Source organism: Homo sapiens, chromosome 5 (genome assembly GCF_000001405.40).
Source record: "Homo sapiens chromosome 5, GRCh38.p14 Primary Assembly".
Taxonomy (NCBI): domain Eukaryota; kingdom Metazoa; phylum Chordata; class Mammalia; order Primates; family Hominidae; genus Homo; species Homo sapiens.
Genome location: NC_000005.10, coordinates 93096713 through 93240891, shown reverse-complemented (window position 1 = coordinate 93240891; position 144179 = coordinate 93096713). Strand labels below are relative to the sequence as shown.

Genomic DNA, 144179 nt, shown 5'->3' with positions numbered 1-144179 from the left:
TTTTTTTAGCTAGGAACTGTGTAGGTAACTATACCCTTCTTTCAAAAGCATGAAAGTAGATTGGGATCCTTGGAACCAGACTGTGAGATGGGAAGTTGCATGCACAAGCTGAAGTTTTATTGGAGAGTGGTTTTGGAAGATAACTTAAAAAGAAGTAATCAGTGAAGTACTGGATAGAGTGAGAAGCTGAAGTGTGGCTGCAAGTGAGGTCTCCATAGATCTTAGCAGGAGCTCTGAGGTTAAATGGGCCTTCAGAGTTGACTCAAATTGAAACAAAGGCGCCTGGGCCTCTATTTCCCTGAATAAACTAATCATTGCCTGTGGGTTTCCCCTTGGGAGGGGCTGTAATCCTGTGCAGCTGCAGGCAATCACCCATGAGGGGTATAGAAGTTGATATTGATAGTCCCAGCAGCTTGAAATGGGTGCATTAGTCCCGAAGAGGCTGGGTGGGTCACTGTAGGAACCACTACAACAACGTAAAACACTTAGAGCCGCATCACTTTCATCATGCTCTCTCTCAGTGCTTGTGCCTGCATCTGAGGCCTTCTAACATTATAGTACACACCATTCATTTGGCAATTTTTTCCCCACCTAAACTGTGGTTACAGGGTCCGATCTTACATCTTTGAGTTTTCAGGGTCAAGGAGAGTACTGACTATAGGTAGAAGCAGTTCAGTTGATGTTTGTTATTGGTGGTGTTAATGGTGATGATAATATGCCAACTACACTGCTGAGTACTGAGGGATCTGGAAAAGAAGATTAAGGCATGATCCGTTTTATTTGACAAATATATTAATCATAGATCAAAACTAAGTGATATGAAAGAAGTACTACAATAAACAAAGTAACTGACACTCAAATAAGACCTCAAGATATTTGCGTAGAGCAGATGAATGAATGAATTGGATAAGAGGACAATCAGGAACAACAATGACTGCAGGCTGGGAAGTGAAGGATTGTTGAAGATGGTAGTCTTGAGCTTGGCCTTGAAGTATGGGTGGCATGGAAATTAGAGGAAGGTTGAAAGAGAATGCAGTGGGGTTGATAGGGGAATATTTTCAGGCAGGAAAATCTCAGACATGAGAGCAGATTTGGGTAATCACAGGGGCATGTGAGGACACTTACTTGCTTGGGGTGAAGTGTATGGGGGTGTGAACTGCAGGAAGCAAGACTCAATAGGGAGATTGGAATAGATTGGGAAGGGCTAGAGGAGTTGACGACACTGAATCATGATGGAGCCCTGAGTTGGGGAGTGAAAATAGAAAAATGTATTTTAAGAAGTGCAGTGCTCAGAAAGGAGTGGAGGAAAAATCAATTAGAGGCAGAGAGACCAGAAAGGAGGTTGCAGCAGCATTTAAATATAAGTGATGAAAGCCAGAACAAGGGTGGTTGAAGTTGAAATGAAGAATAAAGGTAGAGTTTATCTCCAGGAAGGAAAGATAGGACTTAATAACACACTGATGTTTATCACTTCTTTATTCCTCAAATCCAAGGATGTTGCTAAAGATCAGTCAAAAAGAAACTTTGAGTTTCTGAAGTATTTATTATCTTAAAAAATACCATTATCCACAATGTCTATGATCCTAAAAACATTAAGACGTACCTATATAACACAATCTGAATGACTACTTTGACTGGACTGACCAGGTTAGTTAACTCCTAACCCAATCACTTCACTCAAACAATGAGCCAATTAGTATCTGCCGTCTGTATAACATTTCTCAGCGTAATTTAAAATGTGAACACACTTGGCAAAGTGGTCAGTTAATAATGACTCAATTTCACAGAAACATTTAAGCCGATTGTTTAGCATTTGTATATATGTAAATGTTACACACACACACACACACACACACACACACACGACCAAAGTTAGGTCACTAATTTCCTGATTTAATTTTGCAGTGACTTCCTGGTACCATATGACCTGGGTTAAAAGAGCATATTCTTTGTAAATGCAGAAACGGATATATGATGTATATATACATCATGGCATGTATCATGAGTATGAAAATTTTGGCACTATTTTAGACGTCCAAAGTATATTAGACTAAATTCATTTTTGCCTTGTCTTTCATTTTTCCTGGATATGGTTTGGATCTGTGTCCCTGCTCAAATCTCATGTTTAATTGTATTCTTCAGTGTTGGAGGTGGGGCCGTGTGAGAGGTGATTGGCTCATGGAGTTGGTTTCTAATGGTTTAACACCATCCCACTGGGTGCTGTTCTCATGATATTGAGTGAGTGCTCATGAGATCTGGTTGTTTATAAGTGTATGGCACCTTCCTCCATTCTCCCTTCTGCTCCAGCCACATAAGACGTGCCTGCTTCTCCTTCACCTACCACCATAATTGAAAGTTTCCTGAGGCCTGCCCAGAAGTCATCATGCTTCCTGTACAGCTTGTGGAACTGCAAGCCAATTAAACCTCTGTTCTTTACAAATTACCCAGTTTAAGATATTTCTTTATAACAGTGCGAGAACAGACCAATACATTCCTATTTTAAATTGCTGCATAATTTAATGGAAACAAAGCATATGAGTCTACTTAAACAGTGACTATTCTGAATGAACCCTTAATTTGGAGCAATGTAAAATTCAAAATCCATTCTTTTTATATTTTTACACATTTTAAATGTAAATGTCTGCACACATTAATTTATTCTTTACTTTTTATATTACTGATTTATTACATCACTATGTATATAAAAATAACATATTTAAAATTTATTATATGTGTGGAAAAATACAACCTTTGAGATTAGTTTTTGCTCATGTATATTGCTTCTTTTAATGCTTTCAATTCACTTCCCATTTTATACTGTTAGGCAGACATTTTGGAAACAAGATGCCTAGTTTTCATTCTTTACGATTTTTGATGTCTCTGTGTTTTATTTTTTGTAAAAGATACCAGCCATTATGTTGGGCTACATATTAAAGTTAAGTTTTTGTTGGGCATGGTGGCTCACATCTATAATCCTAGCACTTTGGGAGGTCGAGGTGGGCAGATTGCTTGAGCCCAGGAGTTTGAGACCAGCCTGGGAAACATGGTGAGACCCCATCTCTACAAAAAATACAAAAATTATCTGGGCACAGTTGCATATGCCTGTGGTCTCAGCTACTCAGGAGGCTGAGGCAAGAGGATGGCTTGAGCCCAGGAGTTCGAGGCTACAGTGAGCCGTGATGGTGTTACTGCACTGTAGCCTGGGTGACAGAGTGAGACCCTGTCTCCACTAAAATAAAAATAAAATAAAATAAAATAAAATAAAATAAAATAAAATAAAATAAAGCTTTTTATTTTGAGATAACTGTAAGATTCACATGCAACTGTGAGAAATAATATAGAGAGTTCTTGCCTACTTTTTACCCATTTCTCTCAATAATATCTTGCAAAGCTATAACATATAATATCACAACCAGGGCATTGACATTGATATACAATAGTCCTTCCTTTATCCTTGGCTTTGCTTTCCACAGTTTCAGTTACCTGTGGCTAACCATGGTCTGAAAATATTAAATGGAAAATTTCAGAAATAAACAATTTATAAGTTTTAAATTTTGCACCGTTTTGAGTAGCGTGATGAAATCTCTTGCTATTCCATTCCAACCTGCCCAGGACATGAATCATCCCTTTGTATATGCTATCTACCTTAGTCACTTAGTAGCTATCTTGGTCATCACATCAACTGTAGTGGTATCACAGTGCTCGCATTCAAATAACCCTTATTTTACTTACTAATGGCCCCAAGGCACAAGAGTAGTGAGGCTGGCATATTGTAATTGTTCTATTTTATTATGTTATTGTTAACTTCTTACTGTGTCTAATTTAGAAATTAAACTTTACCCTAGCTGTGTATGTTTTGAACTATCCATGGTGTCAGACATCCACTAGGTGTCTTGGAATGCATTCCCCGAGCACAAGAAGGGACTACTGTAGTCAAGGTATAGAACATTTTCATGACCACAAGGATCCCTCATTTGGCTCTTTTGTAGCCACACTAACTTCTCTTCTGCTTCCTCCCCTCTTCTCTTTTCCCCCAAAATGGCTAGTGATGTTGAACATTTTCTCATGTGCTTATCTGCCATCTGTATATTATCTTTGGTGAAAGCGCTCTTCATGTCTTTCACCCCTTTTTGAATTAGATTGCTTGGATTTTTACTATTGAGTTTTAAGGGCTTTTAAAATATATTCTGAACATGATTTGTTTGTTGGATATGTAGTTTTTAAATATTTTCTCCCATTCTGTAACTTGTATCTTAATAGAATCTCTTGCACAGTAAAACTTTTTAATTTTCATAGTATCCAGTTTACCAATTTTTCCTTTTATGGATCATATTTTTAGTGTCAAGTCTGAGAACTCCTTAGTGAATCCTAGATCCCAAAGATTTCCTTCTGTATTTTTCTAAAAGTTTTATAGCTAAGAATTTTGCATATAAGTCTATAATACAGGTCAGATTAGTTTTTCTGTAAGATGTGAAGTTTATGTCACAGTTTTTTTGCCTCTGGTGGTCCAACTGCTCTACCACCTATTGAAAAGTCTGGCTTTTCTACACTGAATATCTTTTGGCTTTTTATCAAAAATCAGTTGAGCATTTATATGTGGGCTATTTCTGAGTTCTCCATTCTGTTGCATTGATCTCTGTGTTTATCTCTTTAGCAATACCACACCATAGCTGTGTGGTAAAACTTAGTATTCAGCAGAATCATGTCTCCCACTTTATTATTCTTTGTCAAGATTGTCTTAGCAATTCCAGTTTCTATTTTTCCCATAAACATTTTAGAATTATCAGTGTATACATCTATAAAACATTCTTGCTGAGATATTAGTAGGAACCAATTTGGGGAGAACTGATACATTTACTATTTGGTCTTCTAATCCGTGAACATGGAATGTCTCTCCATTTATTTAGACATTGTTTGATTAGTGTTGTGTCATTTTGAGTATACAAGTCCTGTAAATATTTTGTAGATTTATATCTATTTCATTTTTGAGCAATTGCAAATAGTATCATATTTCTAACTGCAGTGGTCACACATTGATTTCTGGCATATAGAAATACAATTTATTTTTCTGTATTTATTTTGTGTCCCATGACCTTGATGAACTCATTTATTACTTTTAGGAGTTTCTTTCTTTCCTCCTCCTCCTCCTCCTCCTCCTCCTCTTCTTCCTTCTCCTCCTTCTCTTTCTTCTTCTTCTCCTTCTCCTTCTCCTCCTCCTCCTCCTCCTCCCCCTTCTTCTTCTTCTTCTTCTTCTAAGATTCTTTGGTATTGTTTATGTAGACAAGCATGTCATCTGCAAATAAAGGCATTTTAATTTCCTTCTTTAGACTCTATAAGTATTCTATTTCCTTTTCTACCTTAATGCATTGGTTAGAATCTCCAGCATTATGTTGAATAACAGCGGTAAAAAGAGCCATGCTTGGCTTGTTCCCAATATTAAGGAACATTAGTCAGTCTTTTACCATTAAGTATGTTCTTGTAGGTGTCTTATAGGTGCTTTTTATCAAGTTCAGAAATTTCCCTGTGATCCCTATTTTTCTGTCAGTTCTTATTGTGAATTGGTGTTAAATTTTGTCAAATTCTTTTTGTGCATTGATTGATATGATCATATGAATTTTTCTTTAGCTTGTTAATGTAATGGATTACATTGGATTTTTTTCAAATTTTGGACTTTGCATCTTCAGCATAAACCCCACTTGGTCATGCTGTGTAATTTGTTTCATATATTGCTAAACTCTATTTGCTAATATTTGGTGAAGGATTTAATATGTATAGTCATGAAGCATATTGGTCCATCATTTTCTTTGTTTAGTACCTCTTTGGTTTTGGTATTAGGGTATTCTAGCTTAATATAAAGAATCAAGAAATGTTTAATCTTCTTTTGTTTTCTAGAATAGATTGTGTAGATTGTAGTTAATTCTTTTTTCCCCTAGTCATTTAAAAAATGTCTTATTAAAAAATTCATTGCAGTAAGAACACTTAACATGGAATCAACCTTATAACAAATTTTAAATATATAATACAGTATTGTTTACTATAGATACAGCAGATCTCTAGAACTTATTCATCTTTCTTAACTGAAACTTTATGCCTGTTGATTGGTAACTCCCCTTTTATTCCTCCCCCATCCCTTGGCAACCACCATGTTACCCTTTAATTCTATGAATTTCACTTTTTAGATTTCAGATGACTATTCTCATATAACTAGGATTCCAGTTATATACTTCCAATGCAATATTTGTCCTTCTGTGACTGTCTTATTTTATTTATCGTTGTGTTCCCCTGGTTCATCCATGTTGCTGAAATTGACAGAATTTCCTTCTTTTTAAAGGCTGAATAATATCCATTGCATGTATGTATCTCATTTTCTTTATCCAATAATCTGTTCATAATCATCTTGGCTTTTGTAAATAGTGCTGCAGTAAACATGGAACTGCTGATATCTCTTTAATGACAAGATTTCAATTCTTTTTGATAAATATTTGACAGTGGGATTTTGGGATCATATGGTAGTTCTGTTTTTAAGTTTTCTAGGAACTTTGATACTGTTTTCCACAGTGGCTGCATTATTTTGGATTCCCACAAGCCAAATACAAGGATTCTAATTTCCCTACCTCCTCACCAACACTTTCTCTCTCTTTTTTTTTTTATAGTAACCATCTTGACAGGTATGAGGTGATATCTCATTTGTAGTTTTGTGCATTTTGCTGATGATTGGTGATGTTGAATACCTTTTCATATGTCTGTTGGCCATTGGTATGCCTTCCTTGGAGAAATGTGTATATGCCTATTCAAATCCTTTACCTAGTTTTTAGGACTTTGTTTTTGTTTGTTTGTTTTTTGTTATTGGGTTGTAGGAGTATTCCTTATATATTTTAGAAATTAACCCCTTATCTGATATATGGCTTGCAAATATTTTCTCCCATTCTGTAGGTTGCCTGTTTATTCTGTTGATTGTTTCCATTTCCGCACAGAGCTTTTTAGTGTGATGTAATTCCACTTGTCTACTTTTAGTGTTCTAACCATAAATTCATTGCCAAGAACAATGTTATGAAGATTTCCCCTGTTTTCTTCTAGGAGTTTTATATTTTCTGGGATTACATTTAAGTCTTTAATCCATTTAAGTTGATTTTTATATATGGTATAAGATAAGGGTCCAGTTTCGTTCTTTGTATGTGGATATCCAGTTTTCCCAATACCATTTATTGAAGAGGCTATCTGTTCCCTATCGTGTATTCTTGGCACCTTTTCAAAGATCAGTTGACCACATCTGTGTGGATTTATTTCTCAGCTCTATCCTGTTCTATTGGAGTATATGTTGTTCTTTATGCTAGTACTATACTGTTTTAATTACTATCACTTTGTAATACATTTTGAAATCAGGAAATGTGATTTTCCAGCTTTGTTTTTCTTAAGATTTGTTGGGCTATTTGGGGTCTTATGTGGCTCCATATCAACTTTAGATTATTTTTCCATTTCTGTAAAAAGTGCCATTGGGATTCTGACAGAGTTTGTATTGAATTTGTAGATTTCTTTGGGTAGTGTAGAAATTTTAACAGTATTACATCTTCCAATTTATGAAGTGGGTATGTATTTCCATTTGCTTGTGTCTGTTTAATTTCTTTCATCAGTATTTTGTGTTTTCAGTGTACAAATCTTTCATCTCCTTGATTAAATTTATTACTAAGTATTTTTTTTTGGTACTATTGAAAGTGAGATTGTTTTCCTAATTTTCTTTTCAGATAGTTCATTGTTATTGCATAAAAATGTAACTGATTTTTGTATGTTGATTTTGTATTCTGCAATTTTACTAAATTTATTAGTTCTAACAGTTTCTTAATTGAGTCTTTATGATATTCTCTATATAAAATCATAGCATTGGCAAACAAGGACAATTTTACTTCTTCCTTTCTGATTTGGATACCTTTTATTTCTTTTTCTTGCCTAATTACTCTGCTAGGACTTCCAGTGCCTGTTAACTAGAAGTGGTGAGAATGGGCATCTTTGCCTTGTTCCTGATCTGAGAGGAAAACTTGTCAGGTTTTCTACTTTGAGTATAATATTAGCTGTGGTACTTATTATGTTGAGATACTTTCCTTCTGTTTCTAGTTTGTCCCATTTCCTTCTGTGGATTTGGGAAGTATTCATCCATTATTTTTTTGAATAAGCTTTTTGATACTTTCTCATTTCCTTCATTTCCTTCTATAAGGTGTGTATTGGTCCACTTGATGGTCTCCATAAGCCCCTTAAGCTTTCTTTACTTTTTCCTTCTCTGATTGAAGAATTTCCAATGACTTGCCTTTGAGTTCACCAATCCTTTCTTCTGCTTTATCTAGTATGTTGTGGAACTCCTGTAGTGAATTTTTCAGTCCAGTTATTGTATTCCTCAGTTCTATGATTTGTTTGACACTTTTTAATGTTTACTATGGCTTTGTTGAAATTCTCACTTTGTTCATGCATGACCTCGTTTTCCCAACCTTGGTGAGCATCTTTACGATGGTTAGTTTGAAATATTTGTCAGGAATTTGGAACATATTTGCCTATTTCTTCATTTTCTTTGACTCTCTATGCTAGCGTTTATGCATTAGACAAAGTGATCTCTTCTCTCAGATTTCATGAATTGGCCTTGTGCAGGAAAAGACCCTCACCAATCAGCCTGGTCAGGGACTCTGTGGGCCCCCAAGCCTTCATTTTGGTCCAACTTGCTTTCTATGTTCTTTTCAGTACCAGGGTGTCTAGGGTATGCCTTGTCCTGTCAGTCACTGGAACAGGTAAGATAGAGGCCAGTTCTTTTGGCAGCCCTTGAAAAAGTTGAGGCATTAGATACACAGACCAATTATTTCCCTTTCCAGGGAGGATGTTAGTGGCTGTTTTTTGCTTTTTGTTTTGTTTTGTTTTTTGTCTGTTTGCTCTGTGCTGAGCTGGGGAAGGCTATGGTTACTACTAGCCCAAGTTGCAGTCTCTGTTCTCCCCCATTGTAGCTAGCTTATGCTGGACCTGTGAGTGATCTGAGACAGGCAAGACAGAATCCAGTTCCTTGTATAGCTTCTGCAGAAATTAGGATATTGAACATGCAGACCAACTCTTTCCTTCCCTTCAGAGAAGCTGGAAACTTGTGCATCACTTATGAATTTAAGGTGCTCTGCCAGGGATAGGAATTCTGGTGACAGGGTACCCAAATATCTGTACTAGCTTTGATAAGTCTAGTTTCATGTTCATCTGGGGTGCAGGAGCCTTACAATTAGTCTCTGGATTTCTCACAATATGAATTTGTCCAGAAATGGTTGCTGAATTGGTATATTCATTAGGTGAAGGAGGATTCAGGGCTTCCTGTTCTACCATCTTACTGACATCAGCTCTCTATTAATTCTTCTTTAGAAGTTTGGTAGGATTCTCCAGTGAAACCATATGAACTGCAAGAACTGGTGGTAGGGGACAGTCTTTAGATTACAGATTAATAGTTATAGGACTATTCAAATGGTCTGTTTCATATTGGATAAGCTGTAGTAGTTTGTGGTTTTTAAGAAATTGAATTATTTTATCTAAGTTGTCAAATTTATGTGTGTAGAGTTGTTCATAGTATTTCCTTAACCTTTTGATGTTTCCAGAGTTTTTAGTGATATCCTTTGCTTAATTTCTGATACTGGTAATTTTTCTCTTTTTCTTTTTCTCTCTTTATTAGAGGCTAGTCAGTTTTATTAAAGTTTTATAAGAAATAGCTCTTTGTTTCATTGGTTGTCTCTATTTTTTTTCTGCTTTTCATTTTCATTCATCTGCTCTTATTTTGAAGATGTACTTCCTTCTGCCTGATTTGTTTATTTTGCACTTCTTTCTCTAGGTTCCTGAGGTAGTAGTTTAGATTGTTTGAGACTTACTCTTTTCTAATATAACAATTTCGTGCTATAACATTTTCTTTTAGCCTTGCTTTAGCTGTACTCACAAATTTTGATATGTGTATTTTCATTGTCATTCAGGTCAGTGTATTTTTTGACTTCCCCGAGAATTCCTCTTTGACCCATGGGTTATTAGAAATTATGTTGTTTAGTTTCAAAGTGTTTGAAGATTTTCCTGTCTTCTTTCTGTTATTTATATCTACTTTGAGTCCATTATGGTGGGAAAATACACTCTATTTTTTCGATTTGTTGAAGTCTGTTTTACAGTCCAGAGTATGGTCTATCCTGGTATATAATCCACAGTCACTTGAAAAGAATGAGTGTTCAGCTGTTATTGGACGAAGTGTCCAGAAAATGTGAATTAGATCCTTTTGACTGATGATGTTGTTCAGTCTTTCTATATCCTTGTTGATGTTCTGTCTACTTCTGTCAGTCATTCTACAGGGACGTTGAGGTATCCAGCCTTATTTGGATTTGTCTATTACTCTTTTCAGTTTTACCAGTTTTTGCTCCACATATTTTGTAGCTCTGTTATTTGGTACATACACATTTAGGATTGCTATATATTTTATGTGGATTTACCTTTTTTATCATTAGATAATATTCCTCATAGTCTCTGGTCATTTTCTTTGCTCTGAAGTTGACTTTGTCTGATATTAAGTAGCTACTCCTGCTTTCCTTTGGTTAATGTTGGCATATCTATCTTTTTTGATCTTTTACTTTTAACTTACTTGTATCATTATATTTACAGTGAGTTGCTTTTAGACAACATATAGTTTGCTTATGTTTTTCAATCAACTCTTCCAATCTCTGTCTTTTCACAGGTATATTTAGAAAATTTATACTTAATGTAATTATTGATATATTTGGGCTTAAGTCTGCTATTTTAGTTTTTGTTTTGTTTGGTCTCTCAGGTTTCATTTTACTTTTTTCTTTTTCTTGTTGTCCTGTGGATTACTTGAGTGTTTTTTATAATTCCATTTTGATTTATCTGTAGTGTTTTTGAATGTATAAATTTTTTTAATGATTGCTTTTGTTATTATATTATATGCACATAATTTATTATAGTCTATTAGTTTCACAATTTTACCAGTTAAATGAAGTATAGAAATCTCATCTTTCTTTAAATCCCTTCCTCCTCCTTTTATTATATAATTGTCTTAAGTATTTCTTCTATATACATTTAGAACCGCATCAGAAAGTGTTATAATTTTTGCTTCAACTGTCAACCATAATTTAGAAAAAGCAACAGATGATGCATATTTTTTTCTTCTTTAGATTTCATACTTGTTTCTCCTTCCACCATAGACTACTCTTTATTTAAGTTACTATTCTAAATTTCTTTTCAAGATCTGTAAGCCTTACTGCTTTCCCTTGCTACAAGCCACTACTTATCAGATGAACTTATTTCAAAGCAAGTTATATCAAAACTCTACTCCATTTGCTTCTGGAAGAAAACGAAATTTAATTATCATATTTCATACATACGTAATAGAGATAATAAAATCATGAAATGTAAAAAGAAGATGTAAAAATGAACATTCACAATAAATTCAAAGAGGTTTAAGACACACATTTGATGTGTACACTGATCTACAGTGAGATCTTGAAATTGTCACGTAATATCAGTATTGCAAAATAAATGAAGACAGTGTTTTCATCTTACACTAATTTTTAACAAAAGATAGGCCCAAATAAAAGCCAACTGAACCTATGCCAGTCCCCAGGCATGTGTACAAGGAATTGCACTGCATGAAAAAACAAAACCACAGTAAATAACATGGTTGAAACATACAGATGCTTCAGATGAGTGCGGTTTTTATTTTGAATAAAAAGCTAATGATACTTTCATTAATATGACTTCACACCTCATATTTTTGCCAAATCTACATTCTCCAAATATGATTTTTGTTATGATTTTTAATTTTTAATTATTTCTTATTTTACTGCCTATTTTGCTGTGAACCTCAATACAAATTATAAATCTTATTGTTTTAAAGCACTCTAGTTTTATACAATAAAGGCAAGTTTTAAAAATTGGCTTAGACTTTGTATCCTCAAAGTTGTGTGGGATAATAATCATTTGATTGTAGAGTTTGATTAGAGAACCTCTGGGAGTTGTTCCTTCCTTTCTGGCCTTTGATGTGGTAGACTTTGTCTCTTTGGAAGCACTTTTTACATTACATCTTAATTTATTGACATGCCTCTTTCTCTCATGAGAATGCAAGCTTCTGGAAGGTAGGGATTAAACTTAAATGCTTGTTAGCTGAAATAATTTATTCCTAGAAGGGATGATTTTTTATTGCAAAGTTCATAACTTTTTTATAAATATTATAAACAACTTTTTAAATAGATGACCAATGTTTTTATAAATTAATATGGTAATTTCAGAGAAAATGAATCTGTTGTAGCTAGTGGCAGAAATATTACTGTATTATAATTTATAAAGTAGAAATGAAATATAATATTTATCTATTTAGTAACTGGTGTGTATTTGACATCTTCTTCAGGTCCTGAAGTTTACTGGTCTCTGTGGGAATGGGAAGATAGTATAAAGGCTAATTCTTTCCTCTAAGGAGTCCCTACTCTAGTTAGGAAGATAAGAACAATATATAAAACAATTTGACTAAATCTAAGCTTGTATAAAATGTGGGCCTAAAACAAGGTGGTACAGAATATATACATGAGAGTTTCAAAGTTGGCATAGATCACACAGGGCTGGAGCATCAGGGATTTTCTGCAACAGGTGAAACTTGAGTAGGGTCCTGAACTATGGGGTATGGTTTGAGTAGATGAAGGGAAAGCACCACTGGTTTTGGTAGAATGAGAAATTTCTGGAAGAAGGAGATTTTAAATAGGAAATACATTTTTAAATTACAGAGCGGAAAGACAAGGTCTAAAGAACCAATAAATCTTGAGATTTGTGCTTCTTCTCTGTCATGTGGTGAAGACAAACAAGATGTCTCAGAGGAATGATGGGTGACATAAATAATGAAAGAGATATCTTAGGCAGTGAGTGGTCTGGATAATGGCTGTCCCAGCCTGATGAGCCATCTTCCGAAATCTCAGTAGTTAGTAGAAACTCAATGACTGAAGACTAAAGCTTGTAAATATGATAGGATATCCAGGGGCTTCTGGGAGAAAGGAAGATCAGTAGGTGGAGCCTTAGGCCTGGGTTCCTAATTAGGCCAAGGTGCCCAACTAGACATAAGGGCGGTGGCCCAAACCTTTAACCACTGAACTCATTAAGAAAAAAACTGGCCTGGCGTGGTGGTTCATTCCTGTAATACCAGCACTTTGGGAGGCTGAGGTGGGTGGATCACCTGAGGTCAGAAGTTCAAGACCAGCCTGGCCAACATGGTGAAACCCTGTCTCTACTAAAATTACAAAAATTAGCTGGATGTGATGGTGCACACCTGTAATATCCCAGCTACTCAGGAGCCTGAGTCAGTAGAATCACTTGAACCCAGGAGGCGAAGGTTATAGTGAGCTGAGATCATGCTATTGCACTCCAGCCTGGATGACAGAGTGAGACTCTGTCTCAAAAACAAAAAAAACAAAGAAACAAAAAAACAAACAAACAAAAAAAACGGAAAAACAACTTTGGGTTAAAGATTTATTTTTTTTTCTCAACCATTGCTGAATACATGGACCCTGGCATAGGCAAATATCTCTAAATTGGAAAGATTATACCCTTATGTAAGTTTAATATGTAGAGATTTAATTACATAAGTCATATACTTTTGGTATTTTTTTGAATATATGATTTATACAATGTTGGCTCAGAAAATTAGCATATATATATATATGAAAGTTAAAAATTTGTATCAACATAAATTGTATACAAAATATACATCTTATATACACTGGTAGTGCTGTCACTCTTTCAAACACATTTAAAGGGGGAAATCCATTTCTACATTGTAGGCTCAGAAATAAGTTAAAAAAAATACCCATAGAACACAATTCTTTAGGTTTCCCTGGAAAATGTTCTCTCCGCTCCATATGTGCCTTGAGTTTATAATTAAAGTCATGCCTGGACCAAGTCATCAGAATTTTAAAGGTTATATACATGGGATGTCAAAACAGCCATTTAAAACACATTGGTAGAGTGAAGGATTGGCCGAGATGATTTCAAGTTTCTACCACGATCAACATTAACTAATTCTGTGAATGAGAAGCATTTTGTCTACTGTAAGTGCTTTGGTTTACACTCTGCTAAATGATCAGGTTTACTGGCTTTCTTGACTGGGTAACCAGATTCTCTGAGGATGCAGACACAACCTCATGTGAAGCAGCAACCTTCTATAATCACAAGTTCTGGTAATTGTGGTAGCAGAGTAACAAGAGAGGCAGCTGTCCCACTGCCATTTGTCTGTTCAACACATGTTTGCATAAAACATTATAAAATACTTTACACTTGGAACTTGTTTTGTCTGTAACTTTTTGAAAACAAGAGAACTTTTATCACCAAGTTTACAATGGTCTTGAATTTTATGGCTTCTTCGATTTGTATCCAAATTTATGTCAGCTGGATTTCACTTTGGTCCTGCTGGCAACACATGACTTTCTGGTTCTGAGACAGAGTAATGAGAAGGTGCATAGTCATCAAATTGCTAAACCACACATTTTAGGGAGCTAAGTGTAAACAAATCAAAATCATATGAACTAAATTTACTGAAAAATACATGTAAATTTAAAAATTAATGGAAAAAAATCAATGCCAAAATGACCAGTGTCTTTTCCCAAAACCAGAAACACTTAAAACATTATTTACTGAACTTAAAACTGTAGCTGGGCTTGTTATTTCCTATTTGAATGAAAAGAAGGTCAAGATGGCAAAGCACTGGACAGAAAAGTATTCTAATTAACAAAGAAAAAACTATTTTAGACGACCTGTACATTTCTTATTATGAAAGCCATCTGTATTACCTAAAGATGTAGAATTTTGCACCTGGAATCAGATGATGTAGTCTCCAGGCTGGAAAGGCCTTGAAAATTGTTCAGTCATGGCACCATATCCTGGGCTTGAATCCCTGCCATGTGACTGGTGGCTTGTGCTTGGACCATCTCTGTGGCAAACAAAGCTCTATTTCTTCAGGCAGCCCATTACACATTTAATGGACTATTAGAAAGAAACCAGTCTCTCTGAAGCTTCCACCAATTGGTGTTTAGCCCTCAAGACTATACAAAACTGGTTTAATTCATTTTTTTTCTTAGAACAGTTTGTTTTAGTTATTTTTGTTTTGCAAGAGCAGAAACTCACAAATGTTACCTTAAGAAAAAGAGTGTTTATTATTAGGATCCACATGGAATGGAATCAAAAGAGAGAGGTTAGCAGGAACACAGCCAGCTTCCTAGGACCTCATTCTGTCTCTCCCCTTTTCCGGGCTCTCTCTTTCTCCCTTGTTCTTGTCCCTCACTCCTTCTGAGCACCTTGGCTGCCTTCTGAAGTTTGCTCTGTTTTCTTTTCTCTGCTCCAGAATGTTCTCTGCTTATAAAGAGTTTTGCTCCCTCATCATTTTAGTGTACATGTGGCCTCTGTTTGCTGTGGGCTAATTCTTATCTGTTGGCTTCTCTTTAGTGTTTGCCTCAATTACTAACTGGTTTAGTCTTTCTGTGTTTTCTAAACCAAATTCCCTTTTAGTGAGAGTCAGGTCCAGTTGACCCCTTTTTTTTTTTCTCCCCGAGACGGAGTTTCATTCTTGTTGCCCAGGCTGGAGTGCAATGGCACGATCTCGGCTCACTGCAAGCTCCACCTCCTGGGTTCACGCCATTCTCCTGCCTCAGCCTCCTGAGTAGCTGGGACTATAGGCGCCCACCACCACACCTGGCTAATTTTTTGCATTTTTTTTTTTTTAGTAGAGACAGGGTTTCACCGTGTTAGTCAGGATGGTCTTGATCTCCTGACCTCGTGATCCGCCGGCCTCAGCCTCCCAAAGTGCTGGGATTACAGGCGTGAGCCACCGTGCCAGGCTTTTTTTTTTTTTTTTTTTTTTTTTGTATTTTTAGTTGAGATGGGGTTTCATCCTGTTGGTTGGGCTGGTCTTGAACTCCTGACCTCAGGCACTCCATCCACCTGGGCCTCCCAAAGTGCTGGGATTACAGCCGTGAGCCACCATGCCCGGCCTAGCTGACCTTTTTACTCCAGATGCTGGCATAGGTGCTGGCTTACTCACTGCCTGTCAACTACTGGTTTAGCCACGTGCAACTGGAGTGCTGCTGAGTTATACAGGCTGTGTAAAGCATAGCGGTTGCATGGGTCTCTAGGGGGCAGGACTGTGGTAGAGGCACTATCTCTTCCAAGTGGAGAGGGTGGGTGGGCAGTAGGTGATACTCCAGTATATGTCTTCTAATTATTTGAAGTGTGTACTTTTATATCTTCTAACCCTTTTATTCTCCAGGTTAAATATTCCCTAGTTTTTCAATTGCTGCTCTTTGGACATGGTTTTGAGTGTCTTCACCACTTCATCTCTCTTCTGTACATAAGTGATGGCTGGAAGTTCAAAAATTGTTCCAAATTAATGCAACCAGTGACCTTTAGGATCGGAATATCATCTACTATGTTTAATATTTTGCTTCAACTATGCTGCCCAAGATTCAATTGGCTTTTTCTTATAGTCACCTCATCTTGTTGACTCATAGAACTTGTTGTTGACTAAAACCTTAAAGTCCTTTCTGTACATGCTTCTAAGAAAGCCTTTCTCCCATTTTATGTACTGTTGGCTCTTTGTACCAAGGTTCAAGACCCTTCATTTACATTGCTTGAATTTAATTTTTGTTAAAAAGAAAAATTTAATTTTTGTAGATAAACAAAACATGCTCCCCGCCCTTTAGGAACTTACCTTCTTCACTGATCATGTTTGTCATATAAAGGTCTTTAATAAATATTTCTTTAATAACTAAATGTGGAAAACTCATTTTGTTAGGGTTTTCCTTTGCAACCACCTATCAAATCTTTTCAGATTTATCTTTAATCTATTATCCAACATTTTTTACTCTCAAATTCGTATAGTAGTCATTTGATCACTTGCCCTTAGATCCAGTTTTTTTTCTCTTTTGCTCTACTCTGTTTTGTAGCATAGAGGATTTATCCCTGATAACTATGTTTTCCAGGTTCCACTGCTAATTGGCTTCTAGCTAGGTTCAGATAACAGTGGTACCTAAGGGGGATTGGAAGTCAAGAGAATGGGAGAAACCAGGATGTTTCTCCCCATCTTTCTTGATTTGATCATCAGTCTCCAAGGCAGTGTCTGCTGCCTTTGTAGGACAGCATCTCAGTCCATGCTGTCAACAACTCCTTGGCTCTTGGTCTCAGTAATACCACCTCCTGTCTTTGCTATTTTAGTCCTAGAGGTAGTGGTAGCTTTCTGAGTCTGGCTAATTCTCTGGGTTGCCTCAAAGTCACCTGTTGGGCCTTTAAGTTTTTCTTATCCCTTTGTAAATGGCTCCCATATTGAATTTCCTTGGGTGAATTACCTGAAGGGAACACCATTTTCCTAACTGGACCATAACATTGGAGGCTGTTAATCATAACTCTATATATTCTCTCCTTCTCATTTATAAATAACAAAAAGAAGATTTATTGAAAAGATACCCCATTAGCAGGTCACTCAGAGCAGTATAATGGAGCAGTGATTAACAGCATGAGCTCTGGAGCCAGATTTTCCTGTCTTCAAATCCTAGATCCATCACTTACTAGATGTATCACCTTGAGCAATGTGTTTATGTGTTTATACTCTTTTATCTTAGTTTTCCCTTTGTAAGTTCAGAACACTAAAAGTGTACTGTAGAGAATTGTGAGACTTATGGGAAATACTTTCTGTATTTGAAATATTTTGCATCAGATGAGTTTTGGAATTTGGAACTTTTTGGATTTTAGAAAGGCAATATGGCACAAGTACCTCATATTTACCATAAAAATTACCATATATTATATACAATTAATTTATATTTATGTAATATACCATACCTTATGTAATACCCCAATGGAATCTAGGGCACCAATCAGTAACCAAACATTAATACTTTCTACAGCTAAACATCAGAACAGATTTTGCATCCAAATGAGTTTGGCCAAGTTTTGCTGCCAACCAAGTTACAAAAATAATTGGTTTCAAAGGTTTTTGGATTTTAGAATTACCAGTAAGGGACTATGGGCCTGTACTGCAAAACATTTAGAAGAATGTCTGCCTCATAGGAAGCACTGGATAACTGTTACTGAAAACTTCTTCCAGTTTGGCACTGATTCATTACCTTCTATCCTACTTGATTAAAAAGTCCATTCCAGAGGAAGGGTCCCAGGCCTTTCCCAGATTAAATAGCTCCAAAATCATGGTATAAACCAACCTCCAATTTTTAAAGTTCAGAAATGCCAAATGTCTTTTGCACTAATTATTTTGACTCAATAAGAAATACCAATAAACATGGGAATTTCACAAGTCATCCACTGAGTAGGTAGAAATCTTGTTCTATTTTGTCAGGAAAAAATGTCTAATATGATGAAGGCTGAGAACTTATCACATGTAAGAACCAAAAAATTAGGAAAATATTGGTGTGAATTTTCATTTTATCCTGGGTTTGACTCACTCAATGACAATGACTTATTCCCCAGAAAATCTGAAATCTTCTTCAGGCTGGCTGACTTCTCAGCCAAACCAATCAGTCTGAAGTAGCAATCTTAAAGATCAGCAATTCTGTGAGTTTCCTCATCTTTGAAAGATTCAGTAGGTTACATTTGTCTTAGAAATTTAAGTTCTAGGATAAAAACAGAATTGATATTTTTGTTATCAAACTTTAAGATAATTTTTTTTAAAAAAACCTCTAAAAGATAGTGTAAGAAAAATCCTTCATATATTTAAAAATTGAGACTGTATCTGCCCCTGTTAAAGTTACATAAGTTAGTACATCATGAAATTCCTTAATTCCTTTCCAACCTTTCCTTGCTTGGACCATCGCTTTTCTTGCTGACTAATTTTATTAAAGGTTTTGGAAGAGCTGACAGCACTTACTTAAAAATTTCACCACTTAAGTATTATAACAGCAAAATTAAAATTCTTTGAATGAAAGCCCTATTTTGTTCTCTGCAAATTTTTCTGTCATTATTTTCCATGGCTCTGTAGAAATATTTCTTTTGGTGCTATTCATGGAGACCTGTTCTCTGTCTTTTCTGACACTGGTAATTATTCCAGAAGGTACCAGTACCTCCCAAGTGAGCCATTTAACTCACCAGGAAACTCCATAGACTGAAGCCAAGCTTGCTAAGAGCTCAGGGCTCTTGGTCTTTTTTTTTTTCTTAAATATTTTATTTTATATTTTGAGACAGGGTCTCTCTCTGTCACCCAGGCTGGAGTGCAGTGGTGCAATTTTGGCTCACTGCAACCTCCGCCTCCTGGTTCAAGCGATTTTCCTGCCTCAGCTTCCCTAGTAGCTGGAATTATAGCCATGCGCCACCATGCCCAGCTAATTTTTGTATTTTTAGTAGAGATGGGGTTTCCCCATGTTGGCTTGGCTGGTCTCGAACTCCTGGCCTCGTGATCCGCCTGCCTCGGCCTCCCAAAGTGATGGGATTACAGGTGTGAGCCACTGCACCTGGCCACAGGGCCTTTGGTTCTGCTCTCCCGCAACAATCAAGCGCTCCAGTGGCAGAGAAGCCACAGTTAGGAGCACGAAAAACCAAGTTGTCAGAAGCAGACTTGGATCTTCTTCCTCCTGAACAGTAAGCACACAGGGGCCGGTCTCCTCCAACCGCAACAAAAACCGTTCCTCTGTTTCTTGTTACCTTACACAAATTCAGAGTGGGGGCTTTCAGCAAAGGGCCTTACCCTCCTCTCCACCACCTGTGCCATCCTCTTGTGGCCACTATCAATGGCTCTTTGGGCAGTTTCCTTTTCTACCACCTCTGTCGAGCTTAAATCTGAGGTTGACTGTCTGCTTTATATCAGAGCCTGACCCAAAACTTGGGAAAATTCTTGTTTTTTTGTTTTTTTAAAAAATTTCTGTTGCTAAAATGCCTTCAGGTGTTGGATCATCATTCCCAGGCTTCTGGCCTCTTAGGTATTTATTTAATTATTTATTCAATACAATGTTTCTTTTTCACTATCTGGTGTGTTGTGTGTGTCTCTTTATATTATGTATTATATTATATGTCTATGTATATTAATCTGTTTTGGTCAGCTCAGGCTGCCATAACAAAATGCCATAGACTAGGTGGCTTAAACAACAGACTTTATTTTCTCATAGTTCGCAAGCTTCAAGTCCACGATCAAGATGCCAGCAAGGTTGAGTTCTGGTGAAAGCTCTCTTCCTGGCCTGTTCCTGGCTGCCATCTCACTGTGTGCTCACGTGGCCTGGCCTCTTCTTTGTGTGCATTCTTTTGAGAAGAGAGAAAGTGAGCTCAAGCTCTCTAGTGTCTCTTCTTATAAAGGAACTAATCCCATGATGTCACACTCATGACCCCATCCAAACCTAATTACCTCCCAAAGCCCATGTTCAAATAACATCACATTGGGGGTTAAAGCTTTAACATATGAGTTTTTGGGGGTAACACAAGCATTCAGTCCATATGTGTGTGTGTGTGTGTGTGTGTGTGTGTGTGTGGCATATACATATATATGTCTCTGTGTCCGAGAGTGTGTATGATTAAATGCCGCCAAGCCTGTGATATTCCATCTAAATTGAGGGCAAAGCTATCAATATTTGTGACAAGATGGTAATCATTTTGTCCTTTAAAAAATTCTGGTAGAAATTAAATATGTTTTAAGAAAGTATCAATCTCTTCCTAAGTAAACAGAAAAAGTTCAAATACAAATTTAAAACCATTAGAGGAAAGGCAATATATAATAATAATGAAGCCAGAGGTAAACACAGAAACTCAGAAGTACCAAATATTACTTTGAACCAGTTTCTGTTTCCAATAGTTCCCATAGGAAATGCCCTAATGAGACAATACATATGTGAAACAGTTTTGTAAAGGCACAGTTTTTAAAATACATTTGTGTTATTTGCATTGCTGACTTCTGCTATTTTGTTGCTACATATCTTGGCCCAGATTCTCATCCCTCAGGGCCAGGAGACCAGATTAACAACAGTCTCCAGAGAAAAGACCTCCGGGTATTCTGCCTGTGTGGAGGGGTGGGGGTGGGGAGCGGGGAGGAGGTTCCCTCCAATTCCCAGAGCCCATGGACAGGAAATCTGATCACAGGCCACTTGGTCACTCTAATCACTCTTTCTGTGGTCTGAGAGAGAGGCAACTAGCAGAAGAGGGCTTGGGAGAAGAGGAGAGGAGGAGAGGAGAGCCTGCAACAAAGGTGTAAGCCAACCAAACATCCTCAGCCTTTTCAGTTATCTATTATTAAAAAGTGAACAGAAACTTACAGGTTGAGGGATGTTTATTCTCTCATTGAATTTCATTTGGTTTTACCTGATGCCTGACAACCTTTCTGTATTGTCATATATATTTATATAACACTGTAATTAAGAGTATAGGGTTGTGGAGCTAGCAGACCTGGATTGAGTCTTGACTCTGCCCCTTACTAGCTGTGTGACTTTGGGCACATTGTTAAACCTACCTCTCTGTGCTTCAGTTTCCTCATCTAAAAAAATAGTGATAATATTATTACCCATCTCATAAAATTATTATGAGGATTAAATAAACTGATATGTATATAAAGTTCATGGAAGAGTGTCTAGCATGCAGTGCCATATATGTATGTTAAATAAAAAACACTATTATCGTCACGCTAATCAAATTAAAGAGAAATTCTTCTTTTCTTTGCCCACAAAATCCAAAATCATATTCTAATGAGATAATGTTTTTCTTTTTTTCTTTTTTTTATTATACTTTAAGTTTTAGGGTACATGTGCACATTGTGCAGGTTAGTTACATATGTATACATGTGCCATGCTGGTGCGCTGCACCCACTATCTCGTCATCTAGCATTAGGTATATCTCCCAATGCTATTCCTCCCCCATCCCCCCACCCCACAACAGTCCCCAGAGTGTGATATTCCCCTTCCTGTGTCCATGTGATCTCACTGTTCAATTCCCACCTATGAGTGAGAATATGTGGTGTTTGGTTTTTTGTTCTTGCCATAGTTTACTGAGAATGATGATTTCCAATTTCATCCATGTCCCTACAAAGGACATGAACTCATCATTTTTTATGGCTGCATAGTATTCCATGGTGTATATGTGCCACATTTTTCTTAATCCAGTCTATCACTGATGGACATTTGGGTTGGTTCCAAGTCTTTGCTATTGTGAATAATGCTGCAATAAACATACGTGTGCATGTGTCTTTATAGCAGCATGATTCATAGTCCTTTGGGTATATACCCAGTAATGGGATGGCTGGGTCAAATGGCATTTCCAGTTCTAGATCACTGAGGAATCGCCACACTGACTTCCACAATGGTTGAACTAGTTTACAGTCCCACCAACAGTGTAAAAGTGTTCCTACTTCCCCACATCCTCTCCAGCACCTGTTGTTTCCTGACTTTTTAATGATAGCCATTCTAACGGGTGTGAGATGGTATCTCATTGTGGTTTTGATTTGCATTTCTCTGATGGCCAGTGATGATGAGCATTTTTTCATGTGTTTTTTGGCTGCATAAATGTCTTCTTTTGAGAAGTGTCTGTTCATGTCCTTTGCCCACTTTTTGATGGGGTTGTTTGTTTTTTTCTTGTAAATTAGTTTGAGTTCATTGTAGATTCTGGATATTAGCCCTTTGTCAGATGAGTAGGTTGCGAAAATTTTCTCCCATTTTGTAGGTTGCCTGTTCACTCTGATGGTAGTTTCTTTTGCTGTGCAGAAGCTCTTTAGTTTAATTAGATCCCATTTGTCAATTTTGTCTTTTGTTGCCATTGCTTTTGGTGTTTTAGACATGAAGTCCTTGCCCATGCCTATGTCCTGAATGGTAATGCCTAGGTTTTCTTCTAGGGTTTTTATGGTTTGAGGTCTAACGTTTAAGTCTTTAATCCATCTTGAATTGATTTTTGTATAAGGTGTAAGGAAGGGATCCAGTTTCAGCTTTCTACATATGGCTAGCCAGTTTTCCCAGCACCATTTATTAAATAGGGAATCCTTTCCCCATTGCTTGTTTTTCTCAGGTTTGTCAAAGATCAGATAGTTGTAGATATGCGGCGTTATTTCTGAGGGCTCTGTTCTGTTCCATTGGTCTATATCTCTGTTTTGGTAACAGTACCATGCTGTTTTGGTTACTGTAGCCTTGCAGTATAGTTTGAAGTGAGGTAGTGTGATGCCTCCAGCTTTGTTCTTTTGGCTTAGGATTGACTTGGCGATGCGGGCTCTTTTTTGGTTCCATATGAACTTTAAAGTAGTTTTTTCCAATTCTGTGAAGAAAGTCATTGGTAGCTTGATGGGGATGGCATTGAATCTGTAAATTACCTTGGGCAGTATGGCCATTTTCACGATATTGATTCTTCCTACCCATGAGCATGGAATGTTCTTCCATTTGTTTGTATCCTCTTTTATTTCCTTGAGCAGTGGTTTGTAGTTCTCCTTGAAGAGGTCCTTCACATCCCTTGTAAATTGGATTCCTAGGTATTTTATTCTCTTTGAAGCAATTGTGAATGGGAGTTCACTCATGATTTGGCTCTCTGTTTGTCTGTTGGTGGTGTATAAGAATGCTTGTGATTTTTGTACATTGATTTTGTATCCTGAGACTTTGCTGAAGTTGCTTATCAGCTTAAGGAGATTGTGGGCTGAGACAATGGGGTTTTCTAGATATACAATCATGTCATCTGCAAACAGGGACAATTTGACTTCCTCTTTTCCTAATTGAATACCCTTTATTTCCTTCTCCTGCCTAATTGCCCTGGCCAGAACTTCCAACACTATGTTGAATAGGAGTGGTGAGAGAGGGCATCCCTGTCTTGTGCCCGTTTTCAAAGGGAATGCTTCCAGTTTTTTCTCATTCAGTATGATATTGGCTGTGGATTTGTCATAGATAGCTCTTATTATTTTGAAATACGTCCCATCAATACCTAATTTATTGAGAGTTTTTAGCATGAAGGGTTGTTGAATTTTGTCAAAGGCTTTTTCTGCATCTATTGAGATAATCATGTGGTTTTTGTCTTTGGCTCTGTTTATATGCTGGATTACATGTATTGATTTGCGTATATTGAACCAGCCTTGCATCCCAGGGATGAAGCCCACTTGATCATGGTGGATAAACTTTTTGATGTGCTGCTGGATTCGGTTTGCCAGTATTTTATTGAGGATTTTTGCATCAATGTTCATCAAGGATATTGGTCTAAAATTCTCTTTTTTTGTTGTGTCTCTGCCTGGCTTTGGTATCAGAATGATGCTGGCCTCATAAAATGAGTTAGGGAGGATTCCCTCTTTTTCTAGTGATTGGAATAGTTTCAGAAGGAATGGTACCAGTTCCTCCTTGTACCTCTGGTAGAATTCGGCTGTGAATCCATCTGGTCCTGGACTCTTTTTGGTTGGTAAGCTATTGATTATTGCCACAATTTCAGCTCCTGTTATTGGTCTATTCAGAGATTCAACTTTTTCCTAGTTTAGTCTTGGGAGAGTGTATGTGTCCAGGAATTTATCCATTTCTTCTAGATTTTCTAGTTTATTTGCGTAGAGGTGTTTGTAGTATTCTCTGATGGTAGTTTGTATTTCTGTGGGATCGGTGGTGACATCCCCTTTATCATTTTTTATTGCGTCTATTTGATTCATCTCTCTTTTTTTCTTTATTAGTCTTGCTAGCGGTCTATCAATTTTGTTGATCCTTTCAAAAAACCAGCTCCTGGATTCATGAATTTTTTGAAGGGTTTTTTGTGTCTCTATTTCCTTCAGTTCTGCTCTGATTTTAGTTATTTCTTGCCTTCTGCTAGCTTTTGAATGTGTTTGCTCTTGCTTTTCTAGTTCTTTTAATTGTGATGTTAGGGTGTCAATTTTGGATCTTTCCTGCTTTCTCTTGTGGGCATTTAGTGCTACAAATTTCCCTCTACACACTGCTTTGAATGCGTCCCAGAGATTCTGGTATGTTGTGTCTTTGTTCTCGTTGGTTTCAAAGAACATCTTTATTTCTGCCTTCATTTCGTTATGTACCCAGTAGTCATTCAGGAGCAGGTTGTTCAGTTTCCATGTAGTTGAGCGGTTTTGAGTGAGTTTCTTAATCCTGAGTTCTAGTTTGATTGCACTGTGGTCTGAGAGATAGTTTGTTATAATTTGTGTTCTTTTACATTTGCTGAGGATAGCTTTACTTCCCAGTATGTGGTCAATTTTGGAATAGGTGTGGTGTGGTGCTGAAAAAAATGTATATTCTTTTGATTTTGGGTGGAGAGTTCTGTAGATGTCTATTAGGTCTGCTTGGTGCAGAGCTGAGTTCAATTCCTGGGTATCCTTGTTGACTTTCTGTCTCGTTGGTCTGTCTAATGTTGACAGTGGGGTGTTAAAGTCTCCCATTATTAATGTGTGGGAGTCTAAGTCTCTTTGTAGGTCACTCAGGACTTGCTTTATGAATCTTGGTGCTCCTGTATTGGGTGCATATATATTTAGGATAGTTAGCTCTTCTTGTTGAATTGATCCCTTTACCATTATGTAATGGCCTTCTTTGTCTCTTTTGATCTTTGTTGGTTTAAAGTCTGTTTTATCAGAGACTAGGATTGCAACCCCTGCCTTTTTTTGTTTTCCATTGGCTCGGTAGATCTTCCTCCATCCTTTTATTTTGAGCCTGTGTGTGTCTCTGCACATGAGATGGATTTCCTGAATACAGCACACTGATGGGTCTTGACTCTTTATCCAATTTGCCAGTCTGTGTCTTTTAATTGGAGCTTTTAGTCCATTTACATTTAAAGTTAATATTGTTATGTGTGAATTTGATCCTGTCATTATGATGTTAGCTGGTGATTTTGCTCGTTAGTTGATCCAGTTTCTTCCTAGTCTCGATGGTCTTTACATTTTGGCATGATTTTGCAGCGGCTGGTACCGGTTGTTCCTTTCCATGTTTAGTGCTTCCTTCAGGAGCTCTTGTAAGGCAGGCCTGGTGGTGACAAAATCTCTCAGCATTTGCTTGTCTGCAAAGTATTTTATTTCTCCTTCACTTATGAAGCTTAGTTTGGCTGGATATGAAATTCTGGGTTGAAAATTCTTTTCTTTAAGAATGTTGAATATTGGCCCCCACTCTCTTCTGGCTTGTAGGGTTTCTGCCGAGAGATCCGCTGTTAGTCTGATGGGCTTCCCTTTGAGGGTAACCCGACCTTTCTCTCTGGCTGCCCTTAACATTTTTTCCTTCATTTCAACTTTGGTGAATCTGACAATTATGTGTCTTGGAGTTGCTCTTCTTGAGGAGTATCTTTGTGGCGTTCTCTGTATTTCCTGAATCTGAACGTTGGCCTGCCTTGCTAGATTGGGGAAGTTCTCCTGGATAATATCCTGCAGAGTGTTTTCCAACTTGGTTCCATTCTCCCCATCACTTTCAGGTACACCAATCAGACGTAGATTTGGTCTTTTCACATAGTCCCATATTTCTTGGAGGCTTTGCTCATTTGTTTTTATTCTTTTTTCTCTAAACTTCCCTTCTCGCTTCATTTCATTCATGTCATCTTCCATTGCTGATACCCTTTCTTCCAGTTGATCGCATCGGCTCCTGAGGCTTCTGCATTCTTCACGTAGTTCTCGAGCCTTGGTTTTCAGCTCCATCAGCTCCTTTAAGCACTTCTCTGTATTGGTTATTCTAGTTATACATTCTTCTAAATTTTTTTCAAAGTTTTCAACTTCTTTGCCTTTGGTTTGAATGTCCTCCCATAGCTCAGAGTAATTTGATCGTCTGAAGCCTTCTTCTCTCAGCTCGTCAAAGTCATTCTCCATCCAGCTTTGTTCCGTTGCTGGTGAGGAACTGCGTTCCTTTGGAGGAGGAGAGGCGCTCTGCTTTTTAGAGTTTCCAGTTTTTCTGTTCTGTTTTTTCCCCATCTTTGTGGTTTTATCTACTTTTGGTCTTTGATGATGGTGATGTACAGATGGGTTTTTGGTGTGGATGTCCTTTCTGTTTGTTAGTTTTCCTTCTAACAGAGAGGACCCTCAGCTGCAGGTCTGTTGGAGTACCCTGCCGTGTGAGGTGTCAGTGTGCCCCTGCTGGGGGGTACCTCCCAGTTAGGCTGCTTGGGGGTCAGGGGTCAGGGACCCACTTGAAGAGGCAGTCTGCCCGTTCTCAGATCTCCAGCTGCGTGCTGGGAGAACCACTGCTCTCTTCAAAGCTGTCAGACAGGGACACTTAAGTCTGCAGAGGTTACTGCTGTCTTTTTGTTTGTCTGTGCCCTGCCCCCAGAGGTGGAGCCTGCAGAGGCAGGCAGGCCTCCTTGAGCTGTGGTGGGCTCCACCCAGTTTGAGCTTCCGGGCTGCTTTGTTTACCTAAGCAAGCCTGGGCAATGGCGGGCGCCCCTCCCCAGCCTCGCTGCCGCCTTGCAGTTTGATCTCAGACTGCTGTACTAGCAATCAGCGAGACTCTGTGGGCCTAGGACCCTCGGAGCCAGGTGCAGGATATAATCTGGTGGGGCGCCATTTTTTAAGCCCATCGGAAAAGCGCAGTATTCGGGTGGGAGTGACCCGATTTTCCAGGTGCCGTCGGTCACCCCTTTCTTTGACTCAGAAAGGGAACTCCCTGACCCCTTGCGCTTCCCAAGTGAGGCAATGCCTCGCCCTGCTTTGGCTCGCGCACGGTGCGCACACCCACTGACCTGCGCTCACTGTCTGGCACTGCCTAGTGAGATGAACCCGGTACCTCAGATGGAAATGCAGAAATCACCGGTCTTCTGCGTCCCTCACGCTGGGAGCTGTAGACCGGAGCTGTTCTTATTCGGCCATCTTGGCTCCTCCCGAGATAATATTTTTCAAGGTAATGGAAACATCTAGTTAACTGTATTTCAATTATTAATAAAAACAGGAAAGATTACCTTAAATATCTTGGAATAACTTTATTAATGAAACAACCTCAATTTTTAACACATAAAAATATTGCATTTAATTCACAGAAATTATATTTTATCAATGTTAACCTATGTTTTATTTTTATTTTTATTTTTTTAAAAACATTTTACATACGTAATTTATTTTATCTACTCATTTTGGCTGCTATGGAGCATTCCATTTAATGGATAAAATGTTTTTATTTATTGGTTTTTTTAATTATACTTTAAGTTCTAGGGTACATGTGCCCAACGTGCAGGTTTGTTACATATATACACGTGCTGTGTTGGTGTGCTGCACCCATTAACTCGTCATTTACATTAGGTATATCTCCTAATGCTATCCCTCCATCCTCACCCCACCCCACAACAGGGCCTGGTGTGTGATGTTCCCCGCCCTGTGTCTAAGTGTTCTCATTGTTCAATTCCCACCTATGAGTGAGAATATGCGGTGTTTGGGTTTTTGTCCTTGCAATAGTTTGCTGAGAATGATGGTTTCAAGCTTCATCCATGTCCCTGCAAAGGACATGAACTCATCTTTCATGGCTGCATAGTATTCCATGGTGTATATGTGCCACATTTTCTTAATCCAGTCTGTCATTCATGGACATTTGGGTTGGTTCCAAGTCTTCACTATTGTGAATAGTGCTGCTGTAAACATACATGTGCATGTGTCTTTATAGCAGCATGATTTATAATCCTTTGGGTATACACCCAGTAATGGGATGACTGGGTTAAATGGTATTTCTACTTCTAGATCCTTGAGGAATCGCCACACTGACTTCCACAATGGTTGAACTAGTGTACAGTCCCACCAACAGTGTAAAAGTGTTCCTATTTCTCCACATCCTCTCCAGCACCTGTTGTTTCCTGACTTTTTAGTGATCGCCATTCTAACTAGTGTGAGATGGTATCTCATTGTGGTTTTGATTTGCATTTCTCTGATGGCCAGTGGTGATGAGCATTTTTTCATGTGTCTGTTGGCTGCATAAATGTCTTCTTTTGAGAAGTATCTGTTCATATCCTTCGCCCACTTGTTGATGGGGTTGTTTGTTTTTTTCTTGTAAATTAGTTTGAGTTCATTGTAGATTCTGGATATTAGCCCTTTGTCAGATGAGTAGGTTGTCAAAAATTTTCTCCCATTCTGTAGGTTGCCTGTTCACTCTGATGGTAATTTCTTTTGCTGTGCAGAAGCTCTGTAGTTTAATTAGATCCCATTTGTCAATTTTGTCTTTTGTTGCCATTGCTTTTGGTGTTTTAGACATGAAGTCCTTGCCCATGCCTATGTCCTGAATGGTATTGCCTAGGTTTTCTTCTAGGGTTTTTATGGTTTTAGGTCTAATATTTAAGTCTTTAATCCATTGTGAATTAATTTTTGTATAAGGTGTAAGGAAAGGATCCAGTTTCAGCTTTCTACATATGGCTAGCCAGTTTTCCCAGCACCATTTATTAAATAGGGAATCCTTTCCCCATTTCTTGTTTTTGTCAGATTTGTCAAAGATCAGATGGTTTAACTTATGTTTTAAAATGTCCACTGTATAAAGCTTATAGGCAAACCTCGAGGCAATCAAAAGATTTGCCTCAGCAAAATCTAAAAATAATAATAAAAAAGGATATTGGATTGGGAGAACGGACTAGATATGCTGGAAACTGAATTATGTAAATTGACAGTCAAGCTTCAGGAGGTAAAGCCACAATATTCACAGATTAAAAACTCCGTTCTTTACCTTCCTGAAGAAAATGTGGAGCGTAGGTTAATGGAGGGCCTCTAGCTCCCTCCATGACCAGATGAGGAGAGGCTAGCTGCTGGGATGTGGTTAGGGCGGGTGCTGAGGTATTATTACTGAAGAGGGCTTCTTAATCTTTCTTTGGATCACACATTCTTTGAGGATCTCATATAATCTGTGGACCATCTCCACTGAACAAGACACCATTTTTTTTCATCCTTTTTACAAAGAGATTCAAAGACGTCACAGACCCCAAGATGAGAACTTCTGGTTACACATCTTAAAGAAGGCCTAGGTTCCACACCTTGGAAGGTGTTCAGAGTCTGGAATCAGGAGATTGGGCTCTTCAGGGATCTCTGGAACTTTTTTGTGTCCCTGGGAAAGTGTGACAAGTCACTCTTGACTGGTGACATCCAAGCTTCCTTGATGGAGGACAGGCAGGTCTCTGGCAACTCTGTGTGTTTACCTAAGCATATATGTAGTGGGATAGGGAACTAACACCATCAATTCTGTGTGCTTGCTATGAACTAAGTTATATCATTTTTGTCCTTGTAACCCTTTGAGATAGAAATTCCTTTCCCTACGCTGGCTTACAGAGAAAAAGGTTGAGACTCAAACAGGCAGGAAGCATATCCAAAGTTACATAGGCAGTACCTGTGGATCTGGAGTGTGAACTCCAGGGTTGTGTGGCCTCCAGGCCTTACTGTTCTTCCCATTCAGGAGAAAGGACAATTCTTCTCTCTGTTCCTAAAAAGATCCTTTGAAGATCTCCATCCAGGTGAAAAAAGAACTTTCTCATAAAAAGAATTAATATGTATATACATTTATATTTAAAGAAATTATATATTTTATATTTGCCTTTAATAAAATCACTTTGGGGGTGATTATTTTCTTCTTTTTTTGTAAGTAAAATTTTATTCGTGCAACCTTTTATTATCCTGCTGAGAAATAACAATCCCAAGTTGCATTTATTTGATAATGTTATTTTAAGAAACTCAGCGAATATAACTCCTGACAATTCTAAAATTTTTTAGTAACTTGAAATTATCTTGAGAATGTTAAAGTCAGTTCATTTCCCAAAGGGTTTTCTTTTGACTTTTTCTATTGAAGAAAGTTTTATTTCATTTATATGAAACCAATTAGTCTATTGATCAAAGAACATTTAGTGAACACCTAGTATATGCCAGATAATTATGTTAATGAATTTGTTGGACTTATTTTTAAGAAAATTCCAATTCTATCTTTTAATCAAGATTTGGATTAGTTTGCATTTTTATAAACAGCAAGAGTCTGAATACAGGGTATGCAGGAATAATAGAAATTGGGCTAATAGCTAACCTTTGAGGGCCACTATGCTGGCTGTTCTGAGTTTTCCCTCTAGATCTCTTCTCTGCCCTTCTTTGCCCTGTCCTGTTCTTTGGGGAGTGTGTGGCGATGGGGTGGTGAGAGTGCTGCTGTCTACATGTTGATTCTCCTGGCATCTTTTCCTTTTTGTGTTCTGGCTGTATTTGGTTGACCAGCAGGAAAGCAGGGGGTGGGAGGCGAGAGAATCCGTTGTATTTATTTCTGCTCTCTCCCTCCCTTGTCGTGGTCTGGCAGGGATGAGTTCCTCTGCTGCTTTGAATCTGTCAGGGGTGCCTCTTTCCCAGTTCCAGCTCTCTCCTGGCTCTGTAACATTGTTTTGACTACTTGCCCTGTCAGACCTAGGGCTGATACTGCCTTCCCACTGCTCCTAGTCCCTGGATGCCTCGCCATTCCCTATTGGTTGCTTTAGCTTTGCCCACACCCCTGTAAATAGTCCTTTATTTTGAATGTGCCATCTGTTTCCTTTAGCATCCTGACTGATACTGCCAATTAGTCTGTGCCAAGTACTATGCTATGACTTCTACATGGATTATCTCATATAATACATACCCACCCTATCTGTTAGGCTCTAATATTATTCTTATTTTTTATAAAAACTGATCAAAAGAAGATTTAGAGACAGTAGTTTGACCAAGGGAACACAGCTTGAAAGTGGCAAGGCCAGGATTAACACCCAGGCAGTTGGATTCTAGAGCCCCTCTCTTACACATGACACTGTATGTCTCTGGTCAGGTTCTCTGGGAGGTGGACTGTGAGAGGAAGGTTTGCAGGCAGGCGGCATCTTTGTGGGTAGAGCTCTCAGGATCAATGCCTCTGAGAGAATGAAGGCAACAGAATTGGGTAGAAGGGGAAGGCCAACTACAATGCAGTGGCAATGCAAGCCTATGATGACCACATGAGGAGTTCTGGAGCTGGGATAACTCTCAAACTAAGGTAGGGGAACCAGGGTTTTACACCCCAGTATTGACCAGTCGCTCAATGCAGGGCTTCAACCTGTGGCTCTCTTCAGCCGAAGCAAGTCCCGAGGAGAAACTGTTGAGAGTGGTGACTGCCAACACTTCCAGCAGCTGGGGGATGAGGGTCTAGTCCTGGAGGGCAGATCTGGGCAACACACCATGGCATCATTACATGGTTTGAAACACATATGGGTGTCAGAAGTTAGCAGCTGGCTCAAATTATGGGCCATCTTGGAACATTTTTATTAGACTCATGTATATAGTTGGTTTCTCTAGCTTGAGTGAGTGTGTGAGTGTGTGTGTGTGACGATAATGATTATAGTGTAATTATTCAGCATTGCTGAGAAAACACTGAAGTAAGAGTTAAGATATTTGGATTCTAGTTCTTGGTCTGCTGCCGACTATATATGTGCTTTTGTTCAATCTACTTGATGTTTTTGGATCCTGGTTTCCTTATTCATAAATTGAGAAGCTTTGATTAGATGGTCTCTAAGACTGCTTTCAGCTGTAAAGTTCTATGTTTCTCTTAATTTATTAGCTTTCTAAAAGCCAGAAATAGCAAAAGTAAACATGTTGGAATGCTTTTTAAGTAATGCTGGAGATTATTTCTTGCAACCCCCAGTTAGTGACTTTCTCAAGCTTTCTCAATAAATCATGATGAACCTCATGAAAATTCACAGAGCCTCAGTATCACCCAGTGTTCTCTGAAGAGCAGAGATGATCCTTTTCTCCCTAGGATGTCTTTATTTGGCATATATGAGATTTTGGAATGCTAGACACTTCTCATTTTTTCTGAGCATAGCTCATACAGATGTTTTATTTTAAGAATTGTTTTGAAATAATTGCTTTCACAGGGTCATTGTTATAGTTTGTACAGACATGGTTTTAATTTGGGTAGATATATCTTGATCAAAGCAAGAAGGAATGGAAAATGCCCTTAGCTTGGGTTGGTGAACTAAAACTGATTTTCAGAGTATAGAAAGGCTAGAGAAACAAACACACAAACAGATAAACAAACAGAAAGTAGATAACAAAAAAGGGAATTAAGCTAGTGATAGAATTCTGAAAAAAAAAATTGAATAAGTACTCAACATTGTGAACTTTAATTAAAACTAACATAAATATATTTTAACAACAGAGAAAAAGCTTAAATACTGACCCAAGTAAATATAGAAATCTCTCAAGATTGATTTTTCTGAGCTGTGGCAAACAATTCAATGAAAATGGGAAGTAACTATTATTGTCAGTCATGTATGGCCCTGCCTGTATGATTTCCCAATGTAAACCTTATGGTTGAAACGGCCTGAACCATAAATAAATAAATAGACGTACCTTCACTCTGACTTCCTTACCTGACTCTCGTTAAACCCTATCAGTGACTGTAGAGGGCCAAAGAAGCAATTTCAATAAATATTTCATTACGTGGGAGCCCATTTGCTGGTATTTCAAATAAGCAAGTACATTTTCTCACTGGGTAGACAATAGAAGGGAAAACTCTCCAGTTTCCATTTTCAGACTTTCTTTTACTTTCTGAGGAGGTCAGTCATTTTCGTTTTCCAGTGTACAACTCGATTATTTATTGGAGGAAAATGTTTTAAACCAGGAAAATGAAAAAAAAAATCCAACCAAATAATTTATGGAAGACTGTCTCCTGGCAGATTAATCCCTACCACTTGGCCAGGGCTCATTCCAGAGTGATCAGACTGGCCAAGCTTAAATTGTACATCCACAAGAAGTTGCATAAATAACCCCAAATACTGTGAACCTCTTTGCACTCGGTCATCTCCACGACCTTCAAAGCAAATGTCAGAAAGGTAGTAAGAAAAAATATAGCCTGAGATGCTCTAGTTATGGTATTTTCTAATAAATAACAACCTTTTTGGCTCCTTTCATCTAAACACATTTATCAGTTAAGACACATATGCTTCTTCTAGGTAAGGGCGTAGAAATATGGCCCTTTTCCTTGTGGGTAACCTGGAACTACAATTAAAAGTATTCTAAGCCATGCTTAGGAGCTGTCTTCTGAGGCTGAGTTAACTCTTCAGTAATATCCTTATTTTATTTTCTTAATTTTATTAATCTGAAAATTGCCACGAACTATGGTTTGTTTTAATTACCTTCTTTACAAAGAGACTGGGTGGATGTGAGATGGATTGAAGAGGCTATTTTCTGAAAAGTTCCAGCTTCCATACTGCTGATCCAAAGGATGGGCCTTGATTTACAGCTACAGAGAGACAAGAGCTGTCCTGGTTAGAGACTTTGCCTGGTCACTTTTTGCTCAGCAATTTCATTCCAAAACTGAAGTCATATTCTTGCCCAAGCTCTTTTCTATCCTCAAGTTTTCAATTTTGGCTGGAGATATTATAAGTATTCCAGTTTCCCAGACCAGAAATCATAAAGTTATCTTAATCCTTCTTTCTAATTCTCTTCAATATGTTATGTGCTGTTGAGTCTTTCTCAATAGACTCCCTTTTTGGTGAAGAAAGTGATAGATTTAGAAAAGGGAACCTGGAATTCTAGTATCCCAACTCTGCCACTTACTAATTATGAGAGCTGGCAAGTTACTAAGTTTTAGTGTCTTCACCTATAGAATGAGGAATAGCAATGTACGTTTTGCTGACGTCACAGAGATGCTTTCATTATGAAATGAGTTAGTATAAATTGTTGATTATCCCAATCTATGTAATAGAAAGAAGCAAGGGCAACATAATAAGATTGCCTTTCTTTGGGCGCCAGGGCATGAAACTTCTGTTCTCTGCACACCATCAACTCCCATCCATACCTTTGCCAAATTAGATGGCTAGCTTGCTGTCACCTACTGCTGATACCCATCTCTGATCATCATGAGGATTAAACCCTCTAGAAGTTGCTCATCACATTGCTTACCCATGTGGACCAAGAGAAGAGGCACACAACACATCACCCCATACCATTACTACTGAAAGGCCCGTCTAAGCTGCAGCTGAATCTAGTTATGCCAAAGCATCCACAATCCTTTCAGAGGCTACAGAGACTAAATCCACTCTTCTTTACATTCATGTTTCCTCAACTGCCTACTGGACATCTCCTTTGGGACATCCCATAGGAAGATCATAATTGAAAGGCCTAAAATTGGAGTTAATATTTACTTTTCCCACACTGTTTCTTTCCAGTGGCCCCCATCTCAATGAATAGCACTCCCATTCACTCACTTGCCCAAGGGAGCAATCTGGGGTTACCCTCTCTCTAGTCAATATCTAATTAAACACCAAAGCCTTTGTGTCTGTCTCCTAAACACTTAATTCTATTTAATTTTCTTCATCTTCATTGCCACCTACCCTGTTTCAGGACATCATCATTCCTTACCTGAATTACAGCCACACCTTCATAAATTGTCAACTGGTCTCTACTCATTCCCCTACCTCCCTCAATTCTGTCTCCACATTCGAGCCAGAGTTATCATTGTGAAAAGCAAATCTAACCGTGTCAGCACCCTGCCTAAAATTTTTTCGATGGCTTCCAATGGTCTTTAAGATACTGGCCAAATCCCATGAATCCTTTAAAATTAAATTTCTCCTATTGCCTCCAGCTTTCCTCTCCCCATTCATACTATGTATGAACAGCTTATAAATTTGAGTGGTTGATTACTTTCAGTTTCAAGAATGTGCCATGACTTTGCAATGCTAGTCCTTCTTACTTGGATTACTTTCTTCCCCCTCTTTGTCTTGCTAATTCCCAGTCATTTTTTGGATTTCAGTTTAGATGTTGCATCTTGTAGAAGGCTTTTCCTAATTCCGCAAGCTCTAAGAACACCCTGTACTTCTGCTGTACAACACTGATGGCATTGTTTGGTCCTTGTCTTTTTACCCACCTCTGTCCCTCACTAACACTCCACAGAGGCAGGGATTATGTCTGGCTGGTTTCCCCCTGTAGTTTAAGTATTCGTCACAGTACCTGAAACATAGAAAACTCTCCAGTATTTGTTGAATAAAAAAAGAAAACAAATGATATCTTTGTTCATTTTCCTGGGGAAACAGAATGATATGGTTAAAAAAATCTACCAGGCGTCAGTGGTCCCATATTAAAGTCTGACTTCCCAATTGTGTGATTGGGAATCACACAAACTTCTCTATAGAATGGAAGAGCAATATCTGTTTCAGACTACTTCAAGAGTTGTTTTAATGGCCGGGCGCGGTGGCTCCCAGCACTTTGGGAGGCCGAGGTGGGCGGATCACGGGGTCAGGAGATCGAGACCATCCTGGCTAACACGGTGAAACCCCGTCTCTACTAAAAACACACAAAAAAATTAGCCGGGCGTGGTCGCGGGCGCCTGTAGTCCCAGCTACTCGGGAGGCTGAGGCAGGAGAATGGCGTGAACCCGGGAGGCGGAGCTTGCTGTGAGCCAAGATCGCGCCACTGCACTCCTGCCTGGGCGACAGAGCGAAACTCCGTCTCAAAAAAAAAAAAAAAAAAAAAAAGAAGAGTTGTTTTAATAATAGTGAGATTATTTACATGAAAGTTCACTGTGCTGGGCATAGTGGCTCATACCTGTAATCCCAGCACTTTGGGAGGCTGAGGTGGATGGATTGCTTGAGCCCAGGAGTTTGAGAGCAGCCTGGGCAACATGACAAAATCCCGTCTTTACAAAAAATATAAAAATTAGCTGGGCGTAGTGGTGAGTGCCTGTGGTCCCAGCTACTCAGCAGGCTGGGGTGGAAGGATCACCTGAGCCTGGGGAGGTCAAGGCTGTGGTGAGCCATGATCACAGCACTGCACTCCAGCCTGGGTGACAGAGTGAGACTCTGTTAAAAAAAAAAAAAAAAGAAAAGAGAAAAGGAAGCAAGCTCACTGTAAACTGTAATATTTCCTGCAAAGACATGTCATTTTTACAATGGTCATTTATACCTTCATTGGCATATTCATGTATATATTAACTATTGTAGACCAACTATTTAAATTCAGCTACTTAAAAATTTTATACGGTGTGTATGTATGTATTGTGGCATAATAATCTTCTTCAAAAACTTAATGGCTTAAAATAGCAACTGTTTATGTAGCCCATGATTCTGTGGGTTGGCAATTTAGGCTGGGTTCAACTGGGTGGTTGGTTTTGGCTGGCTTTCTAGCCAATTATTAGGTCGGCTGGAAGTTGGCTGGTCTGGGGTGGTTTTGGCTCAAGAGCTTGGCCCTGCCTTATCCTCCAGCAGGTGAACATGGGCTTGTTCACTTAGTGGAGGCAGGGTTCCATGACAGTAAATGGAAGAACATAGGGTCCCTTGACTTTTTGGCTTGGAAATGGCACAATATAACTTTGTTGCACTTTAGTAGACAACACAAATCCAAAGTCAGCCTATTTTAAATAAGTAGGGAAGTATTTTCCACCTCTTGATAGGAAAACTCCCAAAAGCATATTATAAAGAGATGTGGATACAGGGAGGGAGTAATTGTGGCCATTTTGCAAATAATCCACCACATGCTGTCATCATCTTCTTTTAATTATTCACCATGTCACAAATCTGACCATGTTACCTCCTCATCTGCACTATTAAGTGACACTTCATTGCCTATAAAATAAAATCCAAGTTCATAACAAAGGTCTCCATGAACTTTTCATATTGGCATCATCTACCTGGTCCTTTATGCTTTAAGAATAGGACATTTCTTATAATCAAAGGCAAAAAAAAAAAACACTTGTACAGTTTCTATCCTCTGCAGTTCATGCTGCTCCCTCTGCCTGGAGAGCTCCTCCCACCTTTCCATGTCTGGATGAGCTTACCCAGTCTAATAATAAAAACAATACCACTTATTATATGCCAGGCATTGACTGTTCTGAATACTTCACATGTGTGTAGATTATCCCTATGAAGGAGGTACTATTTTTTAATCTCCTTCTTACAGATAAGGAAACTAGGGCACTGGGAAGTTAAGTAATTTGTCCAAAGTCACTCAGCTAGAAGTCTGCTTCCAGAACCGCGATTTGGAGTTTGTGCATTTAACCTCCAGGACCCTGTACCTCTTAAGACTTAGTATGATCTGATCCCACATGTATCTTAACATGTTCCATGTTCAATTATCTATTTGTGTCTGATGCTTCTTTGAGTTACAAGCTCCTTCACGCACCCAGAACATGTCTTACCTTTAACCATCAAATCGAGTACAGAATCTGTGTTGCCCTCTCCACACTTATCAAGATGCGCCTTTTGCACCATTAAAAGTCTCTGCTTCTTCTTGGAAGAAAAAATCAGAGTGAAGACTATTAATCCTCACAGCATCTCCAAGAAAGAAATGACGAGTGGGAAGCTCTATCTCATTTTGCAAACAGGAAATTTAGGCGTGTGGAGATGATATCACCCAGCGCTGTGCCAGGTTTCTTTTTTGGGTTTTCCGATTCCTAGTTTTGTGTTCTATCTACCAAAAAGTGGTATTTGTCTATGAAGTGCAGCTGATGGTTGCTTAATTTTCCCCAGAACAAAGTTAAAAAACATAACAATTAAATTAAATCACCCAAGAGGGATGCTGCCTTCCATTGCAAAGTTTTGAGGGAACAAACTTTTAGGGAAACTTTTTGTCCCTGGGGTATAGTGCTTTCTTCTCTTTCAGCAGAATATATTGTGTCTGATGGAGCAAAAAATTGTTTTTAAGAAACCCTGCACCAATCTGTCTGCCCCAGCTCAGACACATGCTCACACAGAAAATTAAATTCACAGAAATGAGAAAAAATCAAGAAAACCAAAGGAGCATGTCTTCTGTTTCCCAGAATCATTCTCTAGTGTATTTAGTGGCCTGTTGGGTGACAGGGTGATGAGGGGAAAGGGTTGGTTGAATGCAACTAATTTTTCATGTCTTTTTGCTTATTTCCTCAAAGCACCACAAAAAAAGCAAGCATTATGCACATTCCACCTACCTGGTTTTAATCTGTAAGACCCTTTATTAGAACTTAGTTTAAACAGTTTTTTTTTTTATTGTTTCTAGCTTGAGTTTCATGACTGCCATTTGCTTCATTAACAGCAGTAACTTCTTGGGTGTAAAGCTTGCTTGAAATGGGAAGTACTAAGAGAAAGTAGGCAGGGAAGGAGAAATAAAGAAGAGGCTTAAATAATAGTGCTATTCAAATACATTCATGGGAAAGAGAAGCCTCTGGATGATCTCTCTAGCCATTTAACATGTTTCTTCTCCTAAAGGTTTTTGGCATTGGGCTTAAATTCTATTATTTCCTAAACCGTAATCTTTAAATATTCTTCTAATCAGATGTTACACACATATTATTTAGATCGTACCTTAGTTAGATCTTTTATTCATATGCAATTTGTTTTGTGCTGTTTTTGCTGCATAGCGACTTCCCAATTTTATAGCCTTCCTTGGGCTTAAATCTCCCTAAACTTCATTTGTCCATATAACCACGCACCTGAGTACTGGCGTATAATCTTTGTAAGATAGGAACTTTGGCATGTCTTGCAAACCATGCACTTAATAAACGCTGGATGAGGATAATGGAGATGACGCTGCAGATGCTGACCTTTCCTAGTAATCTATTTGCCTTGAAATAATTGTATTTGTCTCAGTGACTCAAAACATTCCTTTTTCCCCCTATTTTTAGCAGGATGAAACACCTTCCAGATTTTGTTATTTTTTACTCCTGACTTAAGAGTTTGAGAAACTGGAAGCCAAGTTCCTCCGGTCATTGTGCACAATCATGAAGCTGCATATGAACTGGCAATTAAAACTCGCCAGCTCCTCAACACTGTCTCAGATTCTTCCACCCGATCTCTTCTCACCTCTATTCTCAGAATGGCTGGTTTGTTATGAAACTAATTCTTTTCTAGGCCAAGTTTCCTTTGAGCAGGGTGCAAAGGCATATGATCCTGTGGATTAGAAGTGGGTTGTCATCAAAATGATATAGCTCTGTTCTTCTCTGTTCCTTTCTTGGAATGGCTGAGAACAGACTTGCGAAGAGAAAAACTTGTTGGCGTTTGGGAGCTGCCAGGTTTTAGAGAGCCCAATTATGTCTTTTTGGAACTAGCATTTCTTTAATAGAGTTTAATTTTAAAGTGTTTTTTCATTTTTGACATTTCTTGCAGTTTTTAATTCGAAAAGAAGAGGGTATGTTTACTCATCGGGAAAATAAAAACAGACTGTGTATGAGTAAGCAGGGTCAGCTGTCCATTTGTGATAATATTTGAGTGGCCATCAGATAACCCCTGTGCTCCAAAAAGGGCCCTTTTTATTATCTCAGTCCCTGAAATGCCCTCATTGCAGTGCCTTTGCTTTAAATCACTGTAGTTTGACTGGATCACTAGTCTAGTTTGCGGCTCAGCCTCTATTACCTCTACTTCTTAATACAAGTACCCAAAAGTTCCCTATGAAAATAAAACAATCCCTCCTCCATTGTGGAAGAGCTGATTCCACCTGAGTTACAAGTCTGTGCCAATAAGCCTAGTCCAGTCTCCTGGCAAGGAGAATTGGTTCAGGTATGGGCACATAGCCTGATAGAAGAGAGGCAAAGATGATTTTTCTAGATGATTTTTTTTTAAAGCTAAGTGTTTTGTTTTTCACAGGAACTACTAGACATTTGATCTCTTTTTTTCCACTGGAGTTGTTGGTGGGAGGATGTGATGTATGTAATCACAGTCTTCATTTTCTATCACATAAGTTTGGAATGGAGGGGACCACTGAGTGGAGCCTAAGCTTGAAGTTGAACATATGGAAAGTGGGACAGTGAGACAGCAAGAAGCTGCACCCTTTACGACATCCTTTGAACATTGAATCAAGCCTCACCTGAACTAATTGCCACCTAGTATGCATGTCATAAATAGTAGTCACATGATTATCATTTATTTGGTTTAATTCTAAATATCACTGCCTTTCTCATCCCAGAGAGTCCCATGGGGCTGGCTGAAGCTTCCACGTCTGTATCACAGCTTTATTTCTCTCTCTACCAAATACTGCTTTCTTTCTTCTATAAGGGTTGATCCCAAGAGCACTCCCTAATAAACATCCTGCACAGGAAACTCCGTCTCAGAATCTTCTCCCTGGAGCACCCAATGTATGACAGATGTAGCTTCTTTTAGGCAGACTGATTTTCCATGGGCTCACCCCCAATCAAAACAAAACAAAACAATTTTTATTGTATCTCATTTTTGCAAAGTTTTGGAAATCCATCTATAAGCTTTTGCTTTGAGATCCAACAGTTAATCAATGAGGGGTTGAGTTATCCCAGTAAGGTGTAGGAGGGAGAGGAAATCAGGTTAGACCACAGACTTCTAGAATCTCTAGTCAAATTTATGTTTTATTTATTATTTTTGATGTATCTATATACCCATGAAACCATCAACATAATCAAGATACTTTTGTAGTGCCTCCCTCCCACTTCTTTCCCCATCCCCATGCAACCACAGATCTGCTTTTTGTCACTATAGATTCCTTTGCATTTTAAAGAATTTTATGTAAATGGAATCATACAGTATGCACTTTTTTGGTTTGCCTTATTTCACTCAGCATAATTATTTTGAGATTCGTCCACGTTGCATGTATCAATTCTTCATTCCTTTTTACTGATGAATAGCTTCCCATTGTATGCATATATAACAATGCATTTATTCATTCACTTGTTAATAGACACTTAGGTTGTTCCCAGCTTTTGGATATTATAAATAAAGCTACTATGAGCAATTAGGTACAAGTCTTCATACAGACATATGCTTTCATTTTTCTTGGCCAGTTTAACTTTTTAAGAAACTGCCAAACTATTTTCCAAAGTGGTTGCATCATTTTACATCCTTACCAGTGGTGTATGAGAGTTCCAGTTTCTCCATATGCTCACTGATTCTTGGTATGGTCTTTCCTTTTACTCTGTAGGTAAGTGGTGGCATCTCATTGGTTTTAATTTGTCTTTCCCTAATGACTAACAATGTTGAGCATTTTTTCATACAATTACTTGCCACTCATATACATCTGTGGTGAAATGTCTGTTCAGATATTTTGCTCATCATTTAATTTTTTTATCATTATGTTTTAAGAGCTTTTAAAAAATGATGTATTCTGCATACAAATATGTTACCTTTTATGTGCTTTGAAAATACTTTCTCCTAGTCTATGGCTTGTCTTTTCAATCTCTTCTCTTAAAAATATCTTTCAAACAGCAGAAATTTTTGCTTTTAATTAAATCCAATTTATCGATTTTTTAATTTTATGGATTGTGCTTTTGGTGTTGTAGCTAAGAAATCTTTGCATAACCCAAAGTCACAAAGATTTTCTTCTATGGTTTCTTCTAGAAGTTTTATAGTTTTAGGTTTTACATTTGGGTCTATGATCCATTTATTTTTAATTTTTTATATGATCCATTTTGAGTTAATTTTTGTATATGGTGCAAGATATGGATTGAAATTCATTTTATTTTTTTGCATATGGATATCCAAGTGTTCCAGCACCATGTGTTGAAATCGCTCATCTAATTTTAAAATATGGAACACATAATTCCAGTGTGGTCCATAGACTATCTCAGCATAATCACTCCTAGTGCTTGTTAAAAATGCAAATTCCTAGGTCTCACACTAGCCCTTCAAATTAAAATCTTATGACAAATATCCTAGATGATTCTTGTGGATACCAAACTTTGAGAGCAACTGCCATAATAAGATTACTATTCACTAACCCTTTACTTCAAGTCAACACTGTCTCCATCAAATCTCAGAAAAGACATAATTTAGAAAAAGCCCAGCAAAAACTCACCTGCCTAGGGAAAAACTTACAAGCTTAAAACACAATTCCTACTTAAAAACCAAAAGTAGGAAAAATAGAATGAGCAACTGCAAAAATAAAAAAATTAAAGATCAATATATTTGTTAACACACATATAAAAAACTTCAAAGTATCAACAAATCTTAAATGATTTAAAAGACAAATAATAATCTGGGAAATATTTTTGAAGATGTCAAGTGATTAATTTTTAATCTATAAAGAGATGTAAATTATTTAAAAATGAGTAAAAAACTCAGTAAGGGATATATACAAGGACAAAAAACATAAAATACACTATTGAGATTATATTGAGAGAATATTATTCAGCCAGTAAGATTGTCTTAAAAATGGTTTCCATTAGGTTGGTGCAATGTACTTTAAATGGCAAAAACCACAATTACTTTTGCACCAACCTAAATACAATGAAGAAGAAACACTTATAATATGGTGAAAAATTTGAATACAAAATCATTGTTTTGTACGTCTTCATGTACATAAAACAAGGCTTAGGAAAAAGTGACTGAAAGCAAATACACTCCTGGATGGCATTTTTCTATCTCTAATGAGCAAGTGTATATGCCCATGTAATCAGAAAAGAAAAAAATCCATTTTTGTTTAAAGAAGAAAGGGTCATACGTGATTTCCTTGGCAAAGTCAGACAATGGCAGAGAGAACAAAGATGGGCCAAAGGAAAGGCACTGGGAGGGGCTGAAGGCAGGTTTTGCACAGCTGTGCCTCAAATGAGATGGCAGAGGTGGCAGTTTCCTGGTTTGCGAGTCTTTGCTATTGCTAAAGACTGCCTCAATATGATCAGTGCAGATTGGGATGCCTAGCAGAGGGGACAGATTCGAATACCCGTGTCACAGTCTTTTTACCTGATCGGGTGTAAACCCTACTCAAATAAAAAGAACCATCTTTCTTGACTAAAAAGTGAGTGGTGTACAGAGGAAAAGAAGCTAAAGCTGTTAACAGCCCTTTCTATTTGCCCAAAGCCACCCAATGTATGAAATGTCTGTCTGTTCACAGACTCTGAAGTGTTGCTTTGTTTGTATCATCCCTTTTCTACAGTTCAGAAACTAAATCTGAAATATTTCACCAAATTGGAAATCCACTCATATCTTCTGGGTTTCTACGTCTGAACTGAAATTGAACTCTGGCACTTTAGTTCACATGATGTTAGAACAATATAACTTTTTGTTTTGAAGAAGAATGCCTTTAAAAGTCTCATAAATGAGTCCAGCCTGTTCTTGGATATCAAGTAGCCCTTATAAACTCTAGTACCTAAATTCTGTGTCATTGTGAATAAGTAACTACCTAAGAAGCACACATGTACAGATTATGTACCTCAGATTACACACAAGTGTAGAAATAATAAAAATGTATTTGCCCCTTTAAAATCTGGTATTGGAAATTGCAGCAAGAATTGAGGAAAAGAATATTGAAAGACAAAAACAGATTATGATCCAATATAACACATTAATTAATCTAAAAAAAGGAAATTACAATGTTAAGTAAGGCTGGAGATATGTCTAAAGTACAACAAAGATTACTGGAGGAATTTTTTTGTAGTTTTTCTTTAGAAATGTCTATACTTTTAAGTTCCAGGTAGTATAGAACAAAATTTTCATGCGTTTTTCTTTCGTGATCAGTACTAAAATAGTTGTTGTCAAAAGAACTATTGAGTATCCAAAGCATGCAGAAAATATCTCATAAAACAAACTAAAATGAATAAATTTGTATAAGAAAGCTTTTCTCAGGCTTGTCAGGAAAATAATCCAGAGTGACTGTGAACTATAAAAGCTAGACAACTTCTCCAAAATAGCAACAGGCAATGATTTCTTAAGGAAACCCAGAGGAGCTTAAAAAATAAATTCAAGGATCCAGCTTATTTTCACTATTTTTGTGGAGTCTCTTCTCAAAACCAAGAACTGAAGTATGTATTAATAATATGATAATAATTTTACTTAAAGGAAGAACAGAATCTGTTCTCAAATAAGAACTGGACCATATAAATATGGTCTCATTGATATATATTTCAAAACATGTACTACTAGTGATATGGTTTGGCTCTATAGCCCCCCGCCAAATCTCATCTTGAATTGTAGCTCCCATAATTCCCACATGTTGTTTGAGGGACCGGGTGGGAGATAATTGACTCGTGGGGGCAGTTTACCCCATATTGTTCTCATGGTAGTGAATAAGTCTCACGAGATCTGATGGTTATATAAGGGGAAACCCTTTCACTTGGCTCTCATTCTCTCTTGTCTGCCACCATGTAAGATGTGCCTTTCACCTTCTGCCATGATTGTGAGGCCTCCCCAGCCACACCATTAAACCTCTTTTTATTTATAAATTAGTCTCAGATATGTCTTTATCAGGAGTGTGTAAACGAACTAGTACAACTAGATTTCTCTGACATGAAAACCTTGCACATTAGTTTCACTTACTTATATGTGTTAGTGGAAAGCGTGTTAAACAGTAGAATAGAAAAAAAGATTTAAAAGTAGGATTATCAGTGGGGCAGGAAGTTCTGGATCCCAATTCACCTACAAGAGTAGATGTCATATCCAAATATCCAGGTTTGTGGGCCTTAATCCTGCCATGCACTTTCCTCTTAACTTGTTGAATAGTTTAATAAGTATTGTAAGTTAAGTATCATAAATGTGTAAGCCCTGTTTACAATGATAATGTCCTATTTTTGTAGGAAGGAGTTGTCAGTAGAATATACAAATAGTCAGTATTTTGAGACTGCTATGATGGTGTGCTTATCAAGATGAGCCTGGTTTTCACAAAGAATTGACCAGATCTAGAATATTTAGCTCCTGTTACTTAGCCAGTTAATTCTGTATTTTCTCAGATTGTATACTAAGATGAGCATTTTGGCTAAGATGAGCATCAAATTCCTCATTTGATAGTCAAGGTAACGTTACCCAGTTGGCAATATATGAACCATTATTTTGGAAAATATGAACAATTCTGTCCCAAATAAGTTTGATTTGCCTGGTTCCATAGAATTGAAAATTATATCAACTGAACTATGCTTAGTCGCTTAGTGTTCTTGCTCATATATCCTTATTTGGAGATAATCTAAAAAGCCAACAAACAAAACAAAACATTTCCCAACCTCTAATCATGCTGTTTCTCATTGAAAAATCTCTTGGATTCAGTTTTAAAAATAATAGATTAACTAATAATAAAGAAAGTAGTACCTTCCGTTTCAAATCAAGAGCCATTTATCAAATGCTGCGTTTGTCAGGTTCTGTATTCAGGACTTGAAAGAAAAAGATGAGGCTAATATGGTTTCCACCCATGGATACACTATTTTATATTTGGCAGCATGCAATTACATTAGGATAATTCCTGTTTTATCCTCGCTGGGACTCCATGAGATAGATATTATTTCCCCCATTTTATAGAAGATAAAACTGAAATGAAAATATCACTTGCCCAAGTTCACATTTTTACTAGAGCTAATACTATAGCCCATGTATTTTTCTGACTCCCAATTATTTTCTCTTTTGATTATTCAAAAGCATATGTTTTCCCTAATGTTTTTAGTCAAGATAAACCATGTAGATATTTTAGTGCAGAAGTCTTTCTACTCCAAAGTAAGAATTTCTATACCTTGTCTAAATTTCAGTAGCCATTTCAATATCATAGGAGCAGGAAATTATTCAATTCTTGAGAAAATTCATGCACCTGTGGATTTCATCTTTTGTGCCAGATGAATGGGTGAGGTTGGATTTGATTTGCTCCATGACTAAACTCTAAAATTGGGATTTAAAATGGGTCTGTAATCTCACTCTGATTCCATTTCTCCTGTAATGCTGCCTAATGGTTATGCAAGTCTCAGAAACATATTTAAAGTAATAACATGTCCTTTTATCCAATAACATCAAGCTGAGATCTTTTTTGTTCACTTTTGCTAGACCTTTAACCTTTAAAGGTGAGTCAGGCAGCTGCAGAAAGCCTGATCTTAATTTCTGCCCCTGGCAAGACTTTTTCAAGTTCATCTTTTTTCCCTTCTCTCAAAATCTGATGAAAAATGAAATGTCAGGAAACAAGCTCTTGGGCTAAAAAACTTGTGTCTGTCTCTGTGACAGATGTCATTTTGAAAGGTTTCAGGTCACCTGTCCGAAGTGTGCCAGTGTGATCTGCACTCACGTGACTCGACCTCACACCAACATTGAGTTCTGCTTTTAAAAATAGCCTTGAAAAAGAATTAAATGATTTCAAGTCATTGCTTTTTCCACTGTCTTTTAACTCTGATTAATGAGACAAAAAAGGGGGGTAGGGGAGAGAGAGAGAGACTTTTAAAAAGGACAGCTTGACCTCTGGGTGCCCCTGGCAGTGAACCAATCAGCATTCTTGTAATCCAAACACAGATGCCTGGAGCTAAACAAATCCTATACTTGTGAACAAGAATTCAGCTTTCTGTCAAAATACAGTGAAGATCGCACAATAATGCTTTTAACAAAATATCATGAATTAAAATTTAAATGTATGTGATTAATCGAAAAAAATAAAATTAAACAATGTAGAGTTTCAATAGTGGCTCAATTTAGTTGCAAATCTTTCCAGCAAAAATTCATGTGTTTGGAAAAGTCCTGTATCTTAGCTCCACCCTGGACATAACTCCTTAGTATTTTACTTCAGAAGCACCACTGATGTTATTGTACAAATCAGTAGTTTGTAATGACTAATTAATGGGGTTGAACTCTGTTCACTTTCCGGATTAGTTATACAATGTTTGAATTATTTATCACAGTGATTTAAAAAACGTTCCTTTTTTTCTCCTTTTTTCTCCCTTTTCCTTATGGGCTTTTATCATAGTCCAGGCAATTGAATAATTTTTTTAAATAGATAATTTTGTTTCATCAGTTTGAGAGTAATCTTGGGGCTTTGCCCCATAACCAAGAAAATAAAAAATTACAGTTTCAAAGACATGTTTGTTAAATCTGTCACTCTAAACAAGAGGCCAGATTGGGAGAGGTGAGATGACCCATGGATATAAACCCAGAACCTTTAATAGCACAACAGAGATGTTAGCTTTTTCATTTTCTTTGCTTGATTCTTATGTTGGCCCAGCCTTGACTTGAAATGAAGATGCATTTCTTGAAGACGTGCTCATTGTATCCTTGTCTGGAACAAGGTTATTAGTGTGTGTGAAAAACTTGAGGGAGAAAAAAAGAAGCGTAGACCTAGAAGGCAATTAGTTAGCTTGAAATAGAAGTGGCAAGCTGATTTTTGGCAATGATTTGTGAAATATTTGTGAAATTTCTTTACCTTCTACAACGATGTTTTAGACTGGTGCTTCTCAAACTTTAATGCACTCGTGAATTACCTGGATCTTGTCAACATGCAGATTCAGATTCAGTAGGTGTGGGGTGGGGACTGAGTGTCTGCATTTCTAACAGATTGCCAGGTGGGGCAGATGCTACTGAGCCTAAGGTTTTAGGTGACTCTTTTTAACTCTCCACAAGTGTGTCAATTGCCTCAAGATTCCCATATAGTTCTGAGGTTCAAAAAGATTATTTTAAAAACTCCCTTCTGACACATTTTTCCTGTTTATGATCTTTTTCTATGTGTCAGTGACTTGATCTCTTTTAGGAACTTTCTAATTTTAATATAACTGTAGTTACATCATCTCAAAATGACTCTACCTTATGAAGAAAAGATACACATAAAGATGGAAACAATGTCAGGTTTTGTCACCCTTGCTCTTCAGTCGTTAGTTTCTCACTAGGTTTTGGTCTTGGTGAGAGCATTTTGTATTCTACTAGGTAGTCTCATTAGTACTGACACATCTCTTCTTTGCTATACTGCAATCAGAGAGTGTTCATAATCAAAGGTTGAAGGTCTTTATAAGAATGCACTTGGGCTAAGAAGCACCCAGGGGAAAAACAGTTAAAAATAAGAGCAGTCAGAACTATCAGCAGTGTTTAGACCCAGATAACCACAAACATCCTGGAATTTACTTAACCATGTCTGATTTCCCAGTGAGTCATGTTTACAGCTTTAGATGTTAGTTTACTTTTCCTTCATTTTTTTCTTGATCATTCATGCAGTAGAAAGTGGAAACGAAATCTTCCATGGCAATTAAAGTGCCAATACTTGTGCTAGCTATGTGTTCCTGCTACTGATAGGGAGCGATCTGGCCATTAGTCAAACAAAGCTGTACCAATTTTCTCATGCTCATTACCTATTTATAATATGGACATTCTTATGGCATATTATGCAGCTGCTTTAGCAGGGAACTAATGTCAAATGAGAGTGCCCGATTTAGCTTTATCAAGAGAAAATGCACCATATTTAATGCTCAATTTTCATTCTGTGTATGTTAGATATACACGTGATTGCTGAGAATTTTATTCCAGTGTATTCGTAATTGTGTATTCCACTACAAGTTATTTTTGAACTTGATAAAGATTCTTACTTTCTTTTTGGTCAAATGCTAAGATTATTTAACAAGTGGAAAATAATATTTGCTAATTTTCTTAAAAGGCTGAAGGTGTTTTCTGAACTGAGGGTATAGATGATTACTACCTTATATTAGAAGAACCAAACTCTGAGGTTGATTGTCTATCACATAGTAAGGCTTTACGGACTACTATACCATTTCTTCCATAAAAGCCTTCATTTTATGTTGCCAATTTCATCTGGTGAGTCAGCCGGACACTCTGGACACATGATTGTGGATTAGACCCAGAAATATAGATTCCGTTACTGCTATTACACTAGACTCTCAATAACATTACTCTGAATAAGCTTTCTCCTATGAGAAAACCGTTTCAACCTTTTTGATGAATATTGGTGGAAGAAAATAAAATGGGGGACATGGCAGTTGTGAAAAGAGATTTTTTCTGGCTGAAATTAATAATTCTGAGCAGCACTAAAATTAATTACTCTGTAGTTATGAGTAGGCAGTGGATTTATGGTAAATGACAGAGTGTTTGCAAATTTTCCTGACTACTCGATTAGAAAATGCACAAGTGGAGGCGTCAGCCGAGCATGCATTATTTAAGTGGTTGGTGTCTGGCGACAATCTGGAAACTGCAATTGTTGTGGTTGCCGTAGGAAAATTCGCACTTTCTGAGAGAAATTCTTTCACCTTTGTGTGCCCACAGCATGGATCTCTCCTCATGGCAGCTGTAGGAAACACAGGAACTCCGTGACCTGGAAAATGTGGGACAACTGCCACAAGGTGACCCTGGAAGGCTGGGGTAGGCCCAATTAATTTAAAATTTTGCTTGGCCTTGTCTCTTCCAATTTTCTAAATCTTCTGGAAAAATGATTAATGCGTACACTGCCAATGCGAAAATATTTTTGACCCTATTAAAGTCGACCAAGGGTAAACCAAGTGTAGGCTGGCATTGTATCAAACTAGCTTTATTAAATTTGATTGGAGGTTTGTATGAGGAAGGGACAGACAAGGACATTATTTTGCACAGCGGCTCTCTTTTAAATGAAAATATCAAGAGGAATACAAAGTAGCAATATGCCCTGGACAGGAATCATTTTAAATATAGAAAAATACCACCAAGAACTTTGTTTAAAGGGTAAACTGTATTTGCTAGAAAATATTCTGCTATCTTATTGCTATGCTGGTCAATTATCAATGAGGGTGTTTAAATTTATGCAAGGCTTATGGAAGTCTTATATTTCTTTATTTATAGATGAGCTAATTCCACCTTGCTTTCTTTCTCTTGTCTGTTACCAAATTCTACAACTTAAAATAATCTTTCTGCATTTTGAACCTTAGCAGAGCAAGGCTCAATCTTATAGCGTTCCCCCAATGTGTCTATCCCACACAGTTTTCCAATTAATTAATAAAGTGATTAATTTTTTTCCACTTGTTATGTTGTTTTGAGTAAAAATGGCACAATTCTGGCACAATTCCAAAGGATAGAACTTCTCACAGGCACTTCTTCTCCAAGAAAGAGAAAATCATAAGATATAGTGAATGCATAATTCAATTTACGGGTCAACACCTATATTGCACATTTAATGTTTTCCAATAGTTTTCTCAAACCTAGGAGATATTCAACCACATGAATGAGATCATAAAGAGTATATTTTACCCATTAAACATGTGGAAAATATAATACTTTCCTTTATAGTAGGGCTGGATCTTACTGACCTCGATAGAGCTAGTGTATAGTAAATACTTATTCAATGACTGAATGGCAGAAACCACCTGTAACCATCTGTCTTCCAAGGGAAGACTAGAGCTACAGCTGGAATGACAGCTTAGCTAATGGTAATAGCTCAGTGAAGGCTCTAGAATACATGAGTAATTGTTAGTCATTTTAGTCTAGCAAGCATGGATGTGGAGAATAGGTAGTCACAGGAGTAAAAAAAAATCCATGACTTGGGATATTAGCTTTGCCTCAGACTTACTAACTAAAAGACATGAATGAACTATTTATAGGACTTGTCATAGATTGTGTAACTCTTCACCCACGGCTTTCCTCCTCTGCAATGTCTCTTCCTGTAGGAAGGTTATACATTCCTGCACTATTTAACTCAGGCATGCCATTTTGATGTGGTTTAGCCAGCGAAGTATGAGCAGAAGTGAGGTATGTCACTTTCAGGCAGAAGAGTAAAAGCATAGTTGGATTATTCCCTTTTCCCAGTGAATGACCATCAGCAAAGTTCCAGGTAAAGGGCAAAGTGGAGTCAAGTTATAGCTGATTTGTGATAGGCACAACAGTGTGAATGGGAAAAACACTCTTGTTACTGTTAGCCATTGAGATCTGGGATTGTCTATTACCACTACAATACATAGCGTATCCTGACTGACACAGATGTAAACTATATCCTTTTGGCATGAGTTAAAGAATATGGTGTTAATTACAACTCCAAGAGTTTTGAGATGAAATTAGCTCTCATCTTCCTGCTGTCATGCATGGGAACCTGCTTGCTTTCACACCTGTATCTGTTCTTTCCTTGTTAACGGATAGAGCAAACCTGGGACCAATGGCCAAGCCCCTGCCTGTGCTCTGGATCTCATCACCTCTCAAATACTTACAGCCTTTTCTCTGGGAGTTATCTCTTCTCTCCGACAATGCCAATCTGTCCTTTTCTAGTGGGCCATTCATATCTTCCATGGTAAAAACAATTCTTTCTTGGCTCCACATTCCTTTCAGCTAGCCCCTTTCCATTTCTCTCTCCCTTTTCTCAACCAAATATCTCAACTACTTAACTGTGCGCTGTCTCCACTTCCTCACCTCCCATTCAATCTCTAACCTACTCTGATCTGGCTTTCATCCCACTACTGAAAACAAATTGCTCTTGTCAAGATAACCAAAAGCCTATGTATTGCCCAGTCCAAGGGACACTTTATACTGACTTTACTCACATTCTTAGCAGCATGTCACTGAGTTGGCCATTTCCTCCCTCAGGAAAAACTTCACTTGGCTTCCAGCACAGTCTTCTACCTTTATTACAGGCAGAGATTGTTACAAACGAACCAATTATATCTTTATTTAAAAATATACAATTAAGTTATTATTGACTATAGTTACCCTATTATGCTATCAAATAGTAGGTCTCATTCCTGCCTTTATTCTTTTTTAAAATTTTTTTTTAAAATTTATTTTTATTTTTATTTTAAGTTCTGGGATACGTGTGCAGAATGTGCAGGTTTGTTACATAGGTATGCATGTGTCATGGCGGTTGGCTGCACCCATCAACCCATTATCTAGGTTTTAAGCCCCGCATGCATTAGGTATTTGTCTTAATACTCTCCCTCCCTTGCCCACCCCCCGCCACAGGCCCTGGTGTGTGTTGTTCCCCTCCCTGTGTCCATGTGTTCTCATTGTTCAACCCCCACTTATGAGTGAGACCATGCGGTGTTTGGTTTTCTCCTCCTGTGTTAGTTTCCTGAGAATGATGCCTGCCTTTCTTAACGCTTGGTAGTCCGCTCTTTTTCTTCCTTTCCTCACCTCTAAAATTTGTGAAAAGTAAACTCCTATAGATCAGTAATTGAGCTCTCTTTTCTTCTATCTACATATTATTTTCCTTTATTGAGTTTAGTTTCATGACAACTCTAATTAGCTCTAGAGTTGCTATTTTGAACTCCCCACCTAGAAACATTCATAAAAGTGTTGTTAATATATACTTCCTTAGTTCCCACTTCAAAACATCCCTTATAAAACTTCAGGCAGAATTTTTAAGTTTGCTATTTTAATTCCCTCAGTTGATTCCTTAAAAAAATCTACTGATCACCTATAATGTGCCAGGCACAGTAACAGATATTAGGAATCAGATATAATTCTTGATCTCAAAAAAGGTGCTTAATAAGTGATTAGTGGGGAGGAAAATATGTACATAATTATGGTAAAATGAATAAAATGAGAGCATTTCTCATAATGTAGCTGTATAATACATGGAGGGAACATAAAGGAAAGAGAATCCAGGCTTTCTTTGGCAGTAAGAGAAAAGTTCCCAGAGGAAGTTATGTTTGGGCAAAAACATGGTCAAACAGGAATTTATCAGATGGAAGGAATAGAAAACATTATTCCTAAAGACAGGGAGATGTGAGAAGGCCTGCCATGTTTAGGGAATTAAAAATAGCTTAATATTTTTACGAAGAATAAGGAAGATGAAAATAGGTAAGAAATAAGTCTGAAAGTGGGGACTGGGCACAGGGCTATTTATGGAATTATATTCTTTTGATGTTCTGCATGACATTTCTGAGTCCTACCAATTTTTCTGTGTAAGCCATCCCTATCCTGTAAGAATGGGCTCTATTTATTATACTAAGGGGAGGGCGAGCATAAACAATATTACAATTTTTGAGACTGGAAGCATTGCATTCTGTTATATTTCTAGTCTATTTATCTTTCTATTATATCTCTGTCTATATTGTGGTCTTCTTTTATTATCTGTTTATTTCATTTGGTTTTGAGTAGCAATTTTCTGGAAAGATTGACTCCAAAACTGAATGTTTTGACAAATATTACTGTTTATAATAATCTAATTCCAGTTGTTTACCTTTAAAACTATAGGGAAACAGTGATTCCAAATATTGAATAGCTGTTTGAATACTTAACTCCCTCTATTTAAAAATGGATAAAATCAGGTATAAAATGTTTGGTAGTTACATACTCGAAGAAAATCTCAGTTGGTGGTGAGTGAGTTGTAAAATGCAGTTTATCTGACAGAACCCATTGAAAGTGCATGCAACTGGGTAACTCAGTCCTTTTGGAGTAATGGCAAATATGAGAGTCTTTGTAATTCTATTATAACTATATTCTGAGCCTAAGTTTATTGGTATTTATTATTATGCTCTTGGTGAATAACATTTTTAAGAGATTAAAAATGACAAACCCAGTATATATTCATGTGTTCTTGAATATTTAACACCTGCTAGAGCAATACAACAAAGAACCTCTTTTGAAACTAGCTCAGGTAAGGCAATTTTGCTTCTAAATACAATAAAAATAGTATTTAGAATATTTAAATTTTGTAAAGCAAAACGTAGTTGAGTGATGTGAAAAATGTTTTTGTTTTACCTTTAAAAAATCCCTTCTATTTTCATTTCTTAACTTATAATATGAAAAACAAATTGATTATGAACAGGATGTTCTAGATGAGACTTTTAACTTCATGGATGAATATGTTGGGGGTGAATCAAGTGGTTTCTGGGACAAATTTTTGCTATGGAGTGCAAGCAGTCACCATTGTCTTACTTGAATTATTTTATAGTGGCAACTGAATGGACTCTGATCACTTCTCCAGTAAATTAGTCATTCTGGTTGGCTGCCTACAGCATTTCTGTGAAAGCAGTAGAACCGAGAACAAAGAGACATTAGTGGTATGATTCAGATTCTACCCTATGACTTCAAAATACAGTTGAAAAAATAAATGAGATGGAAGGAAGGAATGTGCAATCTTAATTTTCTGAAGTTAGCTGCAGTTTGTAAAATGACTCTGAATACACAGCCATTTCTTACTTGTAGAGCTCCAGCCTATTCAAATATTCATTACAATCTTCTATTAACATTTGATAGACTACAGCTGTGTGAGTGGCCACTGACAAGTCGGCTCCACTAAAGTAAAGACTCATTTCTCCCATGGAACTTGAGTTACTGGGCACAGGGATACTTTGTAACTACTTATTATTCACCACCCTCCAACCACATGTGTTAGGACATGTGATGTCCTTAACACTTAGACACGTTCTGGAATAAAAAAGTCTACACTCCAAATTGTGTCAGAAGAAACTCAACAATTTGCAAGATCATTTAAATAAAAAGCTAAGTAATTATGGGCTTCTTTGTTCCCCACAGTGCCTGCCTTTTCTTGGCATTAGGTAAGGTGTTTAGGGATGTTCATTAAGGATTTTAGGCCACTAGAGTACTACTAAGATCATTAATTTTCACCACAAATCCTCGAATGTATTATTTCTCAAGTAGGTACTGGAGAAATCTAGTCTGTTATTTCTGATAATGAAAAATGTACTTTTCCGCAATATTAGTGATGAAGCTCCCAGTTATGGATAGTAAGGAATTAGGTGTTCGCTTTTCTAGGTGTCTAGGGTTCCATTCTATATCTCAATTTACATGTTATGGCTCTTACATAGCAACCAGTACACTGACAAAGAACTTAGCCTGCTAGAAAATGGGAAGGTCCCAAGTGCAGAGAAAAGGTTGACTCAGGGCTCAAACTGTAATTAAGTGAGAAAAACAAATGCCTCCCTATTTGTCCATTGGATTAAAATAAAATTAAATAAATAAAAAATTTTGATTAAAATATCTGTTATTTCTTAAAACTGTTATAAAGGTTTAATTTCAATGTTCTTTAAGGTGTGGATTAAATATTTTACAAAGTTAATACAAAAATTATTAACACTGGTATGTACAAGATACTGTTCAAAATGTTACAGGAGATGCATAAGTTTAAGTGTAAGATGCTATTCTGGGCCGGGTGTGGTAGCTCACACCTGTAATCCCAGCACTTTGGGAGGCCAAATCGGATGGATCGTCTAAAGCCAGGAGTTCAAGACTAGCCTGGCCAACATGGTAAAACCCTGTCTCTACTAAAAAACAAAAAAAATTAGTTGGGCATGGTGGCAGGTGCCTATAGTCCCAGCTACTCAGGAGGCTGAGGCAGGAGAATCGCTTGAACCCGGGAAGCGGAGGTTGCAGTGAGACGAGATAGTGTCACTGTACTCTAGCCTGGGTGACAGAGTAAGAATCCATCTAAAAACAACAACAACAAAAAAGATACTATCATTCAGGTCTCTCAATGGAGTTTACCTTCTAGTCATGGGATGGTACCAAATGATCATGAAGCAAAGCACATGGGACTTAGAAATACACAACATAGCAGAGAAGGGTGCCAATAGCTCACTCCGATGATTGACTGAAATCTGTTCTTTGTGGTGGCCTACATTAAATCAAGTTGAGATAACAGAAATTCTTTAATGTTTTAAAGTGGAGGGGATAAAAATAATTGGTTAGATATAAGTGTTGCCTTGCAATTATGTATAACCTGCTCACTTTAATTGTTTTCCAAGATGGTCCAGAGAACGTTGTCTTCAATGAAACATTGAGACATACATTGGTGAGAGAATAACAAATTTCTTTCGAAAATCAGTAGTGGTTCTCTCTATCTTTGGGAGTCTTGATGGGCAATGATCCAATAAAAATGGACTTTGCAAGTTCCTTGGGACTTATAGGATTCCAGGATGGCAGAGCATTTAATCACCACTTTAAATCAGTAATAAGGGTGAGTTTTATTAAACATTCTTGGCATCTATCGAAGTTATATTATTTTCTTCCTTTAATCTACTTCTTATGCTGAATTACCGTAATACATTTTTTAAAGTCACATCAGCCTTTCAATTTTACGATAAATCCTATTTGATAATATTTTATTTTGTGGCTGGACTGTGGGAATAACTTATTAATCATTCTTGAATTTACTTACTATAGTAAGTGAAATTGGACTACAATTTTATTTTATTGTGTTATCCTTGTCCAATTTTTGGTATCAGGATTATGCTAGCCTTGAAGAATATGCTGGGCAGGCATCCACATTTTCCTATTTTCTATCCTCTTGGGGATAATCTGTTCTGAGAAGTGTTTGTTAAGACTTTTCTATAAAATCATCTGAGTCTGGTGCCTTTTTAGGCATAAACTTTAAAACTTTCTCCTATAGTAATTATTCTGCTCAGATTTTCTACCACTTCTTGAAGCAATTTTGATCATTTATAGAATTCATCTCATTGAGCTTTTCATTGGTATAAAATAAAACATTCTCAAATTGTTATTTTTAGAAAGGATATGAGGATGGCAAGCTTTTTGAGTCTTTACTTTCCTGAATATGTAATTATTTTCCCCTTATAATTGATTGCAAATGTGGCTGAATCAAGATTTCCAGGTTTAAATAAATATCCTTCCCATTCTTTCAAAGTGTTGCTCCATTGTCTTTCAGAATAAGTTGCCGTTGAGAAATATATATAAATATAATGAATCTCATTCCTTTGTATGTCACCTGTTTATTTCTCCAAGGAAATGTTAAGATTTTCCTTCCTTTGGAGTTCTGAAACTCTACAACAATTTGTCTTGAAGTGCATATGTATGTGTGCATGTGTGTGTGTACGTATATATTTTCATTCTTTCTGTTGAGCCCTAGGTAGACCCAAAGGCATGGTCTTTCTTTAGCTCTGGACAATATTATTTCCATCCCTTTGAAGATTCTATTATCATGGTCTTATTTTCAGGTCTTCCATATGTATGTGTGTGTGTGTGTATATATATATATATATTTCATCTTTCAGGATTCTGAGAAAAGAATCCAGCTGTGTGAAGGATGGCCATATCATCATAAAACCACAACACTGGGCTCTTTTCTTTTCTTCAGAGGCTGATATTGAACAGATTACCACCTCAGGTAATAACTGTAATAGGCAGTTACTTAAGATCAAAAGCTCTGAACTCTCTGTAGAATCAGAGGATAGAGGATATATTCTCTGTAGTAAATCTGTGTTCAGAAACATGAGGAAATCTAAAATTCCTGATTTATGTTTCTAGTGAGATTTAAAAATATTTATGTATTAGACCCTAACAAGCAACTACGAAGATAAAACAAAATTGTGATAAGAGTATTGTGTGGATATGAAAAAACACAACTGTTAGATTAACAACTTCAAGATAAGAAAAGATTAGCAGAAAGAAAAAATTAACAAAATAAAAAAAGATGAAAATATTACAATTCAGGAAAAGTATGAATAATTAAAAATAATACAACAATTTTAGTGATACAAAGATCAGAGATATATGATCCAATCTACATATATAAAGAGAGAATAGATAAGAAGAAGTAATAAGCAATGATATAATAGAAGAAGATTCACTAGCAAAAGACTGATTTTTAAAAATATAGAATTACATTATATTAGTAGGCAATATTAATTTCAGTAAGTATTATTGGCAAAATTATTGCATTCTGAAAATAGAATAAAAATCTCAGAAATATTAGCAGGAAAACTATGTTACTAATACAGAACAAAATTTAGGCTGGCAATGGACTTCTCCAAATATTTATTTTGGAACACATCTGAAAAAACAACATGAAAGAGAATATTAAATATAAAATTATAGACAAAGATATAACAGGCTTCCAATAAAACAGAAAAGAGTAGAGGAACAAAAATTAGCAGTAGCAATATAGTTTTAATATAAAATAGAATTCAAGAACAAGAAGCATGTAACATGATGTTTTTATATTGACAAACGCTAATAATATTCATAGTAGAGATATAATAGTCATGAAACATTGTGTAACTAAAAAGGTAAGAAAAATATACGTAGCATAAACTGTTAAAAATACATTGGGAGGCTGACAGAAGCACAGTTATGATGGCATGCTTTATCATACACCATTCTTAGTCTTTGACAGATTGAAAGCCTAAAAAAATAAATGTGGACTGAAAGGACTTGAAAAAATATAATTAACATAATAATTTTATCTATATCTATATTTCTGTTTATATGTGATGTATGGTTACATATATATTAAAAAATTTTATAAAATATGTATGTGGTTGTATAAAAGTACTGTACTCTATGAAAGCCATATTTTCTTTGCAAATGCCTAAAAAACATTTATAAAAAGTGATCACATGCAATCTTAATTAATAACAAGGAGTAGAAAATGGACAAATTATATTCTTTAATGGCATTGCAATGAAATTAAAACCTAATTGCACAAGTCTAAACAAAAAATTCATACCACTTGGATTAAAAAAAAAGCACTTGGCTAAAGAGTTCTTGGATTAAAGTAATAGTACAGACTTTAGCTATGGAGTGTTTAGAGAGACAAGGATAATTTTAAAAATTAAAACCTCTATGATGTTTCCAAAGTCATGGCTTTAAAGAAAATTTATAGCCTGGAGTTCTTTGTTTATTTAACAACAAAGAATGAAAATCAAGTAATTTAATATTAACTCAAAAGTTTGAACATAATAAAACAAACATAGGAAACTCAGGAAGAACAATGTGGTTTAGTCGGTAATTAATTTTTTGGAAACACAACAAAAAAGAGTTATTAGAATAATAACTAATAGAAAAACTGGCATATTCAAAGAAGAACAAAAGAAAGGAAAAACTGACTGTAGTTTATAATTTATAAGGGGGATATATTAATAGAAATTTTAAATACTTTAAGAGAATTGTACAAACTATGCTAATAATTTTCCAAATCTCAACAAAATAGATAAGCTTCTAACAAGGCATAAGTTATCAAAATTGGTCTGTAAAGAAAAGGAAAAATAGGTAGGCTTATGTTTTTTGGAAAAAAAATTAAGGCATAAACTCAAGTTTTAACTTTTGTGCTTTCAAAATTACAATGACTAAAAATTCCTGTAGTACATAAGCTGGTTGAGAGCATATGGAGAGAACATCTTTCAAGTAATTTTATGAAGCAAGTGAGTTTTAATAACGAAACATGACAAATTTAGCAGAGAGGTAAAAACTATAGATTAATCTCATTACTATACTACACAGATGCAAATATATAACAGAAAATAAAACACATAACTTTTTTAAAATAACAAAACACCATAACCAAAACTAGTTTTTAATCACCAAATAAAATAATAACCCATGATTACTTGACATATTAATTGGAACTTTATGTCATAGATTGCAGAATAAAGGTAATATGATCAATATGAGTGATGCCTAATGTAATAGTTTCTTATTGCAGCTGAAACAAATTATCACAAACCTAGTGGCTTGAAACAACATAAATTTTTTATCTTACAGTTCTGGAGGTCAGGAGTCCTAAAATCAAGGGGTGGATAGGACCGCATTCCTTCTGGAGGCTCTAGGAGAGAATCTATTTTATGCTTTTCCAGCTTCCAGAGGCCATCTGCATGCCTTGGCTTGTGTCCCCTTCCTCTTATCCCTCCAATCTCTTCTTCTGTCACCACATTTTCTATGCTGACTCTGACTCCCCTGCTTCCCTTTTATCAGAATACTGTGATTACATTGAGTTCATCAGGATGATTCAGGATAATCTCCCCATATCATATCAAGGTTCTTAATTTAATCACATCTGTAAAATACCTTTTGCTGTGTAAGGTCACAGATCCATAGGTTTTGGGGATTAGGGCACGGACATCTATGGGGGCTGTTATTCTGTTCACCACACCTAAAATGAATTTGATTAAATTTAACATATTTTCTGATAACATTCTTATTAAACTGGGACCAGAAAGATACTTTTTTTTTCACATCATGAAGCATTTGCATTACCAATTAATTACTGCCATCTTATTTTTTGGAGAAACACTGGAGATATTTCTATTAAGATGAAAATGAATGTTACCATGCTATTACTTAATATTGTTCTGTCAGTAGGAGCGAATAACACCAATGAATAGGAATAAAGCTTTATCTTAGAAAGAAGATTCAGTTTTCATTATTTTCCAGTGATTTCACTGTATACCCCAAAAGCAGAAAAATTAATAGAAAAACTGTTTGGATTAATATAGGGCTTAATAAAGTGAGTGGACCATGAGGAAACAAACAAACAAAAATGAAATAACCAAATAAATAAATAAAGACTTTATATGAGCAGAAATATGTTTAGTTCAGGCACCAAAAAGAGACTCTATGACCTCAGGAACAAAAAGAAAGGAAGAAAATCAAGATGGGACTTAGACCAATGATTCTCAAATTTTTTTGGTGTCAGAATTCTGTAACATTATTAAGAAATATTGACAATGCTAATGAGCTTTTGTTTATGTGAGTTATATCTGTTGATAATTATTTTATTAGTGATTAAAACAGATAAATGAGAAAAGTATTATTATTATTCAGTAGTTAATTTCAAAACAATAGTAAAGCAATATATGTTAAAATAATAACATATATTTTATGAGAAACAACTATGTTTTCCAACCCCTTCCCTCTAAAATGTAGTGAGAAGGGTGGCATTGCTGTTTACACTTTTTCAAATCTCTAATTTAATGCCAGGCTTAACAGAAGATAGCTGAATTTGTATGTCTGCCTCTGTATTCATTTTGTTGTGACATGCTGTTTTGATTAAAGTATATGAAGAAAATCTGGCTTTACACAGATATGTAGATGAAAAAGGGAGGAACAGTTTAATATCCATTTTGGAGAATTATGCACATTCTCCTTTTAACTTGACAAGTGATAGTTTCTTGAAGTGCAGTTTCAATGAAGAGTCCAAAATGACATTAATGAACTTTTTGTACTCTGCACCATTAAAATCCACTGGCCTGCCTTGTACTTTGAATAAACGTTTTACCCACCCATGATTTTGACTATTTGATCATCATACTTTGATCATTTGAAAAATATTTGTTTACTGAATTTTCAGATTTCCAAAATGATGACACATTTCATTAGACAATATCTAAAGGTGGCATTTGTTAATAGCACCACTGATCCCATCAGAAGAGTTTTTAAGTACTGGGAGGATGTCAAGCTTGTAGTGAATATAAGTTCTCTAAAATACAACTTTTTGCTTGATAGCAGCGAGATTTTGGGATTGTTTGCTACTGTAGCCTAATCCAAACTTATCCTGACCAGTATGGAGGTACCAGAAAACTTTAAAGCTGGTCATTTCTGTCTTTTCAGTCAATGGTTCATTCACGATCTATAAGAAAAATAAGCCATTAGTGGTGCTTAGACTACATTTGAAACACATGTGCATATCTGGTCCGCTAATAGTTTACATAAATTCTGATGAGCATCTGAAAACCATGGTGAGAATCGAAAGACTTATTTGGCTGTTTTGGAAGAATGAATTGGAAGTGAATGAGTGAGGAAGGAAAACTGAAGGAAGGGAGGAAACTGTATTAGTAATTTCATTACAGTAGATCCTAATTAGGTTGGGAGTAGTGGAAGTGGGGAAAATGAAATGTGTTCAAGCCATTGCATCTGTAAGTCTTATCATCATTATTATTGTTGCAAATAATTCAAAGAACTTGATGAGAGGTTGAGTCCTGGGGTAAAAGGAAGAGAATTGATACATGACTCTAAGGCTAAATCTGCAGAATGAAGCAAATTTTGGTATTAAAATTGAGTTGGTTTAGTGACAGCCTGGATTAGAGAAAAATGAATTTCATTTTCAACAGGCCAAATTTGCAAAAATGGTGTTCTGTGGATGGATGGAAATATGAGTTTATAACCCAGGTGAAATCCCTCAAGCCTGTAAATGTTAAAAAGGAAGCCTATTCTGGACATGCTAGAGTGCATTTAGAAATGTTCTCCAAGCAGAAAAAAAGAGTTTAGCAAAGGAGGCTGAGCTTAGAAAACATCCACAGATAAAATGAGGAGAGTAACAGGAGCCACTGAAGGAAAGAGAGGAGGAGCAATCTTAACTAAAGGAACTGTGCTGCTTCTGTATGGAGGCCTGGAGCCCCAGGGCCATATGTGGTTGAGAAACTCAGGATGAGAGGAGGATGGAGGAAAGGCCACTCCAGTTACTGAGAGGGAGAGCACATGTGTTCTCAGATGGAGAGATTTTTAAGTATATTGTGGTAGGAAAACCATTTTATAAGAGATTGTGGAAATTGCAACAGGGAGTAGAGATCACGCAAGAGTGGCAAAAGGAAGACAGGAAAAAACAATAGCGATTGGAATAAATCCTGAGGTCAAGGATTTATTTAAAATGGCTTTTCAAGTTCCTGTTGATTTAAAGGCAGATGGAAAGGAGCTGATAAAGAGATAAAAAGGTTAGAGATTGAGAAATAAAAAAAAGTGCCGTAACGGGGCTTCCCAGGGTATGGGAAAGAATGACATCCAGTTTGACTTTGAAGAGGAATTAAGATTTAGATTTAGATTCTATTATACTTGGAAGGAAAATGACAAAAAGGGGATAAAACTCATTTTATGTTGTGATGATGAGAGTTACACGTTAGGAAGAATGTGTCATCCGCTGTGATCAACTTCATGAAGATTGAGGCGTTAGCTGTGCTTGTCCTCGGGTAGACTTTGCCTGCCACCTGCTCACTGGGAACTAGGCTGGGTTTGTACGTGGAGTGTAACCTGAACACTGAAGATTAACATCTGGTTTTATCTAATACAACACTGCAATAAAAAGATAATAATAGTCTCCGTTGGAACTTCATTATAATGAGGCTCTTGCAGAACAATTTCAATGATGAGACTGTCTAAATGTAAAGATCTTCAGTAAAGAAAGCTCCAGATATTCTTTTTAAGTTTAATTCAATGTTAATGAGCTATGTTTTATCATTTGAAGGTTGACAATTAGGTTCCAGTCAAGTAAAACTGATTTTCTTTACCGTCTTTTTAAATTTATGTATTGCAAAATTAATGTAAACATCTTTCCTCATGAACTTATATTACTAAATAAAATGATTTTCATTCTGCTTATAGAAATGTAAGCAGAGATAATATTAATTTACACATTGTTTATACATTCATTTTAAGAAACTTGCCCTCTGATTTATCCATGCTATAAACTGGAATATTTAATGTTAGAATCCACTGATTCTACTGCCCTTCCCTTTACCATCCTTCTCTCTTTTCCTACATTATATTCCTAGGTTATATTATCGTTATAGTCACTCAGTTGCATATATCAACACCCTGGTTCTCTCCCACCATCGAGAAATTCCTGTCCTATTTAACGCCAAGTGCTTCTCCATTTTGTGCTCTTACACTGGTAACTAAAGTAGCTGGAGAAAAATCACACATCTATTAAGTTTGAATTGGGATTTTAATGAATCAGAGTGAAAAATACACATTGGATTTAATTTTCTGTTAGATCCACTTACCAAATTTATAAATAAAACCCATTTTGGTTTCCCAAACCACTTAGAATTCTCTCTTATGCAGAGTCAATTTAAGTTTTTAATTTTAGTCAAACTAATTTTAAATAAATTTAATGAATGAGTATCCCTTTTGTTTTTAACTGTTGATGCTATTAATTCATTCAACAAATGTGTACTGAGTACCTCCCACGTGCTAGTCATGAGGGAAATAGAAATAAACAATGCAGACAAATTTCCTGCCCTTGTAGAGCTTACATCCTAGTAGGGCAGAAAGGTAAGAAATGAGTAATTAAGCACATGAATAGCTGTTAGGTGACACTAAGCCCTGTGGAGAAAAAGAAAAACTGGTCAAGAGGATAAGTTGTAATAGAGCTTGGTTAAGGAGGTGTTCTTAAAAAGTATCATTTGAGTGGAGACCTGAAGGAAGAGAAGGACCAAGCCATCTGACTGTCTGGAGGAAGTCTATCTGAGGCCAAGGGAATAAGGGGAAAACTGTTGAGGCAGGAGTGTGCTTGGCATGCCCAGAGAAAAGCCAATGTGACAAATATGGCTGGTGCTGGATGAGTGAGGGAGAAAGTGACAAGGAATAATATGAGAGCAGGGATGGATGGCAATAACATTGAAGGACTTGGAGGTGATGATGGTTTTCACTCTGAGTGAGAGGACCAGTCACTGGAAGGGTCTGAACAGAGTAGTTCCATGATCTGATTTGCATTTGAAAAGAATCACAGAGTAGACAGAAGGGTTGGGGCTGGGGGTGGGTGGGTGGCATATGTGGAAAGTAGGGAGCTAAGTTAGGAGGCTACTGCAATCATCCAGCTGGGCAATGATGACCATTTACATGAGGATAGTAGCATGAGAGTAGTGCAATGTTGTATTTCTGGTTATATTTTGAAAGTTGAGCACATATAGTTTGCTGATAGATCATATATGAGATTTAAAGAGGGGAGACAAACAATAATAACTATGAGATTTTTGTCTTGCAAAAGTATTTTCAGAGATAGAGAAGACAATGGGAAGAGCTGGATTTTTGTCGTGGAGTAAAGGAGAGGGAATCAAGAATTTAAGTTTAAGATGCTTTTTAGACACTTAGAAAAGTCATGCAGGCAGCTGGATGTTCCTGCGTCTGGAATTCAGGGGAGAGATGAAGACTGGAGACATTACATCTGGGAGACATTACTTCAGGGAATAGATGTTATTTACAGCCACGGGAACTGAATGAGGCTATCTAAAACCTGAGTACATGTAGAAAAAAGAAGTCACAAAATTGAAGTCTGAGGCTCTCCAAAGTTTAGAGGTTGAGAAGATGAAGAATAAATGGAGAGAATGAGAAAGAACAGATAGGGAAGTGGAAGGAAACTTACAGGGAATGTTGCCCCAGAAGCCAAGTGAAAAAAATAAAAACTTAGAAGGAGCAAGAGATCATCTGTGTCTTACATTGTTGAAGTTGAAGTGAATGAGGTCTACTAACTGGCCATTACCAATCCTGACAAGTGAAAGCTTGTCAGCTGGAGAGGAGGGAATGAAGGCCATATGGGAGGAGGTTCAAGGGAGAATGAGAGGAGAAAAAGATAAGGAGAGATTCCATCAAGGGGAGTAGAGAAAGGATTTGTTAGCTAGCTGGCTATGGTCTACTAGATGAAGTGTAGTCAAGAGAGGCTTTAAGTAAAGATCAGAACATTCTTGTATGTCTGCAAACTGTATACTAATCTAGTAGAGAAAATTGATTATAGATGAGGAAGAGAAGTCAAATGCTGGAGCAATGTCTCAGTAAAGAAGATGACATAGAACCAGGGAAAATGGGAAGAGGTGGAAAAGCTGGACCCTCATAAGAACAGTCCCAGGAGTGAAGCCACAGGAAGGTATGAGGATGTGGCTGTGAGAATTGTTGAAGTTCTCTTCTGATTTCTTCTGACTCATAACACCCCAGAGAGGAGGGTGAAGGAGTTGTTATAGGCAAGTGAATAATTATAAGGATGGACCACCGAATCCAAGGTGGGAAGGGAGGAGGACATGAGGGACATGAGAGACCTGAAGGGGCACCAGGATCAGTGAATTACAGTATTAAATGTATTGAAATTCTGGCATATAGCATGGTTAAGACAAAACCCAGATTATTTATTGAGTGAGTAAGCAATGTGTAAATTTAATGTAACATTTAATAATTTTACATTACTGTGTTTATATTTCTTATATCAAAGAAAAATTCTTGGCAAAAATTTTGATTGTAGAGTAATTAATGAAGGTTGTTTTAATTTTCATAAATCATTCTGATCGTATAATAAATTTTGTCTGTTTTGGAATTCATGCTCAGGATCAGACGACTGGTGGCACCACTTCAGATACCATTGGTGTCACCTCCCTTGTCCTACCCCCGCTGCAGCAGCTACGATTGAGTAGGCTCTGAATGACTTCATGCAGGTGCAATCTGACAGCACCCACTTGGTGCCCCTCTGGGTCACTCACCTTCTACACAGGTGTTGACTGTCAAGAGCAGAGCACCACATGATGAGCTTCGTGCTTGGAGTCTCTGCATATGCAACTCACAAGTGTGTAGGGAGTTAGTAGGGTGATATTTTAACCCATAGAAAGGAGGAGCTGGTGGAAAAGTTCTTCCTCCTTTTTCCTCCTCTGACAGCTTGTTCTGAGAGGTTGGATATACAGCTTCTAGGGAGCTGGAGCAATTAGTTGCACTTAGCAGTGCTCAACTTCAAACACGTTGTGGCATCTTGGTACTGGCTCCCTCTCCTTCCCTGCCTACCTGCTTCTTCCCCACTCCTGCTGTGAGGATTCTTCTTCCTGTAATATATTAGGCTGTGTGCTCTCAATGTCAGGCTCTGCTCTCTGGGAACCCAGCCTGAGAAGCAGTGTAACATGGTTATTCTCTACCACCTTCAACAAAGGAATAAAACTGTACTATTTCACCAAATCACTTATCTTGTGAATAAACATCAAGAGAACCTGAAAAATTTAGCTTGAGATTAGCAGCTATAATTTTTCTCTCCTAACATAGACTCTAATTGAGATATGATTTTAGTCACTAGCTATTGTTTATGAACTTAAATTCTACTAACATTGCATTTTGTGGCAATGTAGACACAATATACATGATTATTCTGATCTAAAAGGTGACAAAGAAGTAGTACCAAGTATAATTATGTTTATTATACATTATATAATATGTACAAATAATTATAATTTATCCTTTTCTTACTTTTGCTTAATAAAAATATTAGGCCTTCATAATTCTTTCATGGATTATTGAGTAGCTCTTATTTCATTTCCCTCCTTGTGAGTTCCTCCTTTGAAGTCCTACAAGTTGTCCTCATTGATTTTTCTAAAACACAGATTTGATCAGCTCATATTTCCCTGCTTAAAAGCCTTCAATAGTTCTTCATTACCAAAGATTAAGCCCAAATCTACAACTTGCTACTCTCTTTTTTCCATCCTCGTTCCACCCCATGTACTATGCATGTTCCATTTCTCCTGGTCCTCTCTTGAGGGCCATGTGGTTTTGGTCCTCTGACTCAGGCAGTTCAAGTGCCTCTTCTGCTGCAAAATTTTCTTCCTCTATACACAATTGGATTTTATCTCTCTCTTCTAGGGAGCTCTACTTTGTTCTTCCCCCTTTTATAAGCAGGAATCATACTGTATTACAATGATTGGCTTATGTAACCCTCTCTTCCACTAGAGAGAAAGAACAAGGTTTTGTTAGTTTTTGTATAGTCAGTCCTTAGCATAGTACCGTTATGCATTGCTAACAACAGTGAAATGTTCTAAGAAATATGTTGGTAGGTGATTTTGTTGTTGTGTGAACCTCACAGAGTGCCTTCACACAGACTTTGATGTTATAGCCTACTACACACCTAAGCTATACAGTATAGCCTATTGCTCCTAGGCTACAAATCTGTACATCATGCTATTGTACAGAATATTGTAGGTAATTGTAACACAATGTAAATTATATGTGGATCTAAACATAGAAAAGTTACAGTAAAAATACAGTATAAACTATAAAAAATGGTACACTCAAATAGGACACTTACTGTGGATGGAGCTTGTAGGACTGGAAGTTGCTCTGGGTGAGTCAGTGAGTGGTGAGTGAATGTGAGGGCCTAGGACTTTACTGTACATGACTGTAGACTTTATAAACACTTTACACTTAGGCTACGCTAAATTTATAAAAAGTATTTTTCTTCAATAATAAATTAACCTTAGCTTACTATAAGTTTTTACCTTATAAACTTTAAAACTTTTTTAGGTTTTTGACTCTTTTGTAATAACCCTTAGCTTAAAACACAAACACGATCTGCTGTGGGGGGCGGTTCCAAGATGGCCAAATAGGAACAGCTCCAGTCTACAGCTCCCAGCGTGAGCGACACAAGATGGGTGATTTCTGTATTTCCAACTGAGGTACCGGGTTCATCTCACAGGGGCTTGTCAGACAGTGGGTGCAGCACAGTGGGTGCAGCCCACAGAGCATGAGCTGAAGCAGAGCGAGGCATCACCTCACCCGGGAAGCACAAGGAATCAGGGAATTCCCTTTCTAGCCAAGGGAAGCTGTGACAGACGGCACCTGGAAAATTGGGTCACTCCCACCCTAATACTGAGCTTTTCCAATGGTCTTAGCAAACAGCACACCAGGAGATTATATCCCGCGCCTGGCTCGGAGGGTCCCACGCCCACAGAGCCTCACTCATTGCTGGCACAGCAGTCTGAGATCAAACTGCAAGGTGGCAGTGAGGCTGGGGGAGGGGCGCCCACCATTGCTGAGGCTTGAGTAGGTAAACAAAGTCACCCGGAAGCTCGAACTGGGTGGAGCCCACCGCAGCTCAAGGAGGCCTGCCTGCCTCTGTAGACTCCATCTCTGGGGGCAGAGTATAGTTGAACAAAAGGCAGCAGAAATGTCTGCAGACTTAAATGTCCCTGTCTAACAGCTTTGAAGAGAGCAGTGGTTCTCCCAGCATGGAGTTTGAGATCTGAGAATGGACAGACTGCCTCCTCAAGTGGGTCCCTGACCCTCAAGTAGCCTAACAGGGAGGCACCCCCCAGTAGAGGCAGACTGACACTCACACGGCCAGATACCCCTCTGAGACAAAGCTTCCAGAGGAATGATCAGGCAGCAACATTTGCTGTTCAGCAATATTCGCTGTTCTGCAGCCTCCACTGCTGATACCCAGGCAAACAGGGTCTGGAGTGGACCTCCAGCAAACTCCAACAGACCTGCAGCCGAGGGTCCTGACTGTTAGAAGGAAAACTAACAAACAGAAAGGACATCCACACCAAAACCCCGTCTGTACGTCACCATCATCAAAGACCGAAGGCAGATAAAACCACAAAGATGGGGAAAAAAACAGAGCAGAAAAGCTGAAAATTCTAAAAATCAAAGCGCCTCTCCCCCTCCAAAGGAATGCAGCTCCTCGCCAGCAACGGAACAAAGCTGGACGGAGAATGACTTTGACGCGTTGAGAGGAGAAGTCTTCAGATGATCAAACTTCTCCGAGCTAAAGGAAGTTTGGACCCATCACAAAGAAGCTAAAAACCTTGAAAAAAAGATTAGACGAATGGCTGACTAGAATAACCAGTATAGAGAAGTCCTTAAATGACCTGATGGAGGTGAAAAGCATGGCACGAGAACTATGTGACAAATGCACAAGCTTCAGTAGCCGATTCGATCAACTGGAAGAAAGGGTGTCAGTGATTAAGATCAAATGAATGAAATGAAGTGAGAAGAGAAGTTTAGAGAAAAAAGAGTAAAAAGAAATGAACAAAGCCTCCAAGAAATATGGGACTATGCGAAAAGACCAAATCTACATCTGATTGGTGTACCTGAAAGTGACAGGGAGAATGGAACCACGTTGGACACTCTTCAGGATATTATCCAGGAGAACTTCCCCAACCTAGCAAGGCAGGCCAACATTCAAATTCAGGAAATACAGAGAACGCCACATAGATACTTCTCGAGAAGAACAACTCCAACACACCTAATTGTCAGATTCACCAAAGTTGAAATGAAGGAAAAAATGTGAAGGGCAGCCTGAGAGACAGGTCGAGTTACCCACAAAGGGAAGCCCATCAGACTAACAGTGGATCTCTTGGCAGAAACTCTACAAGCCAGAAGAGAGTGGGGGCCAATATTCAACATTCTTAAAGAAAAGAATTTTCAACCCAGAATTTCATATTCAGCCAAACTAAGCTTCATAAGTGAAGGAGAAATAAAATCCTTTATAGACAAGCAAATGCGGAGAGATTTTGTTACCACCAGGCCTGCCCTAAAAGAGCTCCTGAAGGAAGCACTAAACATGGAAAGGAAAAAGCAGTACCAGCCGCTGCAAAAACATGCCAAATTGTAAAGACCATCGATGCTAGGAAGAAACTGCATCAACTAACGAGCAAAATAACCAGCTAACATCATAATGACAGGATCAAATTCACACATAACAATATTAACCTTAAGTGTAAATGGGCTAAATGCTCCAATTAAAAGACACAGACAGGCAAATTGCATAAAGAGTCAAGATCCATCACCGTGCTGTATTCAGGAGACCCATGTCACGTGCAGAGACACACATAGGCTCAAAATAAATGGATGGAGGAAGATCTACCAAGCAAATGGAAAGCAAAAAAAAGCAGGGGTTGCAATCCTAGTCTCTGATAAAACAGACTTTAAACCAACAAAGATCAAAAGAGACAAAGAAGGCCATTACCTAATGATAAAGGGATCAATTCAACAAGAAGAGCTAAGTATCCTAAATATATATATGCACCCAATACAGGAGCACCCAGATTCATAAAGCAAGTCCTTAGAGACCTACAAAGAGACTTAGACTCCCACACAATAATAATGGGAGACTTTAACACCCCACTGTCAACATTAGACAGATCAACGAGACAGAAAATTAACAAGGATATCCAGGAATTGAACTCAGCTCTGCACCAAGCAGACCTAATAGACACCTATAGAACTCTCCACCCCAAATCAACAGCATATACATTCTTCTCAGCACCATACCGCACCTATTCCAAAATTGACCACATAGTTGGAAGTAAAGCACTCCTCGGAAAATGTAAAAGAACAGAAATTATAACAAACTGTCTCTCAGACCACAGTGCAATCAAACTAGAACTCAGAATTAAGAAACTCACTCAAAACCGCTCAACTACGTGGAAACTGGACAACCTGCTCCTGAATGACTACTGGGTACATAACGAAATGAAGGCAGAGATAAAGATGTTCTTTGAAACCAACGAGAACAAAGACACAACATACCAGAATCTCTGGGACACATTTAAAGCAGTGTGTAGAGGGAAACTTATAGCACTAAATGCCCACAAGAGAAAGCAGGAAAGATCTAAAATTGACACCCTAACATCACAATTAAAAGAACTAGAGAAGCAAGAGCAAACATATTCAAAAGCTGGCAGAAGGCAAGAAATAACTAAGATAAGAGCAGAACTGAAGGAGATAGAGACACAAAAAACCCTTCAAAATATCAATGAATCCAGAAGCTGTTTTTTGAAATGATCAACAAAATTGATAGACCGCTAGCAAGACTAATGAAGAAGAAAAGAGAGAAGAATCAAATAGACACAATAAAAATGATAAAGGGGATATCACCACTGATCCCACAGAAATACAAACTACCATTAGAGAATACTATAAACACCTCTACGCAAATGAACTAGAAAATCTAGAAGAAATGGATAAATTCCTCGACACATACACCCTCCCAAGACTAAACCAGGAAGAAGTTGAATCCCTGAATAGATCAATAACAGGCTCTGAAATTGAGGCAATGATTAATAGCCTACCAACCAAAAAGAGTCCAGGACCAGACGGATTCACAGCCAAATTCTATCAGAGGTACAAGGAAGAGATGGTACCATTCCTTCTGAAACTATTTCAATCAATAGAAAAAGAGGGAATCCTCCCTAACTTATTTTATGAGGCCGGCATCATCGTGATACCAAAGCCTGGCAGAGATACAACAAAAAAAGAGAATTATAGACCAACATCCCTGATGAACATCATGCAAAAATCCTCAATAAAATACTGGCAAACCGAATCCAGCAGTACATCAAAAAACTTATCCACCATGATCAAGTGGGCTTCATCCCCGGGATGCAAGGCTGGTTCAACATCACAAATCAATAAACATAATCCAGCATATAAACAGAAGCAAAGACAAAAACCACATGATTATCTCAATAGACGCAGAAAAGGCCTTTGACAAAATTCAACAGCTCTTCATACTAAAAACTCTGAACAAATTAGGTACTGGTGGGACACATCACAAAACAATAAGAGCTATTTATGACAAATCCACAGCCAATATCATACTGAATGGGAAAAAACTGGAAGCATTCTCTTTGAAAACTGCCACAAGAGAGGGATGCCCTCTCTCACCACTCCTATTCAACATAGTGTTGGAAGTTCTGGCCAGGGCAATCAGGCAGGAGAAAGAAATAAAGGGTATTCAATTAGGAAAAGAGGAAGTCAAATTGTCCTTGTTTGCAGATGACATGATTGTATATCTAGAAAACCCCATTGTCTCAGCCCAAAATCTCCTTAAGCTGATAAGCAACTTCAGCAAAGTCTCAGGATGCAAAATCAATGTGCAAAAATCACAAGCATTCTTATACACCAATAACAGACAAACAGAGAGCCAAATCATAAGTTAACTCCAATTCACAATTGCTTCAAAGAGAATAAAATACCTAGGAATCCAACTTACAAGGGATGTGAAGGACCTCTTCAAGGAGAACTACAAATCACTGCTCAACGGAATAAAAGAGGACACAAACAAATGGAAGAACATTCCATGCTCATGGATAGGAAGAATCAATATCGTGAAAATGGCCATACTGCCCAAGGTTATTTATAGATTCAATGCCATCCCCATCAAGCTACCAATGACTTTCTTCACAGAATTGGAAAAAACTACTTTAAAGTTCATATGGAATCAAAAAAGAACCTGCATTGCCAAGTCAATCCTAAGCCAAAAGAACAAAGCCGGAGGCATCACACTACCTGACTTCAAACTATACTACAAGGCTACAGTAACCAAAACAGCATGGTACTGGTACCAAAACAGAGATATAGACCAATGGAACAGAACAGAGCCCTCAGAAATAATGCTGCGTATCTACAACCATCTGATCTTTGACAAACCTGACAAAAACAAGCAATGGGGAAAGGATTCCCTATTTAATAAATGGTGCTGGGAAAACTGGCTAGCCATATGTAGAAAGCTGAAACTGGATCCCTTCCTTAACCCCTATACAAAAATTAATTCAAGATGGATTAAAGACTTACATGTTAGACCTAAAACCATAAAAACCTTAGAAGAAAACCTAGGCAATACCATTCAGGACATAGGCATGGGCAAGGACTTCATGTCTAAAACACCAAAAACAATGGCAACAAAAGCCAAAATTGACAAATGGGATCTGATTAAACTAAGGAGCTTCTGCACAGCAAAAGAAACTACCATCAGAGTGAACAGGCAACCTACAGAATGGGAGAAAATTTTGCAATCTACTCATCTGACAAAGGGCTAATATCCAGAATCTACAATGAACTCAAACTAATTTACAAGAAAAAAACAAACAACCCCATCAACAAGTGGGCGAAGGATATGAACAGATACTTCTCAAAAGAAGACATTTATGCAGCCAACAGACACATGAAAAAATGCTCATCACCACTGGCCATCAGAGAAATGCAAATCAAAACCACAATGAGATACCATCTCACACTAGTTAGAATGGCGATCACTAAAAAGTCAGGAAACAACAGGCGCTGGAGAGGATGTGGAGAAATAGGAACACTTTTACACTGTTGGTGGGACTGTAAACTAGTTCAACCATTGTGGAAGTCAGTGTGGCGATTCCTCAAGGATCTAGAAGTAGAAATACCATTTAACCCAGTCATCCCATTACTGGGTGTATACCCAAAGGATTATAAATCATGCTGCTATAAAGACACATGCACATGTATGTTTATAGCAGCACTATTCACAATAGCGAAGACTTGGAACCAACCCAAATGTCCATGAATGACAGACTGGATTAAGAAAATGTGGCACATATACACCATGGAATACTATGCAGCCATGAAAGATGAGTTCATGTCCTTTGCAGGGACATGGATGAAGCTGGAAACCATCATTCTCAGCAAACTATCACAAGGACAAAAAGCCAAACACCGCATGTTCTCACTCATAGGTGGGAATTGAACAATGAGAACACTTGGACAGAGGAAGGGGAACATCACACACCAGGGCCTGTAGTGGGGTCGAGGGAGCGAGGAGGGATAGCATTAGGAGATATACCTAATGTAAATGACGAGTTAGTGGGTGCAGCACACCAACATGGCACATGTATACATATGTAACAAACCTGAATGTTGTGCCCATGTACCTTAGAACTTAAAGTATAAAAAAAAATCTACAAAAACAAACAAAAAAACGCAAACACATTGTATGGCTGTACAAAAATATTTTCCGTATATCCTTATTCTATAATTTTTTTCTATTATTGCTTTTTAAATTTTATTTTTAAATTCTCAATCTTTTTTTTAAAAACTAACACACAAACACATATATTAGCCTAGGCCATGTGAGGATGTGCCAGCTTCCCCTTCACTTTGGGGTATGATTGTAAGTTTCCTGAGACCTCCCCAGCCATAGTTCCGGTACAGCTTGCAGAACTGAGTCAATTAAACCTCTTTTCTTTATAAATTACCCAATCTCAGGTAGTTCTTTGTAGCAGTGTCAGGATGGACTAGTATGTTAGCGTTTTGATTTGCATATCCTGACTCTTGCTTGTACAGCACATTACAACAATACTCCTCTGTATTAGTGCTCTTGTCATGAAGCCATGACCATTATTCCATTATAAGTCACCATTCTACACAATTTCCTCACAGTTTATTTGTAATAGATTTTTCAAATGCCGCCTGAATAAATCCCAATGTTTCTCCTGTACCATATTATCATTTATCATTTTAAAATCTGCAAACTTAAGTTGAAATAGCTTGTGACCAACCCCAAATGATTTTGCTATCAGCTTTTGCAGAACCTGCTGGAGGCTTACCTTACCTTAATAAAGTAAACCAAGTCATTCAAAAGAATTCAGATAACTCAAAATATCTGTACCATATTATCTGCTAAAATGTAGTATTTATTTTTTGACATCTTGTACCATGTCAATGCATTTCTCTCGTGTCGTGTTGTGTTTTGCTAGTTTATGGCAGGAAGAAACATAACAGGATGTGACATGATGTAAGTGATGCAGTGACATGTATAATTTAAAGACTGCACTCCTGTTGGAAGCAGACACCTGCAATTAATTCAGTTCCTGGGAATTTGAAATGAAGCTGATGAACAAAACTGAAAATGTCCATAAACTGATGGATGAATGATCTGGTTCACCAATCCAAAGTTAGATTCCAGTATATGAGTACTTTATCATCACTGAAGATCTCAGAGCCTAACATCACCCATGTATAAAGTAGTCGACTATTATTTTCTAAATTTGGTTAGATTCATTAAAAGAGCCTGAGTAGCAAATGTTTAAGGAAAGCATTTTTATTTTTAGAATTTTAATGACTTAGTCATTTAAACTATTTAAATTTCAAAGCAGGTAATTTAATCCAAAGCTCTTTTTGCCATATTTCTCTGGATACATTATGTGAAAGATATATTTTATTTAAAACAATAGTGATTAACACATTTTTCTTTTTTCAAAATTATATTTTGAAATAAAAGCAATACAAGTTTATCATTGGAAACTTGGTAAGTACAAAAAGATATTAAAAATTTGTTGATAAACATCCTAACCAAAAATAACCACTATTAATATTTTAGAGTATTTCTTTCTAATCATTTATTTTAGATTCATATCTACCTATCTTCATTTATCTATATCCGCATCTACATATCTTTACATATAAACAACCATTTGATTATATCTCATAATTGTGTAGATCTGGGATTTTTGCAGGGCTTAATAGGTGTTTGTTGTTTTTCTCACACGGCATTTCCTGAGGTTACTTTGTGACATTCAGTTGGCAAATAGGCTGACCTGAAAGGTCTTAGCTGGCTTTTCTCACACATCTGGCATCTTGACAGGGATGACTGCATGACTTAGTCCAACTGGAGCTGTTGGGCAAGTAAATTAAATCTTTTCTCTAGGATCCTTGCCATGGGGCTGTTAGGACTTCCTCACAGCATGGAACTGAGTTCTAAGAGCAAATGTTCCAGATATACATATATTTTTAAAATATGGTTGGAATACAGCTGTATATTCAGTTTTGAATCTGGCATTTAAGTTTAAAATCATGTACACATTTTCCCATTTCACAAAATTTTTTTGGCAATTGATTTTGATAGCTGCATGATATTACATGTTATGCAACATAATTTACCTAGCCACTAACCTATTGTCACACAATTAAGTAATAATATTTTGATTATATTAATAATACGTAATAAAAATTGTGGTACATACATTTATGACTAAATTTTGTATTAGTTCCTTAATATGTAGTCTAAGAAGCAAAATTAACTAAAGATATGAAAAATTATAAGGATTGTGATAGAGTCAAATTGCTTTTCAGAAATTTACACTGTCATTATTACTGAGTACTTGTCTCACTATACATTCATCAACTTTTAAATTTTTAAGTCTTTATACATTTGATTGTTATAAAAATCTTATTGATGTTATTTGTATTTATGTGATCACTAATAAGGCTGACATTTTTTCCATGTTTACTATTAATTTCTGTTACTTTCATATATTTGTTTATTCATTATTGAGACACTATTTTTAAAACCACTTTATCTGAATTCTTTATGTATTAAACAACTATTTTAAAGACATAAGTTGTGACAAAATATGTCTAACTAATTTTGAACAGAAATTCAAACTGACATGATTCATATAGTTAAGTATTTCCTTACATGACATAAATTTCAATTAGTTTTAAAATACTTTTGAAATAATTTTGATATTTTTTATTATTGGCATAATTTTACCTGCTACTCCTGATTAATCTGAGCTATACAGAAAGATAAAAATTAAGGTCATTATGCAATTTTAAAATTCTTTCTCTCTAAAAAAGATACAAGATATACTCTGAAATCAGAATAAAAATTTGATTACTTTGACTTTCTTAAAATAGCAAATAATTTTTAAAAATGTTTCATATTCTAGAAGTTATATTAACTGTGTATTGCCCATTTATTATAGAGTAAAAAGTCATTTCTGATCTATACTTTTCTAAAATAGTATCAGATCGAATATTACTTCATATATTGTTATATACATAGTTTTTTAAGAGAGAAGAATGACAATATGATCTACCCAAAAATATTTTACTGCCTAATTTAAAAAGCTGTTTGAGTTGTTTAAAGGGCATGATTTCCCTCCCTCCTTCTTTTGTGTTCATTTCAGGACATTATAATACAGATTATAAAAGCAGTGGAAAGTAAAATGGCTGATATACAGATAAATGTAATTACCTAATAGATGTGTACTTGGAATGTGAAGGACTATGAAACTTATTGTGGAAATTCACTGCACAGTTTCAGTAGCAATATCACAAACTGCCTTGGAAAAAACCAAAAAGAATGCAGGAAATCTCAACAAAAATATGTATTCTTTTTTTTTTTGCTGTGAAATGAAAGCATTTCATCATGATGTCCTGCCAAGATTTGTCCTCAATAAATTCAAAGTCTTGTTTGCTTTCCAAAATTCTGTGAAGTGCATTGCTATTGATTCTGAAACACATATTTTCTCAAATAATTCTTACTTGGAGCCAGATTGTTTGATGTCTGCTAACTTGCCTATTAGTCATTTTCCCATATCCTTCCTTTCTGTCATTGCTTTGCTATGCAAGTGTTCCTCTAAACCAGCTTGACCACTTATATTAGCCTTTTGGTGGTTAAGATTGTAAGTTTAGGTAACACATGAATAAAGCCTGAACTTATATTTTTTTCTTTCTTTCTTTTTCTTTGTAAAAAATAGATATTTGGCAATCTTGAAAGAAATGCTTGCTGTAAAGTTATACTACTAGCTACATAATGTGATGCCATATTAAACTGTAATCACCTTTCCACCAAACTAATAAAGACAACATGCTAATTTTTGTATTAAGACACAGTGCAATAACACACAATTGAATGATGCTATTTCATCCCCTTTCTTCTTGAGACTTGTGAAACAGCCTCCTTTATTGCTGATGGGTTTCTAATAATGGTATCCATGTGGCTTTGGAACAACAGTAGCATGTTAATTTATTCCCCAGTGTTACCTAGAGGCCCTGACATGGGTCCAGGACTGGTGACACCCTAATTTAAGTCCTGGGTAGGACCAGGCAGATCAGGTGGCTCAGAGCTAGCACAATAGACTGTGAGGGGAAGCCGCACTCCCTGATCAGGGCAGATCAGGAGGATTCCAAGTGTAATTGGCCTCCAGGGAGTATGTAAGTCACTCTTGTACACCCCCTCAGACCTCCTTAATGCCTTGCCAGCTGGAAGGAAAAGAGCCTCTTGCATTGCCCACAAAGGAAGCAGAGATTGAGGGGAGAAGAACTGGAGAAATTAAAAAAGTGGAAAGAGACAGCAACACAAATAAAGAGGTGGGTAATAATATTGTACATCTAAAAGCCTGGGGAGTGTGTCATAAACAAATGGGCTGCAATGGTCAGTAGGCAATTATATCCTGTTGCCTCATTTAAAATGCTGACTAATTACATAGAGCAAGAGGAAATTAGCACAGGAACCTTATTCTTTGCCAAGTCCACATCAAAATGCTGTAAATGAAAAACATGAAATCAATCTTCCATGGCTTTAAAGAACTCATAGTTCTTGAAGTTTAAACATCTGCACAAAGTCCTCCAAAGTATAAGACAACTTAATGGATATTCAAATCTCAGAAATTAGACTTGTAAAAAAGCTCTCAGAACCCCTAAGGCTCTCACCTTTTTGTGATCTGAACAGTCAGTTTAACATTTTTTTTCTTTAATCTGATATTATTGTTTAAATCCCTAAGTCTCATTCTATTTGCTTTATGTCAGATAATAATTTGCTTATGTGGATAAGTATCTTCTTGGAAAGAATTGTCTCCTGAAATTTCTCTTGGGATTATGTTTGGCATGTTCCAGGATTCAACTGAGTTCTTGAAGTTCCCATTCAAAGAGGTGCTGGGAAATAGCAGAGCTGCATTTTGTTTTTTAAACAACTTTTTCTGAATATAGAATTTTTGAAAATTGAATCACTTTCTTCTATTGATATATAGCTTAAAGATTTGTCACCACTAAAAAGAAAATCAGTTCCCAAAATAACTTAAAGACGTGTAAATAGGCATACAACTAAAAAATCTTTAGTAAATGTACCAAACCTTTGTTAAAATACTCTAAAATATGTGTAAGCATGAAATAGTGGAGACAGTCAGGAAGCCAAACCTACAGTGTGATCTTTAGCAGTGAGGTGGCCTGGGAATCAGGCTTTGCCAGTCTTTGATGGTGGTCATCAATGCTTTGCAAAAGGATGCTTAAAAATTCTGCTATGCCTGTGTAGCAGAGGTTTTTGAGGGTTCGGCTCCAGGGTTCCATCCTGGTCTCAAACACAGAGTGCCACTGCTTTTTCAATGTGGAGTTTTTAAGCAAGATTTCTTTTTGGAGGAAATGAAATATTTCATAATCCTGTTGGTTTAAAAATATTTTTAAAGTGCTGAATAATATTTCATTGTCTGGATGGACCACAGTTTATTTATCCATTCACCTACTGAAGAATATCTTGGTTGCTTCCAAGTTCTGGCAGTTATGAATAAAGCTGCTGTAAACATCTGTGTGCAGGTTTTTACGCAGATGTAAGTTTTCAACTCTTTGAATAAATACCAAGGAGTGCAACTGGCTACATCATATGGTAATACAATGTTTAGTTTTGTAAAAACCTCCAAACTGTCTTCCAAAGTGGCTGTGCCAGAGTGTATTGAGGTGTTTGTGTACATCAGACAATGCACTGTTACTCAGTGCTAAAATGAAATAAGCTTTCAAGCCATAAAAAGGACGGAAGAACCTTAAATGCATATGATTAAGTGAAAGAAGGCAATATGAAAACGCTACATACTGCATGATTCCCAATCTATAACATTCTGGAAAAGGCAAAACTCTGGAGACAGTAAGAAGATCAGTCCCCACTGCCGGGGGTTGTCGGGAGGGAGGGATGAATACATGGAGTACAGAGGATTGTTAGGGTGGTGAAAATACTCTGATGTTATAATGATGGAACCACGTCATTAAACAACTGTCCAAACCTGTAGAATGTACAACAGCAAGAGTGAACCCTAATGTAAATGATAGACTTTGGGAGGTAATGATACGTCAATATAGGCTCATCTATTGTAACAAATATACTCTTTGGGATTGATAGAAAGGTGGGGGATATTGATAATGGGGGTGTCTGTGCAGCATTGTGGCAGGGAGTATATGGGAAATCTCTCCTCTCAATTTTGCTGTGCACCAAAAAATAAAGTCTATAAAAATTTTTAAAAGGCTGTACTAGATGCCCTCTTGGGACCTAGTGGGCTCAAATAGTCTATGATTCTGTGTCAAATATTCTCATGAAAAGCCCACCATGAGGTACAGCAGTATATCTAAAATAAAAATTATCAGTGAGCAAACAAGGGATCTTACCATTTGTGAAGATTAAAAATTAAATTTTTTTCCAGTGATCAAAAAAAAGTCTTTTTAGGAAATGAATTTAAATAACCCTTCTGAATGGTTGTCGTATAGCTATATTTCACTTGCTGTTTTAACAGGGTGGCGTGTTGTTGGCAGGGCAGAAGGAAGATATTCTTTGACATGTCCCCTCCTTCAGGTGCAGGGCTCCTTCTGTCTCATTCTGGCAGAGGCAATGTTGCCACAGATTCATTTGCTATCATGGTGGTAAAAAATAGAGGAAAAAAAATAAGAAGACAGTATGAAATTAAGACAACTAAAAAGTATAATGAGGTTAATATTTTTGCAAGTATTGCTGATGTATTTAGCAAGTTGCTTAGTAACTTTTTATTCATAGAACCAATAGCATTTATAGTTTCAGGCAGAGTCCCTTGGCATAGAAGGCCATTGCTTAGCTTGGAGTAGCAACCTCAATTCTTAAGTTTAGGGTTTTCTAATTTCATGAGCTTCCCTCTACATGCCAGCTCCATTGTAGAGATATATAGAATGTGATGTAAGAAAAGTTCCCGGGGGCTGGGCACGGTGGCTCCCGCCTGTAATCCCAGCACTTTGGGAGGCAGAGGCGGGTGGATCACAAGGTCAGGAGTTCAAGACCAGCATGACCAACATGGTGAAACCACGTCTCTACTAAAAAATACAAAAATTAGCCAGGCATGGTGGCATGCACCTGTAATCCCAGCTACTCAGAAGGCTGAGGCCAGAGAATTGCTTGAACCTGGGAGGCAGAGGTTGCAGTGAGCTGAGATCGTGCCATTGCACTCCAGCCTGGGCAACAGAGCAAGACTCTTCTCAAAAAAAAAAAAAAAAAAAGAACACTTCCCATTAGGAGGAAACATAAAGCCTTCTGATGGGGAAGGAGTGTCATTCAAAGAGAGAAGTAAATGTAAGGATAGAGACATTCATGTCCAGGCTCATCTCTCTGGCTTCGAACCCTTGCTGGCAGTGGGAGGGGTAGTAAAACTAAGGGGAATGGGTGGAGAAGGAAGGCTCGGTAGAGGGATGCTATGCATATTTGCTATATAGAATTCTGGGAGGAAACTTTGTCATGGCAAATCCTCCTAACAAGAAGTGTTTGCAGCAGAGCTGGAAGGGCAGAATGGCTTGTTCAGGCAGACACAAGCCTGAGACATGACCTCAGATCCCCACAGTCTGCTGAGGCTGTCAGCTGGCCCGCTACCAGCACAGTCACTGGGGTGACGGTCAAAGTGGCCTGCCACAGAGTCCTGCAACAGGGAAGATGCCCACGTTGAGGATCAAATGAAAGCCACATCTGGAGCAAAGGCAATCTTATAGCCCAAGACAGCCAAGATGTTTTTGTGGCTTTGTCATATGAAGAAGAGGGTGAGCTCACTGAGGAGCTATCACTGTGCTAAGTAAAGAAACCACTAATTTCATCAGCTATGATCAACAATGGAGTCCATGAAGACGGACATGGCTACCCAGAAATGAGCAGGGTTGGATCTTTTCCACTCACATGGGCTGTATCAATTCCTCATGCACTCAGCTGCCATGCTAAGCATGAGTAGGAAGACAAGGTTGCCTGAGACTGTCCTTGTTTTTAGTTCTGTCCCAGTTTTTCCAGTCTGCATCCTGGAAAAGACCTCGGTACCAAGCAATCTGAGACAATTGGTCACCCTACTTTCAAAGTCAGAAAGGCAAGATTCATAGCAAAATGCTTCAACTTACAGCATAGTGCCAAGAAGTAGGACTGCTAACATCATGCAGAGGCCAGAGGGTAATGCCCACCCAGTAACTAAAGGCCTATGTCATCACAGTGGTTTGCCCATTACAAAGGTCATGTGATTTTTTTTGAGTGCTCCACATAAGTTAAATGAGAGGTGTTTTGTCCCGGTGTTATAAAATGTTTTTAGATCTGGGTTATTGTCCCTTGTGGTAATTGAGACTAGAATGGGAAGTAGTCATTCCTCTGTTTTCAAATAGATTGCACTCTTCCTTTTAACTCAGATCGAAGGGGTCCGTGATTTAAGGTTAATAGTTTTAAGTTAAATATCTATTTCTTTGAAAGGCAGAAGAAAATATTGTGGGCTTCTCTAATGGCATTGAACATTTCCTGCCACATTTCCTGTTTTATAGATCATCATGGCAGACATTGGTGGTTAAGCAAGTCAGGTCTGGGGTCTGGCTTCAGATTCCCTGGGTTCAAATCTCCTCTCTCTACCTTCACCGGCCAGACCTTATGGCTCTTACTTAAACTCATGCTGACTTGGTTTTCTCATATATAAAATGGGGATGATGTTAGTAAAGGTAATATTATTTATCTTGAAGTTTTTTTGTTAGGATTATATGAGTTAATGAGTAAGCACTCTTTCAGTGTTTCTGGCACATTAAAAACCCTCAATAAATGTGTTTCTGTTCTGTTTTTTTTTTTTTTTTTTTTTTTTTTTTTTTTTTTGAGACGGAATCTTGCTCTGTCACCCAGGCTGGAGTGCAGTGGTGCGATCCTGGCTCACTGTAACCTCCGCCTCCCGCGTTCAAGCAATTCTCTGCCTCAGCCTCCCAAGTAGCTGGGATTACAGGTGCCAGCCACCATGCCTGGCTAATTCTTGTATTTTTAGTAGAGACAGGGTTTCACCATCTTGGCCAGGCTGGTCTTGAACTCCTGACCTCGTGATTCACCCACCTCGACCTCCCAAAGTGCTGGGGTTTCTGTTCTTTTAAATTAATGTATGACTCCTCCACTAGGTTTAAGCTCTTTGATCACAGGATCACTGTATACTTTTGCCCACCTGTTCATCTCCAGTATCTGGGATAGAGTAAGCATTAAATACTTGCTGCTATTATTAGAACTAATTTAAAAAATATCTAAAGTCTTCATACCATAATTTTTTTCTGTCTGGATTTCTCTCTTTCTTACAACTTATCCTTCTTAGACTTACAAGAAAAATGTAAAGAAAAAACCTTGGAAATTCATTGGGGGTAAGTATTTGAGAATTATTATGAAGATATAGGCATATTGGCAATCCCAAACTTACTGTCTTCTAAAACGTCTGAGACAGACAGAATAGAGTGAAACACCAATCTGGGAATCTGAAAATCTGTCTTCAGATTATTTCCCTGCCAAAAAACTTTTCCATGGTGTTCTCTTTAAAATCTTTAAAATTAAAGGGTTGGACTAGATGAGGTCTGAGGTCATGTCCAGTTCTAGACTTTAGCAATTCCAGTAGAGAATAAAACAAGACAGCATACCATTAAGTACCCAATTGTGTACTGAACAACATGATAATGCTTTTTAAAAACATCGTTTCTTTCTCTAAAAAAAAAAATCCTTCAAGTGCTAATGTTTTTCTTCTGAAAACCTGCTTTCTTTGCGCTGGACTACTCTGATTCAGATGGAAAAAGCTAACACACCTGGGTAGATGACTCCCCAGCAGCGGAGAGCATCTGACAGCAGAGACACAACTGACATTATTGCACACCATGTGTCAATGAGAGAATGAGTATGGCTCCTACCTAGAAGGTTCATGAGCTGAAGGAGGCTGGCAAATTACTCCATAATTACAGCTGTCTTCGCAGCAAGGCAGAAAACAACAAGAAGCATCGCCTCCACATCTTGAGATAGCTGAACATCGCACCACCTTTCAAATTGCTTTTTTCCTCTTGTCCTTCTGTTTGTACTTTTTCTTTCTGTAAGACAAATTGCTCTAGTCCTCTTGCTGTGAAAGCATGTAGTGAGTTGCCCAGCTCTAAGTCCGACGGCATAGGATACTCTCCAACTTGAATTTGCTAAACGTAGGTAGGAGATCATTTGATTTCTCTTGAGTTCCTCAGTTAGGAGGAGTCTCATAAAAATCCTTCACAGGCTCTAAATTATCACTTAGAATTACTTTCCTTCCTGTGATGGTACCAGAGTGATTGACTCTTCCAAGTATCACTGCTAATATCAGGCAAGTCTGAGAAGGAAGACAAATATTCTAGTCCAGAAATCTCACTCTATTAGGAGAGGCAAGATCTCCATTTGCTTTTCTCTCTAACACTTTGTTTGTTCTGGCACTACTTTCTCTCTCATCATCCACAATCCTTTTGGAATAAAAATGCATGCATAGAAGTGTAGAGTTTGCTTCTAGTTGAAATTCCCCTTGTTACTTAAATACTCAAGGGATTTGTTTGGTGATTGTTGTTTACGCATGGCTATTTCTGGTAAGGAGACTGCACAAGTACCTCTATGTAGAGCTATGGAAAAGGGTACAGCAGTAGTATCCAATAATACTAGTCATGACTAGTCTAGTCATTGGTAGTGTCTAGGCTTCCTTCCTGCTAAAAGTAGGGAGGAGTAGGAGAAAAGCTTCCATTGGATGGGAGATACTTTGTGCACAATTTTGTTTGTCCGAGAATTGATGGCAAACAGGAGTTGGTTTAGACCAAAAGGCAAGGCTCCCATATTCTTTTCAGTGGCATCCTCTGTCAATCTTATTTCCTGGCCTTCCAAGCATCTAGGTGGGAAGTGACATGCTTTGAAATTACAGATTCTTAGAGTAGCAGACTAGTTAGAGGTGTCCTGCCTGAGGATGTAGCCTTTCACAAGGCTGGTCCCCACCAGGTCCTTTTCTCCTTTTCCTGTTGCCTAATCCAAGCTCCCTGTTGAGCACACCTCTGTTCAGTTGTCTCAAGACTATGTATATACCCAGAGCTCTTTCTCATTGGAGCTAATTGGAGCTGTCTCTGATGCTACTTCTAATCCTGTATGTTGATTATGCTGTTTCCTACTCCTCAGTAGGGTGGGCAAGTGGGCATGTGTGGTTTAAGACTCTCTTAGGGTTTTGTGGGAGGGAAGCCAAGCATAATTTTGTTGCATGGTGAGGGGCAAAGGGAGCCCCTGAAGTTAGAGAGTGAAATCTAGAAAGAACCCTTTCTTATTCTTTTCTTATTGTTTGTGTTCTGTGTTTGGGTGTTTACTTGTTTGTCAACTGCCTGTCTCTCAGGAGCTTAAGCTTTGTGACAGCAGAGACTATTGGTTCCACTCATTCTGTGTTATCTAGACTAATTCAGTGCCTAACACATACATGATGCTTGATAAATATCTATTAAATGGAAAAAAAGGTAGAAATCCCTTTTAAATTATGGGTCAGAGTGTAGATATGTATGCCCATGTGTGTCATGCACGTGCATGAGAGATAAGAGAGAGAGAGAGATTTGGGAAAACTGTTTACTTCAGAGCTTCTCAAACTTTTTTTTGCTCACCGTGTTCTTAGTGTTTAAATTTTTTTCTCACAGCATTCCTAGGCCAAAATAAATAAGTAACAGTTCAATTAAGTGGTTGGGTCCAAAAACACTTGAGTGTTTATGTCCTAACAACTTATTGGCCATTTAAAAAATTACACATCAATTGAAAAAATATATTTTTGTTTGACTCTTATCTAGTATGACATACAAATGGGGTGTGTGTGCTTATTGGGCTTCATGCAGCTTCTCAAACTTTGAAATCAGATGAGACGTTGCAAGCCTTAGATCCTGTTTCACATTCTACATTGATTTTCATGTGGTGCCTGCTCATAGTAACTGCTGAGAACCTAGTTTTGCATAGGCATGATGTCACCAAAAGGAATCTAGGAATCAGTAATGACACTGTGAATAACTCAAAGCTGGTAGTTTATGGAGTATTTGACAGATATTCAATATCTCTGTGTTTCCCTCTGAAATTCAAAAATATCTTATCATGAATTCATTGTGGCATGCTGAGGTGCTTTGGTGCAAAGTTTGAGAACTGTATGGTTACATTCATGTTGATTTCAAATACTGGAAGAATCACGGGAAAAGATATTTTATGATAATAAACAGTAATACAACTTTTAATCGTATTGTGAATTACTTTCCATTTATGGCTAATTATCACTCAATAGCAGTCATCATTACATGTGTCTTAGGTTAATTTTGCTAAGTTGAATTTGATTAAGAGTCAGCTCCTTACTTTCAAAGCCTATGACTCTAAAGCAGTGAGACTAATTTCTCAGATAATACATGTGAATTGGTTTCCTCACTTTACATCCTGCAGGTTTAACCTTTACACTTTGTGACCTATGGAACATGGTTGTCTGCTTACAACTTAAAAAAGGGAATGGGGGGAGAGTACTGCTGATTTTGCTCACACTCTCAGCATTAGAGGGCTTATAGCATCTGCAACACATCACAGCACTTGTGTCAACCTACAAATTATCTGTTAGAACTGGAGGAATTTACTTAAAAGGCTTCCAGTGAAATCCTATGACAAATAGGTACAATCTAACCTCACCTTTCTCACTATATGCTTTATTCTTGGCATTTATAAATGTTCATTACTGTTGTGCATTCTTGAGTAAATTTGGATTTTGGAAGAGAATTTATAATGCTTATCATTCCTTCTATAGAACCCAGCTAACCACTGCTCTTTCTTAGCCGAAATGTGAGATCTCAGAGGGTTAAGTGAGTTTCCCCCACACAAAAAGTCAACATCAAGTATTTGTTTAAATGTGGACTTCTTGACAAACACATCTCTCCATTTGCAAGGCCCATGAATTTAAAGCATCCAGTAATAACAGTCCTGTTCTTCTTTTCTGAGCTGGAAGCTCCTCGTGAAATGGTATCCTGCCAAAGTGCCACTGCAATAAACTCGCATCCTAACATTGGTGTCAAAGTGCCAGTGAACCAAGACTGGCAGCGGACTAATTTGGGAGAATTGTCTGCCTTAGCCTTCTTCACTCACTCCTACTGATCAACTCACCCCCATAAGCTATTCAGCTTGTCAGTTGTTCCATGGGTAGAGGGAGGAGGGGATGAAAAGGAATTAGGATATGCTTCTCCCTTTCACTTAATACCTAGCATCCTCTGCAACACTGGTACGTCCTTTAAGAATGCCGGGAGCTCTCTTTCTCCATTAGAGGAATGACTTCATAAGACTCTAGAGGTAAGAAATACACCCCTAGCTAAAGGTGGCATTATTTATAATATGCAAGGTTTTGACAATATGTAACACTTTTACAGACATTCTGAAATAAATTGAATACTTAGCTACAAGCCTGTCTGCACTAATAGATGTCTTGCCTGATTAGTTAATTATCTGTTTCCTTCTATTAAAAATGATCAATTAAGTGAACGGAAGGAAGCAGCTGCATTGCTAGGGACAGTAAGGTGGGTGAGAACCCTTCTGCAAAGTTGGTTTGGAGTAAAGAGCTACAAAAATGCAATCTGTGAGCTACTAATGCCTACTTTTTGATAAACTAAGCCCTGGCTCTCCATGGCCACACTTGAAGCCACAAATGCAGATTTGACCTTTTTCTCTCAATTCATTACGTATGTATAAAAGGGATTAACAAAAATTCTGTCTTCAGTGACATGAGCCTCCTATGGGATAATATGCAGAAAGCTCCTAGCACACAGCAAGCATACAATAATTTATTTTTTCTCTTTCTCCTCTTCCTTATGATTATTGACTTAACTACCTGAAATTGGTACACCATGATGAAACTTTGCATTAATGCAAAATGACCCCAAATGTTTGATCTGTAGTTGAATATCACATGAGAAGAAAAATATTTAACTATAGAAGTCCTACCTAGCATGAAGAAATTAGGCAAAATGAATATGGGCCTCAGAGGTCCTGACTTCTTATTTGTAAGAACAACTTACCCTAAGGCAGTGATTCTCACTCACTGTGTAGCTTGTGAACTGCTCACAATGCTTAACAAGTGTATGTATATTTCAGAGGGAGGGAGGGGAGAAGGGGGAGAGAGAGAGAGAGAGAGAGAAAGGAAAGTTTTCATTGGTTGTAAAGAGCAAGCTCATTTTTTTCCTTCTTCATTTGTTTTCTTATACCCAGAAAATTTTCTGCTCATGACTCCTTTCTGAAAGGTATCTTCTGTGCAACATGCATATTATGGGTATAATTTTTTCTCCTTTTAATGCAGTTGTTTTATAGTGAGGGGCCAAAGAGTTATTTTAATCTCACAGAGGCCAGGTTTTTTTGATTATATTTTTTAACCTTAGTTTTTTAGTTCACACTGTCAGGCTTATAGGCCATCTTCTTCAAGACACTTCACTTTCATTTTCAATCAATTTCTCTCCACGACTTTTCACATAGCTTTCTTCACACTACTAATTTCACTTTAGAACTGGCATCCTATCCCACATCCCCGGACTTGCCGTGCTAACATGTTTAAACATGATTAGTCTTTATTAATGTAAAAGAGACAAAGCTTCAAGAATCACACACCTCTTAATTTGCTATAGTTCCAGAGGGGGACCTCAACGCTGGAAACTGAAAATGAATGGACTCCTTGAGAGGCAGATATACTGGGTGTTCTGCTAAGTGGAAAGTTTTGCATTACGGTTGCAGACAGGATTTTCTTTAAGTTGCATTCCAGCTAAAATCCCTGCTATATCGAATACCACAAAATATCCAAATAATTAAAAAACATTTCCTGGTCACAAATGATGATTAATATACTTTCAGCAAGTTTGTTACACATTTAGTTCAGAAAATGAAGGGATTTTGACATCATTATGGTGGTGTTTGACCTCCATTATGATCTTGAGAATAATACGATAATACTTTCTTAATGCAGTATTCATTTTGTTATTCAACAAATACGAGCTAAGAATTGTTGTAAGCACTCAAGAAAGGGTGGAGTATTATGACGCTACCCACAAAGGACACAGAGTTTAGATGAACACTTCGTCTATTTAATACTTTCTTGAAATTTCTGTCTAAAATTTCAAAAGATTATATATTTTATAAAACATATCCATAAATATACCTGTTACTTGATGTAAGTCTCCTATTTTGGGAGAATTTGATATGGGTTACACATATACAATAAGATGTTAACATAAGGCTAAAATATTAAGGGCCATATGTAGGAACAGAGGAGATCATTAGATCTGAAATCTAAGCTAGGGATATTTTCTACAGTTGCACATTAAATTTAGTTCCTGTGGGGGTCACAAAGGCCAATAAAGAAATTCCATGAGTCATGTAGTATTCATTTTCTAATAAAAGGATATATACCAGTTGGTAAGAAGAAAATGTTCCTGGAAATAAACAAGAACCTAACCATGAATTACTAAAATAAAAGAAAATATTGAAAGTATTTTTATAGTGAGGGGCCAAAGAATTATTTTAACCTCACAGAGGCCAGCTTTTTCTGATTATATTTTTTAGCCTTATTTTTTTTGTTCACACTGTCAGGCTTATAGGCCATCTTCTTCAAGACACTTCACTTTCATTTTCAATCAATTTCTCTTTAATAGTGGCCTTTAAAGAAGATATGGAAAATGTATTCATACTGTCATTTCTTATGCTGACCCTTAGTAAAAATCAAGAGAATAATGCTGTATTACAGTCATGTCAATGTGTTTCCATAGGGAATAGAATGAAAGAGTCACCAGGTCCCCTGGAGCTTGGTGTTTTGTTGCAGCTAGAGGTGACTGTGTGTGCTGTCTATGCTTTGACTGGGGATGCATCAGAACACCAGCATTTCTCAGATGAACCAATCTAGACAGCCCATTGCCAGGCTCCTGCTGACAATGTTGATACCAATGCCACTGCTCTGCAGGCCTATGGACACTGGGCTGTTCCTGAGCAGTGTACGGGTACTTCACCTTTCCAACCTGCGTCGTCTCCACTGCCCAAGCAGCTGTCTCAGTCTACTCTGCAGCTATTTGGACCATCCTTATTTTCACCAGAAATGCTCCTGGACTTGTTCACCTGCTGCTGTGGCTCATGTTGGGGCACCACAAGATGACCTGGGGGCCTAAATAAGTGACTTGGGGACACCATAAGGTGGCTTGGAGAATTTCTTTTTATCAACTGCTTGGGAAGTATTTCAAAACTTAAACAACCAGAATGGTTATGTCAGTATATATCCCAGGTCCCCTGATAAGAATGTCATCTTTTTTTCCCACTAGACTCAATTAGTACTGTGTAGTCTCCTTTCCTGTGGACATTTATCATATATGTTTCTTATCTTATCTACAAGACTATAAAGTCCATGAGGGCAGTGTCTGAATCTGATTTGATTTCTATGCCCGAAAACACTTAGTACAGTTCTTCATACTTATTGAATACCTGTTGAATGAATAAATGAATGTGAGGCAGTTATTCAAATCCCCTGGGTCTAGGCACATTGGTGAAAACAGGTAAGCTGTCTTGTGATTTTTCAATCTCTATCATTTAGTTAGTTAGATTGTTAAATTAGTTAGCTGATTGTTAGTTGGTTTGAACACTTAAAAAAGTCCATCCTCGTCATAGGGGATGATATCTACATTTAATCATAAAGATGAGGTTTTTAAAAATAAAAACCTGCAGAAAGATAGATGTAATTAGACCCTAATCCCTGAAGTATTATATTTTCTCTTTTAGGTTGAGTACCAGTAGAAACCTCATATTTACCTGGAAGATTACTTTTAGGAAGCTTGAAGAATTCTCTCTTCCAACTTGGTTGTAAGTAGGATCACCATGTAATTTATTGTCTAAACTGGGACACTTTTTAAAAATTATTATTATACTTTAAGTTTTAGGGTACATGTGCACAATGTGCAGGTTAGTTACATATGTATACATGTGCCATGCTGGTGTGCTGCACCCAATAACTCGTCATTTAGCATTAGGTATATCTCCTCATGCTATCCCTACCCCCTCCCCCCACCCCACAACAGTCCCCAGAGTGTGATGTTCCCCTTCCTGTGTCCATGTGTTCTCACTGTTCAATTCCCACCTATGAGTGAGAACATGTGGTGTTTGGTTTTTTGTTCTTGCCATAGTTTACTGAGAATGATGATTTCCAATTTCATCCATGTCCCTACAAAGGACATGAACTCATCATTTTTTATGGCTGCATAGTATTCCATGGTGTATATGTGCCACATTTTCTTAATCCAATCTATCATTTTTGGACATTTGGGTTGGTTCCAAGTCTTTGCTATTGTGAATAGTGCCGCAGTAAACATACGTGTGTATGTGTCTTTATAGCAGCATGATTTATAATCCTTTGGGTATATACCCAGTAATGGGATGGCTGGGTCAAATGGTATTTCTAGTTCTAGATCCCTGAGGAATCGCCACACTGACTTCCACAATGGTTGAACTAGTTTACAGTCCCACCAACAGTGTAAAAGTGTTCCTATTTCTCCACATCCTCTCCAGCACCGGTTGTTTCCTGACTTTTTAATGATTGCCATTCTAACTGGTGTGAGATGGTATCTCATTGTGGTTTTGATTTGCATTTCTCTGATGGCCAGTGATGATGAGCATTTTTTCATGTGTTTTTTGGCTGCATAAATGTCTTCTTTTGAGAAGTGTCTGTTCATATCCTTCACCCACTTTTTGATGGGGTTGTTTGTTTTTTTCTTGTAAATTTGTTTGAGTTCATTGTAGATTCTGGATATTAGCCCTTTGTCAGATGAGTAGGTTGTGAAAATTTTCTCCCATTTTGTAGGTTGCCTGTTCACTCTGATGGTAGTTTCTTTTGCTGTGCAGAAGCTCTTTAGTTTAATTAGATCCCATTTGTCAATTTTGTCTTTTGTTGCCATTGCTTTTGGTGTTTTAGACATGAAGTCCTTGCCCGTGCCTATGTCCTGAATGGTAATGCCTAGGTTTTCTTCTAGGGTTTTTATGGTTTGAGGTCTAACGTTTAAGTCTTTAATCCATCTTGAATTAATTTTTGTATAAGGTGTAAGGAAGGGATCCAGTTTCAGCTTTCTATATATGGCTAGCCATAAACTGGGACACTTTTGAAGGTGAGAAATGGCACTTTTAATAATTATGCCTGACCACAGGCACTAGCCGAGACTGTCCCTGTGCAAACAAGAAAGTATGGTCACCTAGCTAAACGTTTATTTTTAATTTTTGAATGACTGGTTTTCGGTGTGACAATGTCTTCCATCTCCTTCAGTGGCCATAAAAGAGGCCAGAAATGACACAATTTGGACATTTTACACTTCCCCAAATTGCCTTTTTAATGTATGCAACAGATCAGGGTCTTTCCTGTATCCTTCATTCCACCTCAGAACACAATCTCAATTCCTAGGCGTAGAAGGGAATAAAATAAAAATGGCATTCTTTTTTATTCTAGAATACAGAAGATAAAAACTTACACAGATGCACCTCAAGCCAAGCAGCAGGTGAAATTCTTAGAGAAAACTGATTTTCAGGAGATGACTGGAATTTTAAATTGTAAGCTTTAAAATTTGGTAAGATTCTAATGAAAAGGATGGACTCAATTTTGGCAGGAACACCTATCATCACTTTTTCTTTCACTGGAAGGGATATTTGATCTTGACTTAGAGGAACATAGAAGTAGGCATAATGCTTGACATGAAATAAAATAGAAGCCTAAATCCATGGGGAGGCAATTCTAGCTGAGTGATCAGTCATTCGCTTACAGTATGAAGCGCCTAGATTTATCACAGTAATATTCTTATTTGCTTTCTGTAGACCATGCAGGGCTCATTATATTTATGCTGATGGCCTTGTCATCACTGCTGATGATCAAAATTCTCTTTGTTGGACTTATGTGACTCAGTAACCTTCAATAATTGAGGATGGAACATGATATTAAGGGCTAAGGGGAAAGTAAGTGTTTACAGTGAGATCTTCTCTCCCCTAATAAGAGACCAAAAGTTTGTCAGAAATGATCAGCAGGTTTTCTTGTAACATTAAAAGGAGTAGAAATAAGCGGACCCTCTGCTTTCATAAATCACATGAGTATCCAATAGTCTCCTCTTCACCCTGTAATTTGGAATGAAAAAATCTCTTGTGCATAAACTGCTTTTCCTGAATCTAATACAATTAATCCAGAAGAGAAGTGGGAATGGATATCAGGTTTTTTTTCCTTCAAATTTTGTTGTTAATTAAAAAAACAATTATCAAGGATTTCTAATTACTTTATAAGTGCTGTATGGCCTGTACCTGCTCCTTAGCAAATTAGTAAGATAATGCTGGAAACATCTTATTAAACAGAATTACCCTTTCTGTTCTTCCAGATTCACACATCTACTTAATGGGCCTCTTCTTATGCAACACCTTTGTGAAACATTTATATCTATTAAGTTATCTCACAGTTATTAGCATTGTGCATTGGTTTCTAATTTTTTTTTTTTTACCCAGGACCTAATAAATTGATAGACTACTATAAGGTTGAGTAGAAACAGACACAAACTCTTCAGATCTTTAAAAATATTCCTCTAGAGTAAGTGGGTGCTCTGGAAATTATAAACTCTGATGTAGGGTATAGAGACTCATTGAAAAGATGATACCTAAAGGAAAATAGGGCCCAGAGGTCCACAGAAGTTTCGTGGGACAGAATGGGAATCTCTGTAATCAGGGACTGACAGGTGAAAGGCTATCCTATGGTCTGTATGTCTCCTCCAAAACTCATGTTGAAACTTAATTGCCATTTTAACAGTGTTGAGAGTTGGGACCTTTAAGAGGTGATTAGGTCATGAGGACTCTGTTTTCATGAGTGGATCAATGCTATCAATACAGGAGTGGGTGCATTATCTTGAAAGATTAGCCCCTTTCTCTCTGGTCTTGGTGCTTACTTACCCTTCTGCCATGTTATGACGTGGCAAGAAGACACTTACCAGATGAGGCCCCTCAATCTTAGACTTCCCAGCCTGTACAACTGTGAGCCAGGTAAGTCTCTTTTCTTCATAAATTACGTAGCCTGTGGTATTCTGTTATAGCAACAGAAAACAGACTAAGACAAGCTAGAAGCAAAATGTGAGCCATTGGAGAAAGCTGACAAATGGAGCACATGAATGGGAGGGGTGACTGTGGACATCAGATCTGTCTGTGATATGCTGCTCAAAAAAACAGCAGATGGGGATGCAACTACTTCAGGGTTTCACAGAATATGTCAAGGTCTGCAGCCCATCCTTTTCAGTTTAAGCAGAGTCAAGCTGAGAATGGAAAAGCAAGCTCCTGAAATATAGGGAATCATGACATCCTAAGTTTTAAACCATCTTTGAGAAGAGCATTGTACATCATATAATCTATCCTAGAACTATATGATGTTGGGGTTTGAATAGGTAGTTAAAGATTTTTTGTATTTTATAAATTTGAAGTAACTTTCATTTCATCTGGGTATATTTTTGTTATATTGTATGGCAGTTGCCAAATGAATCATCATTTCACGGTGATGGCACTCACTGCAATTTTTGTTGTTATTCAGTACTCTGTTGTTCTAGGAGCTGTGTCAAGATCACAATTTTGTTACCACAAATTGTCATATGAGGTTTGCTAGCTCATTCAGGAACACTGAGTGTATGCAGGGGAGCTGGGAGTAAGCCTAACATTCCCTCCCCTCTTCCCTACAGCTGCAGTTATCAGTCCACCAGGCCGTGAGTATCTAACAGAGATCAATCTGCAAATGCTTTGATGGCATGTATGCCAAGTCAGTATTTACCAGAGTGAGAGTCTCATTTTGGCATGCATCACTCATGAAATATTTGTAGACTGTGGGGAAGTTTATGGAAATCCTTTTATTTGTAGGAATGAAAAAAAATTCATCATGAATACATAGTACTAGTAGGGATTTTGAGAGAACACTGGGTCCAGGTTTGAATTTCAAATTAGACTCAGAAAAATTTCACTGAGATATAGAAAAACACCAAATAGAATTTAAGAATTGTAAAGCACACACATTGACTAAAAGGTAAAGGATTTGAGATCATCGGACAAGAAGTGAAGGTTGAAAAGTAGTTCAGTAAGTGATAGGATGAGTAGGTGGCCCTTACGAAGATCTCCCTTACTGGGGCCATTTAACTGAGGGAGTGATTGGATGGATGGATGTCGCCTATGAAGGGTTTCTTTGTGCCTGAGCACAGCTGGAAGGGGGTTTTCTCCCTGTGTCAGTGGGATGTACAAGGGAGAGCAGAGGCAGACTGGGGCGCACTGAGCAGTGGCAGAGTGGGGCGCATTGAGCAGAGGCAGAGTGGAGCAATGGCAGAGTGAGGCGCGTTGAGCAGTGGCAGAGTGGGGCACACTGAGCAGACGCAGAGTGGGGCGCGTTGAGCAGTGGCAGAGTGGGGCGCATTGAGCAGTAGCAGAGCGGGGTGCATTGAGCAGTAGCAGAGCGGGGCGCATTGAGCAGAGGCAGAGTGGAGCAGTGGCAGAGTGGGGCGCATTGCCAGACAGGCAGCTCACGCACAGAACTGGAGGAGGAGCATGGGCATCGGGCGGATCGGGAGGACGGGCGGCAGGAAGTCCCGGGCACCCAGAAAAGCTCCCAGTGGACTCTGCAGGTTGCTAATGAGATAGGAATCCTTTGTCACAGTAATTAGGTTCATAAATCCGCAAGTTTCTAAATTTGCTGGAAGCAGTAATAAAAGAAGTCTCTGCTACTTTGAAATAAGTTTTTCTTCCTTCATTGTCTTCCACCAATGGACCTTGGGCAGCAAGAAGTTAGGTCTGATCAAGGTTGTCTGAAAGAGATGAGAGAGGGGAAATGAAGGGAGCACAAGACATACTGGATCCCCTTATACGGTTTATCTAAGGCCGAGCAGTTCATATAAATTACCTGGAATGTACTTTATCTCCATCCTCCAACACAATTCTTTTAAGGTTTTCCATGGAAAGTCTTCACTCTTTATAAATTTATCCCACTAGCATACATTTGTTTTTATTCTCTCTTTATTTCACATACCTATTAGGCTATCCTTCTGTTTGGGGTTGGGCCCCATCTTGTTCTTTGTGACTTTCTTTATTATGCTAAGCTATTCTGGACACAATAGATTCTCAATAAATGTTTATTTAATAGATTAATAAGATTGTATTTGTATTCCTCCTTACATCTCATCTAAAAAGGAGGTGTTTTCTTATTATAAATGTAGTGTTAATTGTTAAAAAAATTGAGATTTTTTTTTTAATGGCCTCCTTAATGCAGGCATAGTTTGTTATTGGGGCTTTTTCATTACATCAGGAAAAATACTTTTAGGTATTTCCCTTCTAACCAAGAAGTGTACTAAAATATAAATTAACTTTGACTTTATAATACAAATATATTTTATGGAAATCTTGTTTTTTTCAGAGCCTATAAAGGTATGCTGCAGTAATATAGAGTAAGTCCAAAGTTGTTTTTATCCCAGTAAAAACATTTTCTTCAAAATGCACTTATTTCTGGGTTGTAATATTTTCATTTATAGGATAAGGATAATAATACCTCTTTCACTGATCTCTTAAATTTATTGTGATAAATAATGAATTAAAGTTATAAGATGTCAAGCCTTATGCAAACATTAGAATATAAGGACTCTTCGTTATTTCATTTATTCACTCAGTGCATTTTAAAGCACTTGTTTGTAAGAAAGCTAGTAGGTGCAGGTGTTATAGGGCAGGGGTCTCCAATCCCTGGGCCCAGGTTGATGGCCTGTTAGGAACTGGGCTACACAGCAGGAGGTGAATGAGCAAAGCTACATCTGTATTTACAGCTGCTCGCCATCAATTACATTACTGCCTGACCTCTGTCTCCTGTCAGCTCAGCAGTGGCATTAGATTCTCACAGGAGCATGAACCCTAATGTGAATTGTGAATGCAAGGGATCTAGGTTGTGTGCTCCTTATGAGAATCTAATGCCTGATGATCTGCCACCACTTAGTTGCAGGAAAACAAGCTCAGGGCTCTCACAGATTCTACATTATGGTGAGTTGTATAATTATTTCATTATATATTACAATGTAGTAATAATAATAATAGAAAAAAGTGTACAATAAATGTAAAGCAATTGAATCATCCTGAAACTGTCCCCTCTACCCCACCACCATCCCCCAGTCCATAGAAAAATTGTCTTCCATGAAACTGGTCCCTGGTGCCAAAAAGGTTGGGGACCACTGTAGAGGATTCGAAGATACATAAGGACCTAATTTTTCTCCTCTCCAGACAGGTGCCTATTCATTTTATAACATCCAAAATTGTTAGCCTAAGTAGATAATCTTACGTGTAAACCAGCAGACCATGTAAGAGAGAGCAGATTTCAAAATTTAGTAAAAAGGTAAGTCTGGCTTCATGATATAAGTCTCTGGAAGGAAGAAGGCTTCAGGAAGTTAGGAAAATTTTCAGCGATGGTCTCATAGCTATAAAGCTGCAGATTAAAGCACTGAGAAAGAAAAGGTGGTAGTGCCCAGAGAAAACTATCTTCTGATATTTGAGGGCCCATACTGTGCAAAACACATTTGATTCATTCTCTGTGGTTGGCTCCATGGGGCAGAGTAGGAGCAATAAAGGAAAATTACAAGGGCACAGATTTCAGAATATTACAAGGGAGAAATTTCTAATGTGCTAAGCTATCCAGAACTAGAGTAGGCTGCCTGAGGGGTGATGAGTTTCTTGTCACTGGAAGAGTTCAACCGCAAAATGCACTACCTTTTGCTTGAATGGGAGGCCTTTACGGTATTTTACAAAGCTGAATTACTGATACAATAAGTCTACTCTCCAAGTTGGTCTCATTAAGCTGTGAGCTTTCCTTCTCCTGCTGCCATTTTGAGATCTCCTGTTCCAGCTCCTTCCTCCCGAGAAGAAATTGGAGAAAATGAAGGATAAGCCTCCTTTAATATTAATTCCGTATTAAGTGTGGAGAGTTTCTCTATCAAGAGGAGTTTTCTATTTAAAGATAAACCTAGGGTCACAGATTTATGTTTTTACATATCATTATTTTCATTTTAAATGGAAACGGAGGTCTTTAATGTGGCACTCATATTATTTCTTTTCATTTTCCAAATATAAGTAAATAGCGATGGAGTGAGTGTTTTTGCCTTGATACAGCAATCTGTTTTCCTCCTCTGTTCTCAATCAGACAGTTTTAAATTTTGGTTAGCTGCGTAAACACACTGTGATGGACGACATTAATAAATAAGTATTACACTGGCTCTGCTTGAGCAGTCCTTCTTCATCTTTATCTTTTTTGTTTAAATCCTGTGGGGTCTTAGAATGCTCTTTATGGAGATCAAGAAGATTAAGCAAAATTAGCTCTCAACTACATAATGGGCTTCTCTCTCCTGGCATGTGTCTCCCCTCTCTGCACGTGGTGACTCCCCCTGATATCAACAGGATATTCACAGATGGAGGGAAAAATTATGTTCTGGGAGAGCAGGGCACACAATGAGATTTCAGCTTTCTCTTTCGTTTCTAGCAGTATATAGCTTGAATAGGAATCCAAAATGAAAATGATAAGTAAATCAGCTAGCTACTTAAAGATACTTTCAAATTCATCTGTTTCCCAGGGCAGACTGACCTGTTCAATCTTGAAGCTGGAAGTATCATCCTAGTCTTGAGGACATCTAAACCACAGCTTCATAAACAGATGATACCTTAAAAGAGGTTATTTGCTGGGAGAACTATGCTTTACCCATGTCAAACAGTGAAATTCATGCTGTTTATAAAGTTCTCCAGAGAGAGACTGGCTTACTCATGGGCAGAGTCGGCAGCTGCCTGCATGGAATAACTTGAGAATCAATGAGAGGCCCCCATGCTTTAAAATCCATCTCCCTCATCAGTCTGCAGTGGTGCCTGAAATTTCCACCATTACTATCATTTCTTAAAAGCCTTTAAGCGGACATATGCCCTATTATCTTGAGGGAGGTAGCATTAATTAACTACGTAACATATTAGAATGGATGAGTTTTCTTGTTAATAACCCATTACAACCATTGACACCCAGTAAAGATCAGGGCTCTGAAGAAATAGAGGCAAGTGCAGGTAAGTTTTAATGGAGAATTAGAAGACAGTGAATCACAGTGTATGTGTTGGGGTATTATGCAGGTCTTATGTGGGTGTGGGGGATCTAATATAGGGATAACCAGTGGGGAGAAAGAAGACACTGAGCATTTTATCTCAGATAGTGGGGTGTGCATGGCCCCCAAATAAGAGAAATGGAAAACAAAAGGAAATGTGTGGATGACAAAGTTTATTTACCTCATAATATTGCTAGCCCTGGCCTTAGTCCTCCAGAAAAGTTCATTTTGTTAATCACCACTCGTACAGTGATTTTAAACTACCTTATATGGTCTTATATGAGGGTAGAGGATATTTGTTTAATTCTAAATCAATGGAAATGGAGAACTGGTTGTTATAATTTGGATGGCAATATTTCACTAACTTAATTTATTGACTTATAACATCCACTGGCTAAATAAGCATATTTATTTACTGGTTTCTTCAGAAGTATTATTCAAAAACATTTAACCATTTAATAATATGAAGCATTTATAGAGTTTAATTAGAATCAGAGAATTTTAGAGCTGGAATTGACGGTTCGAAATCTTTTGGTTTAACCCTATTACTTCAGAGATGAAAGAGATTACTTCAGAGACTCATTGTCATAAAGTGTCTTTATTTATTCCTTCATTTAGTCTATAGATCTTTATTCAGTATTGACTATGTGCTAGGCACAGGGATATAGTGGTAAGCAAAAATAGATCTATTCCTCACGGAGCTTATACTTTAGTGGGGGATGAAAACATTAATCAACTTATCACAAAAATATGTATAAAATAAAAATTATGATGAATGTTATTAAATGATATGCTTTATGAGAGAGTATTATAGGAGAGTGTGACCCCAATAGGAGTGGTGTTAGGAAAACTTCTTTGTGGAAATAATGCTTGAATAATATCTGAAGGTTGAACAGGGCTTCACTGAGCAAATAGGAGAAAGGAGAGCTGTCTAGGGAATAGGTAGAGAGTGTGCAAAGGCCCTGTTACAGGAAGATCATGACCTGTTTAAGAAATTAACAAAGGACCTGGGTGGTTTGAGCTGAGAGTGCCACTCAGAGTGAGTTTTGAGATGAGGCTGTAGAGGTAAACCAAGGCTGCTCATGTAGGGCTCTATTCAGGATTTTGGACCTTATCCTGGGAACAGTGCAGAAGAGACTGGAAAGGGATTCCTATGGATTAGGAGGCTAAAACAGTGAGTGAGCCAAAAAAATCTCAAAAGCCCAGCAGTGACGTTCCCAAGGCTGAACAACTGTGGTAGAACTGGCATTACTTCTAGGTTCCTTGATGAACAGGACTGCGTTGTTCTTACTCATAACAGGTATTTGTTGCTTTTTGAACTCTGCATAATCCATTTATCCCACTTCCATTTTATTTGGGGGCTATTCCCCTTCTCACAACCAGTTCCTGTGATTTGAGTAGAGCTGACTCGATTCTCAGCTCCAAGGATGACATGTAATTCAGACCTGACCAATGAGACTCTGAATCTCTTAGGACCATAGGAATTGGTTCAGAAATAGGCATGTGATCCCACCATAGAGAATCAGATGTCAAGAGACTGTTAGGACTTCTAAGACAGAGGAAAATAGTGAAGTGGGGCCTGTGGAAGTCATCCTAACTATAGGTGGAGATGAAACTGAAGCTGACACAGCAGAAGCCAGATGGAAGTGGTGGAAAGAAAACATTTATTAGAGCTGGGTTTCCTTGGTTTATCTACCATGTGCATTCAAAAGAGTTCTAATTAATACAGTACTAAATTTTTTGCTCCTTGTTTATGAAACAGCACCTAAGAAGGAGAAACCTATGATTTTAAGTACAACGTTTACAGAATAATGTCACTGTAAAGTCAGCTATGGTGGGTTCATTTGGGTCTGACACTAGGAACTTCAGTATTAAGATATTTTGAAGCTGAAAAAGGTCAAATTTGCCCATGATGTTTTGCTTTAAATAAAAGTGGTTCCCCAATAAATAGTTGTACTCTGGAACATTTTTGCCATATATAATATCTAGATACATGTTATTGATTAAATCTAATGTCATCAAAGGAAAATAGGCAATTGACAGATGTCACTCAAATAACAGATTGACATATGGTATGCAAGCAATTTTGATGCTCCTTTAAAGAGACCAGTTCCTAAAATTCAACAAACCTTCATGCTAAAAACTCTCAATAAATTAGGTATTGATGGGACGTATCTCAAAATAACAAGAGCTATCTATGACAAACCCACAGCCAATATCATACAGAATGGGAAAAAAACTGGAAGCATTCCCTTTGAAAATGGGCGCAAGAGAGGGATGCCCTCTCTCACCACTCCTATTCAACATAGTGTTGGAAGTTCTGGCCAGGGCAATCAGGCAGGAGAAGGAAATAAAGGGTATTCATCAGGAAAAGAGGAAGTCAAATTGTCCGTGTTTGCAGATGACATGATTGTATATCTAGAAAACCCCATCGTCTCAGCCCAAAATCTCCTCAAGCTGATAAGCAACTTCAGCAAAGTCTCAGGATACAAATTCAATGTACAAAAATCACAAGCATTCTTATACACCAATAACAGACAGAGAGCCAAATCATGAGTGAACACCCGTTCACAATTGCTTCAAAGAGAATAAAATACCTAGGAATCCACCTTACAAGGGATGTGAAGAACCTCTTCAAGGAGAACTACAAACCACTGCTCAACAAAATAAAAGAGGATACAAACAAATGGAAGAACATTCCACACTCATGGGTAGGAAGAATCAATATCGTGAAAATGGCCATACTGCCCAAGGTTATTTACAGATTCAATGCCATCCCCATCAAGCTACCAATGACTTTCTTCACAGAATTGGAAAAAACTACTTTAAAGTTCATATGGAACCAAAAAAGAGCCCGCATTGCCAAGTCAATCCTAAGCCAAAAGAACAAAGCTGGAGGCATCAAGCTACCTGACTTCAAACTATACTACAAGGCTACAGTAACCAAAACAGCATGGTACTGGTACCAAAACAGAGATATAGACCAATGGAACAGAACAGAGCCCTCAGAAATAATGCTGCAAATCTACAACCATCTGATCTTTGACAAACCTGAGAAAAACAAGCAATGGGGAAAGGATTCCCTATTTAATAAATGGTGCTGGGAAAACTGGCTAGCCATATGTAGAAAGCTGAAACTGGATCCCTTCCTTACACCTTATACAAAAATTAATTCAAGATGGATTAAAGACTTACATGTTAGACCTAAAACCATAAAAACCCTAGAAGAAAACCTAGGCAATACCATTCAGGACATAGGCATGGGCAAGGACTTCATGTCTAAAACACCAAAAACAATGGCAACAAAAGACAAAATTGCAAATGGGATCTAATTAAACTAAGGAGCTTCTTCACAGCAAAAGAAACTACCATCAGAGTGAACAGGCAACCTACAGAATGGGAGAACATTTTCGCAACCTACTCATCTGACAAATGGCTAATATCCAGAATCTACAAAGAACTCAAACAAATTTACAAGAAAAAAACAACCCCATCAAAAAGTGGGTGAAGGATATGAACAGACACTTCTCAAAAGAAGACATTTATGCAGCCAAAAGACACATGAAAAAATGCTCATCATCACTGGCCATCAGAGAAATGCAAATCAAAACCACAATGAGATACCATCTCACACCAGTTAGAATGGCGATCATTAAAAAGTCAGGAAACAACAGGTGCTGGAGAGGATGTGGAGAAATAGGAACACTTTTACACTGTTGGTGGGACTGTAAACTAGTTCAACCATTGTGGAAGTCAGTGTGGCAATTCCTCAGGGATCTAGAACTAGAAATACCATTTGACCCAGCCATCCCATTACTGGGTATATTCCCAAAGGATTATAAATCATGCTGCTATAAAGACACATGCACACATATGTTTATAGCGGCACTATTCACAATAGCAAAGACTTGGAACCAACATAAATGTCCAACAATGATAGACTGGATTAAGAAAATGTGGCACATATACACCATGGAATACTATGCAGCCATAAAAAATGATGAGTTCATGTCTTTTGTAGGGACATGGATGAATCTGAAAACCATCATTCTCAGCAAACTATTGCAAGGACAAAAAACCAAACACCACGTGTTCTCACTCATAGGTGGGAATTGAACAGTGAGAACACATGGACACAGGAAGGGGAACATCACACACCGGTGACTGTTGTGGGGTGGGGGTAGGGGGTAGGGATAGCATTAGGAGATATACCTAATGCTAAATGACGAGTCAATGGGTGCAGCACACCAGCATGGCACATGTATACATAGGTAACAAACCTGCACGTTGTGCACATGTACCCTAAAACTTAAGGTATAATAATAAAAAAAAAAGAGGTTATCAAAGTAGGCCCTAATCCAACATGACTGGTGTCCTTATAAAATGAAGAAATTTGGACATAAAGACACAAAGGCAAGACAATGAGAAGTCTTAAGGAGGAGATGGCCATTTACAAGTCAAAGAGAGAGGCCTGGATTCTCTTCTCACAGCCCTCAGGAGAAATCAACCCCAGCAACATCTTGATCTCAGACTTCCAGCCTTTAAAGCTGTGAGAAAATAAATTTATTTTGTTTAAGTCACTATAGCAAACTAATACTGAAGGTTGGCAAGAGAAGGAAGGGAAGGAAGAATTAAGGAGAGATAATGCAATCTATGATGATGTTATTCTGCTTATCATTTTAAAAATTAACATAGTGGGCCGGGCACCGTGGCTCACGCCTGTAATCCCAGCACTTTGGGAGGCTGAGGCAGGCAGATCACCTGAGATCGGGAGTTTGAGACCAGCTTGACCAACATGGAGAAACCCCGTCTCTACTAAAAATACAAAATTAGCCGAGCGAGGTGGCGCATGCCTGTAATCCCAGCTACTCGGGAGGCTGAAACTCTGTCTCAATAAAATATAAATAAATTAAAAAAAACAAAAAACAAAAACACCAGTTCCTTCACACTCAATAAATCATTGCAATATTTCTATTATAACATTTTGCCAATTATTATTTGATGTTGTCTCCTCAAATTAACCCATGAAAAACCTTTTCTTTTGTTCTCATTTAACTTTAGTTAATCCAGTTAAATGATACATAGTTTGTTTATGTTTTTTTGGAGGTTTTTACGATTTTTATTTTTATTTTGTATCAGTGATCAAATAGCTTAATAGTTTATAAGCTATAATATTTATCTTAAAAGAATAGTGTATAATTTAATTAAAAACGCAAGATAAAACTTTTGTGGGGAATTTTTGAAACTGTAGAAGACCCTTCCACTAAGTTCTTTTTAAAAAAATTAAATAAAATTCTTCTTCACCTTCTAAATGATACTATTCCACCCAGAACAAAAGCACCCATTCAAAAATGTTAGAATTAAATAGGTTTTAAGAAATGTTGCCCTTGACTGCTCTGATTGTAGTTTTCACAACCAGGCACTGGTAGGTTGTAGTCACAGCTTACGGCAGGCTCTGTTTTGAGCTTTGACACACCAGAGTTACAGAAGGGAGTGGAGCTAAATGTTTATCAAGTTGGAATGTTGAGGATCAGTCTCAGTATAATAGACACTAATACTTCCTTTTTGCATTTATCTTTTCTGCTAGAATCTGAGTTCTGTGGCACCTACAAGAGAAATGGCTGCTTATATGTGACAACCTGCAGATCTGAGCAGCAGGGGAACAAAGGCAGGGCCAACACAATGGCACTGGTCCCGTTGAGTCCTGGGGAGTCCTCAGCTTTCAGGAGTCCCCTGAATATGGGGCAACCCCACAGGTCTGAAATACTACACTTTGACTAAAAATCTTAATGTTGGGCTGGAAGAGATGAACTTCTAGGGCTGGTAGAAGGAGTTGAGAATGAGGTGGCAGATTTTCCTCCTTTTTATGATCCCATGAAAACAGAATAATTTACCCGTGTAAGACCTAAGGAAATGTACATTATTTGAGAATGTGCACAGCTGAATAAATGGTATGATGGTTATGCCAATATTTAGTAAAACTAAAGGAGAAAAAGAAACTGTAAACAAATATAAGGACCAGCCATATATATATATATATATATATATATATATATATATATATATGACAGAATATACATTTATATTCACTCATTATACATTAATGTTCATGCTTCATCTGTTGTGTACAAGGTACATTGCTGGCTTACCATAGGAGAAAGTGAAGGCTAATTAATCAGAGAATTTTACATTAATGTACATGTAATCTAATAGGTATGGCAATAAAAAGTTATAAAATCTACTTCACGAACAAGTTCAGGAATAATTTTATGTTCAGAGGACTTCTGGCTGGTATGATCAAGAAAAGCTCTATGGAAAAAATGATATTTTAGCTGTGACTTGATGATTGTGGGAAATTTGTAAGGTCATTCCTGTTGAAGGAAATAGCATGGATAAAGTTATGCAGGCAGAAAAGTGAGAGTTCAGATAGTGAACAGCAAGTAGTTTATGAATAGAAACACTAAACTATAAATCAGAAATATAAAATAAATGAAGGCCAAATCATGGAGGTACTTTAAAGCTATTTAAAGGGTTTTGTAGTTTCTCTTTGAGGTAATGGGGAGACATTAACTGCTTCAGAGCATGAAGAAAAGACAGTAAGGTTTAAGGAAGGCTAAGATGGTTAGGGAATGGGAGGCTATTGCATTTGTCCAAGTGGAAGAAATGGAAAGAAGGCATGGTTGGGAGAGAGTAAAACAATGAACAGGCCTCGGCAAGTGATTGAGTGTGAGGCCATAGGCCAAGAAAGAAGTAAAAGATGACTTTGAGGATACAAGAAGGTTACTATTTAAAAAAGGAAATTCAGAACAAAAAGCAAATACAGTAACAGAAAGGAATCAAAAGAATGTAATTCTCTTAAAGATTCTAGTCAATTCTTCATAGACATAGAACCTCTGAATAAAACTATGACTCAATTTTTTTAAATGTATATCCTACTTAAGAGTGCTGTGCTGAACACCATCCTATGATAGAATCATTGTGATTATGATACAATCATATTTGCAAAGTTCTAATTCAAATAAACTGATTTTTTCTACTCTGCTTGTGCCAGCTGCCTGCACCAAGTGAAGAAATGACCTCTTTCTTTCAAAAACTATTTATTACAGATGCAAGACCTACATATTTTATTTCCATATGTGCTCTGTTGATCCATGGAAAATTTCAGCTGTAGGATTTCTTTTAGTAGAGATAAAAACCAATAATGTATGAAATAGACATCATCACCAACATAATATTAAAAAATATGAGGCAAACAGTATATTCAACATTATAGAAATGACATATATAATATATATATTAAAACGCAGTTATTTCTTCCAGTATTAGTAATGTCTTGAACTCTCACCAAGCATGTAGCTAACCACCCAAGAGTTTTAAGCTATGGATTCAAAATAATAAGTTCTGTGAATGTCTAACAGGAGAGTCCTCAAATAACAACTGCTTCTGCAGCCTTGAAATTGCAGTATCTGGGAGAGAACTGGTGCAATATGAAGTCCCGTGGACCTAAAGCCAGAAACATTTCCTCATAAAAGAAACACACCTCTGTCTGTAAACGTAGGTTGAGAACAGAGCTGAACTAGGGTGAGTCAAGGAGGCACACTGATGCAAAATGTCAGGAGGTTCTCACTCTCAGGAGCTGATCTGGGACCTGCACGACCCTAAGGTTGTGCCTTCTATTTTGCACCCTTGGTACTTGCTTGTTTCATCCTAGTCACAGACCCTGATTGAAAGCAAATCTTTCAAAGAGAACATCAAACTTCCAAGAATGTGAATTGCATCTTTATTATGCTTCTGCCCTTGGGCCACAAAAATAATAGCAGTTACTTGGGGTGGGGAGAGGATTCTGCTCTCCAGGGGCAGGCATCAACGTCAATTAAGACCCTATGGTTGTAAGCAACAGAACTGACTTTATCCAGTGTGGGGGGAGAAAAAACAAAACTTATGAGAAAAATATTGGAGTGGCTCCTATGGTGGAAAGGAAATTTGAAGAACCAGATTTAGGAAGGGCAGGGAACAATTCTGAGGTTCTGGTAGAAGGAATCATTGTTGCTAGAAGGTATAGGCTCCAACTGTCGTGCTCCCATACCTCCTGTCTTTGCTTCATTCTGCTCAAGCTATAGATTGAAAAAAAAAAAAAAAAAAAGAAAACAGTTTGGTTGGCTGAGCTTGGGTCACATATTTTTCTGTTATATTCCTATGAAAAAGTTCCTATTAAATAGTGAGGGATAATTAATTTCTTAAAAGGAATTTCGGGTTCATTGTCCAATACAGTCAGAATGGATATTGGGCAACCAGAAAGTAGCAAATAACCACTGTAGTTTGAGCATTTCAGATTGTGAATTTGAACAGAGTCTTGCCCAAATGTTTTGGCCTGTTGTCCGTTAGGTAGGCTGCCAGTGAGATAAACACACTTGCTTAAAACAGCTTTGTGAATGAAATTTTCCCCAAGTTTCACCTGCCTCATAGAGTATGATTAAATGAGACATTGTACATTAACCATTTAAAACAAAGCCAGCACAAATAAGTGCTCAGTAAATTAGCTATCTTGATAATTTAAAAATACCAACGTGGGTCATTTCGAAGAGTAATTTGAGCCACTAAATCATTTATTTACTCATTTCACAAATATTAGCACTTACTATCTAACTGATTGCTAGGTACTCTGTTAGGCTGTCAGTATTGAAGGATGAAAGGTATTGTTCCTGCCTTTATGGCACTTATCATCAAATGGGAATGCAGTTAGAGGGACAAGCATGTAAATAATGACAGAGCCGAATGTAGTGCTAGTGGTATTCTCAGAGTGGCTGAGCCTGATAGGGCAATTTAGGGGAGTGGAGAGTCAGGGGCAGGAGACAAATGGTAGGTCATTCTGGTCTGTTCCAAGACTAGACTTCATGGAAATGTGTTATAATAAGAGTTCATGGAAGCAGCATCTCCACAAAGCAGCAGCAGAAAAAGAAAAAATCCTCTTTGAACCAAGTTCTCCAGTTAAAATATTTCATGAATCAAAATCACAGGAATCAAAACTTTATTCCAATTATTACTTGTGTTCCCACATTGAGCAAGGCAGTATTTTCTCTTAAGTGATTTTTAGAAGATCAAATATGTGCCTAATGCCTTTTCATTTCCCCCTACACTTACAAATTTATTTTTATTTAGTTCTCAAGAGAATTTTTAAAGCAAGTAATATTTCCCTATTCAAACTGAGGCTCCTTTATCACCAGGTTATGAGAAAGATTATTTAGCCTGAATATCCTTTATGTTTTTAATAGAGAAAAGATTGACACTCAGAGAAGTTTAGGGGCTTGTCCAGGGTTGTGTACAGTTGATAGATGAGTAAGACATTGGTCTAAAAGCATAAATAATTTCAGTAAGGCAATGTATCCAGTTGTTGAGTAAGCTGAATTGAGCATGCACTGTGGCTTGAATCCCAGCCTTGGGATTCCACTTTGCAAAACAAGTAACAAAAGTGATCAAAGATAAAATATTTTCCCCTAACCAAAATGTGTACTTTGAACACATGTTGTATCTTCTTCGAACCCACGTTGACTGGTGATAATCTCTCTTGTTGCTGTCACTTTATTGAAGGGGCAGTCGATCATGGAGATGGTGAATGCAGGAGCTGGAAGGGTCAGATCTGGACTGGCATCCTGCCTTTATCACTTACTAGTGATGTAGGCTTGGACAACTTAACCAATTTCTGTAAGCCTCAATCTCTTTTGCTGTCAAATGAAGATAGTAATGGTATCATGTATGCCACGTAATACATTTAGCATATTATCTGGTACATAAATATTAGATATTGCTGATATTAATTAGTAGAATGAATGGAAAGATTGGATAGAGGCTAAATATTGTTTTCGTTCCAGTATTAGTCGGGGCTTTCCAGAGAATCAGAACCAAAGAAAGATTTGTTTTAAAGAACTAACTTGTGTGATTATGGAGCTAGTGAATTTAAAGTCTTCATGGTGGGCTGGCAAGCTGGAAATCCAGGGAAGAGTTGATGTTGCAGATCAAGTTGGAAGGCAATCTACGGTAGGATTCCTCTTTGCTTGGTGGAATTTCTGTGCTATTCAGCTCTTCAACTGATTGGATCAGTCTCATCCACATTATGGGGTGCAATCTGCATTACTCAAAGTCCAATGCTTAAAATGTTAATTTCATCCAACACACTCTCACAGAAATATTCAGTAGAGTGCTTGACCACATGTCTGAGTATCTTGGCCCACCCGCGATAGCACATAAATCTAACCAGCACAGTTCCAAAGCATCTTAACCATGTTTTAAAAGTTTCAATGTCTTGTCTGGTATCAGTGAGGCCATCACTTCAGTCACAGAACTCAAGCCAGCTATTATTTTGACAGGGTTGGATGCAAATCACTTTTTTTCTCTTTGCTAATAATGAAGCAGTCATACTCTGTGATGGGCTCTGTTTGCCACTTTTTTTTTTCCATAAATTAGTTCCAGCCATGGAGATTCACTGGCTCTCACATGCTACCTTCTTCCAAAGTAATATCAGCTGCATTATTCCCAAACTAATTAAAGAGGCATCTACTCAGCTATTGCTAGTCACATCCAAGTCACTCATATTCCTCTAGAGCAGTGACATTCCCTTCAGTAGCAATAGCTGACCCTTCGTGGTTGTTAAGATTATTCAGATGCTGGCTCTAAAATCTAGGCTTGTTTTGGAATGAGCCCTGTGGGAAGCAGTCAGCTGGTGTGGAGCCATTTCAATTGAGGCCTTAGCGGTCAGGACAGATCTGAGGAAAGCTGTGTGTATTTTTAGGCCACATTGTCCTGTCAGAGGCAGTAGAGAAAGCTGAGAAGAAACATCCATCTCCTAGTTGTCAGGTCGTAGTGCAGGGGATACTGTAGCAAGAATGGTTTGGCTGTTGAAAGTGGCATAATTTGCCTTGTGCTATGGTACATGTTATTAAGGCTGCTGTTTAATGTTCTTTTCCAAGGAGGTTGTCTCTGGTGTTTTTATCGTCCAGGGAAATGTAGTACCAGAAATGATCACATTCCTGGCAATTTTCTTTGAAAATGGTAAACTTTTGCAGAGTTTACTCTCTCTTCTATTAGGGTTGATAATGAGAAGTTGTGAGGATTATTAAACACTCCTAGCTTTCAGTAGGAACTTATTTAGCACAGATGTTTCTATAATTGCAGTACACTGGGAAAATTCACAGTGTTCAATGGCCCAAAACTCATTATTACTTATTACTTCTACCTGTGTATTGTGGTGCTAGTAAGCTGGGCTGAAATGTTTAATTCAGCAAGGGCTATAGCTGTGGATTTCAGCTACTTTAGAAGACTACTGAAAAGAAGTTATTAGGTGTTCTGCTCAAACCCTTATACTTATCAATCTTTTAACCATTGCCTGGTGCCTTGACATACTCTTTTTTCTGGGTTCAGCCCATATCGTTGCATTAGATTACTCCAGACAATTCCTTAGCTTATGGACATGAGGAAAAAATAGAATTTTAAGAGACTTTTAAAGCAAACAACATAACTAACCATCGTGTTTTATTGGGATAGAAAACGTAAAATACATACAACTGTATTTAGCTTTCTACTACTTCTTCATAAAGTGCAGCTCTCTTGTCTTGGCAGTAGTGCTTGTATTTTTAATGAAAGCTTGGCAATGTTTAAGAACAGGAGTTTGAAAGATGTGTTGAAAGTACTCGTAAAAAGCCACTAAAGTGAGTGCAGAAACTTCTTCATATTCCTAATTCTCTACAATCTTAAAACCAACACTGTAAAAAGATTCCCCATTGCATCCTTTATTTCCCTAAGGTGAAGAGCAACTGTTTTGGCTTGACTACATATTTGCTGAGGGAAAGTTTGACAAATGTATCCATATGAGCTTAGCTAAGGTACTCTCTCCTTGAAGAGGACCAACTTGTTCTGGTTTTACACTAAACACTCAAAGTTCTATGTCCCAGGAATCTTCGGTCTTGGGCAAATAGGAACTGTGGGTTACTCTAACTCCCTGACCACTTAAGGTTCCTATGTTTTGTTAATACATCTAATTCCACACGTTGAAGTTTCTTGGGCATGTCAAAGATTGCTGTTTTTTCTCTGTATTTTGGAATAGCTTAGGATTTACACTCAATGCAAAAAAAAAAAAAAGAGAGAGAGAGAAAATGAACATGACTTTAATGACAATTCTCATGCATGAGAGCCAATCATAGAAACTATCAGAGACTAAAGAATACATTTGATTAAGTTCAGAATTAGTAGATCTCAAATATATAACACCTGTAGTCCTAAATCAAGGTGAGAAATTTTTGCTTTTCATATACATTTGCTTGTAATTAAATTGATACAGGTCATATTTATTTGATGATAGCAAAACAAATATTACAGAATAATGTAGTGGATTTGGATAATTTAGATTTATACTTGTACATTTATCTGAATATTCTCATACTTTAATCTGAAGATAAGTATATTTTTTGTCTTTTAGTCTTTGCCTCATTCATTTTGAATGGCTGCTTGGCCCCACAAATATACAAATTCAGACGGTAATAGTGATGGCCCCATTTCTAATTTCTTGCTTTGCTGCATATAGACTGTAAATAATTTTTGAAAACACTGAAGTTTTACCAAATCTTTAAAACTCAACTTAGATTAGTAAGTTACTTATAACAAAGAGTAATATAAGACATATTTCACTTAGGAAGCTTGTGGAAAATATTTGAGAAAGCTAGCGCCACCTTCCTTAGTTGTTATTTTGACAAATAGCCACAAGCATGTACATTTTATGGATGTTCCTATTCCACACTTCTGCAAGTGCTGCATAATGATAAAGTACATGGACGAGACTGAATCTTTTTTCTTTAACAGCAGGGAGAGGAGCATTGAGCTATTTTCCATTGGAATTACGTTACAAAGGAATATTTGAACTCTAGTTTTGGGTTAAGATATACATTTTTCTATACGTCAAAAGACTAATATAACAATGCTTTGGCTTTAAGAAACCAGATTTTGAGCATTATTTAAAAATATTCCATTTTTTGAATATTAAGTAATAACTAACCAAAGAGATATTCCATTGTTCAAAGTGCTAGACAAACTTCTGCATGCTGATTTATTTTTAATTATAGTATGGCATCTCAAGATTAAGATATTTATGAAAATTGTTTCATTAGAATTCAAACCTTTCCGTTTTCAGAGCTTTCTAGTAAGATCTAAAATGTTTAATCCACTTGATCACGAAAACAAACTATTAGGAAACAAAAAATAGTCTTTGTATTATTTGTAGTTTCCAGCTTCAGATGGTACTTGGGAGCATATGGGTCTGAAAAATGTAAAAGCGAATTAAAAGTTCACCAAAGTTATTTGAGTATCAACTTAATATCAATCTGACTCTGTGCTGGGGATCAGATTTTTAAAGTCAGAGGGCAGAAGGAAACCTCAGCTCCCACTTAAAATTTTGTTTGCATATGTTCACCTCTCATTCATTTGGAGGTAATTATTTGAAGCTCTAAATCAAGTTCTTCTTTAAGATGGAAAATAAGTGGCAGAGATAAATCCAAAGTTAGTGACACTTGCACACAATATGCCAGCCTCAGATGGAGTTATCAGCATTTCATCTGCACTGCATTGTGCTGAAATTCTTCTCGCCCATTCCTTCCCTGGAATACGCCTGTTGAAGAGCCGCAATAATAACTACTCTGCCAATTAAGGTTGTTCTACCTGGGGCCAGCCAGAGCTTAGTTTGGGGACAAGGTCACTTGCTGGGATAGAGTTGTAGTTCCCCAATTACTAGTAGTTCCACTACCTCTTCTAACTTGTCAAATAATGAGGAGACTTTGAAGGCTAAATCCAGCAGTAGCTCCTAGCGGGGTTAATGCAGAGTGAATGACAATGATACCTCAGGAATGAGAGTCTGACAATGTCTGTCAAGCTCTGTTCACAAGGATGAAGAAGTTCATTGCTACTTAACGCTAGTTGGGAAAGGTATTGGTCTTAATCTTATCAGTGAAAAAGGACCACATTACTCACTTTGGCAGAAATTCATTAACTCCTAAATACCACCCATGTAAACTGGGCATGAACTTAAAATCCTAATGACAGAAGTTGAATATGCTGCAATAGGGCAGCTCATTCTCAAAACTATGTCACTTCCAGTCTACTTCTCATGCCTTGACTTTCTAGTCAATAGCTCAATAGCTTTTTTTCTTTTTTAGAGTTTCTAAGTTCCAAGTTTAGTGATGAATAACAGTGGTTATACAACAATTATTTTTAGTACTCATTAGTAACACAACTGAGAGAGTAAGAATAACAAAATTATGCTCCCAGATGAAAAACAGAAAGGTTTTATACCAGTGATAACAATTTTCACTGCTGACTCCATTGGTAAATAATTTAACTGAACATTCAAAACAACAATAACTCAACAAAAAGCCCTATGAAATTATTCTATGATTAGCCATTCAACATTTGTAGGAAATTGACTAGATGGCCTGAAAACTAATGTTTCCCAAGCCTAAACTGTATTTTTAAAACTTGTGCTCAAAGCTGAATATGTAATGTAGCAAAGGAGTTTTAGCGGCTAAATTCTTTTGCCTGTGTTTTTCTTTCACTCATGTTTATTTATTGAAATAGTGAAGGGTACTGCTATCCTTTGATTATGCTTGGATCCTCTGTATAAAAGATTGAGAGAGCAAATGGCCTTTTTGGCTCCTAGGGATGTTCTGACTCACTCTCCAAATTCTGCTGAAGTTTGCTTTGCATAAATGGACAAAGCTTCACTTGGTGATGACAAATATACACATAGATATTTAAAGAGATGCAAATATTACTTCTTACTCACCTCTTAACTAGTCAACTCATTCAGATCTAAATATCAGATAGTTTTCTTGTGGGGAAAATAGTTCTGGATGTCCAGGATTATCTATAAAGTTGAAAAAAGTAGTACTTGAATAAACAAATGAGAAAATACGCTTTTTTTCTTAAAGAACAGAGCCTTCTCTCAAGTTTTGATTCTTGGGCTCCAAAATATTAATTTACCATTTGCTTTTGACACTTGGTAAATTCGTTAAGACCAAGAAGGGCATTTTCTCATATTTTTAATACTTATTTCATAGCACAAGGGCTTGTAATGAATTTCAAAGTTTCAAGTTTCCTGTGGGAAATTAGATGCTGCAAAATAGCTATTGGCCACAAAAAATTAATTTTAATTTTGATAAATAAACAAAATTTCAGTTGGGTAACATATGTACATATTTTAAAGTGGCTCTTTTAATATTACTTAGAATTCTATCAGCTCCCTGGGATACATTCGGGACTACTAGTACATATACATCATCTTGATTCCTATTGAGTATTTTGTGGATTGTCAGTAGCCAAAACTGTGATGGAGAGGGCAAAACAGAGACTGTGGTACCTGATTTATAACAGTGCTTCTGAGGCACTTTTCTGTATGGAGTTCTCTCTCTTTTGTTTACCCAGAACAGTATTTTCCTTTGTTGATAAAGCTCTTCTTCTTCTATAATTGATTCTAGTTCCTATTACTAAAAATTATTGAACCTAATATAAGCAAAACACTTTGCCTTGGGTGTCCCGAGTCTGGTTCATAGTGAGGAGGTACTCCTTGTCCTCTATGGAGGATCTCTTTTTCCTTACTGAGTTGCTGGGACATTGTCAAGGACCTGGTTGAATTCTGCACCACTGTGAAGCAGTCCTTTCCTTCCAGGGTCAGGTGTGGGCCATGTGGTTTGGAGAAGGTTGCCGTGGCTGCTCCTCTCCTCTTTGCACAGCTTCTCCCTCCTACTCTATCCCAGGCCTGCACCCTCCCTTCTCTCTGCCATTCTGCTCCTCTCACAGAAAGTTTCCTGCTCTTCCCCTCAGGGCCCCAAATGTCAGCTAGCTAATCTGACAAATTAATCTATGCTAATCTGCTCATGGGGGCTTGGAGGCTCCCTCCAGGTAACATAGACATGCATTTTAAATAACTATGAGTCGTCACCTATTCTGAACATCCCACCCACCATTTGGTGTATAACCAGTTGGTGACGCTCGGGGGTGACCATAGAGAATGCACACTGGAGCCAGCAGGCCTTTAGAGGCCTCTCTTGTGGTCTATCAGCCCACCAGAAGACCGCCTGCTTCACAGAATCTGAGACATCTCAGGGCAGCCACTCTACAGTCCCTTTAGGGTTTTGCAAATATCCTGGGTCTATAAAATTAACTCTGTCCAAGTTGGATGGGGTGCATAGTGATGGATGACTCTCTCAGTCTCCCTTTGTTTGCCACAGAACACCTTTTCTTAAATCTATTTTCAGACCTGCTGGAGCCCAAAGTATAGAAACAAGTTTCAAATAATTAGAAAAATACAAAAAACTTTTCTAGCTAGCATTTTCTGTCTAAGAAGAAGTCATATGCATTGGGCTGATTTTCTGAACATGTGTACTACCATAGGCTGGATGTTTAATGATGATAAATGCTCACATTTATTATTCCAGCCACAGCACTAACATCATTAAACACATTATCTCATTTAATTCTCGAAACAGTCAAGAAATGACACTATTATTATTCATATCTTACAGATTAGAATAAGGGCATCTCACTGATATTATGTAAGTTGTTCAAATTTACGCAGTGACAAAAAATGGAACCAGAATCTGCACCCACATGGTCTAATGTTAGTATCTGTGCCCCTTTCACTAGAGCACACCTGTGCTCCATTCATCTTGTGACGTGTTTGGGTTGCGGCCTGGCATCATCACTCTGTTCAGTGATTAGGGCAGGTTTTCTTACTAGCTGGCACCTTGGCTGGGCCCTGGCTTTCCTTAGTTGCTCTTCTTAGATATGAAACAACTTTTTAAGACATTAAAGCAGTGATGCGCAACCTTTTTGGCACCAGGGACTGGTTTTGTGTAAGACAATTTTTCCACAGATGGGTAGCAGAGGGGCATGATTTCCAGATGAAACTGTTACATCTCAGATCATCAGGCATTAGTTAAATTCTCATAAGGGGTACACAACCTAGATCCCTCACATGCACAATTCACAATAGGGTTCATGTTCCCAATCTAACACTGCGGCTTATCTGACAGGAGGCAGAGCTCAGGCGGTAGTGTTAGCTGGCCGGCAGCTCACCTCCTGCTCTGCAGCCTGTTTCATAACAGGCTGTGGACAGGTACTGGTCCGCAGCCTCGGGGTTGGGGACCCCTGCATTAGGGTATCAACCATCTCTTCTCATTGGTCAGGTCATTTAGCCAGATTACCTTATGCAGATGAAAAAAAGGGGTGGAAAAAATAATAAATGGTTTAGTGTCCTATAAAGAATTAGAATAAAAGGTTTTCAGTGAATTTCCTCGAGTATAGAAACTGTTGTGTAATATTTCTTGTAAACGTTCAAAACTTATTTCTTCGTTATCACCAGTTTTTGAGAATGTAGACAAATGGAACATTTAGATATAATTGGTAGCTGTGATTAGTGACATATGTTTAGAAATTAGGGGCATTCAAAGACATTTAGTATAACCATTTCATGAATTTTTTTTTTTTTTTTTGAGACAGAGTCTCACTCTGTTGCCCAGGCTGGAGTGATCTAGGCTTACTGCAACCTCTACCCTCCAGGTTCAAGCGATTCTCATACCTCAGCCTTCCAAGTAGCTGAGATTGCAGATGCCTACCATCATGCCTGGCTAATTTTTGTATTTTTAGTAGAGATGGGGTTTTGCCATGTTGGTCAGGCTGATCTCGAACTCCTGGCCTCAAGTGATCTGCCTGCCTTGGCCTCCCGAAGTGCTGGGATTGATTATAGGCGTGAGTCATCGCAACTGGCCAATTTCACGAATTTAGTTATCTATTATAAATGTTATACTTGTGTGTTTTCAAGTTTCTTTAACATACTACAATTTTTTTTTCTCCTATAGCTGACTTCCTTATCATATAGTCATAAACAAAAATTTAGTGGTTAAAAAAGTCCCCATGAAAAGGAAAGGAAGAAATAGATCTTAAACCCCAAGACAGCCGATTGAATTTAATAGTCATTGTTAGTTTTCTATTAAACAGTGGTATAGAGAGGACAAAATGTATTGTCTTTGAAGCTGCACTTTCTGTTTTATCTACTAAATTCTCCATAGACTAATGCTGATAGAAAAATATGTATGTTTGGATTTAGATATACTTAGTAATGTGACATAAACAGAGAGAGAGAGAGGGAAATCTTGTTTTCTTCTGGCTTTTTTCAGAGGTTCACTAATTGGGTTTGCTGTGAGTATTACTGGGTTCTGTTTAAGATCAGGCCTTTTCCTTGATATGCAAGATGTTCCTTTTTGTAAACAAAACACTAGATTTTCATTCAAAAGAAAATGTGTTATAATCAGTAGACATTTCTTCTTCTTATTTCTATTTGAAGATTCCCACTAGGTCTCTGACATGAAGTACAAAGGGATTTGCCTCCAGCATGAATAATTTCACAAATTGAAAGAGTTGACTCTTTAACATTCTTTAATTCAATAAGCATAACATATTTTTATTTTAAAAATCATAACATCCTAATCCACATAAGTGGTCCAGAATGGCATGGTCATACAAGAAGAAAAAGGAAGCATTTGTCACATGCATATAAAAGGTGAATACAATTTTGAGTCATCCTCCTTTATATTTTTTTCCTTTAGAAGATGTACGTTTCCTAGGAGGCAGGTTTATACTACCTCTTGGAATTATTTGACATGAGAAGTGTATTAATTCTTCTATGCCTAAATGAGCAACATCCAATAAGAGCATATAATAGCTTTTTAACCAGTGGATATATTCCAGTAAAATGTTCTTACCCACAGAGCTTACCTACTTGAGCAACTATCAAATATATCAGAAATCTTTGCATATTTATGTTGAAAATCAACAGTCTTTTTTGCCTTTGAAGTACAATACCAATATTTACATGATAGTTCTTCAACTAGGCAAAATAATGACGTGCTATTTAAGAAATGAAGTGGATTGAAATCTAAGGAAACCTCAACCATGCATATAAAAGATTAAAATATTTATATTAACTGTGCTTAAGAGCCTTTTAAACTGTCTTTATAGAATTTATGGAATGCTATTGTTTTGTATTATTCGAAAAAACACTCTGCCCTTTTATTAGACTGTGATTATTGGCTGAACGATTGTTCACCACTATAGACTCTAGATTCTATAAAGCCTGAACTCTTCTAGTTTCCTATCTTAGAAAATAAAGAGAATTTTCTCTCTCTCATTCTCTCAATATTAATAATAGCAAATGACCCTATTGCTGAAGACTTGGAGTATGTTCTTAAGGAAAAAAGTAACGTGAGGCTTCTGATCATAAGAGAAAGATTCTGTATTTGCATTGGTTTGGGGTTCAAGCTTATATTTAAAAGGTCAAATTTAATCCAAAGCCACTTTAGTGAATCTCTCATGAAAGTTCAACGTTTTTATTTTCTTAATGACTTGATCATTTCATTGAAGGAATCACAATCACAGAATTACAGAAAAGAACCAAAAAGCTGAAAGATATAAAAACAATTAGATTATATATATAACTATTTATATATTAATATATATGCATATATATTTTAATAAATATATTCTTAACAGCAATAGAAGATGGGTAATTCAATATGCTACTGGTGACTTAGGTCACCAGGCTGGCACAATTTTTCTGAAAGACAAGTTTAATATTATTTACTAAAAGTGTTAAAATAAGCACCCTTTAACAGAGCAATTATCCATCAATAAATTTATTCTAAGTGCAATTAAAGATATATGCAAAAACATCTTCAGCAACACTCTTATTATTGCTATGTTAAATAATACAAATTTGGAAACTACCAAAATTTTAAAGAAAAAGGTTATCAGCTAAACCAAATGACATGCATAGAACAGAACATTACATAACTCAAATATATACGTAAAAGTATACTTACTAATGCAGAAAAATGTTCATGATAAAATATCAGGTGAAACGTGTAGCTAACCAAACAAAGGGTTGATACTAGATATCTCTGGCTATATGGGGCGAAGAGGAATTGTTTATGTGGTATTTCTATAATAAGTGTACATCTATTTTATACATTATTAATAAAAATAAACTTATTTATAATAAAAATGATTCTTTAATTTCTAAGCTTGAATGGAAATCTGAAATTCAGGAGGACAGCTTCAACCTGAAGTCAAAATTCTATAGTATAAATAATTTTTTTAGTTATTTAGAAAATGAATATTTTCTGATAAAATATCATAGGTGATAACTGTGTTATTTTTCTGATGTGGAATCTTTTCTCTGGCTTACCTGAACATACGTAAAACAAAGACTGGCTCTCTATAGGGAACATTTGATGTTTTGTTTGTCTAAAGGGGTAGTGGAATAATTAGAAGTAAATGCTTAGCTAGTGGTGCGCTGGTTAATGTTAACAAATGACTTTAGAGGTGAAGGAGGAAGGTTTTATTTGTAGCATTTGCTGAATGGTGTCAGTAATCTCATCATGGGTAATTTTAAGCTAGCAACATGACATCACTGAGTTGGGAGGAAACATGCACCCCCCATTGCACGCTGGTACTATCCACCTCCAACACACCCTGCGGGAGGGTCTGTGAGTGGGCGGAATGTGGCAAAGTAGGTGCAGAAGCACTTCAGATTCAAGATTAAGCTTGGGAAAGTTTAGGAAGTGGAAATCTTCCTAAGGCAAAGGAGAAAGAGGAAGTGTAAAAAATAGTTATGTAGTTAAATATAGCACACAGGATAAGACTCTTGGGAATTATTGAGAATGGCAATGGACTTTATCGTTTAGAAGAATCAACTGTAGCACCTGTTAAGCAAACACATTCCTAAGTCTCTCTTTGGAGCTGGGCTCAGGAATATGCATTTTAGAGAGACCTTCTGGGACCGCCGTAATCAGTCAAAAAATCTGAACTAAGCTGTCAACATTGCAGTCCTGTGTGATGTCCTAGAGAGCTTAACACTTGGGAATACTTTATAATTAGCATAAATATATAGTTATCCTCAAAACTAGGATACTTTTGAGTATGAGGGGGAGTGTTCAGTACAACAGGTATAATCTAGGATTGTCTTGGGAAAAGTGAGTAAGTGTTGACCTTCCTCATAAGCATCCTCAGGAGATTGCAATTATGTTGATCAGTATCTGTAAAACCACAGGGTGGGTGAACATGCACATACAAAAAGTGTCTCATTCTGAGCCCTCTGAAACAAAGAAATTCTTTGGTTCTTGCCTGAAACATGATGACTCTCACTGGGTTCCTGAAGTGAGGAACTCTTTTTCAGCACCACCCCATTCAGCAGGACAAGAGAGCATTTCCAACAGTCAGTACAAATTCAAATTAGCCATTCACAGGTCAAGACTTAAGATCTTTGTATACTTCTCTTTGTATTTACATCTGCCTTGTTTAGAGCAGTATCTCCCGTTAGAGAGTGTTTTGACCCAACTTGCTTATACAGAGAACATGACAATCAGAGAACCACTGAAAGGATTTTTTTCCCCTGTCCCACTTGTACGATGTCTGCTCTTGTCAGCGTTAGTATTCATCCTATGGGGTTACTCTGTAATGACCTTTTACTTTTTTCCATAATAGAACCAGAAGGAATTGTGACCCACATCAAGTAAATGTTGACGTCTATAAAGAAAGTTCAGTGTAATAGTGCAGAGGTGTGGGGCATCACAACTGAGAGTTGGCATGGCCTGCTTAGATGGCAGGGAGGACATTACACTTGGGAAGAGTAAAACTCAGATTCAGCTAACTAGCTCTGATGTCCGGTTATTTTGTAAAAGTACCATGGCAGGAACTTCTATTAGATGGAGATGATGATTTAGGTCAGATTATTATTATTATTATTGCCTAGACTACCAAATGCAGGCAGCTCCCTAATGCTTGGTCTAGTAGTTCTCTACCTAGAGACTGTGTGCTCTTAAGTAGTGATGCTTGGGGCAGAGCTATTGCAAATGCCTCAAGGACATATATAACAAAGTCTTGATTATATATAAAATCATAATAAATCATATACTAACTTTAAGCTATATATAGATGATATTGTGATTAATACAGTAGAGTTTAAAACAGAAAAAAATTTACTGACTTTATATACACACGTACGTATATATATTTACTTATACATATATATTACTTTATACATTCCTCAGGACAGTAATATGAAATCAGCCATTCGTGAGTGGAGAAAACATTTTTAGATTAAAATATACTTTCTAATGTAAGATGTTTCCATAGCATAAATGGAATTGGGGACAATATAAATAATATTGTCCCACCTCTCACTGTGTAATTGGTCTGGTAAACTTTGGTTCTAGGATTCTGGGAAAAGGTATAGAAAGGCCAAGTGTAAAATATGAATAAGACAGGAGAATGACAAGTAATGGAGATAATGATTTTATTAGCTCAGTGAAATGGAAATGGTGGACTGGTCCTGGAAGAGGACTATGGGGATAATGTCCTGGGCCTTAGAAATTCAAGAGAGAATTGGTCAGAGGTGGGCATTGAAAAGGTAACCTTTGCGGGCAATTTAAATTTCATAATCTGTTAGATGATAGAATTATGCATATTCCTTTGTGTGTATTTTTCTATAAATATCAGTGACATTGTAGAAGTCTTTATAATAGGTCTATTTATTCAGAGCACTTCTTTAATAAGACCAACTATTCCTGCTGACCTCATTGTATAAAAAGCCCACAGCCTCTCTAAAACACCCCTTTCAGGGACAGGGAAAGCCAAACTCCATGTGTCCCTTCTCCTTCAGGCAGGTTATTTAATCCAAACTCTTCATCCGCCTATAAAGCAGTCCAACACCTGGATTTATTTACTAGACTTTCCCAGATCTTTACATTTTTGAGTGCCACCATTTTTGCACATTATTTTTCTGAGAAAGTTAGACTTCTGCCCTTGCAAAAAGAACATTATTTTCTCATCTCTTATCTTACGGGTTTATGTAAGTTGACATTTGCTGTTCTTCCTCTCTCACTCCTAGCTGTTTGAAAGGCTTGCCCATTTGCTGTTCTTCCTCTCTCACTCCTAGCTGTTTGAAAGGCTTGCCCAGGGTCTCCTTGGGGACTTGGTTTCCAGACTGAGGGCTGGTGTTGCTTTCAGGGTGAAACCTCCCAATCTCTTCAAAGAACAGACAGGTTTGACCCCAGAGCCCTTATTTATAACAGCTAGTCACAAAGTGGCCGCCTTACATGACCTATGGAATGTGCCTGGCACTATTCTCAGACTCCATAGACCAGTGCTCAAGGGCAAATGACACATTTCCTGATTAGGAATGAATTCCTGCAACAACATTATTAAATATTAAGAGCCACAAATAGATCCATCGAATGGTTATGTGACCCCCCCCAAAAAAAATCTTTTAGCTGTACTTTTGCATTCTTAAAATCTGCAGCATTTAAAATTGCTAAGGAATTGAGATATTTCTTTAAAATGCTTCTTGGATTTGCTTTTAACTATTTGAGACACCTAGAGAGGATAAATATAGAATCCTGAAAATGACAAATAAGTGTATTTGAGAGGTGAACAGCTGGGTGATTTTTTTTAACCTTCCAAGTCTCAGTTCAGTGTCTCTATCTGTTGATGAAGAGAATACTGAACCATGTAGTCATTCTGGGAAAAGTACAGTGAACACAAATGCTATGTCTTCTCTTCAGGAAGTTTAGATATCTGAGTCATTCTTTTAAATACATATTAAATCAGCAACATGTTAATTAAAACCTATTAATTTAATTGTTTTGAATTTTTGTAGCTCTACAATATAACAACAAAGGGTAGGAAAGTAAAAAATCAAAACAAAAACCAATGCCCATGTGGTTTTATTTATACAGTGTCAGACAATAGGTTTTTAAAATATATTTTTCTAGCAGTTTGAAAAGCTAGTTTTAGAAATATTGTTGTATTGTGTATATGTGATTATTACATATAAAGGACTTGCTATATTTTCAAACAGGAAGTCTTATGGATTTTGCCAATCCAGTTTGAATATGCACCTGAAAGATTAGTACCCAATATCTGAGTAACTTTAATAATTTTTCTCTGTAACTTGAGAGTGTAAAAATCTCAAGGATCACATAAATCAAGGAATCACATGATTTAAGCCTCTGTATTTTTTTTAACAGGAATTCACAGACTTAAGTTTTCTGATAAATTAGAGGATTCATGTACCCAGAATGTATTCAAAAGATCTACTGGTTCCATTAACTTACTGTGTCAGTAACAACTAGTGCAAATCCAGAGCCTTCCCTTTGGGTTTGGATCTCCAGCTACTTGAGTGGTAACTTGATAGTCTTCTCTGTTACATATTTAATTTACTTAAAATAATCTGTCCATGGAGACAGATTAATTTTTCTCTGCCTCCTCCTTCACATCTTCTTTTTATGGCCAAGTAATGGCTATAGAAGTGAATGATTTCAATCATTTGAGTATTTAAGTCCTAATTGCTAATTTTGGCTACACTACCATACACTTTTTATATGAAGTTTATTGAGTAATCATACTCTCAGGTACGCTCATAGATTTACTTTGTTGTGAACCATATTATTATATTATCTGTCCAAGAAAAAAAAAGTATGTCAGTGAGGAACTATACTTCTGAGAATCCATGGAAACTTCAGGGAAGAGTTTATCAGAAGTAAAAGATATTTGGAAGGAGAGTGTATTGCAAAATATATTCCAAATGTCAAGAGACACAATATAAACTAGGCAAAACTTATAGTGGAAGTGCTGTGTTTCAGGACATGAAAATTTATTTCCAAAAGGAAAATAGAGGTAGGCAAACAATCTAGAGGATTCAAAATGCTCTACTCTTTCAACTAATATAAATGAGAAATTTGCTTTTTTCCCCAATTTTCCTCTTCTATGTGTATACGGACATAAGGTGTTCTGAATCAAAATTTGTTTTCTATAAGGGCAACATAACTTTATTTACAGAATATGTTAAATAGCAAGGCACAATTTGAGAGCAATACAATTCATTACAATGTAATGATCCAGTCATTATTTGCTGCTGTCAGTTTTAGTTAGCTCAGTTTGTCATAAAACATTTCCATGACATGTTAAAAAAGAATACAAATGACATATCAACCTTTCTTTCGCTCTTCCTTGACACCCCATTCCCAGCACCCTCCTACCCCGATTCACCATAACTTTTTTCCAAAGAGCAATTAAATCTTCAGTGGAATATAATCTGACCACTTTCAGGCTCCTTTCTCTGAAATCTAAACTTTAATACTATAGCTGCCTATATACCTTTTCCAGATGAATGATGCCAGTACTATTTGTGCCACTACAGTTAGGAGTCTCTTAACATTTCCATTCTAAACACCTATTTTCAAAGGTTTATAACTCAGCTATAAAAATGTGCTCCAGGCTGAAACTTAGCATACAGGATCCTAGCCCAGGAGTAATCTTTTACTCTTTTATGTATTAATCTTGAAAAAATGATATGGCTGTATTTTAAAGAACTGGAATGTTCACACTAATAGAAGTTAAGGACATAGGGTATGAGGAAAGATCACAGTGCTAACAAGTCCCCTCATCTATAATAGGTTTACCTGAAATTCAGTTTCACAACATCTCCCTCCTGCTTTCCATTCTCTCTGCCCAGAAATAAATCTAGTTTTATTGCTTTTATTCTTTGTTTCAATAGCCTCATTTGGGGAACTTATTTAGTAGTTATGCCACCTTGATCTATGGTCCTATCCACAGGTGGCCTACAGGTATGAATTGGCCTCTTCAGGGCAACATCAGATTTGAGAGAGCAGGTGCCATGAGTCTTTCTGAGTTTGTCATTATTATTGATGTTATTATTTAAATGTGAAGACAAATGAGAACATATTAATTTGTGTTGACAGTAATTAAGAGTGACTTGAAAACTGAATAATTCAAGTAATTATGCCTTACTTTTCTAAATTGCTTCCCAAGACAGTGGTTTGGATATTTATACTTTTATTCTAGATGTTTGTTTTTCTTCTGATCAGCAGTATTAAATATTTGAGCTCTTCCTCTATGAATATAGTACATTAATAACAAATCAATTGGTGATCAAGTGTTTTTGTAAATATCTGATACTTTGATTATGTTAGCTTGGTTTTCATCTCCCACAATAATCCTTGGGTTTTCAAATCTAGATGATTTTAGATATTTTGATATCTAAATTACAGATTTAAAACTATTGATTACCAGCCTCTAATTAGGAGTTTTTATTTTCCTGGTGTATTTTATGTAGTTCCAAACTTTATTCTCTCAAAACATTCATATTTCTCCTTGGATGTTTTTATCATCTATAATGACTATCATGATATTCATTATTTGAAAACAAAAAGAGGACTCCCTTGAATTCAGAGATTTGGGATGATACTGCAACATTATCAAGGCATATGGCTTTGTTTACATTTTTATCATTAACAACTATTTTGTGACTAATAAAGTGTCATAGGTAGAAAAACAAACAAAAGCTACCACTCTCTCTAAAGGTGCTACTTGGAAGAACAAACATGCACTTCCATATGATAACAGTCCCAGGTAAGATGAGAAAACTGGAGAGCTTTACTTTTCCTACGTATCTCAATCTGACATGAGGCATGGGCATCAGGAAATTCATTAACTGTCAGGTTTGGTGGATAGGAGTGGTTTTCACAAAACTTGCTTTTTATTATATAGAACAGCATTCTTTCCAAGCCTCTGAGACTACATGGCCCTTCTGTACCCATTACCCCCTCCAATGGCACCCTTTTCAGTTTGCCTTCTCTGATCATGGGAATTGGCAGAGTGGGAAGATGAAAAGTGACAGGCTTGGTGAGGCCAGGAAGGCATAAGTGAGGCAGAGAGAATGAAGGAGAATGTGTGAGCGCATATGTATCCTTCAGGATTCTCAGTTATTCTTTACCATCTGTCCATAGTGTGAATTCTTTAATAACTACTTCAGAATGTGTAACATTTACTTGGAAATTCACAGATGTATTAAATTACAAATATACTTTAAATCAAATATAATCAAATTTACTTTCATATTCAATGTATTATATATATGTATATATGTAAATAAATACATGTATGTATACACACATACACTCATTCATTCATCAAACATTCATTGAGTGTCTTAGTCTATATCCAGCACTGCAATAGAAGCCAAGAAGACTTGTACAAAATGAGCTGGCTTTCAGAGGGGGTGGGGAGAAATCCTTAGAAACAAATAATTTTAATGTGATCAGTTCAAAGTGATAATTAGAATGCATTGTGATGGAGCTCTACCAGTGAACAAAAAAGGAAGGAACTCTTTCTGGAGAAGCTGGGAGTGCCTCAAATAGGTTAGGGTCTTTGTGTTGGACCTTGAAAGATGGGTAAGTTTTTATAAGAACATGTGCAGACATAGAGGCATGGAAGAAACTTGTAGGTTTGTTTAAAAAGACTAGTTAAGTATGGGCATGAGGGTAAGATATTTTGATCAGAATGAATGGGAGATACAGCAAGCACGGTAAATGATTAGGTTTCAGAGCATGTTTTATATTATAGGAAGATATTTGTACTTCATCCAGTAGGTGACAGGGAGGCACTGAAGATTTTTAAGTAGTGACAAAATGTGATCTGCTTAGAAAGATAGCTCTGGTGGCAGTGAGGAGACTGGAAAGGAGGGGTATAGATTGGGGAAAGGAAGACAAATTTCAAGTGTTTCTGTGGTAATTCAAGGCCAATATGGTGGATGAGAATCAGAGCTGATGTAGTGGCAAAGCAACTGGGAAGAAAGAATGAATTATAAAAAGAGGCAGGACATCAGGATCTAGAGTCTCAGTGTTAGGAGCGAAAGAGAAGTAACTGTCAAGATGACTGACAAATACTTAGTTTGGTTAACATGGTGGATGAAGTTGTTATTATGTTAGGAGTTTAGAAAGCTTGGTTGGAGTGTGAGAGAGATAATGAATTTATCTGCAAGTTTGGAGTGCTTGCAGATCCTCCAGGGCAGATCAAATAAGCAGGTTTTGTTGTTGTTGTTGTTGTTGTTCTTCTTCTTCTTCTTTTTTTTTTTTCCTTTTTGTGGAGAACAGGGTCTCACTATATTGCCCAAGCAGGTCTTGAACTCCTGGGCTCAAACTATCCTCCTGTCTCTGCCTCCTCAAGAGCTGGAATTATAGGCATGAGCCACCACACCTGGCCAAATAAGCAGTTTTAATTGTTGGATATGTTCTTAAAAAGAGAGCTTGGAGGTACAGATAAATTCATTTTTTAACTGGTTTTTCACTGCGTGTTAGGCATTGGAGATGTAGCAATAAGTAAGTCATATTCCTCATTCTCACTCATGAAGCTTACTTGGAGAGAAAGATAAGTATTCAAACACCCCTCAATATGGTTGCATTCTCAAAAGGGTGAGTATACGGTGATATAAAGAAAAAAGGGATATCTAATCTTTCAAGGCTAATGGGAGGCCCTCCAAGTTGGCTTTCCTAGGAAGCCACAAATGACCTGAGGCCTGAAAAGTAAGTAACATTTATTAAGGTGATGAGTGAGAAAGGGACCATTTTAATGGATTTGAGATTGATCAAATAGTAGATGAAAGTGGGAAGGGACAGGAGATTGCTTTGGGTGAGAAATGGAGTGAAATGAGACAAACACATCTGGAGGATGAAATCCTGGGGACATCAAGGTTTAACATGCGGGGAAAGGAGAAAACAGGTTTAGAATGACAATTCAGTAATGGAAATAAACAGTGTTGAATGAGGTAGAACCCAGAAATGATGTTATAAAAGTGAAGAAGGAGAGAATGCTTAATAATGTCAGATGCTCTAGAGAGGGAAAGCTGGAAAATAAATTTCTTCTAAATGTCAGTCAGTAAATATTAGTTAAGTACCTGTTATCTTTCTAGAAACTGTCCTAGATACTGTGTTATTAATGGGTAAACAAGACAGACACAGTCCCTGCTGTGGAAGGACTTGTAGTCAAATGAACTAAAGATGGAAAGGATGTTCTTGGGGATTTGGTGAGTAGGACTCAATTGATAAAACATAATGACTGCTCCCTATTTCCCCCACTCCCTACCCCAGGCCCTGGAAACCATTAATTTCCTTTCTGTCCATGGATTTACCTATTCTGGATATTTCTTATAAATGGAATCATATGTGTCTGATTTCTTTCACTTAGCATACTGTTTTTGAGGTTTATCCATGTATAGCACATATCAGCACTTTATTCATTTTTAGAATTGAGTATTATATCCATTCTGTTGGCACACTGCATTTTGTTTATCCATTAATCAGTGGATAGACATGTGGGTTTTTTCCACATTTTGGCTAGTGTGAATTTTGCTGTTATAAAAATTTGCTTACAAATATTTGTTTGAATACCTGTTTTCAATTCTTTGAAAGAAAGAAATCAGTTTTTACTTATAGGGGAATGAGCCAGTGAGATGAAGAAGATACCAACATATAGGTGAATAACTGATGATGAAGAAATGTTTTGTAGGAGATAAAAAGGGAAAAATTGAAGACCATTGTGTCTGTTTGGAAAGGATTTGAGAAATAGAGGAAGAAACATATTGGTTGTAGCTATCGGCTCTACTAATACACTGCACTTTTACTGAATGTTGGATATTTTACATTAAATGAGGGTGTTAGTTCTTCTAAATATGTTATGTACTATGAACAAGGACCAAATCTTGGAATTATTTCTCGACAAATGAGTCAAAAAATACCAGAATATTTGTAAGCATTTTTAAAGTTTTCATTAACAAATTTGAGAGTGTTACAATGAATACATTGGTCATTGCTTAATAGAGGCATTTAATTTGGATCAATTTCCCACAATGCACTTAACAGGGTTTAACATTCATTTTGTTAAGACACCTCTGAGACCCCATGCTAGATAATAAGGACAGCTGGAAGCTGATTTCATAATTTCTAAATGCAACTGAGGTAGAATTAAAGTGCAAATGCAATTTTTGAAGTGCTTGACACAAGAGAAGCTACAAAATTGCTCTTTGCTCTGACTTGTTTTAATTTCTATATGAATGTTTTATACAGTAGTCTTTTTACTGTTTTTCTAGTCATGAGCAATTATACTTGATGAAAGGGCAATTATCACACATAGAAACTCAGCATTCCAGAAGCTATCAAAATTCTACCATTAGACTCTACCTCCCCTTACCATACCATACCAATCTGCTAGAAAAAAAATTGTGGAAAATTTGATTCAGAAAATTTTAACTTGAATGATGGGAGATGGCAAATTGGGGTATTTTTCTAAATTTAGGATTATTCTCATCCTGAAAACAGTTGATATAGTTATGTTTTTGTTGATTAAATATTAATTTTACTATTGTATTATGCTTCCAATCCCTGAAGCTTCACTTCCAGAAGTTCCATTTATTCTCCACGAGAACAAATGACAAAGACAACACATTCTGCAGGTGTAGGCTCAAGCAACATGGTGGCACTGATTAAATGCATGGAGTCCCAAATGTTCTGTTTTGGGTCTTGGACTCATAGAGTCACTCTCTGCCTCTGACTTGTTCCCCCCTCTCATTTAAAATTAAACGTAGAGCCACTGGCAGCTTTCAGGCTTGATTTTCATTCCAGGCCTAATGGCTTACAGGTGGCAAAAAAAATTTTTTTTCTCAGTGACAACAACATTTTCCCAAGCCTGTTCAAGGGTAATGCCAATGAGAACATTATAAAAAAAAAAAGAAAAAGGACAAAAGGCCATTTAAAAATAAATAAATAAAACCTTTTCTACTTTGTTACATAAAAGCTGTTTCTTCTCTTTTTTTCTTATGTTTGATACATGCGAGCTATTCCATTTATAACTTCAGCTCTTTCGCTCTGGGGTCTCTGTACTTAAGGCTCAGATCTTTTGATGTTTAACTGTTATAAACTGACCAATATTCTGGAGAGACTTATCTATGAAACATACTGAACTGATTTTATGATTAACACTCCTATTTTGCTTCTCCTTCTCCTTCAGAACTTATGTCCAGAAAAAAAAAGAACAAAATCCCCAAAAGTGAGTGTCAATTTTTCTTAATGAATTTCATAACCTATAATGTAGCCCCTGAGTAGGTATTAAAATTATATTGTCGGTGTGTTTAATGGGATTCCTGTTTTTGAAAACACTGCAGAGTTGTGCAAGTGAGTAAAATTCAGTGAAATTATAAATTGTGATATGCATGGTTTCATTGCAATTGTCACTAGTGAAAACTACCTAATAACTAACCTATCATTGTCCTTTCTCACCCCTGAGTTTGAGAAGTCAGGAGGTTTTCCCTATTTAAATCTTTCAGGAGAGATAGTAAAGATTTTTTGGGAAGATGAAAACTTCAAAATGCTTTCATATATTTTAAAATAAAAAACTGTTACCAAAAGTAGGTTGCCATCAATAGCTATAATATCTTAATAAATAAACTCCTAAAATGGTCTAATACATGTTTCTCCTAACAAAGAGTTTAATATTCATAAATAAATATCTGAGATACCTTTTAAGAAAAAAGTCACTGTCACTAAATAGTGTTTACTGAAAATCAGTAATTGTAATTAAATCAGGATGTATTACTTGTTTAACTTACCATCTTTTGTAAAACTTTAGTTCATGTCAATAAGGGCACATCCACATATTAATAACTGATTTCTTTCTTAAAAAAAAGAGAGCTAGGAATAAACTTGTATATTATTTTAGAAGAGAAATAGACAGGTTGGCCTATATAATGTTACTGCTATTTGCATATAAATTACTTCACAGATATAATCAAGAAATATATTTGCAAATAGCAATCATGAAAATAAAAATATTGTGAAAATACAAATATTTATGGGTTTATTGTCTCACTAGTGTATGTATGTATCTAGATTGATACATATGCAGAAGGGAAGAGAGAAGAAAAAGCTATACATAATTATAGGGAAAATTATGAAGTAGGGGAATTTGTTTTTGGTAAATCATTGCCTCATTTTACTCTACACTCCTTTCTCAAATCTAGACTCAATTTGTTCCTATGTGTGGAGCCCCTGCATGCCCTCTCCAGTGAGATGGTGCAATCAAGCCAATTCCTCTTGGAAAAAAACCTCCTTCTCTTGACCTTTCCTAGCATCCTTATCTTTATTCCATTTCCTCAGAACCATGCAACTAATAAACTAATTCATGTCAAGGTGAAAATGGGTGATGGATTCCACAGAGAACATATATTTGAATGGCATCATTAGCTCTCCAAAGATTATGGCCATACCCTCTAAAGTGTGTGGGGATTTCATGCACCAAATAGCCTCCTGTGTGAGACAGTAGACAGATTTTTGATGCCCTTTCTAGCCCATCTTGCAGAATTTTTTTTTATTCTTCCTAAATTTTAGGACTGTCCTTCATAGGCGTGCACCTGCCACATGAAAGCACACCCCTCCACACACTGATGGGGGAGATGAACACCTGTGCATAGTCTATCGGTAACAATGAATAAGGTAGCCATACTTAGCAGTCTTTTTAAATCTAGATTTTCTTTTTAACCTGAGGAAGATAAGAAGCAGATTTCTTTTTTGCAAGATAATATTGTTTAAAACTTGCCTGTAATGCACCCATAATGAATTCTTTGTGTGTGAATTCTAATCAGATCTAAAAAATGTATGTTGTGTAAATGAAGTATAAAATTGAAAAATCAACCTGTCATTGGATGTTTTGGAGTTTTGATCTGATGAGGGAGAATTGTCGATGACTCTACAAAAGAAAAACTCAAACCCTTCCATGAGATAAAGATCTTGAACTTCTTTTGAGGATGCTTGGAAGGGCTCATTTAAGTCAGGTTCCAAACCAGGTGGAAGCATCTGGGAAACACAACAGAACAAAATCCATAAAAAAAAAAAATTCTCCTTAACGGGTAAGAGAGAACCTTAGGGTTCCAATTCCATTATAAAATTCAACACAAAAATGAATAGTAATGTTTATGCTGGAAACACGACTCTTGGAAACCTGTTGACTTGGAGAACAATCTGAAGCTAAGAAAGCGAGCTGACAAATGAAAGCTACTGCAGCTTTAATTTGCATGTTTTTCAGTAACCCCCAAAATGTGGTGGGATGGGATGGGATGGGAGAGTTGGTACTGTTAGACATTTCTCCTCTTAGTCCCTGTTTTGGCTCCTGATTTGTTTAGATCATTTTATTTCAACAAAGTTTCCTGGGATTTGTAAGCCAAAGGGCGAGCTCAAAAAATTCTCTCCCAGGCTGTGCTGAGAAGGCCTGTGCTACCGTTTCCTGAGTTCTGCAGACTCTGAACTCTGTTCTGAAACTGTCTGTACCAACCTTACTTGATTTAAATCAAAGACACATGTAGTGTTGTTATTATTCATGAAGATTATGTTAAACTCCAAGATGCATGGATACATATAATTGAAAAATAAACCTTTATTCTAGGTTTACTCAGTGGCCTCCAAAAGATTAGACTATTACTGTAAGCGGCCCGTTGTTTCTTGCATGTATCTTAGATTTTATTTCCTGTCAGCTATTGCAAGAACTACTAAGAAGAATTAGTTTTACCACACAGTAAATAAATGCTTTAATGCCCTGCATTATTGTTTACACTAAGCTTTGCAAGCACTTAAGCCACAACAGATAATTGTCAAAATGATGAAGCAGTAAAATCACACACAGCCAGCAGTTACAGTGTAGATGTTTTTCCAGGGAACAGCTCATAAGACTTAGACCTTACACTTAGTTTGTTAGTTGGTTAGGAAAAGCAATAATTTATGAAAATGTATCATAAACAACAAAAAGAAAAAAACATGCAGAAAGAATTATTTCAGGACCCAAGTACCCTGCAAGCTCTGCTTATCTAAGCTTTCATATTTATCTCCCTCTATGTGATTTATTTTGCTTAAATCAGGTGTTTAAATCAATACTGCTTGAAAAGTGCCTGTGCGAGACACTACATTGTCATGTATCCATGAAAGAAACCAACGTCTCTTGTGGGAATTCTGCTAATTTAAAAATTAGCACAGGTAAGGGCATTGTTTGCAATATCTGTTCTGAAATAATAGTTTTACCACTTAAATGCATGTCACTCTAGTCTTTTCAGAGCTTGAGTTTTGTCAGTTTTGTATCCTGGGGTGGGGGCAGGAGGATGGGAACTGCCTACCCGCTTGGTTTTAACCACAGAATGTCTGGGTTGCTGCATGTTTTCTTTAACAGGGACATCAGTGAAAATTATGTTCCATCTGTGGTGATGTAGCTGAGTGCAAACAGGACCCTGCTAGCCATTATGTACCTATTAGCCCTGATTACCTTCTGATAGCTGCTCACCAGTTGGTTTCTCTCACTTTGACAGATCTAGTACTTTGTTTAACCTTTAAACCAGTAGGGCAATAACACAGCTGACAGAAGGGGAGAAATAATTAAGGAAAACTTAGCCAGGACATTAAAAAATCTCTAACAAGGCAGATATTTCTGTTCAACTTGAAAACTTGTCAAGGGATACATACAATTCTCCATAATTGCTATAGCAAAATGTTTCATAATTTTTGCTAGCTTCAAATTAATTTTAGCAATGTAATTTAATCAAATTACTAAGTGTATTCCTTTATAAATATCTATAATTTACACTCTCAGGAAGTACATTTTAATATTTCAATACTTCTAAGAAAAGTGATATCCAAGAGAACTTAATTTCTGGAAGAATCAGAGAGGAAATATATTTTAAAAATATTGTGTAAAAATCTGCCAACAGTCTGTTTTACATTTTCTGAAATGGCTGATACATGCTTTTGGAAAATCACACAAGTTATAAATATGTCTAGGTTCATATTGTTAACAACTCTAAGCATTAAAACATGGTCGACAGTAATTAGAAGAAAACAAGACATCCTGAACTTTATTGGCTTTTATTTAGAAGTACTTTTGCGAGCAACTTTAGATAATAACTTGCTAGGGAAGGAGTCAGTACTGTCTCCTCTTTTCTTCTTTTCAACATTCTCTCAGCATTAACTCCACCTCTGAAGGCCTGACCCCATCACCATACTTACTTCATTTTGGAGCCATTTAGTTCCTTCAGCGAGAGGGTATATCAGATCTCTCCAGGTATTCCTCCCATTAATCCACACACGCAAAGCAGAGAAGTAGAGAGAGTGCTTCATTGTTGCATGAAGATATTTAATGAAAGTCAGAACAACTTCTAAATGAAAAAGCACAAATAATCTCTTCAGATCATTAATAATTTGGCAGTTTATAAGATATTAAAATATAATGTGCTCATTATTTTCCTTAAATCTATTGAGAGCATTACATAATTCCTTATGCTTAACTGTATGCTTTTTGGCTAAGATGATATCAGCTAATATAGGTGGCTCATCCTTGTCAGATCTAAGATACTGACATCGAGAAACATCACAATTGTCTTCTAATTGTGCCTGACAACAAGTCTAATTTAGCATTCTTTCATACATCATTTATCATAAATCTTACATTCCCTGTTATCCATTCTTATGTTAATTGATTGCTATCATGTTTCCTACTTCATGGTTGCATAAATATTTCTTAAGAAACAAGTGTAGCATTTCCAATAGCTAAAAAACCCTCAAGTCATATTAAAACAACAATATTCTCAGCCATGTAGATATATGCCATGTTATTAATTGAATTTTGAGAAGGATTTCAACAAAACAACTGAGCTAGAACATTGAACTGTATTACTATTACTGATCTCTTTAGTAGTATATACTTTATATTATAAAATATGTAAAAGACAAGATCCCTTCTTTTAATGAATTATAGTGAGGGGGAAAAATCCCTCCACAAATCAAAAGAAGAAAAGAAAATGAACATATAGTTGCAACCATCTACTATTTTGCATTCCTACAGTGCTGAAATGATTTTGTCGCTTAATCTACAACCCCTTAAAGGACTCTTTAAGTGGACAAGGAAGCCTTATGAAGTATCAGAATGAAGGGGGAGTGTTTGAGGATAGTAGGTGGGGGAAAGCATCTTGAGACACATAAAACATTCTAGAGTATCCAGAAATGGGAGGAGTTTAGCTATGCAATGAATAGCACTGGGTTTGCCTGCCTGAGTCAGACAAACTTGGAAAAGATGTATAGGGGGACAAATACCTAATGAATGTGGGGCTTCAAACCTAGATGATGGGTTGATAGGTGTAGCAAAACACCATGGCACGTGTATACCTATGTAACAAACCTGCACGTTCTGCACATGTATCCTGGAAATTAAAGTAAAATAAAATAAAAAGGATGTGTAGGGAAACTTCTCAAATGGAAATGAAAGTTTTGACTTCTGTGAATTAAAGTTTATTCCTACTTTTGGGAGACAAATTAGAAATCACTAGAGTTTACTATATGCAGTCACCAAAATAATACTAAGGTCAGACTTATTTTTTTGATGAAGGAATTGCTGAACATCAGAAATCAGGCTGGAAAGAAGTAATGTTCACCCAGGTACAATGATACTAGGATCTGGTCAGGGTCACAGCTACTGGCTTCATGAAGAAAGTGACATATAAGCTGGATCTCAAAGGATGGGTGTGAGTTAGACAAGGGGAGAGGAAGAAGAAAGGTGAGAAATGGCCCAGAAAGAAGGAAAGAACTATGAACAGGCTCTAAGGTAAAGAACTTGGTGCTTTGGAAGAGATTTTTAAAATTTCATGTAACTGGAATTTAGAGGATGAGGTTGTGAGTGGGGAAAAATGAGGTTATGTAGGTTTTTTTTAATGTCATGTAAAGGAGTTTGAACTTTATCCTAAGAGAGCTGGGGAGGCTTTGGAAACTTTTAAGCAGGGGAACACCACCACGATGAAGTTTGTATTTTAGGAAGATTGTTCTGTCTGAGTGTAGAGAATGGATTAGAGGTAAGCAAGAAAAAAAGCAGGAAGCTAAGGAGGTGGCAGTGTAGTATTCTTGACAGAACAGAATGGTTGCCTGGTGTAGTCTGGGGACAGTGGGGAAAGTGAGAAGGGCCTAGCTCTAAGAGCTTTAGCAAAAAGACGTGGTAAGCTTGGCAGTTGGTATGGTGTTGGAGAAAAGGAGAGGGAAAAGAAGGGGTCCAGAACGAGGCTGAGGTAATAGACGTGGTGAGAGGTTACGTGCAAAAGATTAAAAACAAAATATAACAAAACACAGAAAGACTACAAGAGTTAAGAAATAAAAGGCCATATTATTTGTTGTAATGAGGGTGCTGGTGATAGCAGTCTGGTAGAAAGAGAGTAATAGAAGGTGATTTTGACACATTTAATTTAGGAAATTCAAATGGAGATATTTTACAAGGAGCAGCAAATATGAACCCAGAGGCACAGCGAGACATCAATGACTAAAATTCTTCAAGGGACTCTAAAGAGAACCAGGGCTTGAACCATACAGTTCAATGCTAATGGGCCATCAGATTGAAAGGGTCCCTTAAGGGGAGTGGAATAATTAACAAGAAAGCCACAAAAATATGAAAAATTGTCTCTCTGAGGTCAGAGAGAGGTCAAGTAAAAGAGTGTTAACTATATGAGGGGTCTTTGGTTTTCTGATAGTTTTGTGACATCTGGATTCCTCTGGTTATAGGACACAGTAGTGACTATTGATTGCCTATCTAATATTAATTCATTCAATTTTGTACACTAATAGAATTCCAATCTTGTTGGTGGTGGCAATGTGCTCAGTTAAAAAGTTACATTTTCCAGCCTTCTTTGAAGCTAAAGCCGGCCATGTGACATGGCTCTGGCCTAAGAGATACATGCAGAAGTCATCAGGTGTGGCATCTTATAAAACTCTTTAAAAAGGGGGTAGGCTTAAAAGGTCACGAACCCTTTAATTTTTTTTTTTTTTTGGTCTGAAATGTTGTGATGATACTGGAGAGGTGGGGCAGGGAGAAGGAGCCATCTTGCAATCAGAAGGACAAGAGTCATATCCTAAGGCTGTCTGAGTGAAAAGATAGTAGGAACCTGGGATATTGAGGACACTGTAGCTGGTATGCTGGTCCTGGTCTCCCTATCACTGGACTTTTCATAAAGTCATAAAAATAAAATTTTTAATTTTGTTAGGGATGAATTCAGTACAATTAAAATGGTAAAATATTATTAATATTATTGTAAATAGTAACGTTTATGATTTTTGAGTGTTTTCTATGTGGAAGGCACAGTGCTCAACACTACATATATTGTTTAATTTAATCCTTATAATCCCATATAATCCTATACATTTGACATTTTATCTCCATTTTATAGATGAGGAAAACAAGATTCAGAGAATTAAAGTAAATTATCCAAAGTTACACAACTAGTACACTTACTAGTCTCCCTTCTAAACCCATCAATTAATCTTGCATCAGTAAATGTTGACTTCATGTTCACTTTTGGACTGTTTTGCTCTTAGCCATTTGTTATCCATATCTGCTAGTGATAAAAAGTAATATTTCAAACAAGAATAAGACGAGCATTACTGGTAAATACATTGAATGAATATATGACTGTGGAGACTGGTGCCAGTCCACACATTTTCTGATATGCATTGACTGAAAAAGTTTTCCTCTAAACTCTTAAAGACCCCACTAAACTTCTGACATTCTGTAGGGCTCAAATATAAGCCCCGGTAGTGTCTCTCACTGTCTCGGACTAAAAAAATGAAATTAAATGATTACATAGTTATTATCACTATTTAGAAATGTACATGCACCAGATGTGGACACAACTGCTTCTGTTTCAGAGCTACCTGATCTCACTCCTGTGGGGATTTCTTGGGTGACTGAGAACAGTCTATTACTGGAACTCATGATGCAGTTCTCCAACAGCACCTTCTGGCTGAACTAACTTAGAAATTTGTAGTAGCTTCAACAAGAGCCATAGCTAGTGAGACGGAACCACACATGTCACGGAAATTACAGATGCTTCTAATATAGGCAGAGACAAGGTACTCTTGATAAAAGGGTCAGCAAAGAAGAGCAAGTGCATGTTAAAGAAAACTACCTGATAAATTCAGTTGTTCTAATTTCTGTTCAATCTGGAAAGGGGGGCTACAATAATGACTATGTCTATTCAAGCACATATACAAATTTACCTTAGAAAGGACCATCAGGCCAGGTGCGGAGGCTCACACCTAAAATCCCAGCACTTTGGAGGCCGAGGCAGGCGGATCACGAGGTCAGGAAATCGAGGCCATCCTGGCTAACATGGTGAAACCCCATCTCTGCTAAAAATACAAAAAAATTAGCTAGGCGTGGTGGTGGGTGCCTGTAATCCCAGCTACTCGGGAGACTGAGGCAGGAGAATGGCGTGAACCTGGGAGGTGGAGCTTGCAGTGAGCCAATATCGCTCCATTGCACTTCAGCCTGGGAGACAGAGTGAGAATCCAGGTAAAAAAAAAAAAAAAAAAAAAAAAAAAAAAAAAAAAAAGACCATCATAAAAAAGAAGCTGAGTCAGTTTGTTATGAGACATTTGTAATTATTTACATGATCATCATGCTCAACCTCTAGGTCCGGGACACTATAAAGTTAGCAACATTTGTTCATGTCTGCAAAACTGCAATTAATTTCAATTGAAATGTAGCCATAATTGTTGAATATACCCACATTATTTTCTCAAAAGGAGATTTGTGATAGCTGTTGTCTTCATTTTTCAAGTTAGCAAAACCTGTGATGCGCATTGTAAATGCTCAATATGGCTTCATCGCAAAGTAAATACCTTTCCTTATGTGCAAAGAATTTGGCTCACACATGTTGTACAGATATTCATATGGTTAGAGTAATTCAACTGCATGGCAGGGAGACACAATTTATGGTCATTCCTCTGGTATACTAGGGAATTATTCATATACCTTCTTCTGTTTAGGGGGAAGAAAGTGTGAGCCTGAGATCTGATCAAATGTGATTTCTTTATTAGACTCAGGCATGAGTCTCTAAATATCCACCTTGCAAATTGGGGAAGCTTTAAAGTGGGTATTTTCTGCTCTCCAAAGGTGGTTTTCTGGAAAGGGAAAGAGATTGGAAGGCATTCTGGTATGCCTGTGTTGTAATCAGTAAAGTTAGGCCAGGAAATTCCAGATGTATCTTCATTTCTGCATTTCTTCTTACAAAAATCCATACTGTTTCTTTTCACAACACAGATCAAGAACTTAAGGCTTTCTTGAAACTGTTGAATTCACATCAGGTGTTTTTCTTCCCCAAAAGGATCTTTTGCTGAGGTAATTTCTTTCTGTGACAAAACTTGCTATGAAATTTTACTTTTCTATTATATTAATTAAGTTTGTATAACAAAGTACCACAAACTTAGTGGCTGGAAAAAATACAGACTTATTCTCTTATAACTGGATGTCAGACATTTAAAATCAAGGTGTTGGCAGGGCTAGTTCCTTCTGGAGGCTCCAGTTAAGAATTTGTTTCTTGTCTCTTCCAGCTTCTAGCAGCTGCCAAGCATTCCTTGGCTCATGGCTTCCTCATTCCAGTCTCTGATTTTGTAGTTATTTCACTTTCTCTTCTCTCTGCCCTCCTGTCTTCCTCTTATAAGGACACTTGTGATTACATCAAGTCCACCAGAATAATTCAGGATAATTGACCTATCTCAAGATACTTAGCTTAATCCTATTTGCAAAGTTTCTTTTCTCATCTAGGGTGACATATTTACAGGTTCTAGGGATTGGGGATAGACATCTGTGAGGGTCATTATTCAGCTTATCACACCTGTATAAATAGATTTTTAGAACATTAAATAGTAGTTTACTATTTTGAATGACTATAAGTCACCATTTTTGTTTATACCACAGACACTTCACACTGTGAATGCTAGACCTGTCTTGAGCTCCAAAATTCCAGGGGATACTGATTTTCCTGTGACTTCCTACTCCAGAATAATGTTACACAAAAACTGGAACCATATTGAACTAACATAGCCATTCTGAGTCCTGGACTTGAGTCTGCTCTTCAAATGACTTCAAGGAGCACTGCATGTGTCAGAATCCTTGGACTCAAACCAACAGCATGCTTTCCCATAAAAGTGACCAAGAAGCTGTGGTCAGGAAACTTTATTGATTTTTAAAGAAGTGTTCTCTAAGAAAAAAGAGGATCTTGGTGATTACAAACTATTTCTTAAAAAAGACTTTTGATTTCATCTCTCAGCTTTGCTTCAACATTGACAATTCTGCACCAGTTACTTGTGATTGTTGTTTTTCTGTTAGATGTCATGTTATGGCTATACTTTACCTCTATTTATTTTCTATAATTTATGGAAGGGAGTGTTATCTAGGCTTTCTCCAGATGTACGGCTGACTGACTGGCCCTTGAGTGGGCCTGAGTGGGTTTGTCTTGCTGTCTGTGAAGAGGGTTTTTTTTTTTTTTTTGGCTCCAGTTTCCTTCTTTGAGGAGGAGGGTTATGGGGTTGGTGGAGACATGGCCTGGGGTGAACTGCTGAAGTGATTGCTGCACCTTATGACTGTAGACTCTTCTTTATCTTTTTAAGAAGTTATGACCCGGTGAAATGTCATAGAGAACTTCAGGAATTTATGACCCATTAAATAGGAACTTTTGCTCTGTTGGAAATATTTGGCAGAAAGCTTCCTGTCACCTCCTCCCACAGAGCTGGAGGGAAAGATCAGTGAGCATGTGTCCCTCAGGCTCCTAGCTCTCGGTCCCCTCTCCCCTCTTTCCTTCCTGCCAGTGACCCTGCTGAGGGCAATCGCTGCCTGTAGAGCAGGAGGCCAGCACTGTCCACCTGCTCCTCCTGTGACTAGATGGGAAATCTCAACACAGGGTGCAACACATAGGAAGTTCATCTATACTTTCATTCTAGACTGTTTTCCAACATATTTTTGGCAGTAAAATACAACAGATATGGTCTTTTTATTTCCACCCACTAAATCTCAATTATTTCAGAAGAGAGGGGTTTGATTAATTGGTACCAGAAACCCCAACAGGGAGCACTACAAATTGTTGCACCTAAAAACTCATCTTTCATGTTTAAAATTTAAAAATGCATCATTTATACATTGCCCCGCTTTCAAAATAAGTTTTATTGACGCTTCCTCTCACTGTCTCTGTCTCTCTCTCTCACATCTCTTGCACCCCATCTCTATCTTTTTCACCTTTCTCTCTCTCCTTAGCTCTTCCCTCCTTCCCCCCCTCTCTTTCTCTCTTTCTCTGTCTCATACACACACACACACACACTCACACACACACACACACACACACACGGTTTGGTTGGATCATTGGGGCAGTTTCCCCCATGCTGTTCTTGTGATAGTGAGGGAGTTCTCATGAAACCTGATGGTTTAAAAGTGGTACTTGCCCCTTCACTCTCTCTCTCTCTCCTGCTGCCTTGTGAAGAAGGTGCCTGCTTCTCCTTCACCTTCTGCCATGATTGTAGGTTTCCTGAGGGCTCCCCAGCCATGCTGAACTGTGAGTCAATTAGACCTCTTTCCTGTATAAATTACCCAGTCTCAGGCAGTTCTTTATAGCAGTGTGAAAATGGACTCACACACACACAAACACACATACACACACACACACACACCACAGAGCACAGAAGCAGAGCTAATGAGTTGAACAATTTAATTATTTTGTATATTAAATTTGTTTTGGTTGCAATCACACCCTTGAGTCTCTAGAAACTTTGAAGAAGAAGTCTTATATGTGCCAGTTGTTCTGACTCATTCATTCAATTCATTTAATAAATATTGAGCATCTGTAATGCACCAGACACTGTTCTAGGTGCTTGGAATATATTGATGAATTAAAGAGAAAAATATCCCTGCCCTCATGGAGCTTATGTTCTTGCAGAGAGAGACAAACTACAAACAATACACATAATACATATAAGTTATTTGGTCTTTTGCAAGGTGATAAATGCTACGGAGAATAAGAACAGAGAGAGGGCTCTGTACACGGAGAGGGGCAGAGCAGTCCATGGTTGAACAGGGGTCTCTGAAGGTGTGTGTGTAGCAGTGAGGGAAGGGGTGGAAATGCCAATGGAAAGGAAGTCATATGTAAGAAGGGCACAGCAAAAGGGCTTGGTGTGACGTATGGCATCCTTTCATGACAGGAAAGAGTGGGCCGATGCAGGAGCTCATTGTACTCCCCAAACATGTCTGAGACACATACCCTGCCACTACTCTAGCCCTTCACTGCTTTTATTCTCCTTATGCCTGAAATGTCTGAAAGCCAATCTGCACTGTGAAGGATGGAGATGGCAGAGGTTATGGGCATAATGGAAATAATTCAGAATTAGTTTCAAGAGACTTGCAATGTAGCCTTGGGGTTCTGCTTCTAACTACTATGAGACATTGGACAAGCCACTTAACCTTTTGGGTCTCAATTTCTTCATTTGTAAAATGAGAGAGTTAGGCATATGATGCCACTTAACTCTCTCCTTCTTGGAGTCCATAGGAGCAAATAGGAAAGTGGGGAAGAAATAAGAAGGCAAGAGGAGATGGAGCTAAACAAAGTCAAATAAAACAGGAATGGAGTATTTGGACAAAGGGAGAAAGGGACAAAAGATAATGAAGGAAAAAAGAAGACAAATGTAAAAGTAGCCAGAAAATATTCCAATATAACACAGATATAACCATAGATAGATGAGCAATTACCTTCTCCCCTTTTACATTTCTGGAAAACTACTTTTGTTGTAGCTCCAGCACTGTATGCTGTGAAATACATTTAGTGGGTCTTCTTCCTTGTTTTCTGGTGTACAACTCCTAGAATTCTTAGGCTGTCCAAAGGGCTGTCTTTTTGTATGCCAAAGTTGACCAACAGCTTTAGGATGGGGCTGGTCACCAGATAGACAGAGACATAATTAGAGGGTTGGGACTTTTAGCCCCACCCCACTACCTCCTGGGAGAGGAGAGGAGCTGAAGGTCAAGTTGATCACCAATGGCCAATGATTTAATCAATCATATATATGTAATAAAGCCTCCATAGAACCCAAAGAGGACAGGGTTGAGAGAGCTTCTGGATAGCTAAACACAAGGAGGTTCCTGAAGGGTAGCACGCCCAGGGAGGGAATGGAAGCTCCCTGCCCCTTCTCCCATGCCTCTTCATCTGTATCCTTTTTAATATCCTTTATAATAAGTTGGTAAATGTAAGTGAGTGTTTTCCTGAGTTCTGTCAGCTGCTCTAGTAAATTAGTCAAACCCAAAGAGGGGGTCATGAAAACCCCAACTTAAAGACAGTCGGTCAGAAGTTCTGAAGGCTCAGGCTTATGACTGGTGTCTTGGGGGGCAGAAGAGGGGCAGTCTTGGGGACTGATCCCCCAATCCGTTGAATCTGACACTATCTATGTACAGGTAGATATGTTGGAATCACATTGGAGGACATCCAGCTGGTGTCCAATGCTTGGTGTGTGGGGAAAAACTGCTATAATTTAGTCATAGAAGTCTTTGCTGATGATTGTTGTCATGTTGTGGTGTGAGAGCAGGAGAAAAACCCTGTTTGAGAGAATGCTCCTAAAACATGTACATAAAAAACATCCTGCTCAATTCCCTACAGAAGTATTCCTTGAATGTGGGTTTCTGGGGTCTCAGATGGAACTTAGAATTCATGTTTCAGGATCCAGATAAAATTATGGTATTCACTTTCATATTTTAGACATAAAGATTACAGGAGCTTTTAGGTCTTTGGTAACTTTTCCACCTTGGATAACACTCTTTTAATGGGAAAATAGGATTCAAACAACTGGGAGCATATTTTATAATTCTGATTGCTTTCTGTGTCTTAATTAATTTTGACATCATCCCAGAGTATATCTGTTTTCAAAGAGATTAACAGTCAGCTTTTGCTTATCTGGCTTACATATTTCATTTTACAGGTTTTTCCTGACAAACTCCTCTCTCCCATGCTTGGCATCTTCCTCCCTCCTGGCCATTTCCCAATTTATTAGCACCAACCTCTAGAG

At 37.3% G+C, this 144179-nt stretch overlaps 1 long non-coding RNA gene across 2 annotated transcripts, besides 1 other annotated feature; it reads left to right on the top strand.

Annotated features, from left to right (window-relative positions):
- Window positions 49245-50532: an enhancer, noted in NCBI's record as "VISTA enhancer hs1170". NCBI's record gives its function as "enhancer in: eye[8/8]" and the evidence as "EXISTENCE:transgenic organism evidence [ECO:0001131][PMID:17130149]".
- LOC105379083 (uncharacterized) lies at window positions 49703-105107 on the top strand. Of its 2 annotated transcripts, none has more exons than XR_007058869.1 (3): window positions 49703-49821; window positions 90986-91066; window positions 104939-105107. It is a non-coding gene; the product is annotated as an uncharacterized LOC105379083 (long non-coding RNA). The 2 variants fall into 2 exon arrangements; XR_948569.3 differs by lacking the exon at window positions 49703-49821 and adding an exon at window positions 78405-78531.
- The last annotated feature ends 39072 nt before the right edge of the window (window positions 105108-144179 follow it).